General features: G+C 42.4%; 4 protein-coding genes across 8 annotated transcripts; 2 read left to right on the top strand and 2 right to left on the bottom strand.

Annotated features, from left to right (window-relative positions):
• Nucleotides 1–16873: 16873 nt before the first annotated feature.
• LOC110523771 (bone morphogenetic protein 10) lies at nucleotides 16874–22835 on the top strand. 2 transcript variants are annotated; one of them, XR_005051731.1, is made up of 3 exons: nucleotides 16874–17806; nucleotides 18381–22519; nucleotides 22751–22835. XR_005051731.1 is itself a non-coding variant. In XM_021602776.2 (2 exons), the coding sequence occupies exons 1-2, from the start codon at nucleotides 17443–17445 to the stop codon at nucleotides 19442–19444; spliced, it is 1428 nt and encodes a 475-aa protein (XP_021458451.2). In that variant the 5' UTR covers nucleotides 16874–17442; the 3' UTR covers nucleotides 19445–22744. The 2 variants fall into 2 exon arrangements, 1 of the variants encoding a protein (XP_021458451.2); XM_021602776.2 differs by lacking the exon at nucleotides 22751–22835 and having other exon boundaries at nucleotides 18381–22744.
• Nucleotides 22836–23115: 280 nt separating this feature from the next.
• Nucleotides 23116–38572, top strand: LOC110523770 (mothers against decapentaplegic homolog 4). Of its 3 annotated transcripts, none has more exons than XM_021602773.2 (12): nucleotides 23116–23497; nucleotides 23872–24278; nucleotides 24508–24682; nucleotides 24793–24822; nucleotides 24927–25130; nucleotides 25418–25555; nucleotides 28971–29078; nucleotides 29352–29402; nucleotides 30911–31094; nucleotides 31308–31476; nucleotides 36608–36746; nucleotides 37149–38572. In XM_021602773.2, the coding sequence occupies exons 2-12, from the start codon at nucleotides 24039–24041 to the stop codon at nucleotides 37358–37360; spliced, it is 1650 nt and encodes a 549-aa protein (XP_021458448.1). In that variant the 5' UTR covers nucleotides 23116–23497; nucleotides 23872–24038; the 3' UTR covers nucleotides 37361–38572. The 3 variants fall into 3 exon arrangements, with proteins under 3 accessions (XP_021458448.1, XP_021458446.1, XP_036833354.1); XM_021602771.2 differs by having other exon boundaries at nucleotides 23116–23709; XM_036977459.1 differs by lacking the exon at nucleotides 25418–25555 and having other exon boundaries at nucleotides 23117–23497.
• A 3045-nt stretch (nucleotides 38573–41617) lies between these two features.
• rfx3 (regulatory factor X, 3 (influences HLA class II expression)) lies at nucleotides 41618–98080 on the bottom strand. 2 transcript variants are annotated; one of them, XM_021602769.2, is made up of 17 exons: nucleotides 97897–98080; nucleotides 72798–72922; nucleotides 72617–72705; nucleotides 69714–69987; nucleotides 64072–64146; nucleotides 63595–63776; nucleotides 63140–63259; nucleotides 61239–61363; nucleotides 60819–60934; nucleotides 53786–53901; nucleotides 52510–52664; nucleotides 52294–52391; nucleotides 51977–52126; nucleotides 51514–51722; nucleotides 51088–51241; nucleotides 50933–50975; nucleotides 41618–44298 (listed from the first exon to the last, which is right to left on the bottom strand). In XM_021602769.2, the coding sequence occupies exons 2-17, from the start codon at nucleotides 72915–72917 to the stop codon at nucleotides 44006–44008; spliced, it is 2319 nt and encodes a 772-aa protein (XP_021458444.2). In that variant the 5' UTR covers nucleotides 72918–72922; nucleotides 97897–98080; the 3' UTR covers nucleotides 41618–44005. The 2 variants fall into 2 exon arrangements, with proteins under 2 accessions (XP_021458444.2, XP_021458445.2); XM_021602770.2 differs by having other exon boundaries at nucleotides 69720–69987.
• Nucleotides 98081–100310: 2230 nt separating this feature from the next.
• On the bottom strand, nucleotides 100311–132689 carry glis3 (GLIS family zinc finger 3). The gene is made up of 11 exons (XM_021602768.2): nucleotides 132294–132689; nucleotides 121186–121776; nucleotides 118125–118332; nucleotides 116780–117941; nucleotides 109917–110078; nucleotides 109353–109463; nucleotides 108717–108858; nucleotides 108411–108531; nucleotides 102413–102582; nucleotides 101380–101565; nucleotides 100311–101275 (listed from the first exon to the last, which is right to left on the bottom strand). Exons 2-11 carry the CDS (start codon nucleotides 121601–121603, stop codon nucleotides 101151–101153), a joined length of 2805 nt encoding a protein of 934 aa, XP_021458443.2. The 5' UTR covers nucleotides 121604–121776; nucleotides 132294–132689; the 3' UTR covers nucleotides 100311–101150.
• Nucleotides 132690–137506: the final 4817 nt, after the last annotated feature.

The raw sequence follows: 137506 nt of genomic DNA, 5'->3' as shown, positions 1-137506 counted from the left end.
GATGGCCTCGAGAATGTTCATTTCAGCGCCGCCAGGCCAAGCCGCACCCCCGGGTAAAGTGTGCGTCCCCGGGCTCTCAGACTCAGGAGAGGGCGTGATGAGAGCGGGTCTTGTAGGCCGGGTTTTCTCAAAGTCATGCTCTTGGCGTTATGTTTCGTCGACATGCTGACTTTCGGAAGCAAAGTAGTCTTGGTTTTTACGGAAAGGGATCACCAAATTCTCCACTATGGCCAAGACCAAAGAGCTCTCCAAGGATGTCAGGGACAAGATTGTAGACCTACACGAGGCTGGAATGGGCTACAATACCATCGCCAAGCAGCTTGGTGAGAAGGTGACAATAGTTGGTGCGATTATTCGCAAATGGAAGAAACACAAAAGAACTGTCAATCTCCTTCTGCCTGGGGCTCCATGCAAGATCTCACCTCGTGGAGTTGCAATGATCATGAGAACGGTGAGGAATCAGCCCAGAACTACACGGGAGGATCTTGTCAATGATCTCAAGGCAGCTGGGACCATAGTCACCAAGAAAACAAATGGTAACACACTACGCCATGAAGAACTGAAATCCTGCAGCGCCCGCAAGGTCCCCCTGCTCAAGAAAGCACATATACATGCCCGTCTGAAGTTTCCAATGAACATCTGAATGATTCAGAGGACAACTGGGTGAAAGTGTTGTGGTCAGATGAGACCAAAATGGAGCTCTTTGGCATCAACTCAACTCGCCGTGTTTGGAGGAGGAATGCTGCCTATGACCCCAAGAACACCATCCCCACCGTCAAACATAGAGGTGGAAACATTATGCTTTGGGGTGTTTTTCTGCTAAGGGGACAGGACAACTTCACCGCATCAAAGGGACGATGGACGGGGCCATGTACTGTCAAATCTTGGGTGAGAACCTCCTTCCCTCAGCCAGGGCATTGAAAATGGGTCGTGGATGGGTATTCCAGCATGACAATGACCCAAAACACACGGCCAAGGCAACAAAGGAGTGGCTCAAGAAGAAGCACATTAAGGTCCTGGAGTGGCCTAGCCAGCCTCCAGACCTTGATCCCATAGAAAATCTGTGGAGGGAGCTGAAGGTTTGAGTTGCCAAACGTCAGCCCCCAAACGTCAGCCTCGAGATCTGCACACATCTCAGGACAAAATCCCTCCTGAGATGTGTGCAAACCTGGTGGCCAACTACAAGACACATCTGACCTCTGTGATTGCCAACAAGGGTTTTGCCACCAAATACTAAGTCATGTTTTGCAGAAGGGTCAAATACTTATTTCCCTCATTAAAATGCAAATCAATTTATAACATTTTTGACATGTGTTTTTCTGGATTTTGTTGTTGTTATTCTGTCTCTCACTGTTCAAATAAACCTACCATTAAAATTCTAGACAGATCATTTCTTTGTCAGTGGGCAAACATACAAAATCAGCAGGGGATCAAACACTTTTTTCCCCTCACTGTAGCTTGCTTGCTAGCTTATTTGCGCTCATATGAGGACGAGGCTAGCGTGGCTAGGCGAGTGCTGTTTGTGTTGTGTAAACGCTCTGTTAAAGCGTCAATCATAGGTGAAACAATAACAAACCGTTCTTTCCGCCCCACTCTTAAATTCATAGCCAGAGCTATGGATGCAATGACTGGCCATCCATGATATTAGACTTTGGGGTAACACTTTACTTGACTACCCAGTGTCATAATACATTACCAATGTTCATTCTAAAAAAAAATTGGCACTGAGCAAATTTCAGGTCTGCCGAGCGCAAACTGGAACATTGTGAAAATTCTGTGCAGCTTCCAGCGCACGTTTACTGTGAACCCTGAGGCTGTACCCACTTTAAGTTACAGTTTTAACAGTGGCCAAGTAGGCTACTTGTCATGATCGTCGTATGAAGCGGACCAAAATGCAGCGTGGTATGTGTTAATGATGACTTTTTTCATAAAAGAAAGCACTGAACACTGAATCAAACTATACAAAAACAATAAACAAATAACGACCGTGAAGCTATCATAAGAACTGTGCTGACACAAGCAACTAACATAGACAATCGCCCACAAACAATCAGTGACCTAAGTATGATTCTCAATCAGAGACAACTAATGACACCTGCCTCTGATTGAGAACCATACTAGGCTGAGACATAGAAATCCCCAAAATCATAGAAAAACAAACATAGACTGCCCACCCCAACTCACGCCCTGACCATCCTAAATAATGACAAAACAAAGGAAATAAAGGTCAGAACGTGACACTACTGTGGCTATTTGATAATAATGTAGGCCTATCAGACTGGCCTACCATCAAAAACAATGGAGAAAATGCATACCATAACATTTTAACATGGAAATAGCTGTCACTCAGCCTAAAGTAGCAGCCAATGTCTGGTGCTCAATGTGGGCCTACATTCATTGAGACTTTGAAAAAAAATATGCAGGGCTTGACATTAACCTGTTTATCCACTTAAGGACAAGGAGGTGACTGAAAATGTTGTTGTGCTGTTTGATGCAAGCAACCACTTTACAAAATAAAATGCATTATTATTCCCATACCATTATTACAGAGAATCAGACAAATTATGCTACCCTCTGCCTATTGGCCACTTAGCTTATTCAAGCCTGTTTCAAAATACAACACTGCCACTTTACGACAAAAAAAGCTCTTTACCTGACTCGCTTTTCAAAGATGCCTAGAAATGTAGACGTTTTGTGCTCTTGTAGAAAGCAGTCACTCCCCTATTGCTGACTATAAATAATCTACAACTGGGCTAATAACTCACTAACTAGCAAAGGATATGAACAAAATGTTCACACGTGGCTACATGCAGCTCTTGCTTTGATCTCAAAGCGCATCTACTCACCACTGCTCATGCTGCAAACACAGTCCAGTTCAAAGTAAATGGCACCGATACATATAAGGCAATGGTCTATTTGCATACATTTAAATTATTTAAATTATTATTATTATTGCTTTTTGTTTTTTATTTTACAGGGCTGATGGTGCCTGCATCTGATGGTCAGTCTCAGAGGAGGGAGAGAGCAGCAGGCTGTCACGCCCTGACCATAGAGAGCCCTTGGTTCTCTATGGTGTAGTAGGTCAGGGTGTGACTAGGGGGTGATCTAGTATATCTATTTCTATGTTGGTGCTAATATGGTTCCCAATTAGAGGCAGCTGTTTATCGTTGCCTCTGATTGGGGATCATATTTAGGTAGCTATTTCCCCACCTGTGTTTTGTGGGATATTGATTGTTTGTTAGTGTGTTTGGGCACTACGTCCTCACGGTCGTTGTACGTTTTGTTATTTTGTTTGTTAGTTTCACTTAAATAAATGGAACTATACTCACGCTGTGCCTTGGTCCGCTCATTTCCAAGATCGTGAGACAGACTGAGGGTCCGCCTCTCAACATCCCCACTCTCCCTTTCCTCCGCTGAAACTGACCAAAAAGGGACTCATTTTTCAGCTGATGGGGAAACTCAAGACGCAACGCATTATTTCTGCCCCATGCACAAATTCACGTTGTTCCTCCTATGGACAGAGAAAGTGAAATTCCTCAAACAAATCTAGCCTATAGATACACATTCCTACTCATTCATTACTGCTGCAGTGCTTGTTGTAGCGCTGAGTGGAAATAGGAAGAACACCCATTATATGGCTTGTAAAAGTGTTGAATACAAAGTGTTGATAGTGCGGAGTAAGAACATAAACAACTGTATTCGTTAACAGTCTCTATCTAATCATGGTTTTAAACGTTTTGAAGTCTCACAGTATCAACTTTGCAGTAGCTTTCTTTTATGCCTGCCACGTCACTGCAGACACAGTATTCTGAGCCATCCAATTGGTCAGCGGTAGGCCTGTAGTGCACTTGATTTGCTCTCTGGGCCCACCGGGAAGACAGAGTTTGTACCTTCAGACACATGAAATGGTTCAAAATGGCAACAGTTTGCCTACCTGGCGTGCAGGGCTGCTAAATTGAGTGCACCAACAGCCCGAGACGAATAATGCAAAATGGGAACAAAAGGCTTTATCGTTAGGTTTTTAACAGAAATGTTAGGCGATCGACTAGGAATGCCTTGGAGATCGACTAGGAATGCCTTGGAGATCGACTAGGAATGCCTTGGAGATCGACTAGGAATGCCTTGGAGATCGACTAGTGGATCGCGATCGACCGGTTGGTGACCACTGCTCAAGAAAGTTTCGTGAAATTCAATCTCGTGCATTTCTCTGTGGGCTGATATTTCTGCGTGGCAGTCCCAGATGAGTTTAGAGAGAATATGTCATAACATGTCATAACACTGTAATGCCCGATATATTTACACCTGTTGTGACATTTAGTGCATTATTATATGGCTAGTTATGACCTGCGGTGATTTTAGCATGTCAATTTTGGCGGGACAAACTCAAAACAGTTGTTTTAGATGCATGCCAGCAAAGCCACTATAAAACACAATACAACACTAAACAATACATGAATTACACTATAACGGTGACAAACGGTGCCCACAAACTGTTAGGGCCTACATAAAGCTGTCCCAACAGCATAGCTTTCTTTTCAGCACCATGGAGTTAATCATTACCACTGGTACACCTGGCTATCAGCGGAGCCTTGTCTGGCAGTGAAACAGTTCATTCAGTTTTATTTACTGCCTTTAATTTTTTTTGCTGATATGGCTAACTTGCATAAACAAATGTGGTTTCTTCTGACAATTGAGATGTACAAACTATGGCATAAGGGGATGACGAGCGGATAAGAGGCAATCCAGAATTTGGATTAAGACATTAATGAGCGAGCTAAGACAGACGTAGTCAATATAACTATTTGTTCAGCACTTTTGAAATGTACAGAGACAGAATTCAGAACATGGGTCATTCTTACAGTATTATCCCTGTACACCAAGTCAGAACCATAGGATAAATAAAGGGGGCATATAAGCAGAAAATGAAAGCTCTTACAATATTCTATAATTACATTTCTCTAAAACAGGCTATAGGCTACATGTGCACCACCTTGTCAGAACAGTAAGCTATGTTATGAGGGGGAAAGGGAACAAACTATTAGGGTGAGGCACAAGGGCCACTAACAGCTTACTACACAACATACACTTAGTATTACTTTCTTAGCTACAGTATACATATCTCCCTGGCATATTACATAATTTATGCAGCAGCATACAAGCCATTTTTGGACTCAACTTGTTGTGCTGTGTTCACTTGAATAGGAAGGTGGTGCGGCAGTCCTTGTGAGAAAATGTTGTTATCAAACTTTTCTGGCCCGTGGTGTTGAATGTTTATCCTTTAAGCTTGGAGAAGAGACCATTAAACCCAGACTTGAACCACACACCCACTCCACTGAATAGCAGGCTAGTGATTGTTTTGCAACGCTTGCAGTTAGCCACTGATTCCCTCCAAACCACTCATTGTCACCATGAATGACAGAACACTGAGCCAATCACGGCGCAACTAGAGAACATTACCAACCCCTATGCTCCGTATTTTCCGATGGCTGCCCACCACCACAGAAACACCTGCCTTACTCAAGAAAGCAAAAAAAGAGACCATGTTTGTATGCGGCTTTATTAATTCAATTATTTATTTGTTTTCAAACTGATATGTGACACGTATTAACGCCAAATTAACATGCAAAACAGGCAACAACAAAAACGGGGCACCACTGAATGATGGGTCACCACTGGTTATAACACGCACATAGAGTGTCAAAACCCACATTTATTACAATTCGTTTTTCCCTGCCACAAAGTCTATTTTTGTTTGAAATGTTGTTTCTCAAATCCTTTGTTGTTGTTATGAAATCTTTACAGTCATGTTTTTTAAATCATATTTTAAATAACTAGTTGAAAATAAATCAGCATTATGACCTTACTGTGTCACTGTTCATGACACCGTCAAGAAGCATCATGACCCTGATAATCATGTAAGCCAGATAGGCATATCACGTACATGCTTTTATATCAGTCATCATCAGTTAAAAAGAGGGTGTCTTGTCCTACTCCTGATAATCTGGTCCTGCATTCATCCAGGTCATCAGCAACAGAGCATTGGGGTAGGTGCATGTCTGACATCATTGTGCAATTACAATTATCATTTAATATGGTACATTTTTTATATAACATAAACATACTGTTGACACATAGACTTCCTGCCAGACCGCTCCCAGGTGGTAAGGGTATGCAACAACACATCGCTAGGGCTGTTGCTAGAACTTGCAGCGCAAGTTATGCGTGAAGCGCATAATTGCCAAAATCAACCAAAGCTTCTTTTGCCGTGGGATTGTCAAGGATGTGGACAGCTGGGCAAGTAAAATAATATTTTGTTTATCAATCACATGCTATTATATCTGACATTATTATGATTTCGATGACTGTCATATCAGAGCGCACACAGTGTTTAAATTTGTCTCTTTGTGCATATACAGTTCAAGTCAGAAGTTTACATGCACCTTAGCCAAATACATTTAAACTCAGTTTTTCACAATTCCTGACATTTCATCCTAGTAAACATTCCCTATCTTAGGTCAGTTAGGATCACCTATTTATTTTAAGAATGTAAAATGTCAGAATAATAGTAGAGAGAATGACTTATTTCAGCTTTTATTTCTTCTCTCATTCCCAGTGGGTCAGAAGTTTACATACACTCAATTAGTATTTGGTAGCATTGCCTTTAAATTGTTTAACTTGGGTCAAACATTTAGAGTAGCCTTCCACAACCTTCCCACAATAAGTTGGGTGAATGTTGGGTCAAAAATCACCCAATGGATCAAAATTCACCCAATTTAGGTTTGGATTAACGGACCAACCAGACCCCCAAGACTGCACACAACAACAGTGTCCAGGACTCCAGAGTACTCACCCTATCGCCTACTGTATACGGATAGGAGCCGCAGCTGTTTACTGAGGTAAAAAATCTAATTATTGCATTTACTGCAGTCATTCAAATGTGTGATTAACTTAATGTGTTGTTGTTTGTCTATTGCTATTTTTTGGAATAACATACTTTCAGATCACTGAAACTCCTCCTGATGTGGTGGAAGTTGTCAAAGCAGATCAGAATGCCTCCGAGGACCACGTTCAAACACGGGCTGAGAAGGATGTGGAGGTTTTTGACCAGGTAGAAATGATTGTCTGCTGTTCATTTATTGCCTGGCCCTCCAAGAGAGATGTAAGAGATGTATTTGTAATAATATGAAATATACAGTATTATCAATCAAGGCGAGACTGAACTTCGACATCTCTGTGGCCGGATGGAGGACTTTCGGGGGTCATTCTTCCGTCACGTTCTTCGTTAGACAGTTTTACAATTGATCATGCTCAAGCTCTTTTGCAGGTGCAGCATCCAGAAGTAGAAGGCCTCCTCGCAGTGGGCGTCATCGCCATGCTGTCAGCAGTACCAACACTAGTGTCACGCCTTGACCATAGAGAGCCCTTGTTTCTCTATGGTGTAGTAGGTCAGGGCGTGACTGGGGGGTATTCTAGTTTATTATTTTTATGTGGTGTTCTAGTTTATTTTTCTATGTTGGTGATTTATATGATTCCCAATTAGAGGCAGCTGGTAATCTCTAATTAGGTTGCATTTTCCCACCTGTGTTTGTGGGAGATTATTTTGTGTTTATGTGTAGTTGCCTGTGAGCACACCGTTGTCTTAACGTTTCGCTCATTCTTTATTGTTTTTGTGCGTTTCAATTAATACATACATGTATGTGGAAACCATATCACACTGCACCTTGGTCCGATAATTCTTACAACGAACGTGACAACTAGTCCAGGGGTTTGTCCAGATAGTCAATCTCAAGGCTAACCACTGAGTCACGGTAAGTAACCTCCGCTGCCTGGTAGGTACTGTTAAGGTGTATGACTCCAGTGGTCATGACACCAGCCCAGAGTTCCTCTCACAACTCATCTCTCTCTTATCTTTTCCACTGACCTCTGTGACTGTGGAGTGGCCATCCGTCCATTGGCAGAAAGGGGCTATTGAAAGGGGCTATTGAAAACAGTTTTACTCTCTCAGAGATGAGGAACCTTTCCATGGCATGAGACCATCAGAAATCCACGAGAAATCATATTTTCTCTAGTTTTCAGGCTGGGTGCCTGGCACCATTTCCCAGTCCCGATTCCAATCCCCGTCCTGGGTCCAGGCCTCCCAAGGTGTCCACACCCCACACAACAGAGGTCAGCGTCCACTGCTTCTGTTGTTGAAATACATGAGAGAAGGTAAGGAGGTGGCCCGGTGCAAGCATTTTCATGTCTTGTCTGCCATCGTCTGTCATCTGTTTTGTCTGTTTTCCCCACCCTTGTTGTCTCTGCTTGACCGGCTCCCCACCTCAAGACGGTAGGTTATTTACTACAACTGCATCTTTTTGTAAACTGTATGTTATTGCTAATAACCTGTGTAATACTGTTTCTAATTTGTATAAAGATGTGTTTTCTTGCAGACATTGGCTGTGAAGTTGGTTGGTAAGTATACAGCACATGTATCATGTCTTGTATTGCAAGTAACGTTAACAAACATGTAAATATTTGTATATTTTTTCCATTTGTTTGCTGGTAAATATTCTAAACCTGCTAAAATGTTCCATTGACTGTTCAGTTGCCCAGTTCCTTACTGGTCCTTAACCCATTCTCCCTAGCCATGAATCCAATTTTAGGCCAGGGTTGGTATGGAATTGGACATTGGTTTCTAGTTAGTGTTTGCATATCTGGAGGTTCTAGATTTGTGTATGTAATATTGCAGAAGTCTCCTGGAGTCCATTACACAGCAGGGTTGAGTCATCACCATATTGCTACACCTATCCAAGCCCCATCAGGTCAAACACTACAGAGATAGAGTAGGGGGTTAAAGGCTTTAATTAAACTGGGTAATAAACATTTAAAATAAACTTCTCTCTGCCTGTACCTTGACGTGGTGAGAGGGCTTCCAACTAAACCAGGACCATGTTATTGAAACTGAAGTATCCTTTGTCTGCTTTTCCATCCCACCACCCCTGACTGAGAGTGGTTGTGTCACGCCCTGACCTTAGTTATCTTTGTTTTCTTTATTATATTACATCTTTATTATGTGTGACAAGGGTGGTTTGTTTAGTTTTTGTATTGTCTAGGGGGTCTTGTATGTCTAGGGGTTTTTCTAGTCTAGGTGTTTATATGTCTATGGTTGCCTAGATTGGTTCTCAGAGGCAGCTGTTTATCGTTGTCTCTGATTAGGAACCATATTTAGGTAAGCCATATTCCTTGGGTATTTTGTGGGTTGTTATTCTATGTTTAGTTGCCTGTTCTGCACTAGCTATATTGCTTCACGGTTTGTTTTGTTGTTTTGTTCTGTTCAGTGTTCTCTCTTTAATAATAGAGAGACGTTCGCTTACAACGCTGCACCTTGGTCTCCTCATTATGACGACCGTGACAGGTTGCCTGTCGAGGACACGTGACAGGAAGAACTAGCTGCAGCACCTGTCTCTTGATTCTGTCTCTTTCCTATCTCCTCATCATTTTACTCTTTCTCTCATCTCCCTCCAGACAGTAATTCTGCATCAAGTGACGTCTGATTACCCAACAATCTGCCCACTCATCCCATCCCCCTCCTCCATCTCATTACATCATCTAAAGCTATGGTTGTTGTCATTATCTGCTAATAAAGTTTGCTAGCCGTATCATACTGGGCACATAAGATATGAGATACACAGATTAACTAAAAAAAACTAGCACTGTAAACAGAACAAAGAGGGCAGTAGTGCATGGACTTCGTACTCTCCCTCTTCAAGTCCCCCTTCTGAGACTGGCTGACATTCTGGTGACAGGCAGAACCTCCCAACCACACAGCACCCACCTCTCTATTCCACCCACCAGAATGAAGTATTTCAGTCTGATTGCCATGTGAGTGTGCAAACAATTATCTGTGAAAATGAATGACACGCCTGCATTACAAAAATAGAAAAGTTTATGTATTAAAATCTTATATATTGCCAGTTTGGTTTTCACAGTTGTTTCACAAGGTGTTCATTGTTGTAATTTGTAAGGTATTCTTTGATGGCATTTCTTTGTTCTGCATTATTCATCGTTGTATCCTAGGACCTACAATAGATAAATATATATATTCAACCACAAGGGGGTACTAATGAGCTATGCGAGATAGAACAAAAGGAATCATAATAGAGGATTACTGAAATGATATTATTTCAGCGAAGGTAAGGGCAGGTTAAAATGAAAACATGACAGCCAGACAAGCCAGTATGAATCAAATGGATTTGCATATGAATGGAGTGGAAATTAGCTGACTTTGTGATCTGTAAGGTAAGTAACTTTGTGTCAAGCAGATTACACCTTTTCTTTGCCATTTCCGAAACATAGCAAAGTTTAAGACAAGGATTTCATGTTGTAACGTTAACAAGGTACCCAAAAGTAGTTCGAATTAATGTTTTCATTTTATTAGCAAAACAAACCTTGTTTAAACAGTAACATTGTTGCGGAAATCAGCCCTGTTTGCGTAGCGATGATGAAAATAACGTAATTTAGGCTGTAACGATCTCCAAAATTCAAATCATTAAGTCATCACACCGTTGATATAGCAACCGACGCTAATAGTAATCCAATCTCATTGTGACGCAAAGGGGGACATTATTTGGCATGACAGGTCCCTCAGGAGTGCGTGCTTAGTCCCCTCCTGTACTCCCTGTTCACCCACGACTGCATGGCCAAGCACGACTCCAACACCATTAAGTTTGCTGACAACACAACAGTGGTAGGCCTGATCATCGACAATGATGAGACAGCCTATAGGGAGGAGGTCAGAGACCTGGCAGTGTGGTGCCAGGACAACAACCTCTCCCTCAACAAGACAAAGGAGATGGGTGTGGACGACAGGAAAAGAAAGGACGAACACGCCCCCATTCACATCGACGGGGCTGTAGTGGAGCGGGTCCAGAGTTTCAAGATCCTTGGTGTCCACATCACCAACAAACTATCATGGACCAAACATACCAAGACAGTCATGAAGAGGGCACGACAACCCCTTTCCCCCCTCAGGAGACTGAAAAGATTTGGCATGGGTCCCCAGATGTTCAAAAAGTTCTACAGCTGCACCATCAAGAGCATTCGCACTATACGCATCACTGGTTGCATCACCGCCTGGTATGGAAACTCCTTGGCATCTGACCGTAAAGTGCTAGAGAGGGTAGTGCGTATGGCCCAATACATCACTGGGGCCAAGCTTCCTGCCATTCAGGACCTACAGTACCAGTCAAAGGTTTGGACCCACTTACTCATTCAAGGGTTTTTCTTTATTTTTTACTATTTTCTACATTGTAGAATAATAGTGAAGACATCAAAACTATGAAATAACACATGGAGTCATGTAGTAATGAAAAAAGTGAAACAAATCAAACTAACATTTATATTTGAGATTCTTCAAGGTAGCCAACTTTGCCTTGATGACAGCTTTGCACACGATTGGCATTCTCTCAACCAGCTTCATGAAGTAGTCACCTGGAATGCATTTCAATTAACAGGTGTGCCTTGTTAATTTGTGGAATCTCTTTCCTTCTTAATGCGTTTGAGTCAATCACTTGCGTTGTAGGGCTGGTATAGGTAGGGGTGGTATACATAAGGTTAGTAATAGTAATATACTATTTGGTAAAAGACCAAGTCCATATTATGGTAAACTCAAATAAGCAAAGACAAATGAAAGTCCATCATTACTTTAAGACATGAAGGTCAGTCAATCAGGAAAATATCAACAACTTTGAAAGTTTCTTCAAGTGCAATCACAAAAACCATTGAGCGCTTTGATGAAACTGGCTCTCATGAGGACCAACCCAGGAAAGGAAGACCCAGAGTTACCTCTGCTGCAGAGGATAAGTTCATTAGCGTTATCTGCACCTCAGATTGCAGCCCAAATAAATGCTTCACAGAGTTCAAGTAACATACACATCTCAACAACTGTTCAGAGGAGAATGTGTGAATTAGGCCTTCATGGTCGAATTGCTGCTGCTGCAAAAAATAACTAAATGACAACAATAAGAAGAAGAGACTTGCTTGGGCCAAGAAACATAAGCAATGGACATCAGACCGGTGGAAATCTGTCCTTTGGTCTGATGAGTCCAAATTTGACATTTTTGGTTCCAACCGCCGTGTTTTGTAGAGACGTAGAATAGGTGAATGGATGATCTCCGCATGTGTGGTTCCCACCGTGAAGCAAGAAGGAGGAGGTGTGATGGTGCTTTGCTAATGATACTGTTAGTGATTTATTTAGAATTCAAGGCACACTTAACCAGCATGGCTACCACAGCATTCTGTAGTGATACGCCATACCATCTGGTTTGCGCTTAGTGGGACTACTATTTGTTTTTCAACAGGACAATGACCAAACACACACCTCCAGGCTGTGTAAGAGCTATTTGACCAAGAAGGAGAGTGATGGAGTTCTGCATCAGATGAACTGGCCTCCACATTCACCCGACCTTAACCCAACTGAGATGGTTTGGGATGAGTTGGATCGCAGAGGGAAGGAAAAGCAGCCAGCAAGTGCTCAGCATATGTGGGAACTCTTTCAAGACTGTTGTAAAAGTATTCCTCATGAAGCTGGTTGAGAGAATGCAAAGGGTGTGCAATGCTGTTATCAAGGCAAAGGGTGGCTACTTTGAAGAATCTAAAACATTAAATATATTTTGATTTGTTTAACACTTTTGGTTACTACATGATTCCATATGTGTCATTTCATAGTGTTGATGTCTTCACTATTATTCTACAATGTAGACAATTGTAAAAATAAAGAAAAACCCTTCAATGAGTAGGTGTGTCCAAACTTTTGACTGATACTGTATATACTAGGCAGTGTCAGAGAAATGCTCAAAAAATTGTCAAAGACTCCAGTCACCCAAGTCATAGACTGTTCTCTCTGCTACCGCACGGCAAGTGGTACCAGAGCGCCAAGTCTAGGTCCAAAAGACTCCTTAACAGCTTCTACCCCCAAGCCTTAAGACTGCTGAACAATTAATCAAATTGCCATCTGGACTATTTATATTGACACCCACCGCCTTTGTTTTTACACTGCTGCTACTCACTGTTTATTATCTATGCATAGTCACTTCACCCCTTATCTACATGTACAAATGACCTTGACTAACCTGTACCCCGACACATTGACTCGGTACCAATACCCCCTGTATATAGCCTCATTATTGTTATTTTATTGTGTTACTTTTTTTCTTTTGTTGACTTGATTACACACAGGTGGATTGTATTTATCATCATTAGTCATTTAGGTCAACATTGGATCATTCAGAGATCCTCACTGAACTTCTGGAGAGAGTTTGCTGCACTGAAAGTAAAGGGGCTGAATAATTTTGCACGCCCAATTTTTCAGTTTTTGATTTGTTAAAAAAGTTTGAAATATCCAATAAATGTCTTTCCACTTCATGATTGTGTCCCACTTGTTGTTGATTCTTCACAAAAAAATACAGTTTTATATCTTTATGTTTGAAGCCTGAAATGTGGCTAAAGGTCGCAAAGTTCAAGGGGGCCGAATACTTTCGCAAGGCACTGCAGGTGACATTCTGCTGCAATTTTTAAAATTCAGTTCAACAGAACAACAAAACAGCTTTTCACTGTGCTCTATAGGAACTTTTGCCTGTCAATAGAGTTCAACATCTGTAAAAGGGCTACATCTACAAGGAAAGAGCAATGACCCAGTCCTGACTTACCATGCAGAGGCAATACTCTGTGCATTTGGAAAAATGTAAATTACACCTGGGCTGGAATAATACATTATGGCCTTTCTCTTGCATTTCAAAGATGAAGGTACAAAAAAACAGGTTTGTTTTTTCTTTGTATTATCTTCTAACAGATCTATTATGTTTTATTCTCCTACATTCAATTCACATTTCCACAAACTTCAAAGTGTTTCCGTTCAAATGTTACCAAGAATATGCATATCCTTTCTTCAGGGCCTGTGCTACAGGCAGTTCGATTTGGGTATGTCATTTTTTGGTGAAAAAAAAAGAAAAAGGGGGCAGATCCTTATTAACACCCGCCAGTTTAGCCAGGAAGCCAGCCACAACCCCGGTGGCGGGGTCAGCCTGCAGGTATTCGGCCCGCCACAAGGAGCCGCTAGAGCGCGAAGAGCCAAATAACAGAATTACAGGTTTTAATCAGTTAATAATTCAAAAACAAGCTTGATATCAATAAAAACACTATGACTAATTTGTAGGTCTACCTTTACTTGTTACTTCTGTGAACTTTCTTTAAAAATCTGAAAATATCTTAAAGATATGTGGGTTTTTCGTAATGGAATTACAAGGCACAAAGCAATGTTTATTAAACTTTTAGAAGGCACATATATTTAAGGCAATACAAACGGTCCCTTTCTAGTAATAAATGCAACTCCCTAAACCGCCTCACCCACTTTAAAAAAGTGTTGATCACAACGTACAGTAAGTAGGTGGCTGCACCTCTTAAACCCAAGAGAAGAAGCGGAAAAGCCTTAACAGGAAGTAGGCTACTTCATAGCTGGGTCATTCCTACAATGTGGTACCATTTAAAAAAATATGTATTCCATCAGAAAAAGGGCATGTTTGACTTTCAGGAAAAACATATTGGTCAAGCTCAGGCACCTAAATATTTTTGGGAGGCATTTTCCAATTTGTTAGGTGCATAATCATAACAGGGTGGAACCTAACAGGGTGGAATTGTTTGCCTAAATTAGCCATAGCTTTCGCGTTTTCGTAGCTATTAAGTAGTAGATTCCCAAATGGCCAGTAAAACACAGTCATTAAGCTGGAATTGTGTAGTAATGCGAATAGGAAAAGTGTGTACCAACCAGTAGGCGGCATGTCCCAAAACTCTACTCATCACTACTTTGCTCAAATGACAAAATCATCAGTACTGACTTCACCACTCATGTATGTAGTAAATAAGTAGTGAAACAACGTAGTGATGAATATTAAATTAGTTATTTTTTATGAGGTTGTGGCGATATACTGCCATCTGGTGGCGACTACAAACAATTGCATAATATTAACTATGACAAATTGATGGTCCTTTAAAATAAATATTAATGCTTGAAAAGGTACTTGAACGTTTGACTTGCCAATGTCTGTACGAACCCTGCAATCGGCATTCAGGACTCGATCCACTCAGTCCATAACTACACTCATCAGAACGTATACAACGGCTATGACAAAACATTTATGTTTACTGCTCTAATTAAGTAGGTAACCAGTTTATAATAGCAGTAAGGCACATCAGGGGTTTGTGGTATAAATACTGTATCCAGGCATCCATGCACTCCGCCTTGCATCGTGCATAAGAATAGCCCTTAGCCTTGGCATCTTGGCCATATACCACACCTCATCGGGCCTGATTGCTTAAATATACCATGGCATTAAAAAGGAGGACCAAGGCACTCTTCATATAATTAATTGAAATGCCTTTATTGGTATGGCATGTTCAATAGAAACAATTTTTAAAAACTGTTTTGTTTCTATTGAACATGCCATAACAATAAAGGCATTTTAATTAATTATATGAAAAGTGCCTTGGTCCTCCTTTCTTTTTGATGACCAATTAACCTCTTTTACCAAAGAGCACCTTCTATCTACCAAAATGTACTGTTGTGTACCTTAATAGCGCGTCCCTTCCTCCTCTGTTGAATACTTGTTTCTGATTGACATTCTAGTATTATTTCCCTATAACGCACAGTATATTTGCAAGGTGGAATTCAATTCTTATGTTCTATGTTTGAGCTCGGTTTGAAAGCAAAAGTCGAATTGAAAACATTATTGGCATTGTTAAATTCGATTGTCAAGATGGCAAGCTGGGACTGAGTGTTGGGTTAACGAAATCAACAAGTCTGTTTGTTTGGTTACCACGGTAACTACCGCAGCTCTCTAGTAAACTTACTGGCTACTGCAGTTGATGTTGAACACATTTCTTCCAGCAAATTAACACATTTCTAGAGGCAAATGTGTTAAATTATAGTCGTGGTATAAAAGGGATAATCAACTCGGTGTTCTATGCGTTCTCTGGAAAATAATTCAACTAAGTGGAAGGTCAGTGCCACTCAGCTAGCGCGTCGAACACACCTCCACGTCGTTCATTATTTTCCATAGAACGCATAGCCCCTCTTTGATTTTCACTTACATATCGTTGTTATGAATAATACTATATTTCCCTTGATGTAGTGATGCTGAATAAATGCTTTTGCTAAACGTAAGCCTAACCCACTCTCCCCTACTGTAAAAGTAGATCAAAGCCTTAAGCACTACTCAGTCTGCCCAGAGGCTGTCATTAGGCAGCGCAGAGGGCTTCATTAAAATCAACTGTGAGATATCAATCAATCAATAATACCTCACCAAGAGATATCAAAGCTTTGTAATTGGTCTTGCAGATTTTAGAGTATGCTTATTAAATTAATTTATTTTTCATCTAATCAATAAATGTCGCTGAAACATCTAATCAGGGAATGTATTGGAATTCATTGTTGAATATTTGAACTACTGATAAGCATTTTGTTGTAACCAATATACTATAGGGTGGCAGATAGCCTCGCGGTTAGAGTGTTGGGCCAGTAACCGGAAGGTTGCTGGATCAAATCCCCGAGCTGACAAGGTACAAATATGTCTTTTTGCCCTTGAGCAAGGCAGTTAACTGTTCCCTGGGTGCTGAAGACATGGATGTTGATCAATTAAGGCAGCCCCCTGCACCTCTCTGATTCAGAGGGTTAAATGCAGAAGACACATTTCACTTGAAGGCATTCAGTTGTACAACTAATGAGGTATCTCGCTTTCCCTATACAGTGAACTCAACAAAGGAAAGATCTGTCATGGATCGATGTACTCTGACCTCTTGTGGAACACCTGTAGCACTGCATTAGCTTGTCAATGACAGTGGTTCTGACTCACTTTTCAGAGGTTACTCTGAAAATGCATGTATGCTGATATCTAGTGCACTCGCTCAGATGTTGTAAAGAAATATATAGTTTGTCCTACAAGCATTAAGCAACATGTTCTCAGGTGGATTCTACATAAAAGATCATTCAAGCAGAAAATGATGTGTACAAAGCAAGTCTCCCCTCAGCAGTGGCCTGCGAACAGCCAGAGAAAAGCATGCATAGAAAGTAGTAGATAGAAGATGAGTGGAGTTGGAGTTAGAGGTCGTCAGCAGGCTGGCGGGCCCGGAGAGAGGCAGGGGGCGAGCAGAGCCCTAGTGACATCTCCAAACATGTCAGCACAGTGGGGTGGACAACACATCTCACCCTGCCCTCTGCACCCGATCACAAGATCAACAAGGACAAAGCTGTTTTCCCTCGACCCACACACCACCCTTTCAGCCCCAACCGAGACAAACTGCAGCTGGATAGGGGGGAACTGTTCCGCAGGTGTCCTCTGCTAAGGATCCTTTCATATTTCTATATTTGATACTCATCCTTTGGACCTGAACCTGCCCTTGAGTCATTCAGTCATGGTCGCTCCAGTGTTCTCCATACTGGGATACATCTACTCTCTTAGCCTACTGCCCCTGCTACTGCCTGGTTGGAGCCAGGGCAGTCCCATCATGTCCCCTGAGGAGCCTCGACGGGGCCCTGGCGCCAGGGGTCTGGTGGATACGTCCATGTTGGAGCAGGATCAGGATGTAGAGCTGGACATGCAGGACTCTCTGGGTCAGTTTCTGTCTACGTTGAACCTCACAGAGCTGGAGGCCCGGGCAAGGCCCCGTGCCACCCGTAAAGAGCCACCAGAATACATGCTGGAACTGTACAACCGCTTTGCCAATGATCACACAGCGGTGCCCTCTGCCAACATAGTGCGTAGTTTCAAGAATGAAGGTAGAACACTTACTTCTATTTGTCTGAAGACATTTTTTTATTTTTGTTTTACATTTTCTTATTTTCATCATCCTGAAAATGTATCTTTTGATATTATTAATTGTTTATTGAGCTAACATGAAAAGCCACTCAAATTAGTTTTGTTTAATTTGAGAACTATAGCATTATACAATATATTGACTAATATAACTTAGTATGTCAAAAGGTACACACAGCTGTTTGTTTTCTTTTAGAGGAGTTCATATTTGACTGTAACTGTAAATCACTTTTTGTTTTGGGCTCAGGTTAACTGAGATTGACTTTAAAGCAAGTTTTATGAACTTTAGCCCTAACTTGACAAGAATAAAACATTTTATTTGTCCTTAAAGAACATTTTATTGAATTGAAATTGGTTTAACAGGTGCTTATTATTTCCTCTTCTTGAAGTCAGATGATATGATTGCAATAAAATCTAACCATTAACAAAAGAGCTAAAATGAAACCCTTATTATTGATGCATTATTTCATTTCAAACTGATTAAATCCAATTGAAGTCTAAACCCAATTCAGACCTTCATTGATATTTTAATTCCAGATTCCTCCCCCTACAGTGTGACGGTCAGGGGTGTGAGGAGACACCCCCTGCTGTTCAACATCTCCATCCCCCACCACGAGCACATCCTCACCGCCGAGCTTCGCCTTTACACCCTGGTCCAGAAGGACCGCAGACACTACGCCGGCCTTGACCGCAAGGTGACCGTTTACAAGAAACATGAGGGGGGGCACTGGAGGAAAGAAGAGGGGAGGGACAAAAGAAGGAATGAGGAGGAGACAGACAAAATTGAGGAAATGGAGGAACTGGCAACACGGCACGTCTATGGTAAAGACGATGTCTGGGTCACCTTCGACCTGACCAATCAGGTCAACCTTTGGCGGAAGGCAGAGAGCTCCACCCACCGACTGGAGGTCCACATTGCAAGTCTGAGGTGCAAAGGTGGGAAGACCCGCCAGGAAGTCAGAAAAGAGGCTGGAAAGAAAGAGTTGGTCGATGTGTATGTTGACATGGGCTTGGATGAGAAACACAAGCCAGTGGTGATTGTCTTCTCAGATGATCAAAGCAGAGACCATCGTGAGGACGACAAGGGGGAGCTCAACCGGATGATGAAACATGAGAACGTTGTGCCGGCTGACCTGGAGCTGAGTCCACACGGGAACCGGGGGGACCAGGCTGGGAGCGATGCTAGGAACACGGATGGAGTGGAGCTGGATGAGGAGACTCTCATGCAACTGCACTCCAACCTCTATTACGACACTCCTCCCCGAATCCGCCGCAACGCCAAGGGTGATCCCTGTAAGAAGATCCCTCTCCATGTGGAGTTTAAGGACATTGGCTGGGATACCTGGGTCATACAGCCCATGGGCTATGAAGCCTACGAGTGCAATGGTGTATGCAGCTACCCTATGACCTCTGAGGTCTCGCCTACCAAGCATGCCATTGTCCAGACTCGGCTGAGCAGTAAGATTCCACAGAAGGTGTCACCAGCCTGCTGTGTTCCCACCAAGCTAGAGCCCATCTCACTCCTTTACGAGGATGGAGGAGTGGTCACCTACATGCACAAGTACGAGGGCATGGTGGTGGCAGAGTGCGGCTGTAGATAGTCATAGAACTGACTAAAGGTGCAGGAGAGAATTATAGAGACTTTGGATTAGCATAGACTGAGTGGTCCTCAGTTTCACTATCAAAGAAGAAATCCAGATCAAAAGTGCCGATTTGAAAATAACACATCCATTTCCACAAGCATCAAGGATACTTGCTTTGTGCGCTAGTAACTGATATATAGTAGGGCATGAATAACTTATATTTACAGTATCTAATGAACACGCAGCTTCAACTACATTTTAAGATACAGATAAACAGGGAGGAGTAAATAGAAAGATGACAGAGCAAAAGGGTGCATTATATGATGGAAATTTGTCATTTGTGAAAGTACATTTGTTAGTATATGGAGATTATATAAAATGCTATTTTACAATGCCAGCAATATAATGTGATTTTGTAAAAACAAAAGAGAAACACAAAAAAGATTTGAATGTGAATATTATGCTGTTCTTTATAGTTGGTATATGTTTGTCATCTTACATTTGACTTTAATCGTGACGATTTGTTGGTATGTACTGTCAGATATGCACAAAACTCTGTTGGTTTAAATGACAGAAAAACAGAACAGATCACTCCTGCATGCCCAGTATATATACATGCTGTTCCATAAATATAACCGTATATTCTACATGCAAAGACAGATGCTCATTCTAAAAGAGCGCAGGATGATTGGTGTTTGATATTTCAAATATGAGTGCTTCCATCATGTCATAAAATGTGAAATGAAATGTATTATAGAAACACATGTGTTCCAGAAATGTATTATGGGAATGCAACTTTGTTTGAGGTCGTCTTTTACCAAGGCCTGTGGACAAGCCAAGAATACATGTTCACTACAGAAGTTCATCTTGCATAGATTTGAATAGAGTGGCACTGTGCAAAATTGTATTGATTTTACCTTTATTTAACTAGGCAAGTCAGTTAAGAACAAATTCTTATTTTCAATGACAGCCTAGGAACAGTGGGTTAACTGCCTGTTCAGGGGCAGAACGACAGATTTGTACCTTGTCAGCTCGTTGGATTTGAACTTGCAGCCTTCCGGGTACTACCCCAATGCTCTAACCACTAGGCTACCCTGCCGCCCAGTTGATCAATGCAACTTCCATATGAAAAACCTTTCAAGAATGGCATTGCTCCAAAGGTTTTGATATTTATTTTCGGTAATACCAATTACCCTACCAAAGACATTCTTTAAAAAAGTATACTCGGTCATAACATACTTTATATGGGCTAATAAATTCATAGAATAAAAAGGTAGGTTTTACATCTACCTAAGTCTAAGGGTGGTTTTTAACCTTCCAGACTTGGAATATTGTATTAACTCGCAAAGCAAGGCTTTTACTTGCCGCATATAGTTAAATGCACTAAAGAGGAACAATGGGTACATATTGAAGATGAGCATGCTTATCCCCAGAATCTGTTTACTTGTCTATTTTCTAAGGATAAAGCTAAGAACATTAACAACTTCATAGTTAAGAACACTATAACAACATGGAAGGAAATGAACATTATGGAATAATCGTGTATAGCTTTTCTGAATTCACTGATAAATTGGTCCACATGGAAAACCAAAGGCATAGAAACCGGAAATGACTTGGTAACAGGAAAGACATTTATTTCCATGACAGAATTAAAAAAGTAATTTTGGACTGACCAATGTATAGTTTCAAATACATGCAATTTAAAAGTTATATATCCCAAAATGCCGATTTGAAATATTTTGGACATCAGAACAACCTTGAATATAGAATGTTATTATAGAATAGACAAATTTCACAAATTCCACAGCATAACGGCAGAGTCAGGTCTGAAGTGTAAAACTAACAATGATTCAATAATCCATTCTGTCTGGGTTATGCTATAATGTCCAGAAATTGTGAGCGGAGCTAGAAAGTTGGGTGTCTGAAGTATTACAATGTAAATGTACTTTTAATCTGTCTGCATATTTCAAGACATGGCATATGGAGGTGTATTGAGATACCCAATGGCCTGGACGATTATCCTCTCATCACTCATCTTGAATTTGATTAAATAAAAAACTTGCAAATCAATTAATCCACCATCATTAACACAATGGAAAATCTAATGATTTATTATGGAAATATTGAAATAGCAAGGGCAAACGAGAAAAGTGAATTGGTACAATTTAAGGCCATGTGGCAACAATAACGCAGGCACTAGGGATGGAGATGTGAGCATGTGGGTCTGGGCAGTAGAGATTTAGTCGTTGTTTGTGTGCATCTGTAAGTGGTTGTTTGTATTTGGTATAAAAATATACATATTTTTAAATTAAAAAATATATATTAAAACCTTTCAAGAGGAGTGTCATATCAGGTCAGAGAATGTGAAATCAAAGGGTGAACAATTTAGAAGGTGTTATGGCTTTTTATTTTTTTCATTTTTTATTGCAGATTACTTTATGTCTCTGCAAAATGTCAACCCTCTACATTTGGAGAAAGCAGAAGCAAAAAGGTACAGATGATGTACAAAGCCTTAGATTAAGTTTGCCAGAAAAAAGTTATTTTTCCTGAATATATAATATACTGTCCATGTCCATGGAACCAAATGAATGTTTTAAATAATTTCTGCCCACTTATTATTGGGCTAATCTATCTGCCTCAGTCCGACTCACACCCTCTACCACCCCACCATCACACATCCTTCTAGAGCCACATGCAATGCAAGCATTGGTGATAAGGAGGTGTTAGGGCCTGGAGACGTGTAGACCATCACTCAGGATGAGAAACCATTCCAAGTGGAGAGCAGTAGGGAGAGTGTGCTGTCAGATTCCTGGGCCCCAACACCAACAATCTCTATGGAACATTCAATACACCCCCCAGCCAGCCTCTGTTTACTGGCCAGTCTCTCTCTATTCACCACTGCCTGGCCTCAAACACTCCCACTTCCCTTCTCTGGCACGGATACTCTGGGGCCCTTATCATGGCGTTGCCTGCAGTACAGATGGAAAAAAAACATGTCACATCACCACTCCTCTTCTGCTGTCAGCAGACTGAAGGAGAGCCAACCTCTATGGAATCACGCTGAACTTTTAAACCAACTGGACTTGGTTCTCAGTTAAGATTTGCTTTTCACTGCCATGCATTTGTTAGTCAAAACTATACTGTATACTGTACCTAATAGCGATTGAGCTGTTACAGATATTATTTCAGAGTATTTATTCATGACTTGAAAGGTGATGGTTATTTATTTAGTAAATTTGATGTGCATGTGAAAGTTCAGTAGACTTATTGCATCCTGTGGAAATTAATTATTTTGAGGAAAAATAAACTTTATTTGTTTTGCAGCACGAAGACACGGTTGGCATATGGTGTTGTTGAATGAAATGCCAGATGAAATCTCCAGAATGTTGGATAAGCACATAGGTATATGGTACATTTACTTGGAAACTAATTACACTTGTAGGTTATAAACCAGGAGCAGAGATTGACTCATGAAGGCACATCTTGGTTACTCAGACCTCATTTATGGGACTTATGAACACTTCTACATGAGTTTGTAGGACATGAGTTTGTAGGACAGCTGCAGGTGAAAATTACAATAATATTGTATAAATGACATGTGTTTGTCATGAATGGAAAACAGAATGAACACACCGATAAGAAATCAAAACGGAACCTTATCAGCCCTAGGGCCATGTTTTTTTGCTGCCCAGCCTAGTTCTCTGAACTCACAGAACATGCTCCCCCTGCTGACATGAGTAGCACTGGAGCAATGCACCCCATTGCACATTTGCACTGGAGTCGCGAGGGCGTTGCAGGGAGAGAGGGAATTGTTTATTTTCGTAGCTAGCGCTTTAGCATTGTTTACCAGTCAGTATATTGCGACCATTGTTTGTCTTGTTTCGCCACTGGCACAATTGAGAAACATCAAAGAGTCGCACCATATCTCAGAATTAGAAGATAGCCAAGTATTGGCTCGAACTTCGATTCAAAGAAGACTGGTTTTGTTTTCGGCGAGCAAGCTAACTAGTTCAACGATAATAACATTTTAGGTTTGCTACGAGAAAGTATTAGCATTTTTTTTTTGAAATTGTAATTTCAGCTACACTGACTATTAGCTACAACTTATCCACACGTCGTTTTTTGATTTTAAGCGAGCCTACTACTGTAGCTAGCTAGCTAGCTAGCTAGCGTATTATGCTGTTACATATGTAAACGTTAACCATAGCTATTTAGCCAGTAAGCTGGGTATTTGCGTTAGCTAACGTTAAAACGAGGAATTTTATGCAAAATAGTTAGCTTTTGTAAGTAATATTTTTGAAACTACCTAGCTAAGTTTGTGGTGCTAACGTTTGCTTGCTAGCTAACTAAACATGGTGGCATTATTCATTTGTTGCCAGTCAATGCTTCTATGCATTGATAGTACGGTAGTACTCTAACGTTATTTTCTTGCTCCCTCACTGCAGTCTGTCCTGTACACCCCACCTGTAGAGTGAACGGGACACATTCCATTCTAACCCTGGCAAAAGGTTTCAGAAAATGTGTTTTTGACTCATTGATCTGGAGTGACGACTGAACTGGAAGCCTCCTTAAGATTGAACTCCAAGTTATAGAGACTGGAACGGTGAGCAAGATGTCGATCACAAACACCCCCACAAGCAATGACGCTTGTCTGAGCATTGTGCACAGCCTGATGTGCCACAGACAGGGTGGAGAGAGCGAGACCTTCGCCAAGCGAGCCATTGAGAGCCTTGTTAAGAAACTGAAGGAGAAGAAAGATGAGCTAGATTCTTTAATCACAGCCATCACCACCAACGGAGCTCACCCCAGCAAGTGTGTCACCATACAGCGCACCCTGGATGGACGCCTGCAGGTAATGGGGTAGCTTGGTCATTCATTAGGGCATCCCGAAGTAAAACATTTTGCAACTTAAAATGAAAAAGAGCGTTTTTTCTTATTGGACAAGTTCTGATCGTCCGTCCCTGTTTCAGTCCCTTTAGTGCCTAATGAATTCCACCTTGGTGATAGAGAGGAGATATTACACTTGCATTACAGGACTGCTGTACTATGTTCATAACTCTTGTCTTCTCATCTCTGCTCAGGTTGCGGGGCGTAAAGGCTTCCCCCATGTGATCTATGCAAGACTGTGGCGGTGGCCTGACCTGCACAAAAATGAACTGAAGCATGTGAAATACTGCCAGTTTGCTTTTGACCTCAAAGCTGACAACGTGTGTGTTAACCCATACCACTACGAGAGGGTGGTATCACCAGGGATTGGTGAGTGGGATTTATTTTCTCCTCTCTTGAATACTGTTGTTTAGCCCCTCTGACTTTTCCATTGAATTCTAAGTTGGATCTCATTTGTGTCCTTCTACTTCTCTTCACAGACCTTTCAGGACTGACTCTTTCAAGTTCAGGTAAGAGAGGCTCTCGCTCTGTACTAGTAATTTGCAGTTCACAATGGAGGATTAAAGTGAAGTTCCCCAAAACCTCAACCCTCTCACCCTACCTGCCCTACCAGGCACACTCATGGTCAAAGATGAGTATGAATTTGAGAACCAGCCTTCTCACTCCGGCACGGACAGCCACCATCAGACCATCCAGCACCAACCCTCCAGACCGGGGGGTCCCCAGGAGTTCAGCAGCCCGGCCCTGCTCCCTTCCCCCGAGGGCAGCAGCTCAGCCTCCACCTCTGCCTTCTCCAGCCTTGCTGCTGGAGCTTCAAGTGAGACACTGTGTTGTGTTTAACCCTCCCCTGTCTTGTAGTTCATTACTCCCTTTAAATGTAAAGTTTCGTTTTGTGGTGAATAAGCTTCTGACATAAATACAGGACACAGTGGATCCCTCGTACCCCAAGTCAAGGTCATGCTGAGAAGTTTTTCAGATGTGTCATTCCTGATCACTTTTGTTTGTGTGTGTGTCTGTATCGTGATGTGTGTTTGTGTTTGGCTGTGTGTGCTTATTGTTTTCCATACCCACCCACCCTGGCCCGTCCTGCTTCTGTCCCTATAGCCCAGTCCAGTAGCCTTCTGTCAGGGAGCCATATCAGTGAAGGTCTGCGGCAGCTATCCTCAGGGCCAGGCCCAGCACAGGGACAGAGCTCACAGCAGAACGGCTATCCCCTGGCACAGAGTGCCACATACCATCACAGTAAGCACCCACACTCAGCCCTCCAAATTTAATACAATACCAGATACAATACTTTTCTTTAATGAATCCGACAGGAAGGATATACTGCTTCCCCAAGACCAGGCTCAAATTCCCATCATTCGTGTGAAGAAAAGATGGAAATACAGGGGGCAGAGGTCAGGGTGCCTTGTGAGAATTCGTTGGCAAGTGGGTAAACTGCCTTTACCATCTGTTCTATTGGCCAACGTGCAATCACTGGAAAATAAACTGGAGGATCTATGATTGAGACTATCCTACCAACGGGACATGAAAACTGTAATATCTTATGTTTCACCAAGTTGTGGCTGAATGACGTCTTGGCTAATATAGAGCTGGCTGTGTTTTCCGTGCATCGGGGTCTATTTGTCAATAACAGCTGGTGCTGATATTAAATATCTAATAATATCTAATATTAAAGAAGTCTTCAATGTATTGCTCGTCTGAGGAATTGTACCTCATGATGAGCTGTAGACCACACTTATCTACTAAGAGTTTAAATTTATATTATTCATAGCTGTCTATTTACCACCACAAAACCGATACTGGCACTAAGACCGCACTCAACGAGCTGTATGAGGCCATAAGTAAACAAGAAAATGCACCGGGGACTTTAATGCAGGCAGACTTACCTAATTTCTACCAGCATGTGCAACCAGAGGAAAATAAACTCTAGAACACCTTTACTTCACACAGAGATGCATACAAAGCTCTCCCTCACCCTCGTCAGATGTGGCAAGGCTTGCAAAGTATTACGGATCACAAAGGGAAACCCAGCCGAGAGCTGCCCAGCGACGCAAGCCTACCAGATGAGCTAAATGCCTTTTATGCTTGCTTCGAGGCAAGCATGCATGAGAGCACCAGCTGTTCCGGACGAATGTGTGATAACGCGCTCCATAGTCGATGTGAGCAAGACCTTTAAACAAGTCAACATTCACAAGGCCATGGGGCCAGACGGATTACCAGGATGTGTATACAGAGGGGACCAACTGGCAAGTGTCTTCACTGACATTTTCAACCTCTTCCTGACCGAGTCTGTAATACCTACATGTTTCAAGCAGACCACCATAGTCCCTGTGCCCAAGAAAACGAAGGTAACCTGCCTAAATAACTACTGCCCTGTAGCACTCACGTCGGGAGCCATGAAGTGCTTTGAAATGCTGGTCATGGCTCATATCAACACAATCATCCCGGAAACCCTAGACCCACTGCAAAAGGCATCCACAGATGACGCAATCGCCATCGCACTCCACATTGCCCTTTCCCAATTGGACAAAATGAACACCAATGTGAGAATGCTGTTCATTGACAACAGCTCAGCGTTCAACACCATAGTGCCCTCAAAGCTCATCACTAAGCTAATGATCCTGGGACTAAACACCTTCTGAAACTCGATCATGGACTTCCTGGCGGGCCGTCCCCAGGTGGTAAGGGTAGGCGGCAATGCCTGCCACACTGATCCTCAACACCGGGGCCCCTCCTGTACTCCCTGTTCACCCACGACTGCGTGGCCAAGCACGACTCCAACGCCATCATTAAGTTTGCTGACAACACAACAGTTGGTGGAAAAATATATTGGCTGTATAGCACACCCCCCTCGTGTCTTATTGCTTAAATTCAATATGTCACGATGTGTATATGGGGCATCACTTGTTTTAACGATGCATTGTTCCTACAACGGCCGAAGATGTAACGTGCATTTCCCAAAACACCATGCAGAGAACGTTCTTTAAGTGCGTTGTTAGATATTTAGAGGATAGAAAATAAAACCATCACTGCTCTCGGATCAGCTTTATTAATTCAAATCTTACCTTTTAACATTATAATTGTTTCACAATAATGATGACGGATCAGTTTCTAGAGCGCTATCACCTATGGCTGTAAATATCAAGGTGGCTTATTATTCAAGGCATCCCAACAAATATTTTGAGGCAAGAAATTTGACAGTAGCCTATTGGCACAATAGTGCTCAATTGATTGAACATGAAAGTGATTGAAATATATAAAAATATATTATAGGCCTGTGTAGCCTAAATATATTTGAATGCAGTCATCTCGGTTTTCATTTGAAGCATCTAGTCATCCTTCACTTTTTTTGTAACCATTGTAAAGACTTTGGTCAACCCTGTTCAGAAGTTATCAGCCTTCACAGTCAGACAAACCTCTTGATTTTATGTTTAGCAGAGATCTTTATCTAACGACGCACTTAGCTGTTCTACGAGTGGTCTGAGGCAGTCGATAAATAACAAGTGCAGCTTTAGTTACGCTGGTTTTGGGAAACACCACAGAGATATAATGATGCCGCTACCAAGGTTCTAATGATGAACTTAGCCATAAGATGTTTTTGGGAAACCGGGCCCAGGGGTGCGTTCAGTTTGCTTGAACGTTTACTATGTTGCAGAACGGTTTGTGCTGAACAACACGTTTCCCCAAACCGTTCTTGCACGTTCTACAACAGACTTTGATGTACGTTTGCTCCCGTTTGGTGGGCGTGGCTTGAGGCAATAAGTGATGTATTTAAAGGGCAGTGGCCACGCTGATGGCGTTCCACAACCCAACCCCTCCCAGTTTTTCAACTGGTCGTTCAGTACAGCACCGTTTCCATTCAATTGAATATGCCAGAACGTAAACAAGTACTGAACGCAGCCCAGGTCCATCACACTGTCTGGAGGTTCTGGCTCTATGATTGGATAGAGCGCACAGCTGAGCACAGTCAGCACAGACGCTTCTCTCATGTTAGTGTGCACTGAGAAAGTGGGCATGATCATAATCCATATCCCCAACTCTCCAGTAAGTCGTGACGAATTGATTTACAAAACTCAGTGTGAGTCTGACTTTGTACGAGACTGAATTTAGGACAAAAATAAGCATATTTCCACTTTGTAGTCAATTTTGACACACACGTGTGTTTCTGACTCGTATTGATGCCCCACAGGCCATTTAAAGCAAGAAGTTGATTCTAAGGGCAAGTTGACCTTTTAAGGGAGTGGGCACCTGCATTCATCAGCCTAAATATAACTCACTGCCTATGCTATTAGCAATTACAGAAATGACCTGCACTTACAAGCAACCATTACAGGTAGCACTCACATTCATCCGCCCTCCATATACCATAACAGCCTTCATATTTCCTCCCTGCTGCTTTTCACAGTAACCCTATTAACTTCTCAGAACCTGGACGTTCTCAACATTTTTCTTTTCTCAAAAAAGCTTTGCAATGTGGTAATGCTGAATCTCCAGCGGGTTCATTCCTCCTCGGTCAGTTATAGAATTCCTCTCACCCTTGTGACTGTAACCTATGTATGTGTCGAGTGTGATTTTGAGTTGTGGTTAGTTCAAAGCTAGGTCTTTTCTTGCTATATTGATGGTCTGACGCAACGGGTGATTGTTCTGCTTTCAGGTGCCACCTCAGGCTGGCTGAGAAACGGGAACTTCTCCCCCTCAGTACCTCACCACCAGAATGGGCACCTGCAGCACCACCAACCCATGCCCAACACCCCACACTACTGTGAGTGGCTGTGTTGGCCCCCTCTCTGGGTATACAGCTAGTGGTGCTGCCGCCAACATCTGAGCCTAACATATGTTGTCTCCCACAAAGCAACAAGCTAACATTGATTTCATGTAACAAAGATTATGGTCTTGTGAAATGAGCTATTTTCCAGAAATTATGTGAATTTGTACTTATGCCATTCAACATACATTTTTTGTTCATTTATCACGAGCAGTACAAACAGCACCGTTCTCTGTATTGTTGTCTTATTTACCTGCCATTCTCTTCCAGGGCTCTCGCATAATGAGATTGCATTCCAGACCCCCATATCCAATCACCCTGGTGAGTCTGTGTGCAATGTTATTCAGAGAGTATGTGTCCCCATCTGATCCGGCATGAGGTGTGAAATACAGTGCCTTCAGAAAGTATTCACACCCCTTGACTTATTCCACATTTTGTGGTGTTACAGCCTACATTTAAAATTGATTACATTTAGATGTTTTTCACTGGCCTACACACAACACCCCATAATGTCATAGTGGAATTATGTTTTTACATTATTATTATTTTTTAAACAAATGAAAAGCTGAAATGTCTTGAGTCGATAAGTATTCAACCCCTTTGTTATGGCAAGCTTAACGTTCAGGAGTACAAATGTGCAAAACAAGTCACATAATAAGTTGCATGGACTCACTCTGTGTGCAATAGTGTTTAACATTATTTTTTTAATGGCTACCTCATCTCTACTCCACACATACAATTATCTGTAAGTTCCCTCAGTTGAGCAGTGAATTTCAAGCACAACCACAAAGACCAGGGAGGTTTTCCAATGGTTTGCAAAGAAGGGCACCTATTGGTAGATGGGTAAAAAAGAAGCAGACATTGAATATCCCTTTGAGCATGGTGCAGTTATTAATTACATTTTGGATGGTGTCAATAAACTTAGTTACTACAAAGATACAAGCACCCTTCCTAACTCAGTTGCCGGAGAGGAAGGAAACCGCTCAAGGATTTAACCATGAGGCCAGTGGTGATTTTAAAACCGTTAGAGTTTAATGGTTGTGATAGGAGAAAACTGAGGATGGATCAACAGCATTGTAGTTATTTTGCAATGCTAACAAATGACAGAGTGAAAAGAAGGAAGCCTGTACAGAATAAAAATATTCCAAAAGATGCATCCTGTTTGCGACAAGGCACTAAAATAATACTGCAAAAAATGTGGCAAAGAAATGTAATTATTTGTCCTGAATACAACGTGTTATATTTGGGGCAAACACAACACATCACCTAGTACCACTCTTCATATTTTCAAGCATGGTGGTTGCTGCATTATGTTATGGGTATGCTTCTCATTGGCAAGGAATATACACTGGAGTTGCTGCTTACGACATTGAATGTAGCCTAGTTACAAATTTGACTTGAATAGGCTTGGAAATCTATGGCAAGACTTGAAAATGGCTGTCTAGTAATAATCAACAACCAACTTGATAGAGCTTGAATCATTTTTTTGAAGAATAATGGGCAAATATTGTACAATCCAGGTGTGCAAAGCTCGTAGAGAGTTACCCAGAACGACTTACAGCTGCCGAAGGTGATTCTAACACTCGGGGTTGAATACCTATCTAATGAAGATTAAGTGCTTTTATTTTCCATACATAAAAATACAATTCTACTTTGACATGAGTATTTTATGTAAATCGTTGACAAAAAAAGTCCATTAAATCCATTTCAATCTTACTTTGTAATAGCACAATATGGACATAATCAAAATGTATAAATACTTTCTGAAGGGATTGTAGACAGTATAGAGACCGAGACCAATTGATGGTGGTTCTTTCGTTCTGTTCCAGCACCTGACTACTGGTGTTCCATTGCCTACTTTGAAATGGATGTTCAGGTTGGGGAGACGTTCAAGGTTCCGGCCAGCTGCCCCACGGTGACTGTGGACGGGTACGTGGATCCCTCGGGAGGGGACCGCTTCTGCCTGGGTCAGCTCAGCAATGTCCACAGGACAGAGGCAATCGAGAGAGCCAGGTACTCATAGAAAAAGGAAGGATTTAATGTCTTTGCAAAATGAAATGGCTAAGTAGAGTGCCTTCCACTCCCTTCAGTTTTTTATATAATTCATATTTTTGGAAGAGTATTAGTGTACCATAGCAATATAAAGTATTTTTTTAGGCAGATAAAATATCTTGTCATACTGTCTGTTTGCTTCTCTTCTTCCCTTCTTTCTTCCTGGCTCTATAGACTTCACATTGGTAAAGGGGTGCAGCTGGAGTGTAAAGGGGAAGGGGACGTGTGGGTGCGTTGCCTTAGCGATCATGCAGTGTTTGTGCAGAGTTATTACTTGGACAGGGAGGCAGGACGTGCTCCTGGAGATGCAGTGCACAAGATCTACCCCAGCGCCTACATCAAGGTGAGATATGATATTTTTTATTGTATTCCATTGAGCTTTTATTTTGTACTTTTTTTATTATTTGAATTACTTCTATTCTTATTTTTGTCGTATAGTTGAGTGTTACCTGCAAGTGAATGTCATTGTACTGTGTACACACTATGCGTATTCTGTGCATATGACAAATATATTTGATATCACAGCCCACAGACTCACTGCTGAGGAATGGCACCCCTAAGTAAACAAGGACATGTTTTCTGATCTGTATTATTTACATGCATTGTGTCTCAGTGGTTATTTGACTGCTATGGAAGGTTGATTGTTCTCAAAACTGGTTAAACATCCTTACGTTTTAGACCGTCAAACCTTTGGATGAGCACAGTTATTCAAATATCTGAACTGACTTTAGTATTCATTTTTGAGAAGATACAAATAAATAAAGTTAAAGCTAAATTTGATTATCCACGTGACATTGTTACATACAAGGATATACCATGACATTTGATGTAATAAACAACAAATGTTTGAATGCACGCTCAGTAGCTTACATATATATTTCTATTTTTGTCGGCCAATCGAAGCAGGACTTTATTCATTTAAAGGCTACATTTCTAGCAAGTGAATTGATGAGATATTTAATCAATGCAAGATGGAATCAAAATGACAGAATTAAAAGTTAACTAATGAGGAGGAGTAGGCCAACAGGTAGGTTGTTTAATCTGAATGGGTGTTATGTGTAAACAAGGACAGGGAGAAAGCACAACAAAATATAGCACCAATTAGCCTAGCTGGCTTCTTTTATCCAGTGTTTCCCAACTCCAGTCCTCAAGTACCTCCAACACAAGGTTTCCTTTTAGGGTTATAAAAAAAATAATAGAAAAGCCGTTAAATAAATATTTTGCTTCCGCTACAGATGGCTATATTGTTCTGCTAATACAGGACTAGTAAAGGCCCAGTGCATTATTTTTGTATCAAAAACTGATTTTTCTCATGTCTCATGAAACCGCTTGCATGGGCGGTGCCCTTTTGACAACTGTGTTTTCCGCTAATTGCATTATGGATCAAACATTTGCACATGGTCTAATGCCTTGTGCGCATTGCTGTGCTTATAATGTGAAGAATAGTTCAGCAACATTTTAAGCTAAACTTTCTGATCTGTTGCATCGGACTCATTTGCTTTTTAACAAACAAAAAAAAAATGTAACCTAGGCCTACTGATTGTATGAATTTGGCATCTATCTTCCCACAACTGTCCCAGAGTCTGTTTGGAATAGTCTATTTCTACCTCGACAAGCTGACCAATAGAATAGATCATATCTAAAAACCAACTTCTTACTTAAGGACTGCACATTGTTGCATCCTCGACTTGCATGTTCTGTTAATATGAATTGCCATAATCTACATGGGATTTCTGTCATTCTGAGCACCGCGGGTGGACACCCTAAAGGTTACGCACCCAATGCATAAGGGTCCGGCAGATTTCTCTAATGTCCGGTAAATTAAAATGGAAAACTTGCCCCTACAGTATACATTTGTATTGTAGCTGTGGACAAGCACATCTGATTCAACTTGTCAACTAATCATCAAGCCATTTGATTAATTAAATCAGGTATGTTTGTCTGGGGCTGCGACAAACATGTGTGCTGTTGTGGGGGGTACTGGAGTTGGGAAACACTGCTGTAATCGATGCAGTCGAGACCTGCAGTCAAGACCAGCACTATCAGATGGGCTGATAAATAGCCTATGGTAGCTAGAAGTTTTCTAACTAGCATGAGTCGGCTTTGATACATTCTACATCTCTCTCTGCTTGCCCTGCACTCCTGCGTCCCAAACACACCGGCCCCTCCCCTTGTTGCAACAGCAGAGTGCCACCACTTGTCCCTCGCGCAGCAATAAGTGCTCAGGTTAAAGAAAATAAGTACAAAAAACCCCAATGTATTTCGACTATCCGGATATCAAATTTCATAATATATTATTTGAATAGTGAAATTATTTCAGTTGCCCATCTCTAGTTGAACCCCTCTTTTTTATTTATTTTATTTATTTCACCTTTATTTAACCAGGTAGACTAGTTGAGAACAAGTTCTCATTTACAATGGCGACCTGGCCAAGATAGAGCAAAGCAGTGTGACACAAACAACAACAGAGTTACACATGGAATAAACAAACATACAGTCAATAATACAATAGAAAAAGTCTATATACAGTGTGTGCAAATGAGGTAGGATTAGGGAGGTAAGGCAATAAATAGGCCATAGTGGCGAAATAGTTAAAATATAGCAATTAAACACTGGAGTGATAGATGTGCAGAAGATGAGTGTGCAAGTAGAGATACTGTGATGCAAAGGAGCAAAATAAATTAAATAACAGTATGGGGATGAGGTAGTTGGATGGGCTATTTACAGATGGGCTATGTACAGGTGCAGTGTGAGCTGCTCTGACAGCTGGTGCTTAAAGCTAGTGAGGGAGATATGAGTCTCAAGCTTCAGTGATTTTTGCAGTTCGTTCCAGTCATTGGCAGCAGAGAACTGGAAGGAAAGGCGGCTGAATGAGGAATTGTCTTTGGGGGTGACTAGGGAAATATACCTGCTAGAGCGCGTGCTACGGGTGGGTGCTGCTATGGTGACCAGTGAGCTGAGATAAGGCGGGGCTTTACCTAGCAAAGACTTATAGATGACCTGGAGCCAGTGGGTTTGGTGACGAATATGAAGCGAGGGCCAGCCAACAAGAGCATACAGGTCGCAGTGGTGGGTAGTATATGGGGTTTTGGTGACAAAACGGATGGCACTGTGATAGACTACATCCAGTTTGCTGAGTAGTGTTGGAGGCTATTTTATAAATGACATCGCCGAAGTCGAGGATCAGTTTTACGAGGGTATGTTTGGCAGCATGAGTGAAGAATGCTTTGCTGCGAAATAGGAAGCCGATTCTATATTTAATTTTGGATTGGAGATGCTTAATGTGAGTCTGGAAGGAGAGTTTACAGTCTAACCAGACACCTAGGTATTTGTAGTTGTCCACAAGTCAGAACCGTCCAGAACCGTAGTGATGCTGGATGGGCGGGCAGGTGTGGGCAGCATGCATTTAGTTATACTTGCATTTAAGAGCAGTTGGAGGCCACGGAAGGAGAGTTGTATGGCATTGAAGCTTGTCTGGAGGTTAGTTAACAGTGTCCAAAAAAGGGCCAGAGGTATACAGAATGGTGTCGTCTGCGTAGAGGTGGATTAGAGAATCACCAGCTGCAAGAGCGACATTGATGTATACAGAGAATAGAGTCGGCCCGAGGATTGAACCCTGTGGTACCCACAGAGACTGCCAGAGGTCCGGACAACAGACCATCCGATTTGACACACTGAACTCTGTCTGAGAAGTAGTTGGTGAACGAGGGGAGGCAGTCATTTGAGAAACCAAGGCTGAGTCTGCCGATAAGAATGTGGTGATTGACAGAGTCGAAAGCCTTGGCCAGGTCGATGAATACAGCTGCACAGTATTGTCTCTTATCGATGGCGGTTATGATATTGTTTAGTATCTTGAGCGTGGCTGAGGTGCACCCATGACCAGCTCGGAAACCAGATTGCATAGCGGAGAAGGTACGGTGGGATTCAAAATGGTCGGTGATCTGTTTGTTAACTTGGCTTTCGAAGACTTTAGAAAGGCAGGGTAGGATAGATATAGGTCTGTAGCAGTTTGGGTCTAGAGTGTCTCCCCCTTTTGAAGAGGGGGATGACCGCAGCAGCTTTCCAATCTTTGGGGATCTCAGACAATACAAAACAGAGGTTGAACAGGCTAGTAATAGGGGTTGCAACAATTTCAGCTGATAATTTTAGAGAGGGTCCAGACTGTCTAGCCCGGCGGATTTGTAGGGGTCCAGATTTTGCAGCTCTTTCAGAACATCCGCTATCTGGATTTGGGTGAAGGAGAAATGGGGGAGGCTTGGGCAAGTTGCTGTGGGGGGTGCAGGGCTGTTGACCGGGATAGGGGTAAACAGGTGGAAAGCATGGCCAGCTGTAGAAAAATGCTTTTCGAAATTCTCAATTATTTTGGATTTATTGGTGGTGACAGTGTTTCCTAGCCTCAGTGCAGTGGGCAGCTGGGAGGAGGTGCTCTTATTCTCCATGGACTTTAGTGTCCCAGAACTTTTTGGAGTTTGTGCTACAGGATGCAAATTTCTGTTTGAAAGAGCTAGTCTTTGCTTTCCTAACTTCCCTGAAAAGTTGTATATCGTGGGGGCTATTTGATGCTAATGCAGTACGCCACAGGATGTTTTTGTGCTGGTCAAGTGCAGTCAGGTCTGGAGTGAACCAAGAGCTATATCTGTTCCTGGTTCTACATTTTTTGAATGGGGCATGCTTATTTAAGATTGTGAGGAAAGCACTTTTAAAGAATAACCATGCATCCTCTACTGACGGAATGAGGTCAATATCCTTCCAGGATACCCGGGCCAGGTCAATTAGAAAGGCCTTCTCGCTGAAGTGTTTCAGGGAGAGTTTGACAGTGATGAGGGGTGGTCGTTTGACCGCAGACCCATTACGGACGCAGGCAATGAGGTAGTGATCGCTGAGATCCTGGTTGAAGACAGCAGAGGTGTATTTGGAGGGCAGGTTGGTTAGGATGATATCTATGAGGGTGCCCGAGTTTACGGATTTGGGGTTGTACCTGGTAGGTTCATTGATAATTTGTGTGAGATTGAGGGCATCAAGCTTAAATTGTAGGATGGCCGGGGTGTTAAGCATGTCCCAGTTTAGGTCACTTAACAGCACGAGCTCTGAAGATAGATGGTGGGCAATCAATTCACAGCTGGGGGCAGAAGGTGCTGGTTAACGTGCTCAACATCTGCTCTGACGACGAGCTCATGTCTGAAGGAGACGACACCTGCGAGGGTAAAAAAAAAAAACACGCCGTGTTAAGAACTCTTTTTTTTTGTTGTTTTTATATATATTGACTTTCAATGTACTATAGCAAGCGACAATGGTGAGAGACTTGTTTCTGCAAAGGTGGATTTTTAAAAGTAGAAGCTCACAGACCTGGATAGTAAAACGGAACTCTGCAGTAGATTGCTACTCCGCTCCCTTTGGCAGTTCTGTCTTGTTGGAAAATGTGTGTAGTTTGCCCCATTGTGTGTAGTCCCTAACCCTCCCTGTGTGCTGTGCAGGTGTTTGACCTGCGCCAGTGCCACAGGCAGATGCAGCAGCAGGCAGCCACAGCACAGGCGGCAGCCGCAGCACAGGCAGCAGCAGTGGCTGGAAACATCCCCGGGCCTGGCTCTGTAGGAGGCATCGCCCCCGCCATCAGTGAGTCTCTCTTCAGACTATTCATCCTTTAACCTGTCTGCCAAGCAATATATCCATCTGTCTTGTCTCCGAGCATCTCAGGACCTTACAGAAATGGCTAAATGTGTGCACTGCCTTAGACATGTAACTCTATATAGGTAGTGAATCATTCTATCAAATATGTAGTACTACCCTCTAACTGGGCTCGAGTGGCGCAGCGGTCTAAGAGGTATCACTGCAGTACCTTGTTCGAATCCAGGATGTATTACAACCGGCCATGATTGGGAGTCCCATAGGGCGGCGCAGAATTGGCCCACCAACATCCGGGTTTGGCCGTCATTGTAAATAAGAATTTGTTCTTAACTGACTTGCCTAGTTAAATAAAAAAAAATGTAACTATTGTTTGTAACCCTCTCCCTCCAGGTTTGTCTGCGGCGGCAGGTATAGGAGTGGACGACCTGCGCAGGCTGTGTATCCTGAGGATGAGCTTTGTGAAGGGCTGGGGGCCTGACTACCCCCGGCAGAGCATCAAGGAGACTCCGTGCTGGATTGAGATCCATCTCCACCGTGCCCTGCAGCTACTGGATGAGGTGCTGCATACCATGCCCATCGCTGACCCCCAGCCCCTGGACTGAGTTATAGAACGGCAACACTAACTCAACTTTGTTTAGAACTGACATCACCACATGCTGGACTGACTGACTGCCCATGCCACGTAGGCTAGCCATTTGAACGCTGTCCGGGATGAGAGAGGGGTGTAAATTATTATTTTTTTCTACCCACTGGCATCAAAGCCAGCCAGGGTTCCTTCTCTGAAGATACCAGCTCATGAATCTGTTTTCTACTTGCCTCAGAATCAGGATATACAGTCGTTACTCATGGATGCTTTTCATTCTGTTCTATTCATATCCTGTTCATTGACTGACAGAAGGCCATGACACTTTATATACTGTATTTGAGTTTCAATGCTGTTTTTTTTTTTATGGCATATTAGCTTAATTAAGCACTTTATTGGTTTGCTTTTCATGTGCTTGTTTTCAGTATGTTAGCTTAATTAAGCACTTTATTGGTTTGCTTTTCATGTGCTTGTTTTCAGTATGTTAGCTTAATTAAGCACTTTATTGGTTTGCTTTTCATGTGCTTGTTTTCAGTATGTTTAGGTATGCAGTGTGAGGGGTAGTTTCCGCATACATTTCTAGTTTATCTTAGACTATTCAGCTTTTGTAGCGATGAGTGGGATCCAGGCCAGATGGTGTTCACTTCAATAATGTTTTCAGATGCCTCAATGTCTAGACAGGTGTTCAGTTCATTAACATTGATCTCCACTTCATATTTCTGTAATCATGACTTTGATGAATTGACTTGTGGTAACATTCCTTGGAGATATTGAAGGAAAGGTAAGGAAGCCATATTGATGCCAAATGAACCCATATGAAAGGAAACAGTTCAGAGCACAGTCGTGTGTCAGTATTGTGAAAGTTGTAAATAAATACCAGTTTTTATGACCAGATGCTGCACTGAGAATATCAGCAATTGTGTGGGCCTGGACTACTTGTCACCGGGTTGTTCGAGCCGTGGTATGATGCAAAACTACTTGTTTACTGTTCTAATTATGTTGGTAACATGTTTATAATAGCAATAAGGCACCGCTAAGGGCAGCCCTTAGCTGTGGTATATTGGCCATATACCACTCCCTTTTTGGGCCTTATTGCTTAATTATATATTTTTCTGCCTTATGAGCATATGTTTTAAAGTTAGAAAATTATATATGTAGGCTAAGGATATACATGATCCAGTGCTTGTCATTTACCTTCATAATTAATGGAAATAAAATGGTGTATAATTTGTTTGGTGTTCTCCCTGTGGTGTATAAGAGGACACACATCAGTCGAGTACTTCAGCAGGTGGCTGTCCTATTGCCTCTGACAAAAATATGTAGTGTAAATTTCCAGCCGATTCGACATGTTGCCTTACCACTGATTATACAGCAGTTGATCACCAATACTTTTATCCGTTCATCTGTGTGTCCCTTCTCTATGACAACAGTCATAACAATGACTTATTTTTAACAAGAAAAAGTTTATTAATTTAAAGACAAGCCACAAATTAAGAAAACAACACTAAGCTAGCCTGAGCTCAAGTCTGAAATATTCAGAAAACCAAACTACATGTCTTTAATAGTTCCTATATTTCCATCATTACGACACACTGAGGGCTCTATTCAATCTATTGCTGAAGCTTTACAGATTGCGCGATAGAACTGTAAAAGTTATTTCCGATTGAGCCGACATGCAGCGTTTACCGTGAATGCAGTCTCCGCTAACGTGGGAACATTGCCTTTAAATTGAATAGAGCCCTTGGCCTTAATGTTAATATGCCTTTATAAATATAAAAGTTCCACAGTTTCATCTTTTATGTAAAATACACATTACAAATCACCCTACACTTATTGGTTCTCTTGACAATTTCAGAAGATAGTATATACTAAGACTTGAAACTTGAAACAAAAAGAAAGTCACATGATATGTATATATAAATACAATACATTATCCAAAACAAGAGAAATCACAAAAGTACTTTTGCCAACATATCAGATGAAATAAAACTCATCCAAAAAGAACAAAACAAATATTTAAGAGACAAATATTTCTTCCCATTTTGTCTATATTTACATCTTAGGGGGAAAGGGGTTCAAGGAAAAGGTTTCCCTAATATCCACTGCCAAATGCTTGTGCTTGCATTAGAGCGTGCTACAGTGGGCCACAACTCACTAGACCGTCAAATGGCACTTAAATTAGATCAAGAAAATATTGAAAATCAAACTGAATAAAGCCACCATACAGCAATCAGTGAATATTATACAACAAAAGGAAATGATAATGATAGTACAGTGTTGCCATTGGCAAATATCCCAGTCCAGTAGTACTCCAATCTTTCTCTTAGTTTAGTGATAATGTAAATCTGTAGTAGTTCTCTCCTAAAGCTCCATCCAACAGCAAATGTGTGGAGAAAGCCCCACCCAGTGTAAATTGTCATGTTTGGTCATTGGTCAGTGACAGTTGACCAGTAGTCAGTTGGATGAGGTCAGAATTAAGGATAGGACTGTACGATCCCATAGGCCCATATCCTCTTCTCCATGTGAGCAGCCATTTTCACCTCTTCCATAAAGTCTGCTCTAAAGAGCCTGTGTCTGGAGCCAGGAGTCAGACCAGAGACGTTAGGCCCAGCTGTCTGGGTCAAATTAAAGGCACTGGAGTCTTGTGGATCAGTGAAGCTGATGTATTCTCACCACTTCCAACTGACAGTTTGAGAATAGCTGATATGTTTTTCAGGATGTCAAGATGGTTTCCTTTTCATTTTTTGTTGTTGTAGTTGCTGTATCAAACCTTTTAGGTTAGAAATGGGCTCAATTAATCAAGGCCCTATTGTCTTCTAACGCCACACGTTGCCAGGAGCCATCAGTGACGTAAGACAATGGGGAAGGACCTATAATATTTTTTGTTCAAATAAACAAATAAACATATTACTTTTTGTGAATGGTTATCTATGATTACAACATAATTTGTGTTGACAGAATTGGCTTGAGTCCAGTTTTGAAACAGGCAGGTTTGATGAGGTCGCAGAGTGAATACAGCATTTACAATCTGGCACATATTCCAAAGAAAACCAAACACAAAGTAGACGAACCAATAGATTCTAGCAGCACAAAAAGGCATGCAAGATCAAAAAAAGCACTTTCAAGATTCTAAAGCACATCTGTAAGCTGTTTGCACTCCAGGCACAAATGAATACACAATTCATCTTAACATCTTCAGTATTTTCCGGACAAAAAGGTCAATGTTCAAAGTTCAAGAGCCATCTCTAATGACATGTTAGGTGACTGACTGTACAGTCAGGTTGAGTAAGATCTTGTCATTTCTGTGTGGTCAGAGTTTGACATGTAAACAAATGCCCAAAGCCTTCAATAACCTGTAAGCAAGGTCAATTGTCTTTTCAGTCTAAAGTGAATGCACTTTATCTTCAGTGAACTAGTAAAAGGCATTATCAGTAGAATGGCCCTTTCTCATAAAGTAAATCACACATGCACAATCTGCTAAGTACCATATATATCTAAAGAACATGTAGTTGATAAAATAAATTCATGATCCTCTGAAAACATAATTTCCAGTTTTTTAGCAGGTACATTTTGTTTCTCAGTAGTAAAAAACGTCAGAACTCATTCAATACAAGAACAAAAGTATGTGGACACCTGCTCGTCGAAATAATGGGCATTAATATGGAGTTGGTCTCTCCTTTGCTGCTATAACAGCCTCCACTCTTCTGGGAAGGCTTTTAGGCCTGGCTTGCATTCAGCCTTCCAATTCATCCCAAAGATGTTCGATGGGGTTGAGGTCAGGGTCTGTGCAGGCAAGTTTTTGTGCTGACGTTGCTTCCAGAGGCAGTGTAGAACTCGTTAGTGAGTGTTGCAACCGAGGAGAGACGATTTTTACGCGCTACGCGCTTCAGCACTCGGTGTTCCCGTTCTGTGAACTTGTGTGGCCTACCACTTCACTTCGGAGTGGTTGTTACTCCTAGACGTTTCCACTTCACAATAACAGCACTTAGAGTTGACTGGGGCAGCTCTAGCAGGGCAGAAATTTGACGAACTGACTTGTTGGAAATGACGGTGCCACGTTGAAAGTCACTGAGCTCTTCAGTGAGGCCAAACTACTGACAAAGTTTGTCTATGGAGATTGCATGGCTGTGTGATCGATGATTTTATACACCTGTCAGCAACGGGTGTGGCTGAAATAGCTGAATCCACTGATTTGAAGGGATGTCCACATACTTTTGTATATATAGTGTAATTTCATTTTTAAGACTGGTATGGATACGTGTGCATAACTTAAGAATAACTTCTCAAATAGTAAAACAAAAGCACAATAAATACCAATAAATAAAGTCTAGGCAAAGCATTGGTGCATACAGTTCTCCAGATATGAGAGTTAAACAAAAAACAGAAAAGTAATTTCAGTAGTATCAACAAGATTCTTCCAGTTCAACACCTTTTGCCAGTGTGTTGTCCATTTCCTAAAAGCGATCAATAACAGTTCAAGTACAAAATGTGTATCCAGTGTCGTCAGAAGCTGGTCCCCATGCCCCCGCCCATTTCACAGTCAATCGACCAATCACAGAAGAGCTAGCTACCAACAAAACAACCACGGATGACAGATCAACCACATGAAAAACAAAACAAATAAAGATGAATACATACGTATTGTATCATCCTTATATATATCTATCTATCTATATATATATATATATATATATCTTTAAATATCAGAAAATATCTACTTTTGGTCCACTATACAAAAATGCACTTTACAACCGATAGAACAAGAGATGATGATGTGGACTGAGGACTGAATGGGCTAAAATGACAATGTGTATTTTTAGCTGTGTAGTGTGAGAGGCATATAGTGTTATTGTGGTGTGTCGTGGGAGTAGTAAGGATACATATGTGTGTGAGAACATATGTGTGTGACGTGCTGCATGTGTTAAAAGGCTGGCACCGCTGGTGTGAGGTAGGGTGACTAGTGGGTGTGCGCAAAACCCACGCTCGGACTCATTCATCCACGACAACCACAACGGTACGCGCAACCATCCTCTCCATCAGGTCGAGCGCTCACGTCGGCACACGCGCACGCTTCACCCGATTGCACATGCCAAAGCAGGGGCAACACACCCACAACGAGGCAACACACCCACATCAGTGGGAAACCGAACAAACACACAAAAAGTGATAGAACCGGCACAATCCAGAGAAAACTACAAGCACCTCTGAACCTGCACCCCCCCAGCCTTCAGTAACACCAACGAGCCAGCCCAAATCCAGCCACAAGTCACCAGAGAGAGGGCCAAAGCTGTGGCTGGGACAGTAACGCAGAATGTACTATCCCTCCCCACAACCACATAATCAGTCAGGACTACATGGACAGCTGCAGTAAGGGTTATTAAGGCACTAGGATGAAGCCGAGGTACATAGAATCCCTGACATTCAGTCTGCTCTGCAACACCACCCACAGCACTGTTGGGACAGGAAAACGGGACACGCAGCAGCCTCGCCGGGACCACTGTGGCGGCCATGATGGCTCTCACTCTCTGCCAGTTTCCTCTGGTTGGTTTGTTTTTTTGGTCCATTCACAACTTAAGACATCTACCAAGATAGAAACTACAAACACACACACTGAGAACATGTCGGTAGATTATACCAGTCTTAACTAATTACATTTTTATCACACTATCCAGGATCTAAATCCAACCAAACCAAGGCAATAAGTCAAGAGCATCCCATACGATGCATGAAGTGCGTAGAAAAGCTAGTGTTGTAGTGGTATAGTACATCCAGTCCGTCTGTCTGTCTCGCCTCGTGTTTCTATAGAGTAGCAGCACGCATAAGAGTACGTCTTTCTTCATGGGCAGAACAAACTTCACGGCTAGAAGCCATTAGGGGTTATCAGGGGATCATGGCTACGATTATACACTATTCAATAAATCATAGAACGCAAAACTGCTGCCACATCACAAGCAATCATACATCACCGAATGTCATATCTAAACAAAGGTTTGAAATTCACAAAAAAGTCAACAACAACAAAAATCTCATTGTTCAACTCAATTCTGTCCTTAACTGGAATGTGTCAATGCTTTCTCTGTAAGAACGTATATCACCTCATGATTGGGAGGAATATCTGCTAATGTGAGAGAACAGCACCTCTGTTTTGTTTATTATATATGCACTATATACGAAACAACCCGATCTAAGAGTGAACCAAGAGTACTCTTATCAATCAATCACATCGCTCATCTGGGGCTGGTGGCTTGGATTTGAGCTTTGAATATATACCCTCCCCTCTACACAGCTAGGGGTCAGTCAGTGTCTCACATCTGGCAGCATCTCATGGGTCACCCCCCCCCCCTCCCTCCAATCCTCCTCCCTCACCCAGCATCCCCTCACAGAGGACAGAAATATGGGATGACAGCAGACAGAGGCGGCCCGCCCACATTCCTATTCACATCCAGCTCTCTTAATCTATCCACGGTTTGTGTGACGCCAGTGGCTGTGGTCATGGTGATTTTCATCGTCCTCTAGTGGCCTGGGGGTGGAGGAGAGCAGAGAAAACACAGCACATGACAGAGGGAAATAGTGCAGACGTGTGTGTGAGACAGCGTGACCCATTGAAATAGAGAGGGAGAGACAGACAGATCAAGAGAAGAGTGGTTTGTGGGCGTCTCTCTCTTCAGACGGAGGCGTAGGTGTTGCCGGTGGCGCTGCAGTGGCGGATGGTGGGGGTGGCGGCAGAAGGGGTGAGGATGTGCTCAGCGTGGTCCTGGGGGGGCTGGGGCAGGGAGTGCAGGATACCCGGCTGCACCACCCCCACCACGGGGTTACAGCCGTCCTCCAGAGCCCCCACCTGAATCACCTGGATCACCTGGTGCTCATGCTGCAACTCAGCCTTCTCCCGCTTGGCCAACGGCTCCCCAGACTCCTCCATGTCCTCCTCCAGGTCACTGTCCATCTCACTCACCTCGTCTGGAGACAAAGACAAGCGGACAGGGTCAGTCAGTCAGACAGGTAGACAGGTAGACAGACAGGTAGACAGACAGACAGACAGACGGACAGACGGACAGACGGACAGACGGACAGACGGACAGGGTTAGAATGCCGGCTCTTCAGGATTCTCAATAGTCATGTTGGACCATTGTGTTTGCAGGAAAGGCTGATGGACCTGAAGACCCGACTTTGAATTGCATAGAATTCTACGTTGGGCATGAATGAGTGTTTGGATCAGGAAAGTTTCTCTCACAACCTCTCTCTATAAGCCAGAATGCTGAATAAAATGATATTTTACCGGTTGTCTGAGTGGTTGGTCCTTTTGAAGGAACACTATATAAAACAGAAAATGACACCCCTTCAAATGAGTGGATTCGGAAATGAGGCAGGACTACAAACATGTTTTAAACACCCTCACTAGCACATAGAAGAGAATAATTATATCTGGCACCCTCCCGTGCTACCAAAGGGCTTCGGAACATTTCAGACAACTCTTTGCCCCGAACAAGTACTTGAAGAAAACTTTCCAACGACAGGAAAATCTCTTTTTGTAACAACGCAGGGGTTCCAGGTTTATTTCGAGCAACATCACAAACTGTTTTAGAGACTGACAGACAGGGTCTGGTAGTGCTCCAGTGCTCCCTGTCAGAATAAGCAACAGAGGACTGTAGAAATGGCACTATGGTTATTGTGAGTAACCCAATTTACAGTGCCTTCAGGAAAGTATTCAGACTTTTTCCACATTTTGTTACGTTACAGCCTTCTTCTAAAATCGATAGATTTTCCTCATCAATCTACACACAATACCCCATAATGACAAAGCAATACCCCATAATGCCACTGAAAAACATCCCCATGCAGCCACCACCATGCTTCATCGTAGGGATGGTGCCCTATTTCTTAAAGATGTGACGCTTGGTTTCATCAGACCAGAGAATCATGTTTCTCATGGTCTGAGAGTCTTTAGGTGCATTTTGGCAAACTCCAAGTGGGCTGTCATGTGCCTTTTACTGAGGAGTGGCTTCTGTCTGGCCACTCTACCATAAAGGCCTTATTGGTGGAGTGCTGCATAGATGGTTGTCCTTCTGGAAAGTTCTCCCATCTCCATAGAGGAACTCTAGAGCTCTGTCAGAGTGACCATCGGGTTCTTGGACACCTCCCTGACAAACGCCCTTCTCCCCCGATTGCTCAATTTGGCCGGGCAGCAATGATCAATGGAAACAGGATGCACCAGAGCTCAATTTCAAGTCTCATGGCAAAGGGTCTGAATACTTATGTACATAAGGTATTTATGTATTTTATTAATACATTTGCAACAAAAAAGTCAAGGGGTCTTTATACTTTCCAAAGGCACTGTATGTTCCTTCAATTCTGCCTTCTAGTGAGGTTATACAAACTGTTATCTCCTACCATTCTGCTAGATTGGAGACTGTCAGAAAATGTGGTTGTAACGTTAATAATTTGGTTGTTATTCTATTGGTTACCTCAAAGGCAGATGCCCCAGTGGCAGAGTAGCCCACACTCATTGAATATGGTGCTTTGAAATGTTAGAGCAATCACAAGTAAAATCTTTCTCGTGATTGCCTCATTACTGAGCGTTAAAATGATTGCATGTTTCTCACTGAAACATAGCTGTCATCAGACTTTAGTGCCATTCTTATTGAAGCCTCCCCCTCGGACTACAGATTTTCATACTCTATCAGCCTCTATTTTTACTAATGCTCTTAGCTCTATGGACATTTTGTTTGGCGACTTTGGGTATTTTGAGCATCATGCTGTACTGTTTAAATGTCAGCCACCAGTGATGGCCATAACCCTGTATAGGCCACCAAAGCACTGCCCCACTTTCTTTACTGGTTTATCTGAACTATTGCCTATTGTCCTTAAGATGATAGAATCATTGTGTTGGGCGATCTTAATATTCATGTTGACAAAGAGACTGACTCAAAGGCCATTGAATTTATGAATCTTTTGAGCTCTATGGACTTTATCCAACATGTTACCGGGCACACCCATAGCTGCAGCCATACCAGGTTATTGCCAAGGGGCTTTGTATTGACATATCCTCTATTGTTGATGTTGCTTTATCTGATCACCAGTGTATTTTCTACTACCTTGTTGCCCATAGCACAGGGTAACACTGAACGCATTATTAAGAAACGCTATCTTACCTCTGAAGTTGCTACAGATTTTATTGAGTGTATGAACAATAATCCACCACCCATTCTGCCTTCATCTTGTGATGATTTAGTTGATAACTTTAATAGCAAATTAAGGGCAACCATTGATGCCATAGCTCCAGTGAGGTTGGGGTTAGGGAGGGTTAGGGAGGGGTTGGCCGGTAGGGATATCCTTGTCTCATCGCGCACCAGCGACTCCTGTGGCGGGCGGGCGCAGTGCGTGCTAACCAAGGTTGCACGGTGTTTCCTTCGACACATTGGTGCGGCTGGCTTCCTGGTTGGATGCGCGCTGTGTTAAGAAGCAGTGCGGCTTGGTTGGGTTGTGTATCGGAGGACGCATGACTTTCAACCTTCGTCTCTCCCGAGCCCGTATGGGAGTTGTAGCGATGAGACAAGATAGTAGTTACTAAACAATTGGATACCACGAAATTGGGGAGAAAACGGGGTAAAAATATATATTTTTTAAAATCCCCCAAAAATTAACCAAAAAAAGCACCTTACATGCTGACCAATTGCGTAGCGTGCGCGAGCGTTGCAAAATAAATGTAAGCATACATGTGGATACACGTGGATTCAATTATTGCACCCACACTTCTCGCGTGTGCCAATGAGCGCCTGTGTTGCCAAACGCTAAAAAAGAAGTCAGTTCCATTTGTTATGCTGAACGCAGTGCAAGTCCTGCCTCTTCCATCTCCTCATTGGTTTATTCAAGCAGATATCCACGTGCCATCTCCTCATTGGTTATACCCACGTGGGTGATTGAAAGATGAACTGAGTTTGGTCGGTCGTCGTGGTAACTATGAAAGTGAGATGCCAATCACCATATAAAGTCCAAAGAAGAAAAAGCCTGGAAGGAGGAGAGATTACTAAAAACGATTCGGTTGACCGTTTTGTGTGGATTAATTGTCGGAGTAGAGGACCTTGCACATTTCAGGTAAAATAACAAGTCAACATTTATATCCCAGGACAAATTAGCTAGCTACAGCAAGCTAGCTAAATAGGACAAATTAGCTAGCTAGCTAAATTGTCATAAATGTTAAATGCTTTTTGACCTGTCCCCAAATTAATATAATTGGTTCAGGGTTTGTTTTGATATTTCAACCTGCATGTCGTGATCGCGTTTGGTGTGGGGGGACAAAATCTATTTGCGGATGGTTTGGCTACAGTGTTAGGGTGCATTTTAGCTCAGTTGGTGTCATTCTTTTGTTTTTTTATCTAATATACAGTGGGGCAAAAAAGTATTTAGTCAGTCACCAATTGTGCAAGTTCTCCCACTTAAAAAGATGAGGCCTGTAATTTTCATCATAGGTACACTTCAACTATGACAGACTAAATGAGAAGAAAAAAATCCAGAAAATCACATTGTAGGAGTCTTAATTTATTTATTTGCAAATTATGGTGGAAAATAAGTATTTGGCCACCTACAAACAAGCAAGATTTCTGGCTCTCACAGACCTGTAACTTCTTCTTTAAGAGGCTCCTCTGTCCTCCACTCATTACCTGTATAAAAGACACCTGTCCACAACCTCAAACAGTCACACTCCAAACTCCACTATGGCCAAGACCAAAGAGCTGTCAAAGGACACCAGAAACAAAATTGTAGACCTGCACCAGGCTGGAAAGATTGAATCTGCAATAGGTAACCAGCTTGGTTTGAAGAAATCAACTGTGGGAGCAATTATTAGGAAATGGAAGACATACAAGACCACTGATAATCTCCCTCGATCTGGGGCTCCACGCAAGATCTCACCCCGTGGGGTCAAAATGATCACAAGAACAGTGAGCAAAAATCCCAGAACCACACGGGGGGACCTAGTGAATGACCTGCAGAGAGCTGGGACCAAAGCAACAAAGCCTAACATCAGCAAGGACATTGAAGATGAAACGTGTCTGGGTCTTTTAGCATGACAATGATCCCAAACACACCGCCCGGGCAACGAAGGAGTGGCTTCGTAAGAAGCATTTCAAGGTCCTGGAGTGGCCTAGCCAGTCTCCAGATCTCAACCCCATAGAAAATCTTTCGAGGGAGTTGAAAGTCCATGTTGCCCAGCAACAGCCCCAAAACATCACTGCTCTAGAGGAGATCTGCATGGAGGAATGGGCCAAAATACCAGCAACAGTGTGTGAAAACCTTGTGAAGACTTACAGAAAACATTTGACCTCTGTCATTGCCAACAAAGGGTATATAACAAAGTATTGAGATAAACTTTTGTTATTGACCAAATACTTATTTTCCACCATCATTTTGTAATTGTGTCTGTCATAGTTGAAGTGTACCTATGATGAAAATTACAGGCCTCTCTCATCTTTTTAAGTGGGAGAACTTGCACAATTGGTGGCTGACTAAATACTTTTTTGTCCCACTGTATGTTGTGCAGTAAATATTTTGTTATTTTATTTCTTTAAAGCACATTGCGTTGCATTCCATGTCTGAAAGGTGCTGTATAAAGAAAGCTTGATTTGAATTAAGCCAAATCCATTTCTGACAGATGTATAAAATTGAGCACACAGGCATTCAAACTCCAGACACACATTGGCAGTAGAATGACCTTACTGAAGAGCTCAGTGACTTTCAATGTGGCACTGTCAGTTCGTCATATTTCTCCCCTGCTAGAGCTGCCCCGGTCAACTGTAAGTGCTGTTATTGTGAAGTAGAAACGCCTAAGAGCAACAGCGGCTCAGCCACGAAGTGGTAGGCCACACAAGCTACTAGAACGGGACCGCCGAGTGCTGAAGCGCGTACAAATTGTCTATCCCCGTTGCAACACTCACTACCGAGTTCCAAACTGCCTCTGGAAGCAACGCCAGCACAAGAACTGTTCGTCGGGAGCTTCATGAAATGGGATTCCATGGCCCAGCAGTCGCACACAAGCCTAAGATCACCATGCTCAATGCCAAGCATCCACTGGAGTGGCGAAAAGCTGGTCGCCATTGGATTCTGGAGCAGTGTAAACACGTTCTCAGGAGTGATGACGCTTCACCATCTGGCAGATGTCCGTCGGACTGCTTCACCATCTGACAGTCCGACGGACAAATCTGAGTTTGGCAGATGCCAGGAGAACAGTACCTGCCCCAATGCATAGTGCCAACTTTAAAGTTTGGTGGAGGAGGAATAATGGTCTGGGGCTGTTTTTCATGGTTTGGGCTAGGCCCCTTAATTCCAGTGAAGGGAAATGTTAATGCTACAACATACAATGACATTCTAGACGATTCTGTGCCTCCAACTTTGTGGCAACAGTTCGGGGAAGGACCTTTCCTGTTTTAACGTGACAATGCCCGGGCACAAAGCGAGGTCCATACAGAAATAGTTTGTCAAGATCGGTGTGGAAGAACTTGACTGGCCTGCACAGAGCCCTGATCTCAACCCCATCGAACACATTTTGGATGAATTGGTACGCCAACTGCGGGCCAGGCCTAATCGCACAACATCAGTTCCCGACCTCACTAATGCTCGTGGCTGAATGGAAGTCCCCTAGTCAATGTTCCAACATGTAGTGGAAAGCCTTCCCAGAAGAGTGGAGGCTGTTATAGCAGCAAAGGGGGGGACAAACTCCATATTAATGCCCATGATTGTGGAATGAGATGTTCGACGAGCAGGTGTCCACATACTTTTGTGAGACAAAATATCTTCAGAGTTGTGTTATCAACCCGGCTTTCAATATGTTGGTCTGCACATAGTTTGCATTTCCGGTTTTTATTGTCAATACTGATGCAATTTGCACGTGACAAATACTTTCACAATACGGATGAGCCGGACCGAACAGCAAACACTTCTAGCTGATTACGAGGAAACGTGCTTCGGTCGACTACATTCGGTTACATTCAGCTATTGTTTACATATTGTGCCTTACGTGCAACAGATGGAAAATACAAGCGACAGAACCAACAGGCGCCACAAAAAGTCGGGTAATCAGCCCTTTCGTGTGGACACCCTATCGCCACCCCCTACTGCCAAAAGGACCAACAGCATGTACAACCGTTAAAATAAGTGTAAATATCATCTTACTCAACATTCTGCCTTGTAGAGACTATCGCTTATTTTTTAACAGCGACTTCTTTCAGACTGATATTCATGGCGTAACCACGGTAACAGTCTGGTGTTTAGGCACGGCAACTGTTTAACAAAAGTTCCTCGCCTTTTCTTATGAACATCTTAGTATTAAACGTAACTTCACAAAAATGTGAAATGATCCAATAGCTTCTCGACTGCAGCCGACCATAACATGTATGAATGGGTAATAATTGAAACTGCTATCCTCTAAGTTGCAGCACGTTGAGACGAAGGTAGAAGGAGGTACGACGCGTAACAAAAGAAGAATGACGCACAGCAATGCTGAACGGACATGGCTTCAAAGGGCTTAATAACTCCATGTAATGTGGAAGCAGAAGCCTACAGAGACTTAGCCTGTAGACGCAGCTTGGGGTTGGCTTACCTTTGTCCATGTAAGCAGGCGACATGGCGTTGAGGTCATCGAACTGCAATACATTAAGCAGCACAAAGAAACCATACTGAGACTGAGCCAAGGAGTAATGGGAACATTACAATTATGTGCGTGTGTGGTGTGTGTTCATTTCATCGGGGCCTTACTTCTCCCATGACACCGATGGGCGTCTCGCCGGTTGCCTGGGCGACGCGGTGTTCCACCAGGTAGAACATGTACTCGTCGTAGAGCAGGCGGATCAGGTGGAACGAGCCGAAACTGGCCGCGCTGCGCAAAGTCAGGTCTCGAATCACCATGGAGCTGACAAAGAGATGGACAACGAGATCAACCACTGGAAAACTGATAATAAGCTGCCAAACCAAATCAATTGATATGATAAACAATAAATATCACAACACACTACTTAAATTGGTTGAGGGAGCAAAAACATATATATTTTGTAAGTGTGTACGTTGCATTTTCTGTGAGTTGCGTTCCAAAATAACATGGTTTTTTTCTCACCATAAAATTTGGATGAATTCTATGGTACTCATAGAACCCATTCAATTTCTATGGACAGTACAGTAGCTGACCTGTAGAAGGACCACTTGAGTAGGAACTGCCGCGCAGCCCTGGGGAAGCTGGGCCTGTCCTCGAAGGGCTGTAGGACCTGGGTGACCACGTTGTCCAGCCAGGCAGCCCACTGCTCCAGAGAGCTCTGCTGCTGCAGGGTGGCCTTGAAGTCCTGCTCTAACCTCTGAACCACACCCTCCTCACACTGACACACCCACGACGCCTGCTCCTAAAGAGAGAGAGAGCGAGGACGGGTCAGTGTGGGATAACACAAAAAAACATGCAAAAACACAGATGCACACGCGCCCCTTGATGAAATAAACAGTAACCTCAAGCGGGGAGAGGACATAGAGATAATGACAGATGGCTATACGGTGGACAGACGTGTCCCTCTAACTAAATACACAGACAAGGCAGACCAAACCACATCCAGCCAGATGGAGGGACAGGCAGACAGACAGCCATCCAGAGGGACAGACGGACCTGCACGTTGGCGAAGTCGACGCGGTTGAGGTCGCTGAGCATCTGATTGATCTGGGAGGTGTTCTGCAACACGGCGCGGGCTGCCTGGGCCAGATGGTTCAGACTAGTGTAACGACGCATCGTCTGAGAAAAGGCACTAACAGCGGCAACCTGAGGCCAATCAAACACACAGAGGATCAAACAGCAGCCAATTAAAATCAGACCAAGGCCAGTCAAAAAAAGATAAGAGAGGAAAGTCAGGATCAAACAAAATAGAGGCAATTTAAGTTTATTTGCCAATATGTGAGTGAGTGAGTGAGTGAGGAGAGTGTCTGTACCTTTGTCTGGATCATTCTCTGTGGAATGACGTTCATGGCATTGTTGAGCCAGCCTTCCAGGCTTTTGGCAAAGTTGCGGATGGCTTGAGTCAAGGCACCTAGAGAGGGAGAGATACAGCGGACAGCAGTCTATATAAAGATCACCATTTGAATTATGATACTCAACTAGGAATGAGCGAGAAAGTGTGTGTGTGACTGTGTGTGTCAGCCACTCACTGGGGATGGGTCTGAGGACATCAGGGATGAGGATCTCCACTAGGGCCTGGTACATCAGGTGGTCACAGGAACTCATCCACTTGAGCACAGCCTCGTTCCTACAGAGCACCACCAGCCTGGAGCAGGGCAAACGGCCCTCAATCTCACTCATACCACTGTGGAGACGGAGTTCAAAGTTACACATCCTGGATCAGATTCACCTCAATCTCACTCGGCCTACTGTGGGGGGGGTTGAGTCATTACTGAATTTAATTAATGTAGCAAATCAAATATTAAACCCTGTAAACGATTAATTTAAACCAGGTATTTATTTAAAACAGATGTTTATTTGCTGAAAAGTGTGCCGTTGCCCAGCTATTAAAAAGGGACAAGCGGATATTTGCGTTTGATTGATTGATTGAAGTTTTACATTAGTTACAGGGGTCGCGCACTGTCCCAATGAACTAACTCACCCATGTTAAAATATTGTATATATTTTTTTAAAATCGCACCAAAGTGCACTAGGCCTTTTTTGCTCCTGTATGAGCAGATTAAAATACTCGTCAGCAGAGCAGAGATAAATACTCGTCAGCAGAGCAGAGAGAAATACTCGTCAGCAGAGCAGAGAGAAATACTCGTCAGCAGAGCAGAGCAAAATACTCCTCAGCGTTGCCACTGATCAAAGGATATTTGAAGCATTCAAGAAGAATCAGAGTCGAGGCCAACTTAATCTCGGGTTAACACAGAACTAAAGTCAGCTGCCCGATTAAGTTCTGGGTCCATACACAGACAGGGATCAAGAAATGCTAGAACGAGGAGCTCCACCCTCTCTCTTTGCAAACTATGGGCCAAATATCCCCTCCCCTTCCAAAATATGAAAGATGCTAACATCTGCAAAATTCTGATTTGTCCAAATAACCAGAGACGAAAAACCCAAACATCAGAACTACTGCTTCTCGTTATCCTACACATCCCTTTCAGTCCAAACAGATTCTACGGTACTAGTCATCTGTCTACGAGATACAGGTGATAATGTGTATTGCTAATAGTATACCTGATAATATGGAGCATGCACAGGCTATAAACATGTTCCAAAATGTAAAAATAATTTCTGCTAATTATTTTACCAATATGATATTGGGCTGATTTCTCGAGCTAGAACTGATATTTTAGATGGTGTCAGTATTATTTTATTTTCACTAATTTTGGAGTAGAATATCCTTTTAAAACGTCACCAGAACTGACCTTCAGGAGAGAGGGAGAGAACGAGAGAGAGAGAGCGAGAGAGAGAGCTGACCTGTTTTCTGTGATGGTGGTGCCCTCCACTAAGTCAGAGGGGGAATAGCGCCAGAATGTCTGCCACAGCTTCTCTATTAGACTGAACTGGAGGTTCACCACCACATCCAGAATGGCCTGCAAGAGAGACATGGTCAGCATCACACAACTGAGCTGAATAACTATCCACAGTCAAGCTGATTAGTGTGGATGAGCTGGTGTGGATCAATGAAGATGAAGACTTGTAAATATCATGCATGCCAAAGAAAGCCCCCATTCATCTGCACATGGGGGCCGATTCAGACTTGGAAAATCTGTGCCTTTTCTTTTTTTTGATTCAAGAACTTCTCAGTAGTTGGTATTCAGACTTACCTTATGGGTGTGGCTCCCTTGCCCATACTGAATACATTCAATTCAACTGCTGAAAATCCCTCACTCTTGCTGGCCAATAGATTATCTCGTGGAGTGTTCGTCCAATAGGGTTTTCAGTACATTTATCTAAAGCCATCCCTTTAAGATTAAAAAAATACTCTGATCTTGTAGATTACTTAGGGTTGGAAATGTATTTATGATTTTTTTTTTTTTAAGGTCGAGGAGAGCCTTTACACACTAAATATATTGTTGAATAAAACAATACAGTGGTTTGATTCATCCTGTGAGTTGCCATATTCAATCCATGAATTATTGGAAGGTGAGAAAAGTGTACAACAGTGGGGGTCAGTGCCTTTTAAGATGAGGGAGGACGATATTTGTTTTTATGAGCATGGCCTTATTTTTATTACAGCATATTGGATCTGTTATTCATATTCCATTCACCTAGCTCAATGTAACATCGATAGGTCTAGGCTACTACATAATACTAAAATATTCCCTATACCCATCATAAGGTTGCTACAACCTAGCCTATGAATGAAAGTTTAGAACGCAGGTTCACACAGGTCGAGAGAAAGATTTCAGGTGACAGACAGTGACACATTCAATACAGCCTTGCACACTCTTGCCTGCATCTAGCTGATTTAGGGTGTAATAATTAGTTTAAAAGTTGCAAACAAGTTTCATTTGGACAAATTCACATATGTTTATTCCCATTTAATTCCGTAAGCTTCTGTTTAAGAACGTTTTTCACCCTGATCACACGAAAATAGTTCAATTTCATAGCCACATACAAACACCTCATTGTATTCCTTCTCGCATCTATGCGCTCTCCTCTTCTCACCGTTTCCCTTCACTTGTGGACTTCAATGACCAATACATCAGCTGTAGATGCAAAAAAAAAAAAAACTTTCCAAGCCAAATCTTCATATCATAACCGCTACTCACAGCCTACATCGTTGTCACCATATTAGCTAAAGTAACGTCATAGTCAGCATAGCTAATAGAATTAACATGATAGTAAACCGGCTACAATCATGCTGTACAGTGTACAGTTAGTAAGCAGTTACACCTGTGGGCCCCGGTGGCAATACATTTGTAAAACTAAAAGCTTACCTTGACATGGAACCCAAACCGGCTGCACGCGTGCGCTATCATGCATAAATGTATTTTGTCCCCCTACACCAAACGCGATCACGACACGCAGGTTAAAATACCAAAACAAACTCTGAACAAATGACATTAATTTGGGGACAGATCGAAAAGCATTAAACATGTATGGCAATTTAGCTAGTTAGCTTGCACTTGCTAGCTAATTTGTCCTATTTAGCTAGCTTGCTGTTGCTAGCTAATTTGTCCTAGGATATAAACATTGAGTTGTTATTTTACCTAAACTGCACAAGGTACTCCGACAAATTAATCCACACATAAAACGGCCAACCGAATAGTTTCTAGTCATCTCTCCTCCTTCCAGGCCTTTTCATCGTTGAACTTATATGGTGATAGGCATCTAAACTTTCATAGTATTACCACGACTACCGGCAAAACAGTTTGTCTTTCAATCACCCACGTGGGTATAACCAATTAGGAGATGGCACGTGGGTACCTGCTTCTATAAACCAATGATGAGATGGAAGAGGCAGGACATTCAGCACGATCTGCGTCAGAAATAGAAAGGAGTTCTATTTTAGCCCGTGGCATCGCAGACGCTCGTTGGCGTGTGTGAGCAGTGTGGGTGCAATAATTGAATAACATGGATTTCTACATTTATTTTGCGACGCACGCGACGTGTCCGTTCTGGTCAGCATGTGATTTGTAAAAGTTCCCGTGTTGGATAGTCATAGCCAGCTAGCTAACATAGCATCTCTCTGTTTGAGTAGGCTAAACTAGCTAGCTGCATTTGCTAGCTAAGTAATTGAAAGTAAAACAAATGTATAAAAAAGACTCTTGAATTTGTTAAAAACTGTTCAACTTTTGTCTTTCTCTTTGAGTCTACTACTCACCACATTTTATTACCAGTTAGCTGGTAGCTTATGCTATCAGTACTAGATTTTTTATGTATTTTTTTATTTTACCTTTATTTAACTAGGCAAGTCAGTTAATAAAAACAAATTATTATTTACAACGATGGCCTAGGAACAGTGGGTTAACTGCCTTGTTCAGGGGCAGAACGACATATTTTTACCTGGTCAGCTAGGGGATTCGATCCTTTCAGTTACTGGCCCAACGCTCTAACCACTAGGCTACCTGCCGCCCCTCATTCTCTGATCCTTTGATTGGGTGGACAACATGTCAGTTCATGCTGCAAGAACTCTGATAGGTTGGAGGATGTCCTCCGGAAGTTATAATTACTGGGAAAGTCTATGGAATGGGGTGAGAACCATGAGCCTCCTAGGTTTTGTATTGAAGTCAATGTACCCAGAGGAGGACGGATACTAGCTGTCCTCCGGCTACACCATGGTGTTACCTTACAGAGTGCTGTTGAGGCTACTGTAGACCTTCATTGCAAAACAGGATATATATATTTTTTTAAATATTTCACTAATTACATTTTTATGCAATTCACTGAGGATGGTCCTCCCCTTCCTCCTTTGAGGAGCATCTACAGGTGTACAATAGGGTTGAACAACTGTCCTACAAAATCAACCCTAATCCTCACTAATCATGGAACAGTGATGACAACGGTCCAGTTGTTGTGAACCGTGCACCAGGCTCTAGGTTTAAAACTACTATGGGTGGTCTGTGTCTCAAATTATTGCAAAACTTGTAATACAGTGCATTCGGAAAGTATTCAGACCCCTGACTTATGTCTTAAATTGTTTTTTTCCCCTTATCAATCTACACACAATACCCCATAATGACAAAGCAAAAACAGGTTTTTAGAATTTTTCGCTAATGTATTAAAAATAAAAAACAAATGTCACATTTACATAAGTATTCAGATCCTTTACTCAGTACATTGTTGAAGCACCTTTGGCAGCGATTACAGCCTCGAGTCTTATTGGGATGTCTTCTTACACACCTGTATTTGGAGAGTTACTCCCATTCTTCTCTGCAGATCCTCTCAAGCTATGTCAGGTTGGATGGGGAGTGTCACTGCACAGCTATTTTCAGGTCTTTCCAGAGATGTTCGATCGGGTTCTATTCTGGGCTCTGGCTGGGCCACTCAAGGACATTCAGAGACTTGCCCCGAAGCCACTCCTGCATTGTCTTGGCTGTGCGATTAGGGTCTTTGTCCTGTTGGAAGGTGAACCTTTGCCCCAGTCTGAGGTCCTGAGTGCTCTGGAGCAGGTTTTCATCAAGGATCGCTGCACTTTACTCTGTCCATCTTTCCCACGATCCTGAGAAACACTTGAGCTCTGTCAGAGTGACCATTGGGTTCTTGGTCACCTCCCTGACCAAGGCCCTTCTCCTCCGATTGCGCAGTTTGGCCAGGCGTCCGGCTCTAGGAAGAGTCTTGGTGGCTCCAAACTTCTTCCATTTAAGAATGATGGAGGCCACTGTGTTCTTGGGGACCTTCAATGCTGCAGACATTTTTGTTACCATTCCCCAGATCTGTGCCTCGATACAATCCTGTCTCGGATCTCTATGGGCAATTCCTTCGACCTCATGGCTTGGTTTTTGTTCTGACATGCACGGACAACTGTGGGGCCTTATGTAGACAGGTGTGTGCCTTTCCAAATCATGTCCAATCAATTGAATTGACCACAGGTGGACTCCAATCAAGTTGTAGAAACATCAAGGATGATCAATGGAAACAGGATGCACCTGAGTTCAATTTCGAGTCTCATAGCAGAGGGTCGGAATACTTATGTAAATAAGGCATTTCTGTTTTTTATTTGAAAATTTCTAAAAACCTGTTTTCGCTTTCTCATTATAGGGTATTGTGTGTAGATTGATGGATTTGTTTTATTTAATCAATTTTATAATAAGGCTGTAACGTAACAACATTTGGAAAATGCACTCTATGTTAATCTAATTTGATCCATTATTGCTAGCGACTGAGGAACAACTACATGGATGTGATAGAAGAAAGAAAGTTAAACTAATCATGTAAAGGAATAATGCAAAAATGTAGGCTACAAATTTAAGGGAACTAACACTAAAGTGACAGTTATAAATGTATGTGAGTATTACTGGCGGTGGCTACTGATAGTGGCTAATATATAATATGATAGGCTACAAATAGGAAACAGAGAAAGTTGGGGTATATGATTAAAACATTGAGAGTGCACAAAGGTTAAATTTGTTGCGACATTGCGCACATTGTTGCCCAGTGACCAGTAGGCTACCCATCTGGGTTACGTCTCCAAGTTGAATCCCTGCAGGCTAAAAAAGCCATAAAATCAAAATTCTGCATAACGTCACAGCATTTATACTTCACTCTGTGTAAGGGGCAGACATACCTGTCATGTTGATATGGTTTTCAGTTCACTGCCATATGACTAGTTTCACATTAAATCTCTCCGCATTTGTCAATCATCTCTCTGTTATTTGCATGAAGAAAAGATGGAGGAAAAGAAGACTCAGATCAGGCTGCCTTTTGAGATTCCGTAAGCGCGCGAGTAAACTCCCACTGCCATCAATACTACTTGCTAACATGCAATCATTGGAAAATAAAATAGATGACCTAGGATTATGATTATCCTACCAACGGGACATTAAGAACTGTAATATCTTATGTGTCACCGAGGCGTGGCTAAACGATGACATAGATAATATAGAGCTGGAGAGATTTTCAATGCACCAGCGGAACAGAGAAGCTACGTCTGGTAAGACGAGGGGTGGGGGTGTGGGTCTTTATGTCAATAACCGCTGGTGCGCAATGTCTAATATCAAAGAAGTTTCGAGGTATTGCTCGCCTGAGGTCGGGTACCTTATGATAAGCTGTAGACCACACCATCTACCAAGAGAGTTCTTATCTATATTATTCATAGCCGTCTATTTACCACCACAAACCAATGCTGGCACTAAGACCACACTCAACGAGCTGTATAAGGACATAAGCAAATAAGAAAATGCTCACCCAGAAGCGCTGCTCCTAGTGGCCAGGGACTTTAATGCAAGCAAACTTAAATCAGTTTTACCACATTTTTACCAGCATGTCACATGTGCAACCAGAGAGAGAGAAAAAATACCACCTTTACTCCACACACAGAGACGCATGCAAAGCTCTCCCCCGCCCTCCATTTGGCAAATCTGACCATAATTATATCCTCATGATTCCTGCTTACAAGCAAAAACTAAAGCAGGAAGTACCAGTGACTCGCTCAATACGGAAGTGGTCAGATGACATGGATGCTACGCTACAGGACTGTTTTGCTAGCACAGACTGGAATATGTTCCGGGACTCATCCAATGGCATTGAGGAGTATACCACCATAGTCCCTGTGCCCAAGGAAGCGAAGGTAACCTGCCTAAATGATTACCTCCCCGTAGCACTCACGTCGGTAGCCATGCAGTGCTTTGGCTTGTCATGGCTTGTCAAGGCTCACATCAACACCCTCCTCCCGGATACCATAGACACACTCTAATTCGCATACCGCCCCAACAGAGAATGCTGTTCATTGACTACAGCTCAGGGTTCAACACCATAATGCCCACGAAGCTCATCACTAAGCTAAGGACCCTGGGACTAAACACCTCCCTCTGCAACTGGATCCTGGATTTCCTGACGGGCTGCCCCCGGGTGGTAAGGGTAGGCAACAACATGTCTGCCACGTTGATCCTCAACACCGGGGCCCCTCAGGGTTGTGCACTTAGTCCCCTCCTGTAATCCCTGTTCATCCACGACTGCGTGGCCAAACACGACATGCCAGGACAACAACCTCTCCCTCAATGTGAGCAAGACAAAGGAGCTGATGGTGGACTACAGGAAAAGGCGGGCCGAACAGGCGCTACAGAGGGTAGTGCGTAAGGCCCAGTACATCACTGACGCCAAGCTTCCTGCAATCCAGGACCAGAGGAAAGGTGTCAGAGGAAAGCCCATAAAATTGTCAGAGAATCCAGTCCCCCAAGTCATAGACTGTTTTCTCTGGAGTGCCAAGTCTAGGAACAAAAGGCTCCTTACCAGCTTCTACCCCCAAGCCATAAGACTGCTGAACTATTAATCAAATGGCCACCGGACTATTGCATTGCCCCCCCCCCCCCCCCCCCCCCCCCATGTGTTTTGTACACTGCTGCTACTCGCTGTTTATTATCTATGCATGGTCACTTCACCCTTACCAACATGAACAAATGACCTCTAACCTGTACCCACGCACACTGACTCGGTATCCCCTGTATGTAGCCTCGTTATTACTATGTTACTTTTTATTATTTTGTAGTTTATTTATTTGGTAAATATTTTCTTAACTCTTCATGAACTGCACTGTTGGTTAAGGGCTTGTAAGTACGCATTTCACTGTAAGGTCTACACTTGTTGTATTCGGCGCATGTGACAAAGTTTGATTTGATTTGTAGATACACCTCCATTTCTGCAATCTCCACCCCAAACGAATACCTGTTGGGCACATTCGATTCCCCTTGCTTAAGATCAAGGTCAGAATGTGTGCAGAGAGGAAAGTGCATGAAAATAGAACAAAGTTCCATTTACATGCGTGTACCTGGTCTGAATTTACCCCGTAGAGAATAATACAAACTTTCCTGTAGAACTTTGTTAGAGGTGATGGATAATCTCTGACCTCACAGTGCTCTCTGTATAATGACTGGAGAGCTTTGATGTCGTCTGGGCCGATGTTCTCCACGTTGGTCTCTCCCAGGTCCAGCTCCACAAAGTCTGGCAGCGCCCGGGATGCGTCTGTCAGGGAGAGACGCATAGAAATCAGACAAGGTCAACAACAACTCACGTTATGAATCCAGTTTAAAGCAGAGGAACACAGGGGTAGATATTTAACAAGGAAATACTGAAGGCTGAGAAAATCCTATCGGTGGTTCATTGCAGAATATAAGCCGACAGGGGAACCCTTACAGCACTCAGCGGAGGAGCACTTTCATGAAGTGGTATCAAAACGTATTAATAACAAGGGAACATCAAACAGTAGCAATCTATTGATGCTGAAAGTCACTTAGAACACACAGAAATATACACACCGCTCACTCACCCAGGTACTGCTGGTGGTGCTGGCTCTGTGCAATGACGGTCTGCTCCGCTGCACTGGGGGTGTGCTGGCCACCGCCTGAGAAGTTCTCCCCAGACACACCATCAACCTTCTGCACCGGCTTAAACCTACAACGACAATGCCTCAGTCAGTACTGTTTGTATATGTACACTGAGTATACCAAGCATTAGGAACACCTTCCTAATATTGAGTTGAGCACCCTTTTCCCCTCAGAACAGCCTCAATTCGTCGGGGCATGGACTCCACAAGGTGTCAAAAGTGTTCAACAGGGATGCTGGCCCGTGTTGACTCCAATTTGTTTATTGTTTTATTTCACCTTTATTTAACCAGGAAGGTCAGTTGAGAACAAGTTCTCATTTACAACTGCGACACATTGTTACGTTACAGCCTTATTCTAAAATGCATAAAAAAATGTTTAAAAATACCCCATACACACAATACCCCATAACAAAAAAGCGAAAAACGTTTTTTTTTAATAAACTGAAATACCTTATTTACATAACTATTCAGACCCTTTGCTATGAGACTCGAAATTGAGCTCAGGTGCATCCTGTTTCCATTGATTATCCTTGAGATGGTTCTACAACTTGATTGGAGTCCACATGTGGTAAATTCAATTGATTGGACATGATTTGGAAAGGCACACACCTGCCTATATAATGTCCCATAGTTGACAGTGCATGTTAGAGCAAAAACCAAGCCATGAGGTTGAAGGAATTGTCCATAGAGCACCGAGACAGGATTGTGTCGAGGCACAGATCTGGGGAAGGGTACCAAAAAATGTCTGTAGCATTGAAGGTTCCCAAGAACACAGTGGCCTCAATCATTCTTAAATGGAAGAAGTTTGGAACCACCAAGACTCTTCCTAGAGCTGGACGCCCGACCAAACTGAGCAATCGGGGGAGAAGGGCCTTAGTTAGGCAGGTGACCAAGAACCCGATGGTCACTCTGACAGAGCTCCAGAGTCCCTCTGTGGAGATGGGAGAACCATCCAGAAGGACAACCATCTTTTCAGCACTCCACCAATCAGGCCTTTGTGGTAGAGTTGCCAGACAGAAGCCACTCCTCAGTAAAAAGGCACATGACAGCCCGCTTGGAGTTTGCCAAAAGGAACCTACAGGACTATAACCATGAGAAACATGATTCTCTGGTCTGATGAAACCAAGATTTAACTCTTTGGCCTGAATGCCAATTAGCTTTGGTCTTGCCTGGAGGAAACCTGGCACCATCCCTATGGTGAAGCATGGTGGTGGCAGCATCATTCTGTGATGCTTTTCAGCGGCAGGAACTGGGAGACGAGTCAGGGTCGAGGGAAAGATGAACAGAACACAGAGAGAGAGAGAGATCCTTGATGAAAACCTGCTCCAGAGTGCTCAGGACAACGATCCTAAGCACACAGCTAAGACAATGCTGGAGTGGCTTCGGGACAAGTTTCTGAATGTCCTTGAGTGGCCCAGCCAGAGCCCAGACTTGAACCCGATTGAACATTACTGGAGACTTGCATTGAAGCTCCCCATCCAACCTGACAGAGCTTAAGAGGATCTACAGAGAAGAATGGGAGAAACTCCCCAAATACAGGTGTGCCAAGCTTGTAGTGTCATACCCAAGAACACTCAAGGCTGTAATCGCTGCCAAAGGTGCTTCAACAAGGTAATGAGTAAAGGGTCTGAATACTTACTGAAATGTGTTATTTCAGTTTTAGTCTTTTTATATACATTTGCAAACATTTCTAAAAACCTGTTTTTGCTTTGTCATTATTGGGTAATGTGTGTAGATTGTTGAGGGAAAAAAAGAATTTGATCAATTTTAGAGTAAAGCTGTAACGTAACAAACTGTGGAAAAGGTAAAGGGGTCTGAATACTTTCCGAATGCATGTATTGTACCTCTGTTTCTGTTGGACAGGCTGCTGTCTGAGGGCCATGTACTGCATGTCCTCCTGCAGTCTGTTGAGAGGAGAGTCCGGCTTCAGCCGGATCCCATAGTAGTGGTACTTTGAGTTCCCTCTGCAACACACACACACACACACACACACACACACACACACACACACACACACACACACACACACACACACACACACACACACACACACACACACACACACACACACACACACACACAGGAATGAACAGACAGCTAAAAGTTCTCAGTGTTTCCCCTATATTAATTTAGCAGTCAAAAAATATTTAAATGTGTTTATTACATTTTTTAAACATGCTGTAATACCAAACAGGAAATCATAATGACTTGAGATGCAGTGACGGGATAGAGAAGGAGAGGAGGGGGTGCAAGGTGCAGAGGGAGTTATCAGAACGTGTCTGTCCTCTCAGTAGCTCACCTTGTGCCGAGGCGTCGCGTGCGTAGCCCCATGAAGATGGAGCGGATGAGCTTGCCGAATGAAGCGGCGTTGACCGGGTCCAATTTCTGCTCCTGGCAGTGGCGCAAGTAGTGGTTGTAGAGGGTGGAGCGAGGCAGACTCACCCCCTCCGCAGTCTCATAGTTATCCAGTAGCCATTGCAGCTGTGGGGGAGAAAATATATTCTGTCAATTACACACGTATGTCATTACACCTCTCTGTAATCCACAGCAGATGCATGTTTCACCCCCCACTTGTCTGTAAATACTAACACCCCCTTCCCTAGCTTTAAAAGCACATTTAACTAAAGCAGCGAAAAATTAAAATTGGAGCATAGGAAGAACCCCCACCACCATAGAGAGAAAGAGAGGGAGATGCAAAGGGAGAGTTCTGGAGGTACTAGAGAGTGAGAACAGCTATAGAGGGCAGGCAGGCGAGGCGTTTAGAGTGGCGACTTACATGGCTGTTGAGCAGCGAGCTTCTCTGACTGGATAAACCTTCAGTCTTTTGGAGCGTCTCAATCGCCATTTCAATCTGATAGACCAAGGAGCAAAAAATAGAAGGAAAAACAAAAACAACAAAGGAAAAAGTTGCACTAGAATACTGACACAGTACTGACACACATAGAAAATCAGAAAAATCCAGAACAGCTCCGAAAGCAAGCGTCACCCACCTAGTGCCAAAAGCCCAGCATAGCAAAGTCAGCTTAAACTTAAATTCACCTAACTGTCTTTTGAATTACATTTCCCATTGTCTTAATGAAGCAGAGTGCTAACAGAAAGTCAAGAGGCACATAGCCTAGTGGTTAGAGCGTTGGGCCACTAACCGAAAGGTTGCTGGATCAAATCCCGGAACTGACAAGGTAACAACCTGTTGTTCTGCCCCTGAACAACGTAATTAACCCACTGTTCCCCGGTAGGCCGTCATTGTAAATAAGAATTTGTTCTTAACCGACTTGCCTAGTTAAATAAAGGTTACATAAATAAACAAGCGCCACAGTAATCAGAAGCTGTGAAACTACCATTTTCAGCCACCAGAGGAGAGCACAGACCCACTGAGGGAGACCTCACTGCGCATGTTGGAGCAGACCAATTTTTTAAAGTCCTTTCAAAGTGTGTTGTATTATAGTTCTAAAAAAATTGTCAGACTTGCGACTGCATGTCGACTGCACGAACTTTACAAAAATGATGTGATCAAAGGTCATGCAGTTTTTGATGAAGTCGCTGCAGTTGCTTCTCACTTGCATTGTGGGAGGCACTATGTGTCAACCAATCATTAGGTTGTTTTTGTTGGACCCGTCTCAAAATACACATCTGCCAAGTAAAATAGTCAATTTACATGACAGTACGATACATTGTGGCTGATTCCATCAGATAACCTGGCACACGGTAGCCCTTTGCCCTATGCTAACCTCACCAGATGACAGTGATGATTTCCTGGAACAGGTTCTACATCAGCCAATTACAAATGTTGACATAGATTGAGGTGAACAAACGCTTTTCCATAACAGCGTCCTTAACAGAGTCAAGCACTTTCGTTATCACCCTACAGATGGCAGTATTGCAGTAATAGTGTTAAGTTATTTTAAAGAACCCACATTTGCAAGCATCCACACTAGAGGAACGTTTGATGTTTATCGTTCTACAGTACACCTGTCAATCAACTGATCAACACACCCTACTGCACGCTGTAGGCCTACTAATAAGGTGGTAACAAGGTCATTCCGTGCATTCAGGGTGTCTTCATTGTCATAGTGACAACTGCTAATAATCCCATTGAAAAATAACTTTAAAAAACGGTATTTAAATGTATTAACTCAACAGCACTTCTTTTACATCGCCAGCAGATATTTTACAGCATGTCTCTGCTTGCCTCGTTGCTCAAGTGTTTCTCCTTGATTGTGTAAGGCGTGGATAGAAAGACGAGTTGATCAACTTCTCTCTTCGACGATTCATATTTCGTCTTCGTCTTAGCACAGAACATGACAACCCAGGAACAAACCTTCCCCCATGCAGGTCAACTATTCCATAGGGAAGCCTCGGCTTCCAGGCCTGTGAGGTGAAAGCCTAGTAGAGGATACCCATAGCGATTACGCCCTCGTCTGGCGAGGAGACACTTTCTACGAATGTAACCTACAACTTGTCGTTTACCTTACGTTTGATGCAAATGACAAAAATTAAATGGTATGTTCTGTTAGTCATTCCAATCACGTGTTTTCACCAGAGAAGCTTTTCCCCAAACAGCCTATTACAAGCACAGTTATAACAAAACAACCTAAAATCACTCACTTCACATGGCTTGGAGGGGAGGCACAAATGTAAAATTACATATTAGGCCTACACTAATTGTGGTAGTGTGTTGTGCAGGCTAAACCTTGTAAATGAAGACTACGAATATATTTTATGAGGGGTTTCTTGTTGGAGTCCCTCTTCCAGACGACACATAAGCTACTGGCAGTGCTACATAAATAATATTTGCTAATATAGGCTATATTACATAGACGTGTAGGCTATACTTACATGTACAATGTTTTATATGCGTTTTTATAATCATCTACTTTGTCACATATGCGTTATTTGACTCGAGGACCAACATTGGAGCGATTTTTCCTCAAATAAAAACCTTGCCGTCTCTGGGCTTACTGCCTTAGTGGATCACGCCACAAATGAATGATAGCAGTATGGGTAAATTACAGCTACACTATACAGTGGGGCAAAAAAGTATTTAGTCAGCCACCAATTGTGCAAGTTCTCCCACTTAAAAAGATGAGAGATGCCTGTAATTTTCATCATAGGTACACTTCAACTATGACAGACAAAATGAGAAAAAAAATCCAGAAAATCACATTGTAGGATTGTTTATGAATTTTTTTGCAAATTATGGTGGAAAATAAGTATTTGGTCACCTACAAACAAGCAAGATTTCTGGCTCTCACAGACCTGTAATTTCTTCTTTAAGAGGCTCCTCTGCCCTCCACTCGTTACCTGTATTAATGGCACCTGTTTGGACTTGTTATCAGTATAAAAGACACCTGTCCACAACCTCAAACAGTCACACTCCAAACTCCACTATGGCCAAGACCAAAGAGCTGTCAAAGGACACCAGAAACAAAATTGTAGACCTGCACCAGGCTGGGAAGACTGAATCTGCAATAGGTAAGCAGCCTGGTTTGAAGAAATCAACTGTGGGAGCAATTATTAGGAAATGGAAGACATACAAGACCACTGATAATCTCCCTCGATCTGGGGCTCCACGCAAGATCTCCCCCCGTGGGGTCAAAATGATCACAAGAACGGTGAGCAAAAATCCCAGAACCACACGGGGGGACCTAGTAAATGACCTGCAGAGAGCTGGGACCAAAGTAACAAAGCCTACCATCAGCAAGGGCATTGAAGATGAAACGTGGCTGGGTCTTTCAGCATGACAATGATCCCAAACACACCGCCAGGGCAACAAAGGAGTGGCTTCGTAAGAAGCATTTCAAGGTCCTGGAGTGGCCTAGCCAGTCTCCAGATCTCAACCCCATAGAAAATCATTGCAGGGAGTTGAAAGTCCGTGTTGCCCAACAACAGCCCCAAAACATCACTGCTCTAGAGGAGATCTGCATGGAGGAATGGGCCAAAATACCAGCAACAGTGTGTGAAAACCTTGTGAAGACTTACAGAAAACGTTTGATCTCTGTAATTGCCAACAAAGGGCATATAACAAAGTATTGAGATAAACTTTTGTTATTGACCAAATACTTATTTTCCACCATAATTTGCAAATAAATTCATAAAAATTCCTACAATGTGATTTTCTTTAATAGTTGAAGTGTACCTATGATGAAAATTACAGGCCTCTCATCTTAAGTGGGAGAACTTGCACAATTAGTGGCTGACTAAATACTTTCTTGCCCCACTGTATATACACACAAAACTATGTGGAGACCCCTTGAAATTGGTGGATTGCTGACATGTGTTTATTAGAACATGACAAGTGTATAAAATCGAGCACACAGCCATGCAATCTCCTTAGGCAATATTGGCAGTAGAATGATCTTACTGAAGAGCTCAGTGATTTTCAACGTGGCACCATCATAGGATGCCACCTTTCCAACAAGTCTGTTTGTAAAATTTCTACCCTGCTAAAGCTGCCCCAGTCAACTGTAAGTGCTGTGAAATGTCTAGGAGCAAAAACGGCTCAGCTGCGAAGTGGTAGGCCACACAAGCTCAAAGAATGGGACCGCCGAGTGCGTAAAAATAGTTTGTCCTCAGTTGCAACTCCCTACCGAGTTCCAAACTGCCTCTGGAAGCAATGTCAGCAAAATAACTGTTAATCTGGAGCTTCCTGAAATGTGTTTCCCTGGTCGAGCAGCCACACACAACCCTAAGATCACAAATGCGCAATGCCAAGCGTCGGCTGGAGTGATGTAAAGCTTGCCGTCATTGGACTCTGGAGCAGTGGAAACGTGTTCTCAGGAGTGATGAATCACGCTTCACCATCTGGCAGTCCGACGGACCAATCTGGGTTTGGCGGATGCCAGGAGAACACTACCTGCCCCAATGCATAGTGCCAACTGTAAAGTTTGGTGGATGAGGAATAATGGTTTGGGCTAGGCTCCTTAGTTCTAGGCCCCTTAGTTCCTTGTTTCAGCATGACAATGCCCCCATGCACAAAGCGAGGTCCATACAGAAATGGTTTGTCGAGATCGGTGAGGAAAAACTTGACTGGCATGCACAGACGTTGACCTCAACCCCATCGAACACCTTTGGGATGAATTCAAACACCGACTGCGAGCCAGGCCTAATCGCACAAGATCACTGCCCGACCTCACGAACGCTCTTGTTGCTGAATGGAAGCAAGTCCCCGCAGCAATGTTCCAACATCTAGTGGAATGCCTTTCCAGAAGAGTGGAGGCTGTTATTACAGCAAAGGTCGGGACTGACTCCATTTTAATACCCATGATTTTAGAATGAGATGTTTGACGAGCAGCTGTCCACATACTTTTGGTCATGTAGGGAATTTGACAAGACCGTGAGCGTCAGAGTTTTAATTAAATTTTTTCTATTTTAAAAAAAAAAAAAATTACAATTTGCGAATATACAACGTACATGTTGTACAATCCTCTTACATCTTTATTGCTGTGAAAGAACATGAATGTGTGTCAAATATATGCGAAAACGTGAACATTTTGTCTAACGTTAGTACTAATAGCTAGTAGTCTAGTCAAGGATGCCTCGATGCAATATTGGCACAAAACATTTTGTTACAGACCAATGGAACAAAAGTGAATCTTGAATTTTAAGGTTTAAAATATCCCTCTGGTGGCCAGGGTAGATTTTTTTGGGTTGGTGGATATAAAGTCTAAGGTCTTTGACAGGAAATAATCACGGTCATCTGGTGAGGTTAGCATAGGGCTAACGTGTGCCAGATTATCTGATGGGACTAGCTACAATGTAGTGTTGTATCAAAATCGACGATTTTAACTGGCTGATGAACAATTTTAGACTGAGAAATTGTTTACATTTAAACTGTTTCTAATGTTCGCAAGTATGGCCCCGTTATGTTTTCAGTTTGTGAGTGTGTGATATGGGGGTATAAAGTTTTGTGACATTTAGAAATAACAGCAGCTTTGTTGATACTGCCATGTTGGTCTGAGCCTTGCTGTTGGAAAACCCCTACAGAGTTTCGGCTGTCGAAGATGCAACTCCCTGACTTCACTCGCCGACTTCCCTCTACGGTAGCCTTCGTTACGCTTACTGCTCAAACACACCCATTGTGTTTTGTCTTAAAAGCTTCACAACACAGTAAAGCAGTACTAACAAATATGATTTAATATTTATTTTAATCTTTAGTTAAAACCCAGCACGAGAGGAAATTCCAATTTACAGCACTGGAAGGGTAGATACCTATAGAAAGAACTAGCTGAGAAGACCACAGGACAGGACAGAGCGAGACTGGACTAAATAACACATTCTCAGACACTGACATAAAGTAGCTAAGTGGTACTATAGTTACTGAAGAAAGGCTTCAGATATGCATTATGACAGGCAGGAGAGAGTGGCCTGACAGACAGACAGACAGACAGGACGAGAAGAGTAAGTAAAGGGGGGCCGTACACTCACAGTGGACGGGGAGGCTCGGGTAGTCTGGGTGGCTGGGTGGGGGGCAGAGTTGTCCATGGAGTTGCCCCCGATGAGGTAGGCTCCAGAGCTGCTGATGATCTGCCCCCCGGCCAGACCCATGGTCAGACCCCCGTTCCCCCCTCCATTGTTGGCCATGCCATGGGACGACACCACTGTAGACACCTCAGACGAGCTGCCCTGCGTGTCAAAGTAGCTCCCTCCACTGTTCTGGCTGTACACCTGGGGCTCGGAGTACGAGTACGTCCGTCTGGGCAAAAACAATGGAGGGAAAAGTTAGGAATTTCCCCCCCCCCCCCACAGGAGTGATAGGTCAGGATAATTTCCTTTTACATAAAGGAAAGTTTGAATGGTGCTAGAGTGCCTATTTGATGTGAATTAGCGGTGCCATTCTGAGCCTTCACGGGAAGGCAATATTCCTGTGTTAATGAAAGTGGAGTTTCCATAGTTACACAAATCACCTGAGGAGTCGCCGTGCCGACAGAGATTTGTGTGATTGTCGTTTTCCTCTGCAGTGACTCAGACCATTACCTTGGCCTCTGATATAATGACACCCTTCAGTGCCTTGACACAACAGGTGTTGTGGACCAGAAACATATTCTCTCTCTCAGACCTTTATATACATTCCCCTACATATAAATTTGGGATATTTTCATACATATCTGTTTTACCGCTAAGAAATGAATGCACTTTATGCATATTCAATAGGAGTGCATATTCAATATGGGAAATGCATATTCAATAGGAGTGTGCACATGCATTGAGATACTGAGCTTGATTTGGCTGCTTACATGGGGCTACAGAGGAAAAAAATGATTAGCTTCCCTTCCATTTGGGACTTATTTTATTATACGGCTGAACAAGATTTGCATAAAAGAAGCAATCTCTTATTTTATTTAAAAAGGTGTGCGCTGTCTCTTAAGACCCAGTAAAGAAGTAATTCACACACACAGTCAGTTGCTCTGAACTGAATTAATAAAGTTTGTGGCGACAATCGGCATATTTTGCATTATGGTTTGCACAAAAAAGTACTAGGGTAGTAAATTGATGTTAGCTTCAGCTGTAAGCTAGCAAGAAAAGTTAGCCTACAAAACTGGAAGCTAACAGTTTCTTCTTGCATTGTAAAGCATTCTAGCCTGTAACAGACATAGTTTTGCAAACAGTAATTAACAGTTTCAACATTGTGTTGAAACTGTGTGTTAGCTTCCATGAAGCATGAGTGGGAAGCTAATGTTACGCAGCCCAGACTCCCAGTGAGAGTAGTGGTTCAGGCTAGAGCTAGCAATGAGTAATTGGAGCAGGCACAGTGCACTCGCGCTACAAAAGAGACATTGACTCGCTGATAAACAGACTTGATCCTCTCTCAATCAGTAGACGAAGTGAGACACATTTGACAGAAGTGCTGAAAGAAACAAACATTTGAGTACCAAAATGTTTTTCATATTCTAGTATCAAAAAGGTACCGAAGTTTCGGTATACCATGCAGAAATAATTTGGCCCCATATTCCTAGCACGCAACGACTACATCAAGCTTGTGACTACAAATTTGCTGGATTCATTTGGGTTATGTTTTGGATTATGTTATGCCAAATAGAAATGAATGGTAAATAATGTATTGTGTCATATGTGATAATAATGCCTCTAACTTTTTCGCTCATTGGTCACGATTCATTCGTGATTATTCGTAATGGTAGCATCCACATTAATGTAGACGTGTTCAGAAATATATTATATAATGATTGACAATAAAAGTGACTCCAAAATGAGACAATACGTTATTTACCATGAATTTCTATTGGGCACAACATAATCCGAAACACAACAAACAAACTGCAAATGAATCCAACAAGTTTGTAGAGTAGCAAGCTTGACACAGTGTTTGTGTGCTAGGAATATGGGACCAAATACTAAACTTGACAAAATGAAATACATTATAAGTGAATTTGTCCACATACTTTACAATTGGGGCCAAGATACATAAAGTGCTTTCATTTCTAAACGGTGAAACAGATATGTAATAAAATACCCTCAAATAAAAAGGTGACATTCTGTACTCTCTTGTATATAATCCAAAGAACAGAAATCAGACAGCGCTCTGGCAAATAAACTTAAATTGACATATTTTTAGTGCAGTAATAAAAACGTCAATTTAAGTTTATTTACCAGAATGCTGTCCTATTTCTGTTCTCTCGCCTCATAAAACATTTGATCTCAAATCCAAAGCCAAATTAAAAACGTCACTGTCTAAATAAATCTGTAGAGGAGTGTATAAAACATATGCCGAAACTCTGGAGAAATACCAGGTTATGGAGGAAAGTTTAGGGCACCGGAATGACAAATCATCTGAACGGTAAGAAATACCTCCTGCCCCTTTCTCATCTACTCTTTTGGTGTGTAGTGAATCTACTTCTATACCCAATAGAACTGTGGAGGGGACAAGCAGCTGGTACTAACACACGGTTAACAGACTCAAATAGTAAGTGGGTGTGTGCTCAGCTCACTTCTTCTGTCCTGATTAGTAGCCAGGCCTTACCCCTCCATCAGAGACTGCTGTCGGTCGATTTGTGACTGTGTGTCACTCACTATGGGACAGCCCCAGCCTGTGGAGTGTGTACATAACCTTGTCCCCCGAGCCAAGGAGTGTGCAGCACTTATTCATACTCCTGGTCATCTCCAGGTGACTGCACACAATCACACAGTACTTCACTGTGCTGTTACTTACACCCTCCGCACCCGCCATGTGTGTGTGGCAGAACTACTGCTGTGAAGTGACTTTAGCTGTTGCCGTTGACTACAGAGAAGACGATAAAGCCACTGTATAGTGCCACTGCAGAGTAAGTGACAAAGGCAGCGGTGGTTGAGCAACACTAAACACTCACATGGTTCCGTTGGTGTAGACGCCACTGTTCTCCTCCACATACTGCACCTGTGCTGGGTATACATGCTGAACCTGTTGAACAGTCTGGGTCTGCAACCGTAGGGCAACAAGTTAGAAACGACACACAAATCAAACACATGCAAATGAAACACACACACACAAACACACACACAGCCGTTTACCTGCTGCTGGACAGGCACCTGAGAGGTCACCTGCTGGGCGGAGCCTGCGGGCTGCACAGGCACGGCGTTCTGGAGAGGGACAGTGGAGGCGGAGTCAGCGCCTGCCTCAGGGGTCTGCATGGCGCCTGCAGGAGAGAGAGGACACATTGGTCAACTGGGTACCACCAGAGCCATCGATGGAGGGGAGCACATTGATAGACGGACTATAGAGAACCACAAGCTCTTCTCTGGCCTGGCGCCAAAGTGGCAGAACAAAGTCCACTGCAAAGAACTCCACAAGAAACCTTTGTCTCAATTTGGTTTAGATGCACAGTACCAGGACAATTGAAGTGCTAACTAAGGAGTATCTGGGTCTGGGAGTATAAAATCAATATCACTCACAGAGACATGAATTCTAGATTATATCTATGGTATTACTGTACCCATGTTGACGAATGAACAGGGGCTGTAGTGGAGCGGGTCGAGAGTTTCAAGTTCCTTGGTGTCCACATTACCAACGAACTATCATGGTCCAAACACACCAAGACAGTCGTGAAGATGGTACGACAAAACCTTTTCCCCCACAGGAACCTGAAAAGATTTGGCATGGGTCCCCAGATCCTCTAAAAGATCTACAGCTGCACCATCGAGAGCATCCGGACCGGTTGCATCCCTGCCTAGTATGGAAACTGCTCGGCATAAGGCCCTACAGCGGGTAGTGCGTACGGCCAAATACATCACTGGGGCCGAGCTTCCTACCATCCAGGACCTACAGTTGAAGTCGGAAGTTTACATACACTTAGGTTGGAGTCATTAAAACTAGTTTTCAACCAGTCCAAAAATGTATTGTTAACAAACTATAGTTTTGGTAAGTCGGTTAGGACTATCGACCGATTAAATCGGAATGGCCGATAAATTAGGGCCGATTTCAAGTTTTCATAACAATTGGAAATCAGTATTTTTGGCCGCCAATTTTTATTGTTATTATTTTATACCTTTATTTAACTAGGGAAGTCAGTTAATAAACTATTCTTATTTTCAATGACGGCCTAGGAACGGTGGGTTAACTGCCTCGTTCAGGGGCAGAACGACAGATTTTCACGTTGTCAGCTCGGGGGATCCAATCTTGCAACCGTACAGTTAACTAGTCCAACGCAATAACGACCTGCCTCTCTCTCTCATTGCACTCCACAAGGCCTGTTACGTGAATACAGTAAGCAAAGTTAAGTTGCTAGCTAGCATTAAACTTATCTTATAAAAACACAATCAATCATAATCACTAGTTAACTACACGTGGTTGATGATATTACTAGATATTATCTAGCGTGTCCTGCGTTGCATATAATCTGACTGAGCATACAAGCATACAAGTATCTAAGTATCTGACTGAGCGGTGGTAGGCAGAAGCAGCCGCGTAAATCATTCATTCAAACAGCACTTTCTTTGCGTTTTCCCAGCAGCTCTTCGTTGTGCGTCAAGCATTGCACTGTTTATGACTTCAAGCCTATCAACTCCCAAGATGAGGCTGGTGTAACCGAAATGAAATGGCTAGATAGTTAGCGCGCGCTAATAGCGTTTCAAACGTCACTCGCTCTGAGCCTTCTAGTAGTTGTTCCCCTTGCTCTGCATGGGTAACGCTGCTTTGAGGGTGGCTGTTGTCCTTGTGCTGGTTCGAGCCCAGGGAGGAGCGAGGAGAGGGACGGAAGCTATACTGTTACACTGGCAATACTAAAGGGCCTATAAGAACATCCAATAGTCAAAGGTTAATGAAATACAAATGGTATAGAGGGAAATAGTCCTATAATTCCTATAATAACTACAACCTAAAACTTCTTACCTGGGAATATTGAAGACTCATGTTAAAAGGAACCACCAGCTTTCATATGTTCTCATGTTCTGAGCAAGGAACTGAAACGTTAGCTTTCTTACATAGCACATATTGCACTTTTACTTTCTTCAACACTTTGTTTTTGCATTATTTAAACTAAATTGAACATGTTTCATTATTTACTTGAGGCTAAATTGATTTTAATGATGTATTATATTAAGTTAAAATAAGTGTTAATTCAGTATTGTTGTAATTGTCATTTATTAATAAATAAAAATTGGCTGATTAATTGGTATCGCCTCTTTTGGTCCTCCAATAATCAGTATCGACGTTGAAAAATCATAATCGGTCGACCTCTAGTTAGGACATCACTTTGTGCATGACACAAGTCATTTTCCCAACAATTGTTTACAGACAGATTATTTCACTTATAATTCACTGTATCACAATTCCAGTGGGTCAGAGGTTTACATACACTAAGTTGACTGTGCCTTTAAACAGCTTGGAAAATTCCACAAATTGGTGTCATGGCTTTAGAAGCTTCTGATAGGCTAATTTACATCATTTGAGTCAATTGGAGGTGTACTTGTGGATGTATTTCAAGGCCTATCTTCAAACTCAGTGCCTCTTTGCTTGACATCATGGCAAAATCAAAAGAAATCAGCAAAGACCTCAGAAAAAAAATTGCAGACCTCCACAAGTCTGGTTCATCCTTGGGAGCAATTTCCAAATGCCTGACGGTACCAGGTTCATCTGTACAAACAATAGTACGCAAGTATAAACACCATGGGACCACGCAGCCGTCATACCGCTCAGGAAGGAGACGCATTCTGTCTCCTAGAGATGAATGTACCTTGGTGCGAAAAGTGCAAATCAATCCCAGAGCAACAGCAAAGGACTTTGTGAAGATGCTGGAGGAAACAGGTACAAAAGTATCCATATCCACAGTACAACGAGTCCTATATCGACATAACCTGAAAGGCCACTCAGCAAGGAAGAAGCCACTGCTCCAAAACCGCCATAAAAAAGCCAGACTACGGTTTGCAACTGCACATGGGGACAAAGATCGTACTTTTTGGAGAAATGTCCTCTGGTCTGATGAAACAAAAATAGAACTGTTTGGCCATAATGACCATCTTTATGTTTGGAGGAAAAAGGGGGAGGCTTGCAAGCTGAATAACACTATCTCAACCATGAAGCACAGGGGTGGCAGCGTCATGTTGTGGGGGGGCTTTGCTGCAAGAGGGACTTGGTGCACTTCACAAAATAAATGGCATCACGAGGATGGAAAATTACGTGGATATATTAAAGCAACATTTCAAGAATTCAGTCAGGAAGTTAAATCTTGGTCGCAAATGGTCTTCCAAATGGACAATGACCCCAGGCATACTTCCAAAGTTGTGGCAAAATAGCTTAAGGACAACAAAGTCAAGGCCATCACAAAGCCCTGACCTCAATCCTATAGAAAATGTGTAGGCAGAACTGAAAAAGCGTGTGCAAGCAAGGAGGCCTACAAATCTGACTTAGTTACACCAACTCTGTCAGGAGGAATGGGCCAAGATTCACCCAAATTATTGTGGGAAGCTTGTGGAAGGCTACCCAAAATGTTTGACCCAAGTGAAATAATTTAAAGGCAATGCTACCAAATACTAATTGAGTGTATGTAAACTTCTGACCCACTGGGAATGTGATGAAAGAAATAAAAGCTGAAATAAATCATTCTCTCTACTATTATTCTGACATTTCACATTCTTAAAATAAAGTGGTGATTCTAACTGACCTAAGACATGGCATTTTTACTAGGGACTAAATGTCAGGAATTGTGAAAAACTGAGTTTAAATGTATTTGGCTGTATAAATGTATAAGGTGTATGTAAACTTCTGACTTCAACTCTATGTACTAGGCGGTGTTAGAGGAAAGCCCATTAAATTGTCAAAGACTCCAGTCACCCAAGTTATAGACTGTTCTCTCTGCTACCACACGGCAAGCCGTAACAGTGCGCCAAGTCTAGGACCAAAAGGCTACTTAACAGCTTCTACCCCCAAGCCTTAAGCCTGCTGAACAATTAATCAAAATGGCCACCAGGACTATTTACATTGACACGCCCCCACCTCCCTTTGTCTTCACACTGCTGCTACTCGCTGCTTATTACCTATGCATAGTCACTTTACCCCTACCTACATTTACAAAATAACTCTTCTAACCTGCACATTGACTCGGTACTGGAACCCCTTGTATATAGACTCATTATTGTTATTTTTATTGTGTTACTTTTTTTATTTTACTATTTTTACTTTAGTTTATTTGTAAATATCTTCTTAACCTCTTTCTTGAACTGCATTGTTGGTTAACGGTTAACGGTAAGTAAGCATTTCACGGTTGTATTCATCACTACACCTGTTGTATTCATGTGACAAATAAAATTGTCATTTGATTAGATGATTTGGTTCCTGGGAAGAAGCTTCTCTCAACCAATCATCTATGCACAACATGTACTAATACAGTCACAATACCATATCATCATTATTCTGTGGAATAATATGAATAAGAATACCGACTCTGTGTGTACAATAACTGTCCATTTGAGAGTCAGTGCTTAAGCAACTCATCACATTGACTGCACCGTTGTAATTCTGACTGCTGTGCTGCTAGAACAGGCAGCTGTGGCCAGCAGTACTGAATGTACTCAGGGTAGTGTATGAGTCAGTGGTCCGAGCAGAGAGCTCGTCTCCTGTCTCCGTGTTCACAGCAATAAAAAAACAGTTAATATTTAACAGCCCTAATGAGCTTATCTTTCTCCCTCTGCTCTCACAAATCTGTTCCCTTCACATCTTCCAACGATTTTTTATCATTCAGACATTTGTTGATTAATTCTTGCCAAACACATTTAGGCTAATTTTGTGAAAATGTGGTCGTATTTGTCAAACCACGGTTTTTACTTTGTTCTCACACCTCGGCATTGGAACACATGCATAGGTGTCCAAAAATGTAGCTGGTGTCAGAGATTTAGAATCCATCTTTATTGACTAACGACCCAACCCTGAACACACAAAGCTACGGTGAGATGAGGACTTGGGCAGAGGGAGACATTCACAGTAAAGCAGCATGTAGGCTAATCATAGAACAGCCACCTCTCCTCCTCTTGCTCTGTCCTCCACGGTGACCCCCCACACACTCCCCCTCATCTGCTGAACTTAGTTTCCATGACCAAGCCTCTCCTGGTTAATTAACCTGTCTCCTAAGAGCCCTGGATCTCTCCGGGGTCTGCCTGTCCTCCTCCACCCCCTCTTCTCTCCACCCTACTACTCATCCTCTCTATCTTCAGTGATATACCAGAGGTTGTGTTCAGATGCATTTCTCCCTTCATAGTGCATGATAGTACAGCGCAGTATAGTGCATGATAGTACAGCACAGTATAGTGCATGATAGTACAGCACAGTATAGTGCATGATAGTACAGCACAGTATAGTGCATGATAGTACAGCACAGTATAGTGCATGATAGTACAGCAAAGTATAGTGCATGATAGTACAGCACAGTATAGTGCATGATAGTACAGCACAGTATAGTGCATGAACAGGGTGTCAATCAGCGTAATTTCCTTTTAACTCAGGAGGCTGCATTGAATTGAATAGTATTTTCTTCCATCCTGTATTGTTAAAACACTAAAACAGTTGAGCACCGATTCAGACAGGTGGTTCTCCATGCTGTTCACAGAAAGAACCAGAGACCAGTCAGTCAGACCATTCCGCTCCTGTTCTGCCATCAGTCAGGACTTTCAAACTGAAACCGCTCAGTTGAAGGAACATAGTCTATACTTTGATGGTGCAGCAGGGGTTTAAGAAAAGTGTTCCCCTTGTTTCTATAATGTATTAGCCTACCATTTGATAAAACCAAAGACAGAAAGACTTAAACAATCCTGAAGAGCTCTCAGCATCCATTGAAGATAAAAAAAATCCTGCATGATTCAAGACACTTATCGTTCCATCTGATATGGCCTTTTAATGTCGCTCAGCAAATTGCATATGTTCTGCTGGTAGCGTGACAACATGGTCTAAAAAGCTCCAAAAGCCCATGTACCTGATCACAGGGCAATGCTAGTAGGAAGGCAGCAGACGACAGAAACTAACATGACAGTGACAACCAGTGCCAGGTAGGCCTGGGACGGTCATGGAATTTTGGATGACTGTTATTGCCTATTTGCACATGTTCTCCTCTCCTCTGCTGCTGACTGTTTGTGATGCCATAGATATAGAATGAATAGAACGGGCATACCCATTCAAGGTCAATGATGGCAAAATGGGTGGACTGGCCGCCATTGAGAGTGTACTCATAGGAGCAAAGCAGGAAGTAAAAAGAAGAAGTGTACCCATCAATATGTGCTGTGATTTGTTGATTCAACTCAACCGACATGACAAAAAATACATTCCATTGAATGAGCCACATCAGTTATTTGAATTAACATTCTACATTATTGCATCCCAATACCAGGCAGCCATTGAGAGTGTATCCATGAGTTCACCAGTCAAATACTGTAGATGCCGTAAAGGAGTCAATGGAACACAGATAGTTCCATTGACCAGATTGGCTCACATTCAACTGATCTGACAAAGTGGATTTCGTCAAATCCGTCATGATTGATGTATTGTAACAGGCGCACAATTTTTATATATTGAGATGTTTTCCACTGCATAACATGTAGAACTTCAACAAGTCTATTTTCAGGTTTAGAAGAAGTGACTGCTAAAAATGCCAAATGTATAAGCTGGTTAGCAACAGTGGTAGAAGTGAGTCATTTTTAACTGTAATGCAGTTGATTAGTAATGATGACATGAACATGTGTTGGGGTTGACATCCATACAAGCATTAGACTCAGATTGTTACCTCAACATAGTGTGAAATACACATTTAAACAATAGACTAAATGTAGCCTAATTTTGCTGGATGGCAATGATGAGACTAAGGATCTTTCCCACACCGCCCTTTCCTCCGCGCGTTTCCATGGCAATTCCATTGTTTTGGTCGAGTTCGTTTGACCTCTGTACTGCATCTATTGCCAGGGTTAGAGGTTCCAAGCCTCTTCTATAGACCCAGTTGGTATTAGATAGAACGTCGCGACCCATCCCGCCTGTGGGGAAAACAACCTGTGGTTACCCACAATAGGCTACCCCATTAACTTTTTTAAATGCAGTACTTGTTGTCTGCTTGTTTTAGTCGATTACAAAATTACATTTAAGAAAAATATAACATGTCTAGAGATTCATTTTCAACATTGCCTGCTCCCTAGCAGCCACTTGAGCGCTAGCTCAACATTACACTTGCCAAGACTAACAACACAAACAAACGGACTATACAGCTCAGCTGCAAGTAGTGAGTGGAGTTACAAAGGGACTGTACTAAACAAGCTATGTCTTACCTGTGATTTAATGTTTCCCACACACATATCTACAGTACGTGTAGACTCCTCGGACACCGCATCCCCCACACAGAACTCACAGGCTCTATTTTCCTACGTGGGAGCACTGCGAACCAGAGGTCATGATTTCTGACACGGTTACATGTACATTAACTAACACAGCAGCTTTTCGGCATGTTTTGTTATTTCTGTATAACAAAAAAAATGTATGACGAAGTTACCTCTTTTACAATGGGGGTCAATAGAAAATAATGTTGGTTTCCCCCAATTTGTTGGCGTGAATACCGACTGGGACCATCAACTATATTTCAATGTGTGCTGCTGCTGCAGGCATGCGGGCGTCACCTAGGCAACCGAAGACTCGTTTGCTACAACACTTAGCTTGAGCAACAAAGTTTATTCACATTGTTAAGAGTCCACGTCACCTCAAAAATGGATTCCACTGCACAAATGCCTGGCCATCCCGTCGTCAGTTCTTTTATAACCATCAGTTACGTGGTTATACGGTAAATTGTGCCAGTCTTTGTGCCAGGGAAATGCTGCTGACATGCTTTCTCTTTTTAGTCTCTACAGGTACCATTTTTCTTCTGCTCCATGCACTCTGCAGTAGGAGAGGCCCTATCGGCCTCTACTACACCAAATCCACCTGCTCCCTGCAGCCTGCCCCTGATGATTAGGAGATGAGGAGAGGATTGACTTTCTGGATGTAAACAGGGCACCTACCTCACTCCTGCAGCACCCCCCCCCCCCCCTTGCTCTCGCTCCCCTGTGGCCCACTTAAGCGCTGTGCTCAACTGAACAACTGCAAGCGCTACAAGCCCACGCAAGAACAAAGGCCAGAGAGGAGGGCAGCACTCGCCTTGCCTCTCCTTCACCCTCCCCCGGGTCCTTCCTCCTCCCCATATGACTGACAGCTGGGGAAATAGGGGGAACAGGACTTATGACATCAGACGATCAGAACGAGATCTATAATGTTATCTCACCACATTACCACAGTCAATAATATGGGCAACTTTAATGGCATGATCAAAACAAAATATGTTTAAAGTCTAAAATGCTGTTAATGCCTGGGATATCCATTGTGAGCATGAGACTGGTAGCAAGTGGATTGTCCTCAACCTAAAATGTACTGATGAATGTCCAGAAACAACATGCTTTAGAGAGGAGTTGTAACACTGTGAAAGAAACACAAGCCCAAATAAAGAGGCACGTCTCCTTTGTATTGATCTCATTTCCTTCCTGTCTCCATCATGTTAGACCTGTGGCCATGTTAGGCTGGCAGTGATAAAAACACTGTCTGAAGCTGCAGCATTAACCAATTTCCTTCACAACTATGGAACAGGGTTGAGGTTAGTGATAAAGTACACCTTGCAATGTAAAAACAGTGTACACAGGCTGCTGTGCGTGCAAATAGCACAGCAAAAACCCCAGTTGATGCTGCTAAGCCATGAAAATGGATGGATGAATAATCAAATGAATCAGCGGCTCTTTAAGTGATTGGAAATGGAACAGGATCCAGTGAACAGGTGGCATGGTTCTATCGTTGCCCACCCAACACCTGACTTCAGGTAAGTGGTAACTACCATTTCTGACATCCTGTCCTCTGTGGACAGAGGTGTGTATGCCATTATTGCGTTATAATAGGCTATAGGCCTAGACCAGGGATGGGCATCTTTGATGGGGGTGGGGGCCACAAAAAATCTGCAGTGGCTCGCGGGTCTACATACCCACATCCATACATGCGGCGCTAGCCTTTTAAGGAACATTTTGTTGGGGGCTTCTCCCAACTTGGGAGCAAAGCATGTTAGTGGCCCCCCTCTTGACAGCGAAGTGAAGTTTCAGAGTTCATTTCCTGCTATTCTACAATTTTTTTTCCATGGGGAGTAGAGAAAATGTTACCGTTTTAATGCAGGTTTGCTGCAATTCTACACATTTTGCCATGGGGTGGAGCGAATATTTGCAGTTCTTAATATGACATCTGAGTGAGAGTTCCTAACAAATCAATGGGGGCCCGGGTCAGTAATTCGACCATGCTTGCTACAAGTTAAGATAGCTGGCTGCTAGACTAACTTACCAATCAAATTTTTTTTTTGGACATGGTCTAATTTGAGTGACTGTCAGTGACCGACAAGATAAAAACTGCTGATGCACAACATTTAAAAATGGCACCTTGTATATTCTACTATTCTAACTCTCAAATGAGTCAAGTTTGGACAGACCTACTCATTCAAGGGATTTTCTTTATTTATACTATTTTCTACCTTGTAGAATAATAGTGAAGACTATGAAATACTATGAAACTATGAAATAACACATGGAATCATGTAGTAAACACAACAAAGTGTTAAATAGCAACAGGTGGCTATTTGAAGAATATCACATATTTGCTTAACACTTTTTTGGTTACTACATGATTCCATGTGTTATTTCATAGTTTTGATGTCTTCACTATTATTCTACAATGTAGAAAATAGTAAAAATAAAGAAAAACCCTTGAATGAGTAGGTGTTCTAAAACCTTTGACCGGTAATGTACACAAATATATTTGTGTGTGTGGGGGGGGGGGGGGGGGGGGGGGGTAGGGGAATTTATCCATGGGCCTACAAAAGAGGGGCCACCAGTTATCCATCCCTGGCCTAGGCCCTATTTTTACAATGCAAAACAATAGTGTCAATAGACAGACCTTCAAATGCCCACGGTTGAGAACTGGAGTCCTCATATCACAGCAATAACTTACTTGAACTAAAATCAAGCTGTGCAAATAATCATTAAGCTAATTAATTTCAGTAAAATTCTTTAGCTTATTTTCCAGATGTTGCCAGTCTGTTCCGTTCATTTGGGATTGAGGCCTGCTATGTGTCTTATCGCATCATGGTCCACACATGGAGTGACAGATTGAAATGACTTTATTGTGAGATGCTACCCATATAAACTTGCAGTAACCATGGAAATGGTCATATCTAGCCTAATTGCAAGCTTGGTGGGCCTATAGCCTACCTACATATATACCAGTCATTTCTTGGCATGTTTGTCAGGGAAAGACTTAGGGTGGCTCAAAAACAATTAGCCTAGGTGGTCAGGAGTCCCACTAAGACCCACTGTGCACCTGTCCCCCCTTCCACCTCCCCCTCTCGACACACACCTGTTCCTCTCCCCTAGGTGGGAACAGAGGGCTGCGGCTGGCTGCAGAGAACACCCAGTGGACCTGACTGTAGAGAATGATGATGCAACACAGAGAACCATGGAGCTTTTCCTTCCTCACAACAACCCTGGAGCTTTTTCCTTCCTCATCCAAGGGGCCATAAGAGGGGTCCAAATCCATCTATAGTCAGCCAAGAGGCCATAAGAGGGGTCCAGATCCATCTATAGTCAGCCAAGAGGCCATAAGAGCCACAAAACCACTAGGAGGAAACGGATCACATATAGAGATCCATGTGTCTCTACACTTTCATTGACAATTTGCTTTAAAACAACGCAATAATTTATCATTAATGAAGTCAAAAACTATATGTCTGTAAGGAGTAGCATGAGAGAAAAGCATCATTTAATCTGGGCAGTAGGCTTACACACCTGTCTTGACTGAGCAAACACCAAACCGGCATTCTGTTTAGGAAGCCTAGGATATTTCCATACTGCAGATTCGTAACTTTTCATGCAAACTGCAGAGGTTTAAGAGAGTAAAAAAGGGTGTCTAAAAGCCATTTTAATGATGTTTTAGTGGAGAGGCCGACTGGGATATGGCTCTGATAATAATTACAAGCCATCCAGCCTATTCCAGTAATAATAATAATCATTCACACTTTGAGAATCTGACTGTCGTGTCTTTCATTATTCCAGCGATTCCATACTGCGCTCCATTTTTATGGACGGACAGAAAATGTAGGCCTTACGAAATGACAGCTGGAAACCTCTGTTAGAAGATGTGTGTGTAATATTCAAAAGTTTGTATTCCGTGCCATAAGTTGTCTGTAAAATACAGAAATCCAGGCTTTGACATTTTCAGATTTCCTCAGCTTGGTTGGATCAGGGAGTCCAAAATGCAGCTGAATCGGAGTGGTTCCACTTCCACTTTTTACTAGCCTATCAACTACCTACCCCACCACACCAGTAACAAATAAACAAACCTGTCATAGTCAGGTTCAGTTTGTTTCTTCATCTTCCAAACAGCAGTAAACTAATATTAGTCTAATGTTACATTGTCAATGAAAGGAATGTGATACATTTCCATGTAAAAGGACCCATGAGCACCAACATGTGAAGTTCATAAGAGGATATCAAATTGGGTGTCAAATGAAAGCAGAGAGTCTATATTTTGGGGGAATAAAAGGCATTGATACATTTTTATAAAATGTTCCTTCTTAAAAATGTATGGCTTTGATTTCTGGTCAAACAGATGGAAAAGGGTTCTTCCAAAACATCTACCTCAAAAAGTATTATTAAGGTAATACATCAAAACAATGATGTTGAAGTAAAAAACCCAGCCAACTAATATCAACACTTGTACTTCATTTTGGACAAATGATTCTGTAAGTTTACCAAAAGCACATGTCTTTAAAGATATTTTCTAATTTCTCTCATGAGGAGGGAGGATAATACAAGTTCACAGAAGTAACAACGTAGACCTACCAATTACTTATAGGCCTAGTGTTTTTATTGATATACATTTTTGTTTATGATCAAATCAGATCAAATCATTTGCGACTGTGAAGTTTTGAAAAGCGTATTTGTTACTCAAATTAAAACAACATGCAGATGCATATGCAGATGATACAGTCTTATACTCAGCTGGCCCCTCCCCGCATTTTGTGTTAAACACTCTACTTGTTGTAGAGCTTTCTTAATGTCCAACAAGCTTTCTCTGCCCTTAACCTTGTTCTGAACACCTCCCAAACAAAGGTCATGTGGTTTGGTAAGAAGAATGCCCCTCTCCACATTAGTGTGATTACTACCTCTGAGGGTTTAGAGCTCAAGATAGTCACCTCATACAAGTACTTGGGAGTATGGCTAGACGGTGCACTGTCTTTCTCTCAGCACAAATCAAAGCTGCAGGCTAAAGTTAAATCTAGACCTGGTTTCCTCTATCGTAATCACTACTCTTTCATCCCAGCTGCCAAACTAACCCTGATTCAGATGACCATCCTACCCATGCTAGATTACGGAGACGTAATTTATAGATCAGCTGGTATGGGTGCTCTCAAGCGGCTAGATAATCTTTACCATTTCGGTCATCAGATATGCCACCAATGCTCCTTATAGGACACATCACTGCACTCTATACTCCTCTGTAAACTGGTAATCTCGGTATACCTGTCGCAAGACCCACTGGTTGATGCTCATTTATAAAACCGTCTTAGGCCTCACTCCCCCCTATCTAAGATATCTACTGCAGCCCTCATCCTCCACCCGTTCTGCCAGTCACATTCTGCTAAAGGTCCCCAAAGCACACACGTCCCTGGGACGCTCCTCTTTTCAGTTCGCTGCAGCTAGTGACTGGAACGAGCTGCAACAAACACTCAAACTGGACAGTTTAATCGCAATTTCTTCATTTAAAGACTCAATCATGGACACTCTTACTGACAGCTGTGGCTGCTTTGTATGATGTATTGTTGTCTCTACCTTCTTGCCCTTTGTACTGTTGTCTGTGCCCAATAATGTTTGTATCATGTTTTGTGGTGCTACCATATTGTTTTGCTACCGTGTTGTTGTCATGTTCTGTTGTTACCATGCTGTGTGGTTATGTGTTGCTGCCTTGCTATGTTGTTGTCTTAGGTCTCTCTTTATGTAGTGTTGTCTCTCTTGTCGTGATGTGTGTTGTGTCCTATATTTATATGTCATTTATTTTAAATGTTTAATCCCAGCCCCCATCCCCGCAGGAGGTCTTTTGCCTTTTGGTAGGCCGTCATTGTAAATAAAAATGTGTCCTTAACTGACTTGCCTAGTTCAAAAAAAAATTTAAAAGACCATTAAAAGCCCAATGAATACTCACCTTTGTGTAATGATTTAACTCCCACCGCTCGTGGGACATTTATTTTGAAGGCACGTATAAATAGCAACTGCACGAGGACAGACAGTGACTGACAGGCTGACACCCACACATCACAGTTACAAATACTAGCTAGCTAGAAATTGCGCAAAAATATGTGTTTTTTTTTAAAAGATTTCAAGAAAAGGAAATTAGACAATGAATGTAGGGTGTAAGCAGTGTGCTTAGTGTGCAAAGAGAGAATTGCGGTCTTGAAAGACTAAAACTTGTCCCGACACTTCCAGACGAAGCATGCAGAGAGATATAGGAATATGTCTTCTGAGCAGAGGGCAAGTGCATCGAAAGAGTTGCACAAAACTGCATTCAGCAAGCGACGGAATTGCGAGAGCTAGCTATGTACTGTCCCACAAAATTGCTAAACATAGCAAGCCATTTGCTGAGGGCAATTCATTGAAGAATGTCTATTTGACTCTGCAGCAATACTTTGCCCCGACAAGAAAGAGCTGTTTGTTCGTCTTGACAGGGAAATATTTTCAGTGACACAGCATGTCGAGGACATCGCAGAGAATATGGAACAACAGTTTGAAAGACAAGGTAAAGGATTTCACCCATTTCTCCTTGGCCCTGGATGAGAGCAGTGATGCATGTGACACGGCGCAGTTGTTGATATTCTTATGAGGCATAACCCCAGACTTTGACATTACAGAGGAGCTTGCTTCAGTGCAGTCAATGAAGAGCACAGCCACGGGGAAATGTTTATTGGAGGAGGTTAATTTTAATAAGTGTGTGGCAAAGCTGGGACTGAGTTTTTAAAAAGGTATCCAGTGTGACCACTGATGGGTGCCCAAACTTGACAGGAAAAAGTGTTGGCCTTTTGAAAAGGATACCAGATCAGGTAGCTGAGCTGAACCCAGATCAGAAAATTATTTTCCTGCATTGCATTTATTCATCAGGAGCTGCTCAGTAAATGTGTTCTGAAAATGAGCCATGTTGTGGACACAGTCACTAAAGTGGTAAACTTCATAAGAGCAAAATCTTTTACCACAGGCAGTTTGTATCACTGTTGGAAGAGACAAAGTCAGGTCATGCAGATCTCCCCTACCTCACAAACGTGAGATGGCTGAGTTTGGGGAAGGTGATTAAAAGGGTGTGGGACCTGAAGTCGGAGATTGCTGAGTTTTTGCAAATGAAAGGAAAATATATGGATTTCCCTCAACTGCAAGACAAAGAATGGTTGGCTGACTTTGCCTTCACCATGTACATCATGGCCTCATGAATGAACTGAATTCCAAACTACAAGGGAAGGGCCTTTTTGCACATCAGATGTACAGCCTTATCAAAGCCTTCAAGGAAACATTACTCCTCCTGACCCGCCAAGTAGAAGCCAACAATCTCACCCACCTTCCAACACCACTAGAGACGTATATATCGCTGCTGCGCGCTTTGAACTAGGGATGCATGATATATCGGTGAGCATATCGGAATCGGACAATATTAGCTAAAAATGCCAACATCGGCAGAGGCCCGATTATTTTTTTAACGCCAATGTGCAAAACCGATGTCAAAGCTGATGTGCATACCTATAACATAAGTAGATGACGTGCATACCTATAACATAAGTAGATGACGTGCATACCTATAACATAAGTAGATGACGTGCATACCTATAACATAAGTAGATGACGTGCATACCTATAACATAAGTAGATGACGTGCATACCTATAACATAAGTAGATGACGTGCATACCTATAACATAAGTAGATGACGTGCATACCTATAACATAAGTAGATGACGTGCATACCTATAACATAAGTAGATGACGTGCATACCTATAACATAAGTAGATGACGTGCATACCTATAACATAAGTAAATGACGTGCATACCTATAACATAAGTAGATGACGTGCATACCTATAACATAAGTAAATGACGTAATGACGCCACGAAAAATACAGCGCTACACGGAACAAAAGCAGAAAAATACTAAGCTCACACTTCCAACAACTAAACAAGCTCAAGTCGAGCAGTCATTTGAAAGAGTAAGAACATTTCAGCAAAATCCATTAACGGCAAGATAATGGCATTCATTGCCCTTGACAATCAACCGTCCTCGGATGTTGGCTTTCGCCGACATTATTTTTCAGATGTTGCCCTACCGGAGTTCCACAGTGTTGTTGAAACGTACATCAATGAGCTACTTGCTATGGGCGTCACTGCTATTAGCTTCACGACTGACATTTGGACCAGCGATGTCAGCCCCATGAGCAAGCCGAGTCTGACAGCAAAGTGGGTCGACGAGGATTTCGTACTGAGGAAAGCCATATTGCATGCTCAAGAATGAGCTGGTTCTCATACTGCCATTTCAATGGCATTTGAGAACATGTTAGAAACCTGGAAACATGAACACACTCCTAGCGCCATTCGAACAACTGACTCGAGAAACAAGCTCATCAACTGCATCTGCAGCAGATGTGATACCCCGTGTGATACCCCCTGTCATGGATTGAAATGCCTGCTCAACAAAATTGCCGACACAGACCGTGGTGTTAAAACGTACAAAAGTCCTCGAAGCTGTGAACAAGCGATTCGGTGGCATTCTCTCTGAGCCTCTTTACTCTGTCGCCACCATGCTCGATGCTAGGTACTAGGACCACTACGTCGATGCAGACAAGAAACAGGGTTTATGTGAGATGTTCCATACACAGCTGGACAAGATGGAAACGGACACCGTGACAGTGCGCACCGAGGAAGAGAGGTCACGGACAGACAGAGCTGAAACTTCACTGCTTGACATGTATGATGAAATCCTGGTTGAATATAACAACTGAACAAATGAACAACGAAACAGCACAGCAAGTAAGGTAAAAGAAATAGGTTTTGATTATGTTTTACTGGTAATGGGGACATACGTAAATGCGTGTGTGGTGTGGTGTGTGACCTTTATTTAACCAGGTAGGCTAGTTTACAACTGCGACCTGGCCAAGATAAAGCAAAGCAGTGCGACACAAACAACACAGAGTTACACAGAATAAACAAACATACAGTTAATAACACAATAGAGAAAAAGTATATATACAGTGTGTGCAAATGAGGTAAGATAAGGGAGGTAGGCAATAAATAGACCATAGTGGCGAAATAATTACAATTTAGCAATTAAACACTGGAGTGATAGATGTGCAAAAGGTGAAAGTGCAAGTAGAGATACTGGGGTGCAAAGGAGCAAAAGAATAACAGCATGGGGATGAGGAAGTTGGATGGGCTCTTTACAGATGGGCTATGTACAGGTGCAGTGATCTGTGAGCTGCTCTAACATCTGGTGATTAAAGCTAGTGAGGGAGATATGGGTCTACACCTTCAGTGATTTTGGAATTCGTTCCAGTCATTGGCAGCAGAGAACTGGAAGGAAAGGCGGCTAAACGAGGAATTGTCTTTGGGGGTGACTAGGGAAATATACCTGCTAGAGCACGTGCTACGGGTGGGTGCTGCTATGGTGACCAGTGAGCTGAGATAAGGTGGGGCTTTACGTAGCAAAGACTTATAGATGACCTGGAGCCAGTGGGTTTGGTGACGAATATGAAGCGAGGGCCAGCCAACGAGAGCATACAGGTCACAGTGGTGGGTAGTATATGGGGTTTTGGTGACAAAATGGATGGCACTGTGATAGACTGCATAGAATTTGCTGAGTAGAGTGTTGTAGGCTATTTTGTAAATGACATCGCCGAAGTCAAGAATGGGCAGGATAGTCAGTTTTACGAGGGTATGTTTGGCAGAAATAGGAAGCCGATTCTATATTTAATTTTGGATTGGAATGCTTAATGTGAGTCTGAAAGGAGAGTTTACAGTCTAACCAGACACCTAGGTATTTGTAGTTGTCCACATATTCTAAGTCAGAACCGTACAGAGTAGTGATACTAGATGAGCGGGCAGGTGTGGGCAGCGATCGGTTTTAGAGCATTCATTTTAGTTTTACTTGCATTTAAGATTGGAGAACTATTCAAAACAATCACATTGTCACTGACAAGGTTCTATACATCTCTCGATGAACAAAACTTTCCAAAGATTAGGAGTCATGCTCAGAAGATGTTTGGGTCAACCTATGAATGTGAACAGACATTTTCAGTGATGAAATATAACGAGTCAAGGCACAGATCATCTCTTACTAATTCTCACCTCCGACGCATAGCGACGTCAGAAACTATAACTGATTTCACTGCTCTAGTCAATGCCCATCAGAGACTTCACTCCTCACGCTGATTGAGTAGTTTAAATGTAAATGTTGAGCTCTCTGTGTTTTTGTGCATAACCATTAACAAGAGTTCTGTCCGTGGTGCTGAATGCACAGTGTACTTTCGCTCTGTGTAGTTCATTGCATGTTAAATTATGAAAATACCTACCAAAAGGAGAACATTGTGGTTTATTTCTGTGCATGTTAAAAAAATTGAATAAGTAGCATATCTGGACGTGATATACAGTAGATATATGTCAGCACAGTCATACACATGTATAATCCTGTAATATGATTCTGGCCCACGATGGCAAAAATATATTCTAATGTGGCCCTCCATGGAAAATAATTGCCCAGGCTAGACCCTTGAGACATTAACTTAATCTACATAACACAAGATTGTACATGGTCATGTGTAGTGAGTGGCCTTTCAGTGGAGACCTTCCTGCTTTTGCACGTGGGTGAGTGTCCAGCTGTAGACTGGTGGTGAATTGGAGATGCTTAATGCGAGTCTGAAAGGAGAGTTTACAGTCTAACCAGACACCTAGGTATTTGTAGTTGTCCACATATTCTAAGTCAGAACCGTACAGAGAAGTGATACTAGATGAGCGGGCAGGTGTGGGCAGCGATCGGTTTCCCCCCAAGACACTAACCTCATCTACATAGCTCATGTACAAAGCAGTACAAGATTACTGATTCAAAACAGTAATACAAAAATATAAAACCCAAGATGCAATGTGTTGGTACATGTTTCATGACCTGAAATAAAAGATCCCAGAAATGTTCCATATGCACAAAAAGTTTATTTCTCTCAAATTTGGTTTACATCCCTGTTAGTGAGCATTCTCTCCTTTGCCAAGATAATCCATCCACCTGACAGGTGTGCCATATCAAGAAGCTGATTAAACAGCATAATCGTTACACAGGTGCACCTTGTGCTGGGGACAATAAAAGGCCACTAAAATGTGCAGTTGTCACAACAATGCAACAGATGTCTTAAGTTGAGGGTGCGGGCAATTGGCATGCTGACTGCAGGAATGTCCACCAGAGCTGTTGCCAGAGAATTGAATGTTCATTTATCTACCATAAGCTGCTTCCAACACCATTTTAGAGAATTTAGCAGTCCAACCAGTCTCCCAACTGCAGACGACATGCAACCACGCCAGCACAGGACCGCCACATCCGGCTTCTTCACCTGCGGGATCGTCTGAGACCAGCCACCCTAAGAACTGATGAAACTGAGGAGTATCTCTGTCTGTAATAAAGCCCTTTTGTGGGGAAAAAAATTATTGATTGGCAAGGCCTGGCTCCCCAGTGGGTGGCCTATGCCCTCCCAGGCCCACACATGGCTGAACCCCTGCCCAGTCATGTGAAATCCATAGATTAGGGCCTATTGCATTTATTTCAATTGACTGATTTCCTTATGTGAACTGTAACTCATGTTGCATTTACATATTTGTACAGTATAAGTACAAATAACCAGACATTTGCAGACCTTTTTTAGATATGTATTTACTACCACATGAAGAAAATAGTGCAACATAAAAACTTTTTAAAAACAAAGTAAACACCAGTAACACATGAATGAGGAAATAAGTATAAAAAAACGTGCAAAAAATAAAAAGTAAATTACCCACCACCCTAATGTATGAATAATATATATTTTTTAAAGCACAATCGTTTTTGGAGTGAGACAAACAAGAGACGTTGATCAGCAGGAATAGACACCATCCCTGGTACCACGACGTCGTAGACAGCCTTTGCTGGACACTGCTGCGGATCCCAGGCGGTCTTCCTCTTCCGGTCATTGGAGCTGGCCCGGGGAGATGGGATGGAGGTTGATGGAGTTGCAGGGCAGAGAGCACGGGTCTTTGCTAGCCGGGGAGATGATGAATCAAGGGGCGATAAACCACCTGTAGATGGGGCCCCTCAGGGCTCAGCTCCATCTCCGGACTGTCCAAAACACCACAAAAGCAGATGGTGAATACAATGCAAGCAATCTTAAACCATCTCCATGGACTCCTTTGAGTTGAAATGTTTACCCAAAAGAAATGATTTCATAAACATCTCAATCTAATTAACACACACACACCCCTCTGTAGGTTTTCTGGTGTTTGAACTAGCCCTGTCAGTCAGTATGATAACACAGCCACTGAACATTTCCCACACTCACAATTTTGCCCATTCAGAAAAGAGCTGATTTCACATGTTCTAACAAGGTCTGCTAAACATAAGATCACAAACACACACACTGACTGCACAAAAGGACTGGGCTGCGTGACGAGTACATACCGTATCTGACATATTGGTGTCTGTCTGATGATGCTTCACGTGAACACGAAGCCAATCTAGTTGCCTGACAATCAGTAGGACAGACACCAGTGGCAGACACCCACTACTCATCTCCTTCACCTTTTTCAGATTGCGAACATACCGGTCCCGAATCTTTCTCCATGTTTCTTTGATATCAGTACCGGTGTTCAAATTCCGTGATATCTCCCTCCAGCTGTTGTCTTTTGCTTGCTTGTCTGAATACAACCGCATCAAAGGGTTGTAAACGTTCTCGTATTGTCTCACCAGCTCGCACAGACGCTCCTCCAAACTAAACATAGAAATAATTGCGCTTAGCAAATCTCGAAATAAAAAGCACAAAAAAAGGAAGGTTTCAAATAGTAGAACGAAGCAGCAGAACATCGATCTCTTCTGTGTTTATACCAGAAGGGATACTGGAAAGTATGTGATTGACACAAAGGGTTGCGACTTCCATTGCAAAACCCACTCAATACTGCCCCTCAGTCTTTGCAAGGAATGATAAGTCGGGTCTCGATTTCCAGGTAGGAAAAAAAATGGGTTAAATGACGGAGCTGCCCCATTTTGTGACAAAAGAACGACATTGCAACACTGCGCTCCTTCGGCCATTTGTGTATTATATGTAGACCCCTCAATGTTACCTACCCATGAGTCCCCTCTCTCTCTATTTACTCTAACCAGCATCCCCACCCACTGAGCACCGACCGACACAGGACGTCCATGGATGTTGAAAAGTAGTTGAAATTTGGTCAGCCCGCCGTGGCCTTGATTTCACTGTCCACGGGCGTTTTTGGTCCGGTCTGGACCATGACTGGTTCTGATTTGGTCTGGTCACCAATCATAGACATCTATGTTTCACAAGTTTAACAGCACAGTACAGTACAGAAAAGTAGAGTATAGTTCAGTACAGCAGAGTTTAGTACAGTAGACCACACTAAAGAAGAGTACAGTATAATGTACTGAACTATACTCTACTCTGATGTGCTGTAGTAAATCAAATCAAATCAAATTTTTATTTGTCACATACACATGGTTAGCAGATGTTAATGCGAGTGTAGCGAAATGCTTGTGCTTCTAGTTCCGACAATGCAGTAATAACAAGTAATCTAACTAACAATTCCAAAACTACTGTCTTGTACACAGTGTAAGGGGATAAAGAATATGTACATAAGGATATATGAATGAGTGATGGTACAGAGCAGCATAGGCAAGATACAGTAGATGGTATCGGGTACAGTATGTACAAATGAGATGAGTATGTAAACAAAGTGGCATAGTATAGTATAAAGTGGCTAGTGATACATGTATTACATAAGGATACCGTCGATGATATAGAGTACAGTATATACGTATGCATATGAGATGAATAATGTAGGGTAAGTAACATTTATATAAGGTAGCATTGTTTAAAGTGGCTAGTGATATATTTACATCATTTCCCATCAATTCCCATTATTAAAGTGGCTGGAGTTGAGTCAGTGTCAGTGTGTTGGCAGCAGCCACTCAGTGTTAGTGGTGGCTGTTTAACAGTCTGATGGCCTTGAGATAGAAGCTGTTTTTCAGTCTCTCGGTCCCAGCTTTGATGCACCTGTACTGACCTCGCCTTCTGGATGATAGCGGGGTGAACAGGCAGTGGCTCGGGTGGTTGATGTCCTTGATGATCTTTATGGCCTTCCTGTGACATCGGGTGGTGTAGGTGTCCTGGAGGGCAGGTAGTTTGCCCCCGGTGATGCGTTGTGCAGACCTCACTACCCTCTGGAGAGCCTTACGGTTGAGGGCGGTGCAGTTGCCATACCAGGCGGTGATACAGCCCGCTAGTACTCTACTGTGCTCTATTGTACTGTGATATCCAAACTTGTGAAACAGACAGCTATGATGTTTCAGATTTGGTCCGGTCCAGACCAACCAAATGTGGTCTTGTTTCGGGTGGAGCTCATTAAAATAATAGTCAGTGTGTAGAATAACACCCATGAGGTATATGCAAAGGAGGATGTTGCATATTTCTACCTTTGTGTACATATTCAGGTTACATCACCATGAAGAGAATGAAATGCATATCCATAATTATTCATTTCTGTGTAGTACAGATCAGGGACCCACAATGTAATTCTGTTACTGGGTGTAAATACACTTCACTTACTGTAGTTCAATAACCAAAAGAGATTTCTTCAAACTCAAATGGCTCCATTTTTTAAAGCTGGCTTTAAGGACCCACTAGTGTCAAACACACGTTAGTTTGCAATTTCGTGATTTTAAAAATGAGCGCACTGGCATTTTACAGCTCTAATGCCAGGTTCGGCAATTTACCTGTCTAACATCAGCTCACTTGGCCCCCGACTGGCGCAGCAGTCTAAGGAACTGCAACACTTCAGATGCTGGTTCGAGCCCAGGATTTCAACCTCTCCATGGCCCAGTCTGTGATACCTACATATTTCAAGCAGTCTACCATAGTCCCTGTGCCCAAGAACGCCAAGGTAACCTGTCTAAAATACTATCATCCTGCAGCACTCACATCTGTATCCATGAAATGCTTTGAAAGGCTGGTCATGGCTCACATCAACACTATCATCCCAGACACCTTGGACCCACTCCAATTCCCATACCGCTCCAACAGATACACAGATGATGCATTTTCTATTGCACTCCACACTGCCCTTTCCCACCTGGACAAAAGGAACACCTACATGAGAATGCTGTTGATTGTTTACAGCTTAGCATTCAATACCATAGTGAAGTCGAAGCTCATCCCTAAGCTAATGTCCCTGGGACTGAACACCTCCCTCTGCAACTGGATCCTGGACTTCCTGACGGACCGCCTGCAGGTGGTGAGGGTAGGCAACAACACATCCATCATGCTGACCCACAGCATGGGGGCTCCTGAGGGCCCATGCCAAATGCCCTCAGATACTAAAAGAGTTATACAGCCGCACCATCAAGAGCATCTTGACTGGCTGCATCACTTCTTGCTTTGGCAACAGCTTGACATCCGACAAAAGGATGTTTGCAAGGTGCTACAGAGGGTAGTGTGTTTGGCCCAGTACATCACTGGGGCCATGCTCCCTGCCATCCAGGACCTATATACCAGGCGGTGTCAGAGGTAGCCGCAAAAAATGGTCAAAGACTCCAGCCACCCAAGCCACAGTGTTCTCTGCTACAGCACAGCAAGCTTTACCAATGCACCCAAGTCTGGAACCAACAGGACCCTGAAACAGCTTCCACCCCCAAGCCATAAGACTTCTAAACAATACTGCTAAAAAGCTAATCAAATGGCGACCCGGACTACCTGCATTGACTCTTTTTTGCACTAACTCTCTTGCACCGACTACGCACACACTGGACTGTACACACGCTGGGCTGTACAGTACTTACATCCCAACACACACACACTACATATGCCCACACACACACACAACATGCACACTGATGCCCCACACTCACAAACTTTCACACTCACCACATACGCTGCTGCTACTGTCTATTATCTATCCTGTTGTGTAGTCACTTTACCACTACCTCAAATACGTCGTACACCTCCCCGCACAACGACTCGGTACTGGTACTCCCTGTATATAGCCATGTTATTTTCTACTCCCTATATATAGCAAGGTTGACTGCAACACTCCAAACATAGGCTATTGAGCAAACACTGGATTGTTTTAATTTTTACTGTGTCTATTACTTGTTACTGTAGCCTATGCTATTTAATAAACTGCAGTTTCAATCCACAATGGACCAGGATATGAATATTCCATGCACCCAGCTGAACTGGAGTTTATCACAATGCAAATGTCAATAACCTACATAACTTGAGACAAATGCCTGCAGTATTAAGCCATGGAACCTGTTGCGTTGATTGGCGAGTGAGTGGTCAAACCCTTGTCACACCCACAACTTGTTTATTCATCAAAACCCAGTCCTTTCGCACCATGACCAGCTATTGCACTCATAATTCCACCTGTGAAAATAGCTAAAATATGTCTGACACACCACAGGACCTATAGGTCTACCACCAGTGCTTAGAGTTACCATTGAGTTAGGGTCGTTAAATACAGCCCAAGGTGTCATGTCATAACGGACACCCAATTATTTTTAGGAAAATATGGTTGCATAAAAAAATATGATTCTGTGTAAATTGTCCAAAGTAGTCCTTCTGCATAGAGTCATTTGATTTGTTAAACTTTGAAATGGTTTTTGATGGCATACATTTTAAAGTAAAAGATGGAAGTCTCGGCTTAATTCAGTTACCATGGTCATGGAATTGCCCTATGACAGCCAGATGACTGCTGCATTTATTATGTGCTGTCTTTAAGATGACAGTCTCTACTTCACTCTTCTACCTGCTCAAACGTACATATCTCTCTGAGACACACATGCAACTGTTGCTAAATGTCAACGTGACAGCTATTATTGATTTTACTTTTTGTATCAGCTTCAAAAATGTTAGCTAGCTAATGCACTGTGCCATAGGCATTTCAAACTGGCCACCTAGCTAGCTGTAGCTAGATGGGATATAATTTATGAAACTAGCTGGTTAAAAGGGTAAAGGTTTGTGATAAGAGACCTGAGATCAATACAAATTGAAGGTTTAGCTAAAGTAGCTAGCGTGGCTATCCGCTCTCGCTAACAGCGTTAGCTAGCTGACGAAGCCTTTGTGGCACCTGCTTCGCAAAGCTAACGTTAGCCACAAAGGAAACTAGCTGGCTAGCCAAGACAAAAGGGAGAAGCTACTGCTAACCTCAATTAGCAATTGCTGAATGAGGTGGTACCAGTTCGAATTTATTCAAAATGCCAAAGCAAGTAGTTATATCTTGTATAATATTATTGAAAATGTTTCGTATCTTGACAGCCACCAACATCACACCAGGAAGTTAGCGGTCATTGAACGAGACACATAAATCAGACACCTGCTCTGTAACGTTAGCTAACGTTTAGTTGCGTTGCTAACTTAGCCAACACACGCTATCTACGGTGGCTATCGCGCTAGCTATCGAGCGTTAGCTGTCATTGAACAGCCGACGAACAGCACAGCAAACTCGGGTAGAATAGCTAACTAACAGAAACATATTTTTTTTGACGTACTGTTAACAGCCTGGTTCATTAGGTAGCCAGTTTACTTTCGCAGATAGAAGAAAGCAATGTGCTTAACGTTAACAACGTTAACAAGTACTGGAAGGAAATACAATTGAACATCAGATCAGCTAACTATCGTTAACAATGTAGCTAATAAAGGAGGGCAGACATTAACTTGCTCATGACAAAACTAGCAAGCTAGACATTTAATACATAAAGTAAAATGCTTTGGCGAAGAATCGAGAAAACAGATGCTGTTAGAAATAGTAAGTATATTCAAACCTGGGCTGAGGACTGGTTGATGAGGATGAAGTGAGGATGGTGGAGGTGGCAATGATGGAACGAAAGGTTGTTGTTGTTGGTGGGTTACAGTCGCCAGGACTACGGTGACTATGGCGCTGCCTCACCGGGCAACAGTTGCTATAAAACTCACCGGGCGCAACCTAACAGAATATTCTGTAGGAGGAGCTGCGATGAGGGAGCGTTGGAGGGATGCATATTAAGGTTTATTTGATAAATGGATGTATGTGCTCCTGATAAGAAGAAAACAATTATTATAAAATAAAAACTGCTTGGTATTATAAACGGTATTAAAATGAATTAACATCAATATAACGTTAGTGAATCTTTCATCTTTCATTTACTCAGAACATCATCACATTAGGGTGGATTGATCACAATATTCTTGGTTCAATAAGTCTTCAAATGTATGAAAAATGGCAATAGAAATATCACAGAATGTTTCATTATGCGCACAATACAACATGGCAAACAACATTAATAATCGCGTTAGTTCATTGAATCAGGTTATTTCCCAAGGCGGGACTACCATGCACCAATAGGTGATAAAGAGTGGTTGAGATAACAAAGAAAGGAGGCAACCATCCATCCATCCCTTTCTCTCTCTCTCTCTCTCTCACACACAGACACAGTCAACACAAACCATATAAACACAGAGATATTAGTGAATTTGTCATTTTTAAGCCAATTTAAACTTGAAGCTGCAGCCAGATCATGTAAAATCTTGTGTTTTAGTGAAAGGCTATACATAATTTCATTAGCCTAACAGTTCACAGATACGGATAGTGAACCTATTAGACATTACTATGAGGGACTTTTTGGAGTTTATTTCTAAATATGGTCCATCGATGCCATTCGAATGTTTCAGTTTAACCTTTAAAAGGTACAAATAATTGCTTTATTCCATCCAATCAATAATGGGCATTTTCAGAGCCAGCTAGGAAAAAAGTAAACTAAGGTTACTTCTGTAATACACATCACTTTGTCATTAATTACATGTAATTTACACTCTAGATATTTTCTATTGTTTAGGTCCAAATTAACAGTCAGTGTTTCATAATCATCTACCTACGCCACTAAATATAATAAATTACAAGCTTTTTTCCCCTTCTTACACAATGATGTACAATAGTACAGACATGCCTTCGTACAGCCACCTCAATTTTCTCTAGGCTCAGTCATTAAAACATTTAATTAATCTGACAAGCAGAAAAACACACACAATTCAGGTTAGATTCCTCTAATATATTTCTCACAAAAGAACTTTGATTTATCCAAGAACATTAATTACACTGAACAAAAATATAAACGCAACATGCAACCATTTCAAAGATTTTACTGAGTTACAGTTCATATAAGGAAATCAGTCAATTTGAAATAAATAAATTAGGCCCTAATCTACAGTATGGATTTCACATGACTGAGAATACAGATATGCATCTGTTGGTCACAGATACCTTTAAAAAAAAAAAAAAGGTTGAGCATGGATCCTAAAACCATTCAGTATCTGGTGTGACCACCATTTGCCTCGCATAGAGTTGATCAGGCTGTTGATTGTGACCTGTGGAAGGTTGTCCCACTCCTCTTCAATGGCTGTGCGAAGTTGCTGGATATTCCCGGGAACTGGAACACACTGTCGTACACGTTGATTCACGTTGATTCATTTTCAGCTTACAGGAATTGTGTACAGATGCTTGCGACCCTTGCCACCTGCCGGGTAGAGTTGAAACTGGGATTCATCCGTGAAGAGCACACTTCTACAGCATGCCAGTGGCCATTGAAGGTGAGCATTTGTCCACTGGTGAGGATGACGAGCACGCAGATGGGCTTCCCTGAGACGGTTTCTGACAGTTTGTGCAGGAATTCTTTGGTTGTGCAAACCCAGTTTCATCAGCTCTCCGGGTGGCTGGTCTCAGACGATCCCGCAGGTGAAGAAGCCGGATGTGGAGGTCCTGGGCCGGAGTGGGTACATGTGGTTTGCGGTTGTGAGGCCGGTTGGACGTAGGGCCAAATTTTCTAAAACCAGTGTTTCCCAAAGTCGGTCCTGGGCCCCCCCCTGGGTGCACTTTTTTTAATGCCCCTAACACTAGACAGCTGATTCAAATAATCAAAGCTTGATGATGAGTTGGTTATTTGAATGAGCTGCCGTGCACCCAGGGGTGGCACCAAGGACCGAGTTTGGGAAACCCTGCTCTAAAACGATGCTGGAGACGGCTTATGGTAGACAATTGAAGACCTGTGTAATGATCATGCTGTTTAATCAGCTTCTTGATATGCCACACCAGTCAGGTGGATGGATTATCTTGGCAAAGGAGAAATGCTCACTAACAGGGATGTAAACAAATTTGTGCACAACATTTATTTGAGAGAAATAAGCTTTTTGTGCGTATGGAAAATTTCTCTGATCTTTTATTTCAGCTCATGAAACATGGGACCAACAGTTTACATGTTGTATTTATATTTTTGTTCAGTATAATTCCTATGCTACTAACACGTTTTAAAAACAAAATAACATGCCTTTTGTGTGCTTTTTATGGTATCTACAGTAATTGCATAATAGGAGGGACAATATTTCGATACAACTGTAGTACAAATGCATTCAACTAATGTAAACATAAAAAATCCTCCAAAGCTCAAGACCATAGGCACCCACAGAAGTGTCATTTTTTTCAGTACAACACAATCTTTAGGAGGCATATTTTATTGTGGGCTTAGACTTCCGATGTTACCGCAGGAGGTTGGTGGCACCTTAATTGTGGAGAACGGGCTTGTGTTAATGACTGGATCGGAATTGGCGGGATGGCAACAAATACATCAAACACATGGTTTCCAGGTGTTTGATGCCATTCCATTTGCTCCCTTCCCGGCCATTATTATGAGCCGTTCACCCCTCAGCAGCCTCTTGTGGATGATACTCAGTTGAATGAAGACAGCATCTTGCAGACTTCAAAAGTAAGGATCTCAGAATAGTTTTTATGATACATATGACCATATGACTTGCCATTATGAAAACAATGTCGATTGAATAATATCAGTTAATATGTGATATGTATATGTTCATTTTGACCATTTAATTAATTAAAACTACTGTATGTCTCCTCTTGTCTACAGTTCTCACCCAATAGGGGCATCACACTCAGGTCAATGTCAGTGCGCATGGAGCTGAAGAACAATAGGGTTGTTGTAGGAGTATTAAAGAAAGCATCTGCCTTAAGAAGTGGATAGATTTGCTGACGTCAACCCTCAGTGTAGATACAGGAGAGCTGGCTAGAGCAACGGTCCACCCCGCTGACATGTAGATAAGCGTCCTCTGACATCACTGGCGCCGGCAGATCCTGTGACGCACCTTGCAGATCGTATACTGTGGATGCAGCACACACACAAGGGGTCATTGTTATACGATAGATGCAAATGAATGCACGTTGATCCGTACTGTACTGTAATTGTACTTTGTCTCTTCATTACCTGTGAGCCCAGACGACAGAGCTCTTTGGGAGATGTCTAGTCCATTCTGAGTGGTAAATGTTGGAGCAAAGCTGTCATCAAACACTGGGGTTTGCATCAGGTGACAGGAGTTGGTCTGCTTGGTGGATCTGTGTGTATCATTGTTGTATGACGGAGAGTACACCATTTGGATCTGACCACTAAAACCTGAGGAGGACAATAACAGGTACATCTAGTTATTTACATTTTACGAATAGATGAAGGGGGAGACTGAATAATCTGTTTTCCTTCTCTGGTGTTTCCCACTTTTTATCTTCATTCATTGTTACTTCTTCCCACAAGCACATTGGCTTCATATCTTGATATTCATATGCACAAATAAATCTGGTATAGATAAAAGGTAGAATACTCAATTGTAGTTCTATGAACCCTTACAACCACCATGGCACCTTATGGAAGCCCTATTACTCATCTGATACTACAGAACTGTACTTTTGAGTAGTTTGAAGCATTGTTCTTATGAAAACAATAGAAACGGTGCACAGCATGAACACCTTGTCAACATCAAGCACTGCTGGCAAGTCCAGTGGGGAAAATGTGCAGTCTATTTTAAGCTATGATCTAGAGAGTAAAGCTGCTTCTTCTTTCCGAAATAGAAAAACATCAGCCACCTGCTGCACAACAAACTGCATTAAGCCATGATCATCCTATATCTGAGAGTATCTGTCAAAACAGAATGTCAAACCACCCACACAATTATTTAATAGACTTTCACACAATAAAACTAACAGTAACTCTCATTTCAGAGCAGGAATTTCCCTGTGGAATTGTACCATTGTTTTCTTTCCGCAGGCACATTTCCACAGTCAATAAGCTACGCCCTCCCGTAGGTGCAGGTGTAATCCTATGCAGATCTCTGGGACTCATTACTGACCCGATCTGCTGTCCCTTTTGACATTCCAGGGAAGGATATCTTCAATTTAGTACATTAGCACCGAGTAGGTGAATGCAGTGAACATATTTGATGTGCCTGTAGTTGGTAGATGTCATTTACCTGGGTGGTGGTCTGTTTTTACGACAGGAGTGTGACTGGGATGACTCAGAGCTGTGCTGGTCTTTAGAGATAAGCCAGTGGGATGGTGGTGGGTAAGAGGAGTGGAGGGACCGGGCAGTTGGTTTTGGTGTGACCCGGGGCTGAGGTGGTGGGGGGACCTATTGGCAAACCTGAAATGTTTCACAAACCGGTATATGAAATAATATCAGGTTGTTCAAGATACAAATGGACATATAGAATTTAATCTGCGCACCTGCTGCAAAACATCATGATACTGTGACACTGCCACTGCAGTAGGCTTATTTATTTATGCAACAACACACTCACTCATCATCACAAATCTTAAGCAATCTATGTACAGTGCCTCCCAAAAACACGATTGACATGGGGAAAAGAGAGTGGGATATCAGTTGATCATTGATGTTGATGATTCATGTTAATCTGCTAGTTGGCTAGCTCGATTTCTTTTACTGATTGTGATTTACCTCTGTGTCTTTCTGTATCTCTCTGCTGCACGTATCAGCCAACCAGACCGAATATTGACGATGATGTTGGCTAAATCAAGTGTTAATCAACTGTTATGCTGCTGTGGCAGTACTGTTGATATTTTAACTAAGTAGCTAGCTACACACACTCGATCGGCAATCGCATCTCTCAAGCCATGCATGTTTGAATCTCTGTACAGGGCAGACTGGGAAAATGCGCAACCGGCCACACGCGAGCTCCGTACAGGGCAGATCAACATGCACAACCAACGGAGTGGGTGGGGGGGTCACTGGCGTACCACAAACCCCCGCAGCCCATGCAAGCCGGGGGGCCCACAGGCTTTGGGGGCACCCAACCCCCAAAATGTATATATATATTTAGATTTCTTGAGGTTGGGGGCCCCCTTGAGGTCGGCCCAGTAGAATTAGGAATCAGAATACTGGAGTGGACATGAACCTTCTTATTGGATAAATGTCAGCCATTTTGGTCATGGAGTTGGTCAACCATGGTATGCCAGTGCAGTGATAAGATATTGTGTAAAATAATGATTTTGAATAATTTTTCTACGCGGTTTGTTAGCTAGCTAGCCAAACCGTTTTAGAGGAATGAGTCTATACATTTTCTCAAATTAACTGCCAATATGCCAACATTCCATTCAAACAATTCAGTCAATCCATAGCCATACACTGGCTGAAATCAGCTGACGATAGGACTTAGACAAGTTGTAAATGCAACAAGTACTGATATTATATAATAGCACTCTCAGCTTTCCAATTTATATTTTTTGAGACATTTATGGTCTCAAAATTGCAACCTTCATTTAACTAGGCAAGTCAGTTAAGAACAAATTCTTATTTACAATGACGGCCTACCCCAGCCAAACCCAGATGATGCTGGGCCCTACGGGACTCCCAATCACAGCAGGATGGGATTCAACCTGGATTTGAACCAGGGACTGTAGTGACACCTCCTGCACTGAGATGCAGTGCCTTAGACCACTGCGCAACTCGTTTCTATGACCTGTAACGGAACTAGTTTTTGTCTGGACGAAGTGCTCACGCCTCATGAAGATAGATTACTGGGCTAAACACGCTAACAACAAGTGGCTATTTGGACATAAATGATGGACTTTATGGAACAAATCAGTCATTTATTGTCGAACTGGGATTCCTGGGAGTGCCTTCTGATGAAGATCATCAAAGGTAAGTTAATATTTATAGTGTTATTTCTAACTTCTGTTGACTCCAAAATGGCAGATATTTCTCTGGCTGGATTGGGCTCTGAGCGCCGTTCTCAGATTATGCTTTTTCTGTAAAGGTTTTTTGAAATTTGACACAGCAGTTGCATTAAGGAGAAGTCTACCTTTAATTCTGTGAATAACAATTGTATCATTTGTCAATGTTTATTATGAGTATTTCTGAAAAATCACCGGATGTTTTGGAATCAAAACATTACTGCACGTAACACGCCAATGTAAACTGAGATTCTTGGATATAAATATGCACATTATTACAAAACATACATGTATTGTGTAACATGATGTCCTATGAGTGTCATCTGATGAAGATCATCAAAGGTTAGTGATTAATTGTATTTCTATTTCTGCTTTTTGTGACTCTTATCTTTGGCTGGAAAAATGGCTGTGTTTTTTTTTTCCTTGACGGTGATCTAACATAATCATATGTTGTGATTTCGCTGTAAAGCATTTTTTAAAATCGGACACGATGGGTAGATTAACAAGAAGTTTATCTTTCATTTGCTGTATTGGACTTGTTAATGTGTGAAAGTTACATATTTCTAAATATTTTTTAATTTCGTGCGCTGCCCTAGAAAGGTTAACAAACCCTCAACTTTGTGAGCTAACTTGGAACAAATAAAATAGTAGTCAAATTTTACATGGTAAATTCATAAACACGAATAAGAATGATGTAGAAAATTATGTTTTTGGAGAAAGTTTATATTGTGAAATGACGTAATGCACATGAGTGATATTTATCAAAATGAGTGATATTGTTAATGGGTATATTGGACACATTTTTGGGAGTTCAAAGACAACTGTGGTAATATTATAACTTTAAAATATCTTGTTTCTAGTAGGCTACAGAATTAGAGGGGGTGAAAAGCATAGTGAAAAGTATACAAATAAGCATAATAGGTTATGACACTTAAAGGGGTTTTGCAAAAGAGGTGTTCTGATTGGACAGAATTGGGCTGCCTGTGTAATGTGTAAACTAGTGCTGAGTGATTAACAGACATTTCAGTTATTTTCCGGCTTTTAAACAACTAATTGACTGACTTCGGTTCAATTATTTGAATTCCATTTTTTTTCTTCACGTGAGCTCAATAAGCACATTGCACAGTTTCTTTAGAGATGAATCACTTCAAGACTGAACTGTGAGATGTAGTAGGGAGTTTTAGTATTCTACATAGTTTAGAGAAGAAAACATTTAACTACAATGACCATAATCCATTGCACGCCTACTGGTCCGGTCTGTGTGTTTATTCTATGCCTGCTAGTTTAGATAAGTGTGGGGCAGACATGGAGATAGAGATAGAGAGAGAGAGAGAAGAATGCACAATCGAGAGAGAGATAGACCGCAGTTGCTTCATGAGTTATCTCTACCTGAAAATACATGATCTAAGTGATTGATAGTTGGAATTCAGAAGTTATTAAAGTACGCCTTATTTACTTTGAAGAACTACTAAAATAGTGATTTTGTCAGACAGCATAGCCAGCAGTTCTATAGAGATGATGACTTGGAATTAAATAATAAAGTCATCAAATAAAACACATGTAATATACACAACAACTGAAAACTTCTTTAAAATATTTTATTAAAAGTAAAGTTATGTGAATCAATAACTCTCTATGGTTAATAAGTGATAAGCAGTAATGAACATTCACTACCATCATGGGACTCATATTAATTGTTTTAATCTGTGTTGTTACAGCATTCAACCCACATAATGCATGGTGCATTTGCTAAAAATAAATAATCAAAACTGGAATCGAAAACCATGATTATTCTTTAATAATCGAAGCAAAACCAAACCGACCTCAAAAAGCACTAATTGTTCGTGTAAATGTAGTGTTAGAACAACAGTTTAAAGTAATACAGAAATGTTGTGGTTGGGATATATTGACCAAATTATCAGGAACATTTTGGATGTATTTCACTTCAAAATTCACCAGGAACAACCATTTCACAGTTGTTGTTTTTTATGTCGGACCCCTCCCCAAATAAGCAACACAAAGTTACACCCTTGCCCCACAGACAGTTATTTCAGTGAAAAGACACTGATATCTGACAAGTTTAAAAGAGGCCGCTAACTCATCACTGAGGGGTAGTAACATAGCACACCTCTCAGACTTTAAATAACCCATGTTAACTAAGCACAGATACGTGAGAGAAATCTTAATGACTTGTTTTAGTCTGTTTGCCCAGACTAAAATGCCTGGTTACTTAAATATGGCAACCTTCTTTTCTCATACCAAGCATCAGAAAGTAAGAAAGAGGATATTGTGAAGAACATCCTTAGAAGGAAAGCCAAACAATGAGTGCTTTTATGGTGTATCTGTAAACCTTTTTCATTTTTCTTGCTGGCTGGCACCAGGGTAATAATTAAAATAATTGAGGTGTTTACAATGCAATTGATTAAGGGGATAACAATGCACAGGCTGAATGAGGAAATAAAGAAATCACATAATGGCAGTGAATAAAATAGCAAATGGGATTTTACAATCGATTTAACATCTAGAAAAGTAATTACAGCAATCCTCTTCCCAGAGCCTCTGAATGGTATTTTTCCAATTTTATAATTCACTTATTGAATTCCTGAGCCACTCTAGATGGTGGCTATAGCATCCACTAATGCAGGCCCTAGAGACTGATGAGGCAAAGCAAGGCCTGCTTTCATTGGCTGATTGTGTACCCAGAATCCTGTGGTGAATGCTGCGGCCTACCGCTGCTACCAGGACAATCAATCAGTGTCATTGAGAAGCCATGAGCATCTGGCTGCCCAAAACTTCAGAAAACACTCCTTCTCACCGCCTTTGAAGTGCATGGATGAAGAAATGTTTTTTTTTTGTGGGCTGACCAGGCAACAGTGTTGCTGGCCATTCCCAACCTGTAAAACCTCTTCCCAACCGCTCTCTTCACAGCTGAGGTGCTGCGGGCCACAAAAAAGCCCATTGGGGTCTTTCAAAAGGGGAGAAAATGGTGCTTTATTTTAATCAGATTATTCTAACTATGAGCTTACTGCCATGAAGCCATGACAACCGACGTTTAAGTACTTATTTGTTTCAGATCAGAAAAAAAAGAAGGAAAAGGGGATAGGCATTTAAATCAGTCATGGCTACAGTCACTCTGCCAACGGGAACTCAAAATGAATAGAAATACCAAGCCGCTTGCCCAACAGATGCAACTGGGCCTGCAGCAGGTTCTCTTCCCAGAAAGTAGATGTGAACACGTTTAAAAAACCAAACCACTTTACCAGGATGGATGAGAAATATAACCATCTATTTATTCATCATTGTCTGACACATTGTCAGAGAGCCAGACATTATGCTACCAGCGATGCCATTAAAACACATATCTCGCCGTCAATGTCTTAGACACACCGAGAAAAGTATCTGCCAAAAGCCATCAATAGAGTATCATGAAGAGGCTGTGGCTTTCAACAGGACTAAGTAAGTTCTTTCACAATATACAGGTATCATTTTTTCACCTGCAGAATTCCAAGAACGCTGTTAATTGATTACCCAGTAGGAAGTGAGAGAGACTGAAAGACTGTTCTTAAGGTAATGACTTTCAGAACTTTCATGAGCCAGCACTTGTCATAACTACGAAACACATTCAATGTAAATGCCTCAACCGTTACACAAGCTCTGGGAACATGACTGAATTCTCAAAGTCTCAAGGAAGGAACATTGAACGCAGTTATAGAAATCCTTGCTCGACTTCTAATCCTATATGTTTATTGTAAATTGATTACTGCATTTATGATGAGTAGCCTTAGTTACAGATATGTGACTAAATATGACTATGCATGATGAAATGTTTAAATAGCACCCACTTTTTTAGATCAAGACTAGGTCTCCTGCACATTTTAACATTTAATACAGAATTACAGTATAGCACGCACTGTGCACATATCACCACGGTGAAGTTTTCGAATGGAAATGTTCTCACCACCAATGTCTTAGAAAACAATTCCCACATCACTACCACAGCAACAAGTACTAAGTGACAGAAGTCAGGGAAGTTTAGCATGGTCCAGATTGTGACAGCTGCTAATGAATTTTCATCATTTGAGCATAGGTAAAACACCCTTGTATGAATATCCATTGTTTATCATAAATGCAAATATTCACTTTGAATATAAACTTGCAACCGGCAATGACACACACACACACACAAAAAACTCATAGTCAAAGCTGAATAAACTTCTGTGGTGAACTCAAATAGATTAGAAGACTAACACTAGTTGTTCTGCTGTGTGGCTGCAGTACCTGTAACTGTCCTGCAGAGCCAGGTGTGAGCTGTTTGAGGAGCGTTGGTCCTGTGGAACAGCTGGAGGGACAGGGATGGATAGAGATACACAGTGGCTTGACTGGCCACTGGACAGCAAATCTATAAAACACAGACAACAAAATAGAGATATAGATACACTGGACAAGGCTACACGCAACATAAACCCATCACTGAGACTCTAATTAAGAAGAATATACGTACATATCAAACTATGGATTTCACACCCGAATAGGTCTACCTAACTCTAAATAAAGGCACAGTCAGAGCATCTGGATGATGTGTACCTGTGTAGTGATCTATGGAGGGGCTAGGGGATTGGCCCAACCTTCTGTCAATCATGTCCAGAGGAGAGAGGCTGGGTTTCAGGGGTTGGATGGTTAGGCAATCCGTTAATGCCTCTTGGCTCATGTCAACGGACAACCTCAGCTTTAGACCAATCACAGAGATACAGAGATCAGTATAAATGCAAGTAGAGAATAAACTAACTTGCTAATGAAAAAAACAGTGAATGTGGGAGCATTCGTAAAAACAATACTTTTTTATAGAAACAGCCCACCTCCTGCGGCAAATTGTATCTATGGTGACGTAACCTTAACTGTAAGATAGAATTAATGAGCATAATTATCCCCAACAGGGAGTATAATATGGTCTGAGCATTACAGCGCAGCAAAGAAAATCAACTAGACTTACACAACAATATGTGGAGGCACTCTGCGTTAGTGTACTGTATAAGTGGATGTGTTTGCGATACAATAGAAGTGGGGGAAAGTAAGAGGCTGTGAAAGAGAGCGGGTGTCTCAAAAGACATTGAGACTGTGATACAGTCAAGGGGATCCTTTCACTGCAAAGTGTAAATTGCTGAGGGGGATTGAGCGAATTTCCAAGTGTAAAGAGTAGAGTCCAGGCAGCTCCATACTGACCTTCTTCCTCAACTGCCTCTCTTTGGATGAATGGGATTTGACGTGCTTGCGCAGGGAGCTGGGGTCAGTGTAGCGCTTTACACAACCAGGGATCTGACACGCGTACGGCTTCTGCATAAACACGCACACGTCCACACACAACTGGGAATGTCACAAAACCAACAGCTTCCAGTTTCGACTTGCAGTGTGTGCATGTATGTCATTTGATTTGATTTGATTTATTTAGCCAGGATAGTCCACTCAGCCACTGTTTTCCAGGGAGTCCTGGGTTCCATATAGTCAATAAAAGCATACACATCACATAGATGCTGTCTAGATAAAAGTCTACACAGAAGCATTTGTGTACAGCTTTCTTGAAGGTGGAAATGCTAGCTAGCTGCCATGTGGGTAAGTCCAGCTCGAGAGAGGAAAACAAGGCAGCGACAGAGAAAAAAAGAATAAAACAGAGAATGAGAGAGCACAAGAGAGTGAACAAGGAAGAACACTTAGAGTAAGAGATCAGTGTCTCAATTCTCAATGCGTGCGTTTCCTGTGTGTCTGTCTGAGATATCCCACTCAACTCACCGTGTCCAGGTGGGTGCGCTGATGCTTGGCTCGGTCGCTGGAGTTGCTGAAGGCTTTGTGGCAGCCGGGGTGCTGGCATTGATAAGGCTTCTCTCCAGTGTGGCTGCGCAGGTGGATCTTCAGGTTCTCCAGCCGAGAGAAAGCCTTCTGACAGCCCTCAAACTGCAACAACACACAAAGTGCACAGGGAGAAGAGGGATAGTGTACACTTAATATCCCTATCATTAACCTATACTGTACATCAGGGATCCACAAAACAACATCCAAACATTCAGCATATGGACAGCTTGAGACTATAAAGTTATATCTACAAAACATAGGATGCTCAGAGATAATTGGTTTGAAAGGTGTCAGCAATTTTTATGTTGTTTTCTTTTGGACTTAACAACAACATGAGTAGTATATAGATTTGAGAACATTGCACAAAACAAGGGTATATCAATAACCCAATTTCAATGCAGATAGAAGCTCTCGATATGTAAACTACCACTGGTTAACACTATAAGAGGTGTGGTGGTCAATGTGTCCAGCAGGGGTCAGTATCTGTGTGTACACAGACTTCAGTCTGTAGAATCTGTCTTGTCTCAAGGGTCGTGTAGGATCTAAATGTGTTGACAGATGAACTCATTGTAGAAACATGCAACCACCAACTGGTAGAGAGGTTAAGGTAAAGAGGGGTTTGTTCCTCGTCAAAGGGGCTTGCTCCCTGCCCAGGTACACTAGCTGTCACAAGCTATGGGATTCAAGAGTAGTGGATGGAAGCTGATCCAAGTCAGCAGAACTAAACAGCTCTCCTTTGTGCAGTACTACCAGTGGCAGACTGGCCATCTGTCACTTCGGGCAAATGCCAGATGGCCTTCCACTTTCAGCCTATTGTGCCTGTCAAACTTGTTTTTGCAAAATTATCATTATCTGGCTAATAATGGTGGCCTCAAGAAATAAAATAGGCCGGTGTGTGTGGGGGCCTCAAGAAATAAAATAGGCCGGTGTGTGTGGGGGCCTCAAGAAATAAAATAGGCCGGTGTGTGTGGGGGCCTCAAGAAATAAAATAGGCCGGTGTGTGTGGGGGCCTCAAGAAATAAAATAGGCCGGTGTGTGTGGGGGCCTCAAGAAATAAAATAGGCCGGTGTGTGTGGGGGCCTCAAGAAATAAAATAGGCCGGTGTGTGTGGGGGCTTCAAGAAATAAAATAGGCCGGTGTGTGTGGGGCCTCAAGAAATAAAATAGGCTGGTGTGTCTGGGGGCCTCAAGGAGAAAAATAGGCCAGTGTGTTAGAAATGCCCGAGACGACTTCTGGTCCCAGTCCGCCCCTGAGTACTACCACCTCACTGCAATGACCTCACCCTTAAGACATGTGAATCATCACAGTTTCCTACTGTAAGTCAAGACTAGTACTTTGCTCTCTCACTCCACAGTCAAAGGGCTTGGAATGTCCTTACTTCAGTTTCACAGAGTAAAGTCATGGAACCATGACCCATTTTATTATTGTCCCTCCAGGACTGGATTCCTTGCATAGCTATACCTCTCCCTCAGTCTGAGCTGACCAACTACAAATGAATCAGTTCCTTTAATATTTGACTCATCACATTCGTCTGCATCGCTATGGGACATATTCCTTTGATTCACTCCTTTGATTCATTTGATTTGCGTAATAACATAATGCTAACTTCCAACTGTATTTCTCCTCTGAACTCTATCTGAATCAACATTGCCACTCTCTTCTTGCAAGACTGTATAGGCAAAGTGTTACCTACTCAACAGCCACTACACTCGATGTTGTTCTGTCTGGAAGCTGGCAAACAGCAGGCACGAACATACTGTACACCCTGCCGAGCAAAACCCCCAGCAGAGTACGGCCATTATGCCAAAACTCATTATGCCTAACTTTGACCCTCAATTCCAGTAAGGCCATTATGACTCCTTCTGATGGCAACCATATGTTCATATTGTCAAAAGGAATGGGAGTCAGACTTTATAAGCCTTAAGTAATTCAAGAGGGAGAGAGGGAGGCAGATATGCCTGATAATTCTATCAGTGCTCACCAGCCTATTAGGGATAGCAAACATATTCTGTATGTTGACTGTATCATAGCGAATGTGTGAATTCGGGGTACAATCAACAGCATTTTAGTGCTTACAGATGAGGTCTCCCATGCAACGATGACGATATCTCTCCTTGTGGGTCTTTACCACTGCACTCCCTGTCCTGCTTGTCTGGGGACACGAGTAATGACCTAACAGAAGTATCCCTGAACGTGGAGAAAGCCACCACCATTACATAGTCTTTCTAGTCTTTCACAAGTCTTCTTCACACACAGCAGGATATTCTGTCCAAATGCTCTCTAAAACGGTGGCATACCAGGGAAGTACACCACGACCGGACACTCCAAACCACAGTGAAGAGAAAAGGATCAGCATCGGACCATTCAGACGGGCTAGCATAAGAAAAATACAGGCCAGGGAGAATGAGCAGGATAAATAGCCATTCAGCCTGGGGATGGGAAGAGAACTGAGAACCAGCATCACACACAAATATACTGCCAGGAGCCCAGCGGTGCCCAGGAGTGGCCTGTCATGCACACTCACACACTCACACACGCACACACACACTCTCTTGCTAATAAAGCTTAGAGTCCCCTTTTAGCTGCTGTGAGGGACAGAGGGTCTGAATAGACAGCAACATGGCTCCTCAGTGGAGCTGAATGCCACAGCCAGCCTCCTGACAGGTCCTGGCAGTCGGGCATGCCCTGGGGAACAATGACCCGCCCACAGCGTGCCAGCAGAGTCAGTCTAGTGCCCTCTATAGTGCCTCAGCCTCTTTCCTCTCTCTCACGTCTCCTCTCTCTCTCTCTCACGTCTCCTCTCTCTCTCTCACATCTCCTCCCTCTCACATCTCCTCCCTCTCACGTCTCCTCTCTCTCACATCTCCTCTCTCTCACATCTCCTCCCTCTCACATCTCCACTCTTTCACATCTCCACTCTCACGTCTCCACTCTCTCTCTCACGTCTCCTCTCTCTTTCTCACGTCTCCTCTCTCTCACACCTCCTCTCTCGCACATCTCCTCTCTCTCACATCTCCTCCCTCTCACATCTCCTCTCTCACATCTCCTCCCTCTCACATCTCCTCCCTCTCACATCTCCTCCCTCTCACATCTCCTCCCTCTCACGTCTCCACTCTCTCACGTCTCCACTCTCTCTCACGTCTCCTCTCTCTCACATCTCCTCTCTCTCTCTCACATCTCCACTCTCTCACATCTCCTCTTACATATCCACTCTCTCACATCTCCTCTTTCTCACATCTCCGCTCTCTCACATCTCCGCTCTCTCACATCGCCTCTCTCTCACATCTCTCCTTTCTCACATCTCCACTCTCTCACATCTCCGCTCTCTCACATCGCCTCTCTCTCACATCTCCTCTTTCTCACATCTCCGCTCTCTCACATCGCCTCTCTCTCACATCTTCACTCTCTCTTCTACTCTCTTCTCCATCCCTTCCATGTGCCCCCTGTTTTTTCTCACATCTTTACAGAACTCTTTCCTTACTCTTATCTACAGCTCAACTCCCTTTCTTATCTTCTTCAAACGCTCAAATCTCACCCCCTCTCACATATCCTCTCCTCATGCCCAGTCAACGTCTCCTCCCCCTCTTATCTTCTCATCTATCGTCATCTTCTTTAAGTGCAAAAAGTTAGTTCATGAGATTTTAAGGTCTTTAAAACAAGAGCTGAAAATGGTTACAGAAGCTGGAGAATAAGCTGGTGCGTTAAAATACTTTGAAGTCTGAACCGGTTTCTGGCGGCAAAATCAAGTTATTTCCCTCCTTACGGTTGTAGAGATGGCGCTAAAAATCTTGGCAAACCATAAATCCCATCAGGCCTGCATTCTGTGCCGTTGCGGGCAGGACTAGAATTTCAAGCTGTCCATTGTAAGGGAAACTAAGTGGATTAAAACCCAACTACTGGGGTTGTGTTGCACCTTAACGGCTACAGTCTTCGAACATCAATAAGAGATATGCTAAAATGCACACTGTGATTCCTCAAGTGAACCTACAACTCAAGTACTCTAGCGTAGAATAGAACACCCAGCATCAAGACCATTTATAATTCAGAAGATGTACATGCTTTGGGGCCCAAACAAAACCGATAAGTCCAGGATGTGTCAAGATATCGTCTATATCATTCACGTAGCTGAACATCACACTGCAGCAATGTGGATTGAGTAACCAACGGGAATTATCTGAGCTGACTGATAGCTTCCTGGTTCATCTTAATTGCACAGCCATGCAGCTACTATGACACTTGAACGCCTGTATTCCCATGGAGTGCTTTATTAAACTGACTAAGCTAGAGGAACCCTGGCCTCCACAGTTGCTTGGGTGCCCCATATGTCTCTCTATTTAATGAACTACGATCCAGATCCAACAACACAGGGAGCTTCCATTAGAAAATAATATAGTTACTGTAGAAGGAGATGTGGTTCAGCTGTATGAATCTATTGCACAACATCTAAAGCTGTTCTGACAAGCCGGAAAATGTACCATTATTAACTATGGCGGTAATTGTTCATCCTTCGAACAGTAAATCATCAAATGAATGCAGAGCAAAAAACATGATTAGCTAATGTGTTTACAAAGGCGTTGCTCTTGGTGCTTTCCAAAGCTCCAAACCCGTTTGAAAACGGTTGAAAGTGTTGAAATCCCAGTGATAAGGCATATACTAAATACACAGATGAATCAACTATGTGTTAAGAACGTGCTCAATCACCTTCACGCACTGAGAGCTGACAGGTACAAGTCATGACTTGCCTGGTGTATGTGGGGCAGTGTGCTGCGTAATCAGATCTACTTCATTGTAATGCTACCGGCTGGGCGGGCGGCTCACGCCTCTGTTTGCCATTCACCAGCCCCATCCTTCCTGTCAATCATTCCTCACAATAAGACCGAGTGTAATTCTCGGACAATTGACTGGCATGGCATCTAAGACGTTTTTAGTGAAGTAGAACTGGTTCTCTCGCTCTGTGAGAGTCTCTGTTGCCTGTCTAGCTCCTCGGCTCTGACTTTGATTGCTCAGACTGTTTTGTTCAGTAAGTATGGGTTTTCTGACAGTTTCTGTCAATTAGACTGACCTCGTTCTATTTCTTTTCAGTCTGACTTTTTCAGCGTATGCTGAAATCAAGCCTGGGATGATGGGATGTCACACAATGGGTATGTCCAAATAGGCACTCTATTAAATAGGGAATAAGGTGCCATTTCCAATGTTCTGTTTTTGGGCATGACCCTGGATATTTTCCCCTGTAACACATGATTACATGGTACACAGAACCCTCTGACTGCAGCTGCAGCCTCCATAGCAACGTGACTAGTTGGTACTAATAAGTGAGTGTTTTGGAGCGAAAGGTCGACCACAGGTATGCACCCAGTTAATAATTGTCTAACCAAGAAGCAGCGAAACGAGTCAAGGAATGAGAATTGTTGGCCTCTTACTCATCTGAACCTCAAGTATGTTCCCAGTGGGGTTGAGGGCGGAGGGTATCTCTACAATTGTCTCGACCAGGGATGTCAAAGTCAGTTTGCCTGCGGGCCACATTCGGAGTCCAGAAAATGTGTTTGATTTCCTTGCAGTCAAAATTGTTCTAAAATGTTTTATTCTTCCTAACTATTCAGCTTTCTTTTCGGTGACTCATAGCAACCTGGAAAGAGTAAAGAGACTGTTTCAATGTAGGTCCAATATCATTTCTACAGTTTTGTTTTAGTAATCGGTTAAAAGAAAAAACTCTACACTTCAGCTTGATGAGCCTAGAAAAGAGCCCGAGCTCACTACTGCAACTAATGTGCATAGGTTATGTGCTGCTATGGCTCCTGAAGGACTCCTATAACTGCAATTACAGCACAGGAAGGCTATACAGAGCAGAACAACTCATCTGTCAACTAAACTTTGGCTTTGAACATGGTATGTTGTCATGCCGTGAAATCAAAAGAACCAAACATAGCCTTCTCTAACAGCACATCTGAGACAACCACCAGTAGCACTAGGACTGGGAGCACCTGTCTCAGGGGAATCCAGCCAATCCTCCTCATCAGTACCAGGTCCAAGGATACATGGCCTTCAGATGAGCTCCATTCAAGTCTCTCTCTCCTTGGCCACAGAACCAGACCCAATCAGAACCGGGCCAGGGAACATCACCTTCCCAGAACCCCAGCCAAGTCTGTCCCTGCCTGGCAGGCTCTTGGCTGCTGACAGGCCCTGTGACTGCCTGGTAGAGTAGCTCAGAGAGAGAGAGAGAGAGGGGACTGTGGCAGAGCAGGGATCAGGAGGCTGGCTGACTGGTGCCCTGCCAGAACTTAAGCGCTGCGCTGCCTTTGTGCTGATTTAATAACTACATAATTAAGTTAACTGCCATGTCAACTATCACAGAGCTGGACTAATTAGCCCATGGCCACAGTTAAGAGGAGAGAGAGACCATATTTCTGACCCAAACCTTCAGCCTTCGGACGTACATCAGAGTACACAAAGACCTTAAAGAGGTACAACGTGCGTACTTCAAGATGTCGATTTCCCTCTAAACCGTCTCAGCAAGGCTATTAAGAGGCTGAAAGGCCCTCTACAGCTCCGGTCTAGAGGATTGGCTGGTTGACTCACAGTAGACAGGGGAGACAGCCTGGAAGGGAACTGGTGCACTCACTTCCACCTTTAGCATACTTATGGATAAAAGATGTTAACCATTGTGCATAAGGGGGGTGGAATACCTGTGGTAACATTTTGTTCAGGTAAAGCCAATGGATCCTCAAGTGGGTGACTAAACAGATTCACACTTGCATTTTATAGACAGTTTTGAGGCATTCACCAGAGATTGATTTGCTATGTACCGTGCACTTGTTGGGCTTCTCTCCTGAGTGGACTCTCATGTGGATGAGGAGTTTGTAGCGGGCGTTGAAGGGCTTGAACCTGCGTGGACACCCTGCCCAGAAGCAGGTGAAGTCCTCGCCTTTCCGCTGGTCCACATGGAGCTTCTCTATGTGCCTTACCAGCTCCTCCTTTTGGTCATACACAGCACTGCAGTCAACCCAGCGGCAGCAGTGGCCCCCACTGTAGTCCTCTGTCTCCCCCTCCTCTTCCTCCAGCATGGGGAACAGGGACAGGGGATGGGGCAGGAGGCTGGCCCCATGCACAGGGGGAGCTGGCGGAGCCTGTGGGACAGGGCCCTGGATGTGGCTGGGAGGTCTGTGGAGGTGGAGGTGCTGGTGAGAGTGGTAGGGAGGCGGAGGGCCCTGTGGTGGACTAGCTGATCTGATGATGGTGGCCAACTCTAGCTGAAAGTGTAGAGATGGCACCAGGTCATTAGCACTCCTGGCTGCCTCCTGTAGTGTCCCTCCCTCCTCTGGGAGACACTGCTGCTCCACCACCACCATGTTAGCCATCTGGCTCTCCAGCGCCCCTCCCTGCTCCAGCATCTGCATGCGGCCACACTCCGTCCCAGGGTGGGGGTCACTCAGTGGGATCAGGGCCAGCGTGGAGCCTGGGAGGCTGAAGAGGCCTGGAGACTGAGGATAGGGGATACAGCTCCCTCTCACCCCTAGGAAGTGGCCATAGACCTCAGGCTGGAGGGGTGAAAGGGTGTGGTGGGAAGCCGGAGAGCTCCGGGAGCCATTGATGTAAGCCACCAGCGAGGTGGGTGAGGTGCGGATGATGGAGTTGAAGTCGATGCCATAGCCATCTGACAGAGGGGACATGGAGAGGGCCCTCTTCTTGGAACGGGCTGAGTACTGCCGGGGGCTGTTGGCATCCCCGCCAAACAGGTAGGAAGGCAGGGACGCAGAGTTGGAGATGCTGGTGCTCCCTGACATGGCAGTGCCAGGGGGCATGCTGAGCAGCTCACCACCCTCGCTGCCAAGGGTTGAGCCCTGCTGTGGGCAGAGTGGAGGAAGGACCCGGTAGCCGTAGGGCCACTCCTGTCTGCCACTCAGAACTGACTGGGTCTCTGCTAGGCTCAGGGTGGTGGAGGCCAGGGACTCTCTGGAGAGCAAGGACCTGAGGCACAACACTGTAGTATGTGAGTAAGGATAGCAGTACCAGGAAAGTCTGGTAGAGTTGAGTATCACAGCTGTTTAATAACATACATGGATTTGTGTTTAAAGTAGCTCAGAAATCAGTGCAATGAAAATAGTTTGCAGGTATACTCCCCCACCTAGAGTGGTGCAGAGGTTGACTCACCTGGCATCTGTGTAGGGTACCATCAGGCCTTGTGGGGGTTGGGAGTCTTGGGGGGCATGTGGTACCAGAGGAGCTGAGGTGTAGGCCTGGGCACTCACAGGAGACACTGGGCCCAGGCTCTGGACCACCATCGGACTACTGGTGACCCAGAGGTTAGCACCAGCTGGCTGGCCCAACACCTGCATACTTGGTCCTGAGACAGAGTAACCTGGTAGAGACAAGTTCACTATTAGAGTTTTGAGGGTTCACCACCAACGTCAGGGTCATACAGTAGGAAATACAATCACTTGACATGGTTTGCTTGAATTAGACCATATACTTTACAAATAAAAGAAATACAGACATTTCTCCTTGCATAATAATATCTAAATAGTGAGGAACCACATACTGTATCAATGATTAAGGGTCTAAAATGTCGAGTGACATTTCTTAGGTCTCATAAATTAATCAACACGGTTTCAAATTCATGTTCAACTGGGAATATTATAAAAATCATAATAAAGAAGAGGCCTTTACATCTGAGCATCCAGCCTTCCTGTGCTGCTGCTTGTGCTAAGACCACATTCAAACAAAATCGTTCGACACAGCTTGAAACAAGATTGAAAAAGAAAACACTATGAAAAATAATACTAATTTTAATTAATTGTGGAATCAAGTCATTCAAAGTAAATTCCAGACAAAGATAATAGAGAAACACTTGTGGAGAACTCTCACTGTGTATTAATTGTCGTGAGAGCTCCAACTACTGTGTAGTCTTCTACAATGGTCACACTTCAGTGGTTGTGGCATTGCCATTTGCATCCAACCATTGTCATCATGCTTGACAAACATTTCTTAGTTTGTACTGGCAGTATCTGACTTTGATAGAGACGCAATGAATCCATGGTCCAGCGTCTGTTCATCTCCGCCACAGTTCACTTCACCATATTAAACACACCAAACTGTGTTTGTACACCAGGGACCCATGAGGCAGATATCATCAACAGAAATCAAACACAAACCTACATTTTTTTTGTCTTGTTCAATTGAAGCTTATGAATCCTGTAATTCACCCTAACAAACCTGAACTGCCCAGAGACACTTTCTGCTCTGTTAATTACGAATGAGATTGTTTTTTTCTTCCTCCTTTTCCTCCATCGCTCATTTAGGGATATGTTTTCTGCTTGGTTAGTTATCAATAAACAAGCCAGGGAGAAAGGAGTCCTGGGGAAGAACGGAGGTCAGGGTGGGAGGACGACATTGAAGTGAGGTGAAGTATGAAGACTTCTATGTAAATCAGTGCTACTTTGAAGAGTGGCGAGAAGAGAGGGGCTGATTGAAATGCTGTTTACAACATATCACTGGGACATGTGCACACTGTGATCTTTCAAATGAAAGGGAGGAAGAGGTCCTCCATACCGGTTCTTTGGAGGGCATAGGTATCAGGCTTTAAATCAGTCGTTTATGGTAGGGAGCATTTAGCTAGCTATTAAACAGCTGATTACTTTAATAGGGTGCTTTCAATATATTTGGAGGGACAAGTGCACCTAGAGAGGATAACTAACCTAAGGTCACGAGGGTCACAATATTTCATAATGAGGGGACAAAGTCAAGACTGATCACAACAATTACAGTTATGGGCAATTCCACACGAAAGGAACTGCGCTGAGACTCCGATTCTTTTTCTCTTAAATTGTATGCCAAACAAAAACCATTTGATTTCAAAGTTTAACAAACTGTATAGCTCTCTGCACAAGGACTACTTTTAACAATTTCCTGGAAGACCTGTGCAGATGCTTATAGCTACTTCCTGTAAATAGTCATGTTATTTTTTACTCATTATTGTTTTTCGTTATGCACTGTATTTAGTTCCCGTGTCACTATTTATATTTTTATTTATATTTTATCTTTGAATCTATTTTGGTTATTGAACTACAGTAAGTGAAGTGTATTAACACCCAGTAACAGAATTACATTGTGGGTCCCTGATCTGTACTACACAGAAATGCATAATTACGGATATGCATTTCATTCTCTTCATGGTGTTGTATCCTAAAATGGTACACAAAGGTATAAATATGTAATATCCTCCGATTTAGGTATTATTCTACACACTGGCTATTATATTAATGAGCTCCGCCACCAAATAAGACCACATTCGGTTGGTCCAGACTGGACCAAATATTAACCAATCACAGATGTCTATGTTTCACAAGTTTGGTCATCAAAGTACAACACAGTAGAGGTCAGTAGAAAACAGTATAGTATAGTCAAGTAGAGTATTCTTCAGCACAGTACAGTAGAGTATAGTTCAGTACAGTACATTATAGTGTACTCTACTCTAGTGTGCTCTACTGTATACTGTACTGAACTCTACTTTTATTTACTGTACTGTACTGTACTGAACCATACTCTACTTTTCTTTGCTGTAGTGTACTATACTCTACTGTGCTCTACTGTTATGTACTGTACTATACTCTACATTTCTTTACTGTAGTGTACTATACTATTCTGTGCTCTACTGTAATGCACTGTACTGTACTATACTCTACATTTCTTTACTGTAGTGTACTCTTCTGTGCTCTACTGTACTGTACTGTAATGTACTGTGCTGTCCAAACTTGTGAATCATGGACGTCTATGTTTGGGCCAAATGAAGGTCAGTACAGACGTCGGTGGATGTTGAAATCAAGGCCAGGACCAAATGCAAACTACTTTTCAATGTCCATGGACGTCCAGTGTTGGTCAGTGTTCAGTGGGTGAGGATCCTGGTTATAGTAAATGGAAAGGGAGTGTCAGTAAGAGCCGGGAGAGGGGACATTCATTGAAGAGAGAGGGAGTGAGAGAGGGAGGGGTTGTCTAGACTTTTCACACACTTGCTTTGACCACCAGACGATTTTGACCACCAGACACCCAATTTGATATCCTCCTATGAACTTCACATGTTGGTGCTCATGGAACCTTTCACATGGAAATGACCTTATCCTATATAAAATGTCAAGACATCACTCACATCTACACTCATGTAAATGTATTAGTCTGAATGTAATACTGTATATCGACAAAGCTTACAAGAACGTACCTTTGACACCACTGTCAGAGCAGTCAGACACCATGCCCTGATTGGTGGCTGCAATGCTGATGGGTGGGAGTTGAAGGGCGGGCACTTGTTGCCTTGACATCTGTGAGACACTTGACACATTTGGCTGTTTCCCATTGGTCAACATCTGCCTGCGGAGACTCAGGGCAGGGAGCAGGACAGAACTCCCAGAATTCCCAGAGTTTGTCCCGGAGCTGAGGGGTACCTGGGAGTGGTGGACACCCCCTCCTCTACCCCAGCTGCTACCCACTGGTGAGGGGCTCAGGGTGGCACAGAATCCTGGGGACAGGGTGGTGCGCATAGGCATCCTGATGGAGGGGGCCTGCTGTCCTGTGATCATGCCCAGAGATGGGGGTACACCAGAGGGAGAGACCAAGAGGTGACAGCCCTTACCGTTCATGTCTGACCCGGTTTCTTTTTCACAAACAGCCTTGAAGGGTTTAGGAGACAAGAACAACTTTTCCCACAATGCTCCTCTTCCCAAAAGTCATGCTTGAGTCAGCAGAAGATCCGTGGCTAAATCAGCATCTCATCTTCAGGCTCTCAGTGGTCTATCCATACGGACAAAGACATCTGAAATATATCAGTGAGACAGGCACACATTTATAGTTATGAGTAATAAATGAACCACATACTCATGGTTCCCAACGCTAGTCCATCGAGAACCCCCAACAGTACACATTTTTATTGTATCCCAAGACAAAAAACACCTGATTCAATTAATTGCGGGCAGGATTAGTTGACAAGTTGAATTAGGTGTCCTTGTCTGGGACGTTTGACAGCAAACAGAACTACAACAGAAAACGTAAACGTGAGCAACTATGGGGCAAAACAGACGGGCATGGCTTATATTGTTAACAACAGGTAAACTATATTTAGTCTCCAATAATTCGTTAAATAAAGTCCACCTGTGTGCAATCTAAGTGTCACATGATCTGTCACATGATCTCAGTATATATACACACCTGTTCTGAAAGGCCCCAGAGTCTGCAATACCACTAAGCAAGGGGCACCACCAAGCAAGTGGTACCATGAAGACGAAGGAGCTCTCCAAACAGGTCAGGGACAAAGTTGTGGAGAAGTACAGATCAGGGTTGGGTTCTAAAAAAATATCCGAAACTTTGAACATCCCACAGAGCACCATTAAATCCATTATTAAAAAATGGAAAGAATATGGCACCACAACAAACCTGTCAAGAGAGTGCCGCCCACCAAAACACCACAGACTAGGCAAGGAGGGCATTAATCAGATCAGAAACAAAGAGACTGGAGCTGCAAAGCTCCACAGCGGAGATTGGAGTATCTGTCCATAGGACCACTTTAAGCTGTACACTCCACAGAGCTGGGCTTTAAGGAAGAGTGGCCAGAAAAAAAGCCATTGCTTAAAGAAAAAAATATGCAAACATGTTTGGTGTTTGCCAAAAAGCATGTGGGAGACTCCCCAAACATATGGAAGAAGGTACTCTGGTCAGATGAGACTAAAATTGAGCTTTTTGGCCATCAAGGAAAACGCTATGTCTGGTGCAAACCCAACACCTCTCATCACCCCGAGAACACCATCCCCATGGTGAAGCATGGTGGTGGCAGCATCATGCTGTGGGGATGTTTTCATCAGCAGGGAATGTGAAACTGGTCAGAATTGAAGGAATGATGGATGGCGTTAAATACAGGGAAATTCTTGAGGGAAACAGTCTTCCAGAGATTTGAGACTGGGAAGGAGGTTCACCTTCCAGCAGCACAATGACCCTAAGCATACTGCTGAAGCAACACTTGAGTGCTTTAAGGGGAAACATTTAAATGTCTTGAAATGGCCTAGTCAAAGCCCAGACCTCAATCCAATTGATAATATGTGGTATTACTTAAAGATGGCTATACACCAGCAGAACCCATCCAACTTGAAGGAGCTGGAGCAGTTTTGCCTTGAAGAATATACAAAAATCCCAGTGGCTAGTTGTACCAAGCTTATAGAGACATACCCCAAGAGACTTGCAGTTGTAATTCCTGCAAAAAAGTGGCTCTAACAAAGTATTGACTTTAGTTATGAATAGTTAAGCATGCTCAAGTTCTCTTTTTTTGTCATATTTCTTGTTTGTTTCACAAGAAAAAAATAATTTGCATCTTCAAAGTGGTGGGCATGTTGTGTAAATCAAAAGATACAACCCCCCCCCCCCCCCCCCCCCCCCCCCCAAAAAAAAAAATCTACTTGAATTCCAGGTTGTAAGGCAACAAAATAGGAAAAATGCCAAGAAGGGTAAATCATTTCGCAAGCCACTGTAGAGAGGAGGTCAGAGAACTGGCAGTATGGTGCCAGGACAACAACCTCTCCCTCAATGTGAGCAAGGTAAAGGAGCTGATCGTAGACTACAGGAAAAGGCGGGCCGAACAGGCCCCCATTTACATCAACGGGGCTGTAGTGAAGTGGTCGAGAGTTTCAAGTTCCTTGGTGTCCACATCACCAACAAACTATCATGGTCCAAACACACCAAAACAGTTGTGTGTTCTTTTCCCCCTCAGGAGACTGAAAGACTTGGCAATGGTCCCCAGATCCTCAAAGAGTTCTACAGCTGCACCATCGAGAGCAACCAGAACGGTTGCATCACCGCCTGGTATGGCAACTGCTCGGCATCTGACCGTAAGGAGCTACAGAGGGTAGTGCGAACGGCCCATAACATCACTGGGCCAAGCTTCCTGCCATCCAGGACCTATATATCACGATAACAACACCCACCCGTAGCACACGTTCCAGCAGGTATATCTCACTGATCATCCCCAAAGACAACACCCCATTTGGCTGCCTTTCCTTCAAGTTCTCAGCTGCCAGTGACTGGAACCAATTGCAAAAATTGCTGAAGTTGGAGACTTTTATTTCCCTCACCAATTTTAAACATCAACTATCTGAGCAGCTAACTGATTGCTGCAGCTGTACATAGTCCATCTGTAAATAGCCCACCCAATCTATATACCTCATCCCCATACTGTTTTTATTTTATTTTATGCTCTTTTGCACATCATCATCTGCTCATTTATCACTCCAGTGTTAATCTGCTAAATTGTAACTATTCGCTCCTATGGCCTATTTATTTTCTACTGTCTCATTGATTTGTCTATTGTGTTATTGGCTTGTTTATTGTTTACTCCATGTGTAATTCATGTTGTTGTCTGTGTCACACTGCTTTGCTTGATCTTGGCCAGGTCGCAATTGTAAATGAGAACTTGTTCTCAACTAGCCTACCTGGTTAAATAAAGGTGAAACAAATACATAAATAAATAATAATAATAATAGGCGGTGTCAGAGGAAAGCCCATAACATTATCAGAGACTCCAGTCACCCAAGTCATAGACTGTTTTCTCTGCTACCGCACGGCAAGCAGTACCAGAACGCCAAGTCTAGGTCCAAAAGACTCCTTAAAACAGCTTCTACCCCCAAGCCATAAGACTGAACAATTAATTAAATGGCCACCGGACTATTACATTGACACCACCCCCCTGTCCATTTGTTTGGACATGTTGCTACTTGCTGTTTATTATCTATGCATAGTCACTTCACCCCTACCTACATGTACAAATTACCTCAACTACCTGTACCCACGCACACTGACTCGGTATCAGTACCCCCTGTATATAGCCTCGTTATTGTTATGTTAATGTTTTACTTTTATTTATTTTTTATTTTTTTGTGAATTTTTTAAACTTTAGTTTATGTTAAATATTTTAACTCTTCTTGAACTGCACTGTCGGTTAAGGGGTTGTAAGTAAGCATTTCACGGTAAGGTACACTCGATTGGCCCGACTAACCGGTTCCTGTATATAGCCTCGCTACTGTATATAGCCTCGCTACTGTATATAGCCTTGCTACTGTTATTTTTCACCGTGTTTTTAATGCTGTTTTTTATTTCTTTACTTATCTATTGTTCACCTAATACCTATTTTTTACTTAAAAATTGCACTGTTGGTTAGGGCCTGTAATTAAGCATTTCAGGTCTACACCTGTTGTCTTCGGTGCACGTGACAAATAAACTTTGATTTGATTTGACAAATAAAGTTTGATTTGGTTAGCTGGCTAGTGAATTTCCTCCAGCCTTCTATCAAATGTCACATCCTGCTCTCTGATAACGCGGTTATTGGAAAAATTACTCATATTTCAAATTTCCATTATGGATAACATGCTAAGTGTAGCTACAGCTTTCAACAACAGTGTCGCCCTGAATTCTGCTGGTGCTGGTATCATGCAGCTCTTACTGGTTGATGCCGAGTGGGAAGAATATTTTGAAAGTCTGCTGTGATTAATCATCACCCATATGCAGGTAAGAGTCCCCTGTGAAACGGCTTGCTAGCTTCATGTGCATACTTCATTAGCTAGCTCAACACAGTGTCATAAAGTTGTTTTTGTTGCTAGCTACCCACTGGGCACAAACTGGTTGAATCAATGTAATTTGTCAACATATTGCGATGTGGAATCTACGTGGAAAACAGTGGAGGCTGCTGAGGGGAGAACGGCTCATGATAATGGCTGGAATGAAGTGAATGGAATGCCATTAAACTATGTGTTTAATGTATTTGATTCCATTCCACCTATTCCGCTCCAGCCGTTACTATGAGCCCGTCCTCCCCAATTAAGGTGCAGCCAACTTCCTGTGGTGGAACATACATTGGGTTTGAAAAAAGTTTAAAAAGTCTGCACAACGCATCACTGGGGGCAAACTACCTGCCCTCCAGGACACCTACACCACCCGAAGTCACAGGAAGGCCATACAGATCATCAAGGACATCAACCACCCGAGCCACTGCCTGTTCACCCCGCTATCATCCAGAAGGCGAGGTCAGTACAGGTGCATCAAAGCTGGGACCGAGAGACTGAAAAACAGCTTCTATCTCAAGGCCATCAGACTGTTAAACAGCCACCACTAACATTGAGTGGCTGCTGCCAACACACTGACACTGACTCAACTCCAGCCACTTTAATAATGGGAATTGATGGGAAATTATGTAAATATATCACTAGCCACTTTAAACAATGCTACCTTATATAATGTTACTTACCCTACATTATTCATCTCATATGCATACGTATATACTGTACTCTATATCATCGACTGTATCCTTATGTAATACATGTATCACTAGCCACTTTAACTATGCCACTTTGTTTACATACTCATCTCATATGTATATACTGTACTCGATACCATCTACTGTATCTTGCCTATGCTGCTCTGTACCATCACTCATTCATATATCCTTATGTACATATTCTTTATCCCCTTACACTGTGTACAAGACAGTAGTTTTGGAATTGTTAGTTAGATTACTTGTTGGTTATTACTGCATTGTCGGAACTAGAAGCACAAGCATTTCGCTACACTCGCATTAACATCTGCTAACCATGTGTATGTGACAAATAAAATTTGATTTGATTTGATTTGAACCTTTGTTAAAACTGTCATTTTGAGGGTAACATTTCAACAACCAAAATATGTTGAATTTATACAACTGAAACAACGTCAGATCTTCAACATAATAGCCACTATAACAAAAAAAGATAGAGTTGATCTATCTATAGCTATTCCTTCGGTCTCCCATCCAGGATTTTAACCAAGCCCAGCCTTGTTTAGCTTTGACATATTTGTCACTGACTATTACCAATGTGCTATCGTGATAATGATTGTTGAGAAAATCTCAAGTTAATAGATACAATTGAAAGAATAAGATTACATCAAATCAAATTGTATTTAAAGTGTATTTTAAGTTAGATTTTATTTAGTCCTGTTGTTGATCAATGTATCTACCAAATATTACCCAATTATCCACGTTGAAATGAGGTGGTGTGCCCAGTGGCTATTGCTGTGTAACTAAACAGCTGCATACAGGCTACTGCTGAACGATTAAACAAAGAGTCTTTTTTTTCTGAATTTTCTTTACTAATTGACTGAAGTCGGTTCAATTATCTGAATTATATTTCAAAAATGTTTTTTCTGTGAGCTCACTTTGCACATTGTGCTACAGTTCATCTAGAGATAAATCAGATTATGCCTTAACTGTAAGATGTAGTAGGGAGTTGTAGTTTCCAACAGGCCAATGTTCTACATAGTTTAGCACAGAAAACATGATAATTAACTACAATGACCATAATCCATTGCACGGCTACTCGTACAGTCTGTGTTTCTTTTACACTTGCTACACAAGACACAGAAGAATGCGCGATCAAGAGAGGATACATAAAGTATGCCTTATTTACTTTGAAGATCTACTAAAATAGTGATTTTGTCAGGTAGCATAGGCAGCAGCTCTATAGAGATGAGATGATGACTTGGAATTAAATAATAAAGTCATCAAATAAAACAAATGTATTATACACAACTGAAATATTTTATTAAAGTGAAGTAATTTGGGGCCTCCAAGGTGGCGCAGTGGTTAAGGGCGCTGTACTGCATCGCCAGCTGTGCCACCAGAGACTCTGGGTTCGCGACCCGGAGGTCCGTGGGGCGACGCACAATTGGCCCAGCATCGTCCGGGTTAGGGAGGGTTTGGCCGGTAGGGATGTCCTTGTCTCATCACGCACCAGCGACTCCTGTGGCGGGCCGGGCGCAGTGAGGTGCACGGTGTTTCCTCCATTGGTGCGGCTGGCTTCCGGGTTGGATGCGCGCTGTGTTAAGAAGCAGTGCGGCTTGGTTGGGTTGTGTATCGGAGGACGCATGACTTTAAACCTTCGTCTCTCCTGAGCCCGTACGGGAGTTGTAGCGATGAGACAAGACAGTAACTACTAAACAATTGGATACCACGAAATTGGGGAGAAAAAAGGGGTAAAAAAATAATAATAATAAAGTTAAGTAATGTGAATGGTTAATAAGTGATAAGCAGTAATGAACATTCACTACCATCATGGGACTTCCGTGTTTATTGTTTTATTCAACCAACATAATGCATGGTGCATGTATTTATTTTTTAAATGATCACAACCGAAATCAAAAGTCTTTATTATTTTTTTAATAATCGTGCCGAAACCAAACCGACCTCAAAAAGCACTAATAATAAACAAATAATAATAATAATAACTCATAATGAACACAGCACTAATACAGGTAGCATGCTAGCTAACTTTAGCTGGCTAGAACTCTAGCTAGCTAATGTTAGATTGTCTAATGTTTATTGTTGATGTGCTGAGCCATGCATGACATGATGATAATCTTTGTCATGTTTGTCAGTTGGTCATGTTTAACCACCGAAAATAGCCACTGATAGGTACATACAGGCTAAGGTTTTCTAGCTAGCTAGCCACAATTAAATAATGGCTAAAAAGCTATCTAGATTGGATAATAGATTTAGATTTATGTCGTTTTTTGCATTTTCAACTAACTGGCTAGCTAGACGAATATCATTTACATTTAGCTAATTATGAAGTTAAATGTTTGCTAAATAAGTTGTGTCAGCATTGCCATTGTTTGACTGGAAGCAGGTTGACTACAGGGCTTGTTTTTTAGCTGGTGAATTAGTACAGCTGTAGCAGTCAACAGCCAATAACAAGCTATTAGAGTATGAATGTATTTATGTTTTAACTCTAACCTATTTCCTGGAATTTGTCTTTCAGCATAAGAAGAACCTGCTCTCCTCTGCAAGTACAAGGAGATGAACAAGGGTGAACAAGCAGCACTTTCGGTATTTTGTATATGTACTTTATGAGCTTATTGCTTGAACTTGGGGGTCAGTGAATGTTAGTGCTGGGTTTGTTATTTTTAATACAAGGTTTTAAAGTCTTGTCTATTTTAGTCTGCTTTCCTCTTTTTCAGCTTCAAATGTCTGGAGCCTGGTGTTGTTGTAGCCAAGGAGCTTTCATTCAGATGGAACCAGATTTCAGCTGCTTTGCAACGTTGACATCCTTCCTCCCAGAGATGTGCAAGCATCCCCTGGACTGGACACATCCCGGCAAACATATCTTTTTGAGAATGAAAAGGCCATGAATATTACATGTCCTGCTCCAAATGGCAGGTCAGAAATAAGATTCCTTTGTTCATGTCATAACATGACCTGAACCAAAGTCACTCAAAGGCAGTGGCGTGTATTCATGGATGCCAAGGGACGCCGGGCTTCCCCAAAAAATTGACCAAGAAAAAATAAAAATACATAATTTGATTTATCTTTTGTCTCTCTGTGTTTCCTCATTTTCTTTCAATTCGCAACCGACTGAATGTATCGCACAGGAGAAAGCATTCGAGTGAGTGAAACAGCACCTCTCTGTCTCTCTAAGTGTAGGCCATCTATCTGATGCTGTCTGGTCCAAACGAGTATGACATTGTTGCCACCCGTAGCATTGAAGGCAAAGGAAGCCAGCAAGCATTTGGCCTCCCTGGCGCACCAAAAAAAAGTGTCAAAGGAAGCCAACTTAGATTTTGCCATCACACCTCTATCAAATCCCATTGAGAGCATACATCATTGACAGAGAAACTTTGCTTCTCATTGTGTTGTTGTCCTCCGTGGCTAGCTAGCTAGCTAATATTGTCCCTTTCCTAAATTAGCCATGGATGGAGATGGGATTTGGACTTGTGGTTTTACTTAATTCTCCGTACTGGCCAATGATTATAACGGTGATTCTGATCCAACCATTAATTCATACATTGTTGTGTCCCTGGCCTGAGAGGATGGAGGTTCAATATGTAGCTAAATGTAGAAGGCTAATGTTAACTAGCTAACGTTGCTAGGCGGTTGATAGGCGAGTGAGCAAGCATTTTAGCTAGGTAGCCTAGGACAACAAAAAATACATGTGTAGTGTATGACAGAGTGATAGACATGAAAGAGAGGAGGATGGCATTGGTGTTTCTCTACAAGTAGGGTTAGTCAACATGTCAAATCAAAGAAAATGTTATTGGTCACATACACATGGTTAGCAGATGTTATTGCGAGTGTAGCAAAATGCTTGTGCTTCTATTTCCGACAGTGCAGCAATATCTAACATGTAATCTAACAATTCCACAAGAACTACCTAATACACACAAATCTACTTGCATGAACGTGCACGCACTCACACACACACACACACACACACACACACACACACACACACACACACACACAGAAAGCAGAACCATGGACAGCTACAACATATTTAGCTTACTCTGTATCTTTGAGTTGTCACTGTATTAGACTAGGCAGTGGTGATTTGATTGTTTTGATTTACGGTAACTCTCTGTGGTTCTAAATCAATAGTTGTTTAGTGGTCCAAAAATGGCAGAAACATTAACTTTCTTGACCATACTGTAGGTCATATAACTGTCTGTTACTGTACATGCAATATGCTTTGTGGACTTCACTGGACAGAGGTTGCTATCTGGTTTTGTGATAAAACAAAGGTGTGGTTGAATTTATTCTGCCACTGTGTCTTCTTATTGTATCAACCTTTAGGCCTATATATCACATTTGCTAGGCATATGAATTAAAAGGTTATAGAGAAAACAACGCAATTATCACAACGCATACACTACCGTGCAAAAGTTTGGGGTCACTTAGAAATGTCCTTGTTTTTTAAATAAAAAAATGGCCAGAAACAATTAACTTGTATTAGTAAAAAAGATTGTATGAGATCTTCAGTTTCTTGGCAATTTCTGGCATGGAATAGCCTTAATTTCTCAGAACAAGAATGGACTGACAAGTTTCAGAAGAAAGTTCTGTGTTTCTGGCCATTTTGAGCCATTAATCAAACCCCTAAATGCTGATGCTCCAGATACTCAACTAGTCTAAAGAATGCCAGTTGTATTGCTTCTTTAATCAGAACAACATTTTTAAGCTTTTAACATAATTGAAAAAGGGTTTTCTAATGATCAATTAGCCTTTAAAATTATAAACTTGGATTAGCTAAGACAACGTGCCATTGGAACACAGGAGTGATGGTTGCTGATAATGGGCCTCTGTACACCTATGTAGGTACTCCATTAAAAATCTGCCGTTTCCAGTTACAATAGTCATTTACAACATTAACAATGTCTACATTGTATTTCTGATCAATTTTATGTTTTTTTAATGGACAAAAATGTGATTTTCTTTCAAAAACAAGGACATTTCTAAGTGACCCCAAACTTTTGAATGGTTGTGTGGGTTCTAATATGGCTTTTTTGGGGGTGGGGGTTCTTGGTTTCCCCAGTGATTTTACCCACGCACCACTACTGCTCAAAGGGATCTCAAAAGGATGTGTTTGGGTGTTTTAAGTTGTTCCTTCTTGTAAACTAGCACCTGAAGTTAATCAAATATTGTAATATTTAAATATTTTCTTTGTTTTTTTAAGCAATGTACCTCACTGCTTTAGCATATGGCCACAGTCACATGGGTTCACATGTGCATTCTTAAAGAGATGGGTGGGTCTAAGGCTTAAGAGTGTTTGAACTATGTTAAATGGGCGTGAACAAAGAGAAGCACTGTAGCTGTTCAATGTGAAAGGTTATCTTTATCATACAACAAATAGGCAATTTAATACCGTTAATGTTTTGCCTAATGAGGGAATTAGTGAGATAATGTACAGAATATCTATTTTGGCAATTTGGTGAAAATATTGATTTTCTAAATAGATGTTTCCCAGGGATTATTGTAAAGCAAGTGTGTAAATGGCTGCCAAATCTTTGAAAGCCTTTTTCTCCTAAATGGAATTATACATGAATCAACATTTAAAGCAACATTACTTCCCCATGTTTGATCCAACTACAGTGTATGATATACCATTTTGAAGCGCTGAGTCTGTAACGTTACTTGAATACATTGTGAAAACAAAATGCAAATCCCTTACATTTGATTTAAGCCCCCCACAAATGCACTTTCTGTCTTAAAAACATGACAGGCAAATTATAAATCAGATCGTACATGCTTTATCATTAAAAACAACTTTCTACAAGACAGATTGCAGTTTCTATTTACTGTTGGCTACTTTGTTCCTAAAGACGAATTGCAATGGCAAGTAATTTGGTAGATTTAGCACAGAGTGAGAACATTTATTTCAAATATTTGTAGTAGGCCTATCATTGTCAACCCTAACGTTAACAGTAAATAAAAAGTTAATGACAATGTCAAACTTCTATTGAATTGTAAATACTGTCAATTACATGTTTACTCACCTGAAAATTCTTTAGCACTGAAACTATCATCTGTCAAGTAGTAGATTGACAGGTGAAAACTCGAAACAGCAAGGCAATAATGACTTCAGATAATGTATCTAAGTATGATCATTTATCGGTAGATTGCCAGGTCAAAATTCGAAACGGCAAGGTGATGATGACATCGCTAAGTATCTAAACAAGGCAGATTTTCGACATCACCACACAGTTAAGGTGAAATTACTGTTCGCGGTTTCGATACATTATTCATATCTATGTTTGAGAAGTTGAGAAGTTGTGATGAAGTTGGTCCCACGCGCTCTTTGCACCCAGTCACTGAGCCTCTTGTTGGTAGGCTACGTATTCGTTTTGGTCATCATCTCCAGCAGGGAGGTGTATCGGTTACCCTTTTGCCCTTGTGTGTGAGCGATGTGATTTCATATTCAAGCAGCCTGGTCTCATATAATAGACGTAACACAGTAAACGAAAATCCGGGACCCTCAAATTAGTATGATATGTTGTGTTTTGTATAGTTACACATGACAGAACAGGTTACTTAAGGCAAAGCTTGCATGTTCAAATCTCAGCAAGCACATTAGCATTTTAGCTAATTAGCAAATTTGCAACGGCTTACTACTTTTTACCTACTTTGCAACTACTTAGCATGTTAACTAACCCTTCCCCTAACCTTAAAACCCTTTAACCTAACTACTAACACTAACGTCAACCCTAACTTTAACCCTAACCTTAACCCATAGCTAACGTTAGCATTAGCCACCTAGCTAATGTTAGCAACAACAAATTGGAATTCATAACATATCATTTCATACTAAATGGAGGAAACAGCTCTACATTTACTATGTTATGTCTACCCCTGAGTCCAGGTTGCAGCAAGAGGTAATTCTTTAACTCTGCTCTATGCAAATTGAAAATCCAATGGTTTTCAGGTGTTTTACAACTGGTAAAATTATTGACATTTTGCTGAATATTAGGCTATTAGGTTAGTTTTGATGAGTGTGTGTTAGATTTTTTTTAAAGTATAATCTCTGTGTTTGTATGTGTGCGTGTGTGAGAGACACACACACAAAGAGAGAGTGAGAGAGAGAGAGAGAGACAGAGAGAGACACAGAGAGAGAGAGACAGAGAGAGAGAGAGAGAGAGAGAGAGAGAGAGAGAGAGAGAGAGAGAGAGAGAGAGAGAGAGAGAGAGAGAGAGAGAGACACAGAGAGAGAGAGAGAGAGACAGACAGACAGACAGACAGACAGACAGACAGACAGACAGACAGACAGACAGACAGACAGACAGACAGACAGACACAGATAATTATATTATATACCAGTAGGCCTATTTCTGACCATAATTTCACTTGATAGGTATGGCTAGGAAATAGCAGTAGATTGGCAAATTGTTCATGTTAAGGCGAACATGACTTACTTTCGACATAAACTTGTCAGTGTCCCCAGATTTTGAACACTGTTTATTTAGCTACATGGAACTTAAGGTTCCCAGTCTACCTGTGTGCTGCTCCATCTCCCCCTTCCCCTCTAACCCCAGTTCAGGCTCCATTGTTACGCACTTTTCTCCTGGCGTCTAAAGTGTTTGCTCTGTGGATCCTGCTCCAAGTTGGCATGGCAACCACAGTGTTTACTCTAGGGTGACTTGAAGGTAGTAGTGCTTGGGAACCTGTAAAGGAGGAATTCTCTGTGCCGGGGCAACACATCCAATAATAGTATCAAGAGAAATATAAAATAGGAGGGAATATACAGCACATTAAATACCAAATAAATGCATTTTATATGTAGGCTGTGTGACAGGGGGACTGGTCAAAAACACTATATTGGGGACATTGAGCATTGACGTATCGGAATGTGGATACCATATAATTAGGAATTAGAATAGCCTACTAATTTAATACTCATTTTATAGGATCTCTATGGTGGGTACATTCTCTTTTAGCCAAATCAGTGTGATATCAAGGACGTTCTGAGATTCTTAGGTGGGCAGTGATGTATTGTGCCTTTAGGGTCAGTGGGTCTCTGATTACACCTGTTTCAGTGTCAAGACGAATCCCAGCTAAAGTAATGACAGTATTACTAGGAGAAATACATCTTAGATTCTAACTCATATGGCTTTTGACTTGTAATGTTCCATTGTACATTTTAGGCTGTGTATTAGAGTGGAAGTGGAGCAGATTGGTAATTGTGTCAGCTTTCAGCAGGAAGTCAGTATGATGATGACCTCTATTGGAGAGTCGAAGGAAGGCTTGTCTTTAATCCTCAATACACAGGATCCCGCCCATCCCTTTCCCTCTGCTCACTTGCTGTCATTATTAATTCATTCCCCATTCATCATTTAATATTTTATATTTATTGCGTAGTACCGCGTGTCATTTTCATCAGCTCACAGCACGTACATTGTGTCATTTTTGTGCTCCTTGTATGTAAAAAGTTATCCCTCTTACCAGCAGGGGGTACTGTTAGTACACCAATGACATGATTTTGGAGACTAGTACAGTACATTAGTTAAGTGTCCCTTTAGGATAGACTTACAGTACCTTTTACCACATATGCAGCCTGTAGAGGTCAACTAGATGTGATTGGATGTTGTTTACAAGATTATCATGAGGGTTGTATACTTGCAGGGTGTGTTCCTTCAAGGAGCAACCTCCCCCTGGTCCCTCTGTGATTTGGCCTCTCCTTTCCCTTCGCTTGGCTAAGCTAGTCACGGTGGGTTTTCAAATGTCAGAGCGTGGCGGAATATAACAGCAGCAGGACTGGGGGCAGAGCAACAACACAGTCACACAAACAGCCCTCTGACTCCATCTTCACTACAAACACGGATAGAGGGGGAACACCACGATTGGGTTTATGTCCATTGTAGATGGTGTTTACTGTTAATGTAAACCTTAGGGTAAAGTCAGCATACAAGAGTGTTCCTTTTTCCCCTGAAGATGTTTCTTTCCAACCATTTATTTGTGTATGTATGAGAGAGGGAGAGAGAGAGAAAGAGAGAGAGAGAGAGAGAGAGAGAGAGAGAGAGAGAGAGAGAGAGAGAGAGAGAGAGAGAGAGAGAGAGAGAGAGAGAGAGAGAGAGAGAGAGAGAGAGAGAGAGAGACCAGGGGAAAGGGGTGGCACCCATCTGGTGAGGGAGTTCCATTTATATTGGATTAATGCACTTATGGGCTCTCTAATACTCAAATAATCAATGTCCATACTTGATGACAACAGTAGCACTTCCAAAAGCACCAAAACACCTTGTTCATTCATTCTGGTGTCAATGTGAAAGGCCATTGGTGATTTTTCTTGAAGTTATATTACTATAATCACTTAGTGTAATGCACATTCCGCTGGAGTGCTGGCTAATTAAGCCACGTTTGATTTGCTAATGACAATACAAGTCAAATACAAGGTTACTGCAGGCTGACTCAACCCTTTTAGTGCAGGAGAGTGAGAGACAGAGGGAGTGTTTGTAGTGATTTAAAGTTATCCATTTCTTTGAATCATCCCTCAAAATCCCAGGGCTTTTATTCAATTACATAAATTACACAGATACATTATCCTTTTTTACTGGAATGCAAAACAAAACACAAAAAAAGAAGAGCTTTTCCATAGATACTCCAGAGGGCCATTACGGAAAGGATGGATGTTTTGTGCATGTCGGACAACCTGTAACATGCAGCAATCTCATACAATATATTCATGATTGGCTTTCTGCTGTAAACAGTGTTGTGGGGTGGAGAGGGTATGAATAAGAGCTGGCTCTCTGAGCTGCCCTGGAAACAATGCCTCATCATCACTCTAAAGGCCATAAACTCTCTCTCCTCTCATCTGAAGTATAGATGATGCCGTTCCCTGTGAATGCCAATGTAAAGGGGGAGTGTAAGCCATCCATCCCTCTGCCCTCTGAAGGCAGTCCCTCCCTCACATCCTCCAGACAGGGATGAGCGAGGGAGAGATGGGCCTCTAAATGTCTCTCACTTCCATCCATCAATCTTATTCTACTTCACTAATGACCTTTGCAACAGAATAACCACTAAATGAGGAAAATTAATGGATTGGATTGGACGCAGATATAGACAGCAGCCACCACTCTTTCATTCTTGTCAAGTGTTGTTTTTCTGTTCTCACTGTTGTCTTTGAGGACAGGATGACTCTAGTAAAAGACTGCTGACACAACAGCTTGTGTAGGGAAACAACCGTTTCGGGCCAAATGCTTGTTTTTAATTTCAGTAGGCCAGCAGGTTCAGGCCCGAGGGTGTGTGTTGTAAACTCACTTCTCTTTGGATGTTATTAAGAGCACAGTTATTGGACCTCAGATGCGATGCCTCACGCTGGGCATCCTCCACAGCTCTTCTACTCCCTCTGCCAATCGGCCAGGATATCTGGGCCAGCATGTCACCTAAATGAAGGCAAACAGAGGAGTTTTTTTTTCCGTAAAACGTAATGAAAAGCTTCAGGACATTTGTTCTGCTTCAAAAGCTGAAATGGGCCAGGTCATAAAAAATAAAAGAAATAAACGTACAAAAGGTATTTTCTGTTTGGATTTTTATTGGAAATCCAGTAACATCAGAGTACAGTGATGTTCATCATTGACCCTTGTCTTCCACTGTGGTGATCTGTTGATGTATGAACATAAAAGAGCTGGAGCTGCAATTTCCCAGAGCTATTGTGACTTTTGAGAGGTAGTTGAGGAAATAAGCAAGGCCTGTGCCAGATGAGTTTGTGAACATCCCAGGAAAAAAGTATCAATAGGCTTCTGAATGAGGTAGGCCTACAGGTTTTATAGATTGGATTGGATTGAACTTGAGTTGAACACAGTTCTCATTTGCAGTAGTCCCTGTCTGACTCCTCTTGATGCAGTGAGTAAATATGAGCACTCGTAGGAGATGAGTCACAACATTCCAAGTAGTTCATGGGTGGAGAGCTGTTGAGCATGAGCTCTGAAATTACACTCTACAATACAACTGCAGCATCACTTCAGACAGGAGGCGTAACCACTTTTAAAAAAAAGTGACATCACCGTTACGTATGATCTTACATGTTTTTGACTTCATTTTCTGACACAGACCATTTCAAATGTATATTCAGCCTCTTTGAATCAGACATAGCATCACATTAAATGTGACAGGCCTTCAAAAGATGCATTTGATAAGTGTGTAGCTGAGGTTCACTGAAAAGTGTAAGCTCACGCAGGGGTCACTCAATGCCTATGCACAGTAATATTTCACTAGTCCT

This window comes from Oncorhynchus mykiss, chromosome 5, assembly GCF_013265735.2.
Source record: "Oncorhynchus mykiss isolate Arlee chromosome 5, USDA_OmykA_1.1, whole genome shotgun sequence".
NCBI lineage: Eukaryota > Metazoa > Chordata > Actinopteri > Salmoniformes > Salmonidae > Oncorhynchus > Oncorhynchus mykiss.
Note: the sequence above shows the minus strand (reverse complement) of the source record. Positions and strands in the feature narration are given on the sequence as shown.

What these genes read in the sequence shown, in the direction of transcription:
- rfx3 (XM_021602769.2), bottom strand. Translation starts at nt 72,917, where the DNA reads ATGCAGACCCCTGAGGCAGGCGCTGACTCCGCCTCCACTGTCCCTCTC. An exon ending in TGTCCTCAGACCCATCCCCA is followed by an intron (nt 52,392 to 52,509) that starts GTGAGTGGCTGA and finishes CTCCCTCTCTAG; the next exon opens with GTGCCTTGACTCAAGCCATC. An exon ending in TCGACTTCGCCAACGTGCAG is followed by an intron (nt 51,723 to 51,976) that starts GTCCGTCTGTCC and finishes CTCTCTCTTTAG; the next exon opens with GAGCAGGCGTCGTGGGTGTG.
- glis3 (XM_021602768.2), bottom strand. Translation starts at nt 121,603, where the DNA reads ATGAACGGTAAGGGCTGTCACCTCTTGGTCTCTCCCTCTGGTGTACCC. An exon ending in AGCGCACCCACCTGGACACG is followed by an intron (nt 109,464 to 109,916) that starts GTGAGTTGAGTG and finishes GTGTTTATGCAG; the next exon opens with AAGCCGTACGCGTGTCAGAT. An exon ending in TCTGTCGTCTGGGCTCACAG is followed by an intron (nt 101,276 to 101,379) that starts GTAATGAAGAGA and finishes CTGCATCCACAG; the next exon opens with TATACGATCTGCAAGGTGCG.
- LOC110523770 (XM_021602773.2), top strand. Translation starts at nt 24,039, where the DNA reads ATGTCGATCACAAACACCCCCACAAGCAATGACGCTTGTCTGAGCATT. An exon ending in CCTTGCTGCTGGAGCTTCAA is followed by an intron (nt 25,131 to 25,417) that starts GTGAGACACTGT and finishes CTGTCCCTATAG; the next exon opens with CCCAGTCCAGTAGCCTTCTG. An exon ending in GAGGCAATCGAGAGAGCCAG is followed by an intron (nt 31,095 to 31,307) that starts GTACTCATAGAA and finishes CTGGCTCTATAG; the next exon opens with ACTTCACATTGGTAAAGGGG.
- LOC110523771 (XM_021602776.2), top strand. Translation starts at nt 17,443, where the DNA reads ATGGTCGCTCCAGTGTTCTCCATACTGGGATACATCTACTCTCTTAGC. An exon ending in GCGTAGTTTCAAGAATGAAG is followed by an intron (nt 17,807 to 18,380) that starts GTAGAACACTTA and finishes TTTTAATTCCAG; the next exon opens with ATTCCTCCCCCTACAGTGTG.